Source organism: Podarcis bocagei (assembly GCF_964188305.1).
Source record: "Podarcis bocagei genome assembly, chromosome: Z".
In the NCBI taxonomy this organism is placed as follows: Eukaryota; Metazoa; Chordata; class Lepidosauria; order Squamata; family Lacertidae; genus Podarcis; species Podarcis bocagei.
Genome location: NC_138140.1, coordinates 42,952,595 through 43,079,562, shown reverse-complemented (window position 1 = coordinate 43,079,562; position 126,968 = coordinate 42,952,595). Strand labels below are relative to the sequence as shown.

At 44.5% G+C, this 126,968-nt stretch overlaps 2 protein-coding genes across 4 annotated transcripts; one reads left to right on the top strand and one right to left on the bottom strand.

Moving 5' to 3' along the window:
• Positions 1-2,256: 2,256 nt before the first annotated feature.
• Positions 2,257-46,548, top strand: LONRF3 (LON peptidase N-terminal domain and ring finger 3). 2 transcript variants are annotated; one of them, XM_081179008.1, is made up of 12 exons: positions 2,257-3,477; positions 10,588-10,706; positions 12,048-12,170; positions 21,642-21,797; positions 24,728-24,824; positions 27,307-27,397; positions 30,589-30,703; positions 32,371-32,492; positions 41,450-41,608; positions 42,965-43,127; positions 44,849-44,998; positions 45,869-46,548. In XM_081179008.1, the coding sequence occupies exons 1-12, from the start codon at positions 2,622-2,624 to the stop codon at positions 46,022-46,024; spliced, it is 2,307 nt and encodes a 768-aa protein (XP_081035134.1). In that variant the 5' UTR covers positions 2,257-2,621; the 3' UTR covers positions 46,025-46,548. The 2 variants fall into 2 exon arrangements, with proteins under 2 accessions (XP_081035134.1, XP_081035133.1); XM_081179007.1 differs by having other exon boundaries at positions 24,728-24,950.
• Positions 46,549-65,591: 19,043 nt separating this feature from the next.
• On the bottom strand, positions 65,592-107,641 carry KIAA1210. 2 transcript variants are annotated; one of them, XM_081178974.1, is made up of 14 exons: positions 107,353-107,641; positions 102,233-102,277; positions 89,762-89,835; positions 86,809-86,980; positions 84,850-84,946; positions 83,212-83,370; positions 77,982-78,047; positions 76,958-77,167; positions 76,040-76,145; positions 74,082-75,653; positions 71,973-72,157; positions 70,486-70,572; positions 69,607-69,712; positions 65,592-67,828 (listed from the first exon to the last, which is right to left on the bottom strand). In XM_081178974.1, the coding sequence occupies exons 1-14, from the start codon at positions 107,385-107,387 to the stop codon at positions 67,662-67,664; spliced, it is 3,081 nt and encodes a 1,026-aa protein (XP_081035100.1). In that variant the 5' UTR covers positions 107,388-107,641; the 3' UTR covers positions 65,592-67,661. The 2 variants fall into 2 exon arrangements, with proteins under 2 accessions (XP_081035100.1, XP_081035101.1); XM_081178975.1 differs by lacking the exons at positions 102,233-102,277; positions 107,353-107,641 and adding an exon at positions 97,655-97,930 and having other exon boundaries at positions 89,762-89,831.
• Positions 107,642-126,968: the final 19,327 nt, after the last annotated feature.

The following is a 126,968-nucleotide window of genomic DNA, read 5'->3' as shown; positions in this document are numbered from 1 at the left end:
ACGTGGCCCTCCAGCTGTTTTGGGACTACAACTCCCATCATCCCTGACCACTGGTCCCGTTAGCTAGGGAAGATGGGAGTTGTAGTCCCAAAACAGCAGGAGGGCCAAGTTTGGCCATCACTGATGTAGAGGGTAGAGTTCAAATTGAAGTATCACAGAGATGCAATGGATAATTTAATTCAGTCTGCATTTAAAGGAGCCCACCTAATGGACACTTTCTGAAACAATGCACAAACTGAAACATAGCTGTCCTTTGAAACTTGCACTTACCTGAATTTTGCAACACAGTTCTCCAGCCAAGTAATGTATACAAAGCAGGGTAATGTGCATAAAATGCAAATAGGGGAAATAACATGCAAAAATGCATATTATGCATTATATACACTCTATTGCAAAAACGATGCCATATTTCATACAACTGCATGTATAAAGAGAGAGGCATGCTGAAATGCTAGTGAATTTTCATGAGAACTTGTTTTTTTACCCCCCCCCCAAAAAAAATTGCAAACTAATGTAGAGAACTGAACTCAAGATTTAATTTATGTAGCCCCTCCACTTTCATCTCCAGCTACTATTTTTTTCATTGTGAGCAGTTAAGCAATTGCCTATTATATAATAGCTGCTGAGCAAAGCAGCTGTTCAATAGTGGAACAGATTCCCACAGGAGGTAGTGGACTCCCCTTTCTTGGAGGTTCTTAAGCAGATGTTGAGTGGCCATCTGTCATGTGTGATCTAGTTGAGATTGCTGCATTACAGGAGATTGGACCAGGGGACCCTTGGGGTCCCCTCCAACGCTGCAATTCTCCCATCATTGCTTAAGTCTCCTCCTCCCCTGGGTCTTCCCCAGGCAATCTGAGACTCGGTTGTAGTGCCTGTCTTTGCTCCTTCCTCTTCATACCTTCAAGGGTTTTTGGAGACCAGAAGGTAGGGGGGTTGCGGCAGGAGAGGGAGACACCCATGGCTCTTCACCAGCCTGACTCCTCTCTGCCTCTTGGCCTCCCTCCACCCCCCGCTTCAGCCTCTGCCTCTGATTCTGGACTTCTCTCTACCACAGACTCTCCTGGCACTGAGCTGTGGTGCCTGGCACTCCCCAAGTACCACCACATCCTGCCTCCATTTTATCATCATCTGAGCCCTCCCTTTCGGCAGCAAGCCTAGTTGAGCTGTGAGCCGTGCTGAGCCACAAACACTTAACAAGTCTATTATAGGGAGATGTGTAAAAGTTGTTCATGCCCCCCCCTTTTTTTATTCTGAGAGCTTATTTACAAACTGAGAAAGTCTGACCCCCTTTTTCACTGATCTTTTCATAATAGCATTATCAGTTTTTCTTCCTGGCTCTTGCTTTGATGGCCACCTGTTGCTATTTTCAATACCCTTCATCGTAAGAGTGATTCCCACTGTGAGAGGCAATTGGCCACTTGATCTCTGAATGAAGATATGCTTGCAGCAGTGACACATTTTTGCTGTTTGTTTTGAAAGCTAAACCTTAGTCACTTTAAATGTGCCTCTCCCAGCTATTTGAGGCATAATTCACAAAACTGTAGCTCTGCAGACAAAATTACATTAAATGGGTCAACTGCGATGCAAAGTCAATGTGTATACTGTAAACACACCAAAGCACACTTAAGGATAAGTTGAGCAGTTCACTTGTAATGTGATGCACTTGCAGTGGGGAAGCCTAGCTGCCTATCAACTGGCTAAGCTGGTGTGCTCAGGGGATGAAGCTACTGGAATGTTTGCAGACCTGCTTCTGTAAGGGAAGGGAATGTTGTCAGTTTCGGGAATGAAAACATGCAGGTCCCCAAGGACAGAAGGACCACCTGAGCAGTGGCGTAGCGTGGGGGGTGCAGGGGGGCCGGGCGCACCGGGCGCAACATCTCGGGGGTAGGGTTAGGGGGCGCAAATCCACGGGTTAGGGGCGCAAATCCATGGGTTAGGGGGCGCAAATTACTTGCCTTGCCCCGGGTGCTGACAACCCATGCTACGCCACTGCACCTGAGAGAGTTTGATGCAGTTTGATGCAGTAAACTAAACTGGATGCATAGGTTTGCAGTTCTGCTAATCCAAATAAGACGAGCCTGCTGGATCAGGCGAATGGCCCATCTAGTCCAGCATCCTGTTCTCATGGTGCCCAACCAGGTCCCTTTGGAAAGCCCCAAAGCAAGACCTGTGTGCATGAGTAGCTGACCTGTACAAATCAGCATGTGCACAAACATTTGAACACACGCAGAGACACCTCACCGTGTACAGTGCAACGTGTGGACACAGTGCATTTCTTTCGTATGGTGCTTCCGTGGATGGGATCTTGGGGAGCTCTTGTTAGAAACGAACGGCAGGCTGAATCCTGCCCCTGTTTACCCACCCGTGTTGTGGGGTTGCTTCGGCGAGCTAACTGAAACGAGGAGGTGGACCCAAACTCCAAGCGCTTCCCTCGTCCTGCAACTCGCTCGCAGCAACAACACATTATAAAACTGCCTGGGTTTTGTAACCATCCCGCACGCCGCTGCCCAATGAGCGGCTGCAGCGGGAGGAGGGCGGGGTGGAGAGAAGGAAAGCGAGGCAGACAATCACATTGGCCTTTTGATTTTTACATAAGTATTTTGCATAGATGAGGTACTTTCATGAGGGGCGTGTCTGGGGAGGGAAGCCGGCAGAATGGAGGGGCTGGCGCTTCCACAGAAACAGACGGGCAGCAGCAACAGCGCGGTGTAGACGCTGCCTCTGTCTCCTCCAGCTTGTCGCGCTCCGCGGCGCCACTTGAGCAGCGTGCCCGCCCTCGCGAGCAGAAGCCACCCACCGCCTCCGCTCCAGCAGCCCGCCCAGTCATGGGCTCCCCGCAGCGGCAGGAGGAGCAAAAGCTACCAGCTCTAAGCTTGGCTGCCGAGGCTCTCCAGGCGAGCGGTTCAGAGCGCTCTTCTTCCTCGGCTTCCGTCGCCCCCTCTGCGTCCTCGCGGCCGCCAGAGACCACGATGCGCCCGCCCGAGTGGCAGGGGATGCTCCAGAGGGCAGAACGGTGGCTGGCGCAGAGCGGGCAGCTCCCCGAAGTCCTTCAGCTCTGTCAGCTGGCGTCGGGCAACACTCGGCTGCTGCGCGCGGAGCAAATGGGCGAGCTGGTGGATTGCATGGCGCGCAGCATCCGATTGAAAAGCAGCTCGGCGCCGGTACGTGAATGGGAGGTCTTCGGCTGCCACAAATGCCAAGGTTTCCTCTACGAGCCTGTCTCGTTGCTCTGCGGCCACACTTTTTGCAAAAAGTGCCTGGAGAAGGAAAGCGGCCAGGCGGCAGGATGCAGCATCTGTCCAGAGGGCAAGGGCGCTCTGCCCCGGCTCCGGATAAATGTCGTCCTCAGCAACCTGTTGGCCAAATGCTTTCCTGAAAGAGTGAAGGCTTCGCAGCTCCGGAGTGAAGGGAATCTCTTATATAAGGAGAAGAATTTTCAGGCTGCCCTTCAGAAGTACAACGAAGCAATCCGATTAGGTAAGTTACCTTGCGATGCGCTCCGTAGCAGTGGCGTAGCGTGGGTTGTCAGCACCCGGGGCAAAGCAAGTAATTTGCGCCCCCTAACCCGTGGATTTGCGCCCCCTAACCCGTGGATTTGCGCCCCCTAACCCTAACCCCCAGATGTTGCGCCCGGTGCGGCCGGCCCCCCCCCCTGCACTCCCCACGCTACGCCACTGCTCCGTAGGTGAGGTGGGCAGTGGATTACTCAGCGCCACCTTTTCTTTTCTTTTCTTTTCTCTCTCTTCCTCTCGCTTAACCAGGGACCTGTGGGGTTGTATTTCTGCTAGCCTGTTCACGCGTGAGCGTAGAACGCGTTATTCCCTTCCTTTCTTGCTGACTCGCAAATGAGCGTGTGAGTTTCCTCGCTTTGATGGGGGAAAGTGGTATTCTTGGCGGGGTAGGGGGGTGGGGTTGAAACTTTTCTCCGTGTTTTTATCTATCTGGTGACTCGTGCACATGTGCAAGCTACCACAGGAAGTTTCCGTTTCCTAGAAATAAATACTCACGTGTGAACCAGCTCCTTGTCACTCCTTTGACGTTTCCCGTTCTCCTTGCAACTTCTTAAACTTTTCTGAGGGACACAGAGGTGAAGTGGCCAGCTGCTGTTATTTGTTAAACTGGCCCTGCTCTCCGGCCCTGTCTTGTATCCTGACAGGCAGAAATTCAACCGGTACAGCTCTTGGCAATATGTAGAGCTGCTGCTGGGGTGTGGGTGGGTGGGTGGGGGTGTAAAGGTATAGCAGTATATCAGTAAAAAAGAAGAAGCCAGCAACCTTATACAGAAGATGTGCACCGATTGTTATGAATCTGAGTTTATTGTACTCCAATCGCAGCTTGTTTTGACAGATTTAGTATTGGTGTTGGGTCACTATTGTGAGTGCCTAAACAAGGGCTCTGTTTGCCGTGTATGTTATCCAGGGCAGATCAGTGTAACTGCTTGTGCATAGTGTGGTACCTGGTGAGAGTGCACATTCATACAACCAATGTACCCCACATCTACACCTGCCATGTAAGAAAGCTTTTCTTGCCTGTTGGCAGGATGGAATAGAAGGTAAATACAAACATGATAAATTACAGCTTAGTAACACTGATTCAGACCTTCAAGGTAGTCTTATCACCACTATGCTTCTGGCCGCCTCTCATCTTTGTATAAAGCCAAAGTGTATTAAAAGAACGACAGGTGTGTTTCCTCTGGGATGCTGACGGTATCAATTAATGCGATGGGTTTCAACCTGAATATCTTGGTCAGCTTATACTGCCGGCCACGAAATACAGTGGTACCTCGGGTTACATACGCTTCAGGTTACAGACTCCGCTAACCCAGACAACCTCGGGTTAAGAACTTTGCTTCAGGGTCAGAACAGAAATCGTGCTCCAGCAATGCGGCAGCAACAGGAGGCCCCATTAGCTAAAGTGGTGCTTCAGGTTAAGAACAGTTTCAGGTTAAGAACGGACCTCCGGAACAAATTAAGTACTTAACCCGAGGTACCACTGTAGAAGGGGATCTAAGTACCTACCCCCCTCCGAGGGGTGTAGCCTGCAAGGTCTTTAAAAGGTTCGGCGTGACTAAAATGTACATATGCTGATTTATATGAATAGCTACAAATATCGATCTGTAAGCTGCACGGTGCTTTGTAGCATGCTGAGCTGCTCTATAAACAAAGTTGTTGTTGTTGTTGTTGTTGTCGTCGTCGTCGTCTTTTTTTTTTTTTTAAAAAAAGCTTTTTTAAAAGTAGAGGAAATGACAGGAGATCACGTAAGTCCCTGGACCACGCACACGATTAGCAACACCCCCTAACTAGCATCTAGCCCAGGAACGGAAAGGGCAATGAACCCTGGATGTGTCTTGTCCACCAGGCAAACCCTCACCTTTGCATCCTCACCAAAGTCTTGTCGATTCCGTCCGAAGTGAAAGTAGGTCAGGAGAACAGTAATGTTGCATAAGCATAGTAGCCCGGTCTTAATTCCCTGCCCCCTTCCTATGGAATGGTTGTGTAACGAAGCACAGGTCGCGTTTTCCAAAGCATCCCACTGGCGGTCTGATCATATTTAGTTAAATTGCCAATGACTCACTGCTGTGGTCTCTTGCTCACTGGAATTAGATTTTATTTCTAGATATGAACAGTGGCTTTTTGTCTGCAAAGGATCCCCCCCCCCCCGCGCCGCCGCCGCCGCCCCACGCATTTCTCTTTAAAGCAGCATGCAAGTTAGGATTAATAGACACTGTTGAATTGAGTGAAATACCTTTTTAAGAAAGTATTGATTGTGCCAAATCGAAGGGGTCAGTGTCAGTGATTTCAGAAATTGTGGAAGCTTTTCCATAAAGAATCTTGATTTACCTTTTCTGTAGCAAGAGGCTTGACACATTAATCCTGCTGGCTTTTTTTAAAATCCTTTTTCTTTTGGCAAACTATTGCGTAACTTCCAGAGTGGTAGCTGTGTTAAGTATTTTGCAGCCAGAGAGAGAGAGAGAGAGAGAGAGAGAGAGAGATCAGAGGTTCTTTGTGGCACCTTTTAAAGATGAAAGGAAAATTCTTGGGATGCCATGAAGTTTTTGTTGTGTTTAGAAAAAAAAATGTTGAGCCATAGAGCATCATCTGTAGTGAAAATCATAATATCATATAATCAAATCATCAAATCATGCAGCCATACCATGTAACCATAATATCAAGCAATCGTTCATACAGCCATAAATCATAATAATTTTATTATTTATACCCCACCCATCTGGTTGGGTTTCCTCAGCCACTCTGGGCGGCTTCCAACTGAATATTAAAAACAATACAGCATTAGACATCATCACAATATCATACAGCCATAATATCATACAATCATAATTTGACCGTGCATTTGACATGAGTGTTTTAGCTCAGTACAGTGGTGCCTCTGGTTATGTACTTAATTTGTTTCAGAGGTCCCTTCTTAACCTGAAACTGTTCTTAACCTGAAGCACCACTTTAGCTAATGGGGCCTCCGGCTTCCGCTGCGCCACTGCCACATGATTTCTGTTTTCATCCTGAAGCAAAGTTCTTAACCTGAGGTACTGTAACCTGAAGTGTATGTAACCTGAAGCGTATGTAACCCGAGGTACCACTGTAATCTGACCTGGTATACAACAACTTCCTGTGTCCACTAATTGGTCTCCCTCATCCTTTCAAAACTGGTTTCTTTTTTAAGGAAGATGTTAGAGCATCTGCTTTGTGTGTGAAAGGTCCTGGGTTCAATCCTTGGCATCTCTGAGTATGGCGGGGAGAGAACCCTGCCTGACACTCCGGTGAGACATTGTCAATCAGCTCAGTGACGGATTTACGTATAAGCTAAACAAGCTATAGTTTAGGACCCCCCAACAAAATTTAAAGGAAAAAAAACTGGATGTACATTTCCAAAATATAAGATTAAAAAACAAATAAAATAAAACCTACATACAACAACAGTGTTGTGTGGGCTCCTATGATGTACAGTGGTACCTCGGGTTACAGATGCTTCAGGTTACAGATGCTTCAGGTTACAGACTCCGCTAACCCAGAAATAGTACCTCGGGTTAAGAACTTTGCTTCAGGATGAGAACAGAAATCGCGTGGCGGCAACTGGAGGCCCCATTAGCTAAAGTGGTGCTTCAGGTTAAGAACAGTTTCAGGTTAAGAACAGACCTCCAGAACTAATTAAGTTTTTAACCTGAGGCACCACTTTACATATTTTGTTATGTGCAAATGGCTTTAGATACACATTAGGTCCATAAATTACCATATTGCATATATTCAACACAAAAAACAGCGGCAATTTGTTGTTGACAAAGGACAGCTGGTCATATAAAGGGCCCCATTACCTTCAGTAGCTTAAAGGTAAAGAGACCCCTGACAGTTAAGTCCAGTCGCAGATGACTCTGGGGTTGCGGGGCTCATCTCGCTTTACGTGCCCAGATATCGTGCGGACCCCCCTGGTTGAAATTATCAATTTGTCCCTTAACACAGGGACATTCCCAGGGGAGCTGAAGGAAGCAATGGTGTGTCGGCTCTTAAAGAAAACTTCACAAGATCCTTTAGATTTATCCAATTATCACCCAGTTTCAAATCTCCCATATCTGGGTAAGGTAATTGAGAGAGCAGTTGCTGAACAGCTTGGCAGGTTTCTGGAGGAAACATTGGCTTTAGATCAATTTCAGTCCGGATTCCATCCTGGTTTTGGAATCGAGACGGCTCTGGTCGCCCTAACAGGGGATCTCCGTAGACAACTGGATCGAGGCGGGTCAGGACTGCTGATTCTCTTAGATTTGTCAGCAGCCTTTGACATGGTCGATCATGATCTTCTGGACCACCGCCTCGCAGACGTGGGGATACAGGGCATAGCCCGTAAATGGCTGTGCTCTTTTATCTCTGGTTGGGGACAGATGGTGGCACTAGGGAGGGAGATGTCATCATGTCACCCCTTGGTGTGTGGAATGCCGCAGGGCGCAATCCTCTCCCCGATGCTTTTTAACATCTTTATGTGCCCCCTTGCCCAGATTATCCGGAGCTTTGGGCTGGGTTGTCACCAATATGCTGATGACACTCAGCTCTATCTGCTGATGGATGGCCATACCAACTCGATCCCTGACACACTGACCAGATGTTTGGAAGCTGTGGCTGGATGGTTTCATGGGAGCCGATTGAAACTAAATCCTTCAAAGACAGAGGTCCTCTGGCTGGGTCGGGATGGTATGGGGATGAGGGACCAACTCCCTTCTCTTACAGGGGCCCAATTAGTGCCATTGCCTTCTGTTAAGAGTTTGGGTGTAATCTTTGACACCTCCCTTTCCATGGAGGCGCAGGTTACAACAACAGCCAAGGCGACATTTTTCCACCTTTGCCGCATCAAACAGTTGGTCCCTTACCTTTCCCGCCCCGACCTGTCCACAGTGATCCATGCGATGGTTACCTCCAGGCTTGACTACTGTAATTCGCTCTACGCGGGGCTGCCCTTGAAGCTGTCCCAGAAACTCCAGCAGGTGCAGAATGCTGCAGCGAGGCTCCCCATGGGGTCTCTGCCATGGGAGCATATTCACCCAGTGCTTTACCAGCTGCATTGGCTCCTGGTGGAGTACAGGGTCAGATTTAAGGTGCTGGTTTTGACTTTTAAAGCCCTTCACGGCCTAGGACCCTCGTACCTACAGGACCGCCTCTCCTGGTATGCCCCACGGAGGACCTTAAGGTCCACATATAGCAACACCCTAGAGGTCCCGGGCCCTAAGGAAGTTAGATTAGCCTCAACCAGAGCCAGGGCCTTCTCAACACTGGCCCCGGCCTGGTGGAATGCTCTGTCTCTTGAAACCAGGGCCCTCGGGATCTGATCTCTTTCCGCAGGGCCTGTAAGACAGAGTTGTTCCACCTGGCCTTTGGCTCAGAATCAGTTTGATTCCCTCCCCCTCTTTCTTTTTCCTTTCTCCTATGAAGAGATTGCTCCCGAATTGTTTTAATGTTGTATCTTAATCTTTTAAATTGTATTTTAATCAACTTGTTTTTATTATTGGTTGTTAGCCGCCCTGAGCCCGGTCTTGGCTAGGGAGGGCGGGGTATAAATAAATTATTATTATTATTATTATTATTATTATTATTATTATTATTATTATTATTACTATTCTTACTGGACGAGGGAGCTGATGTTTATCCACAGACAGTTCTTTCATGTCATGTGGCCAGCATGACTAAGACGCTTCTGACGAAACCAGTGCAGTGCACGGAAACGCCATTTACCTTCCCGCCAGAGCGGTACCTATTTATCTACTTGCACTTTGACGTGCTTTCGAACTGCTAGGTTGGCAGGAGCAGGGACCAAGCAACGGGAGCTCACCCCGTTGCGGGGATTCGAACCGCTGACCTACTGATCGGCAAGCCCTGGGCTCTGTGGTTTAGACCATAGCGCCACCCACGCTTAGGCCTCATCAATCCTAAATCTGGCACTGATCAGCATAGTCAACGTTGAGCTGAAAGAACCAGTAGCCTAGATGTACCTACTAGGCAACTGCCTTCATTGCAGGGGGTTGGACTAGATGACCCTTGGGGTCCCTTCCAACTCTAAAATTCTATGCAGTTTAAGTAGTTCTGTCCCTATAATTCCCAAAAGAAAAGCTTTGGGTTTTCTTATTCTTGTATGCTACTACAGCGACAAGAATGTTACTCGCCCTCAAAATGGAAAGATGCAGAAATCCCATCAAAGGAAGATGGATACAAAAATGTACGGAGTATGCAGAAATGGTGAAATTTACCGGAAGAATAAGAAATCAAGATAACAAACTTTTTCTAAAAGAATGCAAATGGTTCATTAAATATTTACAGATAAATTGCAAACAGATAAAGAACATTGGCGGGATTCTTGTAATAACCTGCAGTTTCATAAGAGTACATATTTAAAGTAGATGAATAAATGAGCAAATTAAGTTATTTTGGATATGTGGAAGATATTAAAAATAAATTCAAGGAACCCCAGAAAGGGGGAAGGAAGTCAAGTTTTGAAATGTTAAAATGTTTGTAAAATTAGTGAAATGTATAAACCTGAAAAGCATAAATAATAATAATAAAACAACTCTATGATTCTACATTTTATGTGGATGGTGCTGTTTCAATTGCATTTGCAGCAGCGCCTGCCTCTGAACATTGCAAACAGAGGGAGGGGAGCACTGTTCAGACAACTGGTTCCTGTCACTCTTATGTAAAGTTTATATTGCATAGAACACACTATGAAAAACACTGTTTTAAAAATCAGGAATTTCATGTTTTAAACGTCACTGTCTGCTAAGGTAGACTTTTTTGATCCACCCTTTTGTAGAAATAACAGAACCTTCATTTCCTCCCCATTGATTTATAGAAACTGTGTGATCTTATAGCTTTGTCATCACCTGTGTTTATGAAACTCCTGAAGAGCTTGTGTAAGACAAACATGATGGCTCTTATAACACCAGTTCCTGAGAGCTCCAGTTAATTTAAAACTTAAATAATGGATGTTTCCAAGACGTACCAGAGACGAAGTGATTATGAAGGATACTGTATACATCAGAAGTGCCTATGGTTCTTGTTAATAGTTGTACTGAGTCAATGTTTCCATTACTTCCAGAGCCCAGTGATCATTTGTCATACAGCAACCGGTCCCAGGTTAACTCACTTTTGAACTGTTGGGAAGAAGCTTTGAAAGATGCAGAAATGGCCTGTAGTCTCCAGCCAACGTGGATAAAGGTGAGTGCCGGTTTCAGATTCACATCTTTTTTATTTAACTGAGCAAATTGTCACTGTCCGTGTCACAGTGGAAATAAATGTCTCTGCTTTATGGCCAATTGGCAATTCCTCAAACAGGCCAGCAGATTGTGCGCAGTTAAATTTGTGATGGGAAATATGCAGTGGTAACTTCTGAGATATAAAGGAGGCCTGAGCTTGCAAATAACTCCACGCAAGTTACTAGTCCACAAACGTTTTGGTAAAGGTAAAGGTAAAGGGACCCCTGACCATTAGGTCCAGTCATGGCTGACTCTGGGGTTGCGGTGCTCATCTCGCTTTATTGGCCAAAGGAGCCGGCGTACAGCTTCCGGGACATGTGGCCAGCATGACTAAACGGCTTCTGGCGAACCAGAGCAGCGCACAGAAATGCCATTTACCTTCCTGCTGGAGCGGTACCTATTTATCTACTTGCACTTTGACGTGCTTTCAAACTGCTTGGTGGGACCGAGCAACGGGAGCTCACCCCGTTGCGGGGATTTGAACCGCCGACCTTCTGATCGGCAAGTCCTAGGCTCTGTGGTTTAACCCACAGTGCCACCCGCGTCCCCCAACGTTTTGGTAGTTTCTGGCAAATTGGTGGCCTGAAAGAAAAAATCAAGTTATCAGCTACGTTTACAAAATATTCTTCCTTGCCTAGCCACTTGGAGGTAATTTTGCTCACTACAGATGACCTAGTATGGCAGCGGTGAGGAATCTGAGGCTCATGGGCAAATGCAGCTCATTAGATATCTTTGTCTGTCTGTCAGGACTCTCCATAGGCTACACTTCCTCTTCCCAGCCCTCACACTCCTTGAGTGGTTTTGCCTGGCTGAAATTTGTCCTTGATCTCTGATAATGCTTTGTGCATGCATAATTTTGCCTCAGGCCTTGCCCACCACTGTCATGTGGCCTCCAGAAGACTCCTCAGAAGGAATGTGGCCCTCAGTAAGAAAATGTTTATCGGCTTTTGTGGTATAACAGGGCTGGTGCACTTGCCGCCTTCAAGATGCTGGTGCACAAACTATAGGTCTTCTCTGCTGTATCCCCGGAAGCACAGGAAGGGCTGTAGCTGGGTGGCAGAGCTTTTGCTTCACATGCAGAAGGTTCCAAGTTCAATTCCCAGAGACTCCAGGTGCGGCTGAGAGAGACTCCCTCTCTGGAACTCTGGAGAGCCCTTGCCAGTCAGTGTAAACAATACTAAACTTGATGAACTAAACAATGGTCTGACTCTGTACAAGGCAATTTCCTGTGTTTTTACTGCATGTGTTTAAGTTGTTAGGTGAGCCTAGGAAAAGGCAGTGATGACTCCCTTCCTTCTTGCAGGGTCACTTACGGAAGGGACAAGCCCTTGTTAAACTTGGGAAAACAGAAGAAGCGTTTCAGGCCTTTTTATTCTCCCTTGCCTTGGATTCTGGGAACAAAATGGCCAGATCAGAAGCTCAAAGGGTGAGTCTTATGTATCTTTTTATCTGATGTCCACATCTCTAACCGTAGCACCATCTCCTATTTTAAGAAAGAAGCCAACCTGTAGCTTACCATTTTATCAGTTTATGGGATGTGGTTGTGCTTCATTATGCTCTCCACTATTGTATTGTCTGGGTGAACCTTATGTAAGTTATTTTGGAGCAGGGAACTGTCACCATCTTGTTGCCATATGAAGCTGCCAAGCACATCGGTGGTGCTGTGATGGAGAGGTCACACCGAGTCCTTCGCAGTGCACATGACAGGCAGGCAAAATAGCAAATCAGATGTTTGTTCAGCCATCGGTCTTGCCCCTTTTGCACCATGCTCACTTTTTAAAATGTAGGGTGTTCACTTCAATTTTGATCCCCACCACTTCATCAATAATACTTTTAAAAACTGCTTCGGGGATTGGTGGTGAAGTTGGCATGGATCTTTGTGACTTTGCAAGTTCACCTTACTTGTAACTGTATCCTGGTTGCCCTACATGACTCCACCTTTCCCCCATCAGCTCCTTCTTCAAAACCCACCTTTCCCTTAGAAGTACTTAGCATAACCCCAGAGTTCTCATGCCTCACATCTATTGCCCATGGGTTTCTAAAGTAATTGCATATTGTTCCCGTGTCTGCCCTCTGCATCCATCTCCCTAATGGCACTGTAAAAAACAGCCATAATCATGATTTTTAGTCCACTTTTTGTCAGCTGTCATATTAAACCTCTAAGCCAAGTCATGTCATCATGTTGTAAGATTTAAAAAGGGGTAGAGATAGCTTAATTATGGTGATGTTGGTGCCATCAAATGCACACAGTTTTCCTCCCTGGGATGAACTTTGAAAAACCAGTTGCACAAGGTTTTTGGCATGATTCAGGCTGAACTGGGGAAAGCTGGCTGTGGGGAGGAAGGCTGCCAGTTGGCTAGTGACTCTGATGTCACCAACCCGCCACTTCTTCTTTTCTTCTTGGCAGCCCCTGGAGCAATTTTGCAACTGGTTTTAAAATTAACTTCCTTTTCTTGGTAAGGTGAAATACATACATATATATATATTGTGTATATATATATATATATATATATATATATATATATATATATATATACCGTATATATATGCCAACTTTTTGTATCTTGGCATGTCCCTTTCCCCCTGCCTCCCTGCCTTATGTGCTGTCATTGTGCCATGTGCTGTTTTTGTACTGGTGTGTCTCATTTCAGTGCTGTTCCTCAGCACAACGCTGCAATGAATTGCTAACGTTCATTTTCCAAAGTTGCATTGGTGACAGGGCATTGTGTGAAGGAGGCTGCATTTAATGATAAAAGTAGCCTTTGGGTGAATTGGATGACAGTCCTCAGAGCACAGCACAGTGAACTTGTCTGATTCTTCACTAAGGCTGTTTGGGCAGTTGTGACACTCTTCTTTCAGAAGTGCTCGGACTGAACCCATGAAGCTGAGCTCATCCTAGCTGGTTGCTTAGTTTATAATTGCCATCAGCCTAAGAAGTGGGTTGTGTTCAGTGACATGATAAAGTTCAGGGAAGTAACCTGACCTCCCTTCTACCTTGGAATTCCGGTGTGGAGATTGGGAAAAGTCTCTGTTCCATATTCAATGCCTGTTTATTACAGTATATACCTTTGCTCGCAAGGGCTCTTTAAGTCACCTCCTTCTCCAGTGTAAATAACTAGAGGCTCTGGCAGGATTTGCTGCTTGAGTATCTTGAGCAATTGGCATTCAGAAAAACGAGCTGCAGGTAGGGGAGGTAGGGGTGTGGAGCCTATGATATGGTCAGACTCCCATCAACCATGACCATTGGCCGTGCTGGCTGGGGAGAGGCATCTGGAGGGGCACAGGTTCCCCAGCCCTGAAATAAAGTGTGGGGAGGAGGTTAAAGAGCCCTTTGGCTTGGGTCTTAGGTAATATGGAAGCAAATAAGTTTCTGGCCCTCTAGCCCTTGCTCAATTCAGAATATTGCCTCCGGGTTTCACAAATACTGTTTGTTCAGGAATATAGGGGAAAGGAGTTGGGAGACATCTCAGCCAAGAGAAACCCGTACTGCCCTGTGACTTGGTCACACCACACAGTGTGCATGAGGCTTCCACTGTGCAATTCAAGCTGGGAGGGTTGCGGCAAACTGCACTGGGCCCATGCAATGCAATATTGATGCCAATGGTTGGCGTTAGCTTCTTAGTCTCATGAGATGAGAATGCAAAATTGCAGGTAGGGGATAAATGGCCCTCCAGATGTTGCTGGACTCTAGCTTGGATAGTGGTCAAGGTTGATGGGAGTTGTAGTCCTTACAACTTCTGGAGGAACTGGGCTCCCTATCCCTGATGTAGAGGGCGGAAAAAAAGGATTGCCTCTAAGAAACAAAAACGTAGGAAGCAACCTCATACCAGATCAGAGTATTTGTCTGTCTAGCCCAGTGTTTCCCAAACTTGGTTCTTAAGCTGTTGTTTTTGTTTTTTTTTTATAAAATTTTTTATTGCGTTTCTTTCCATAGGTTAACAAATTAGTTTACATAGCAACATGCAAGAGACATTTTTTTTTTAAAATATAAGAAAAATAAAAAAGAAAGAAAAACTAAAAAGATTAAATATCTTTCACAACGTCCTTCAACAATTCACTTTCTTTTGGACCTCCTCACATCCTCTCAACATTGCATTCATTATTCTAACCAGTTCAGCAATTTGTTATCTTGTTTCACATCTTATTGTACCTTTGAGTTTATTATGTTACCAATTTCAGAAGTTTGTAATTTGATTTTAACACTTTTAATAAACATAATATTTTGTTTCTAATTTAACTCGTTTTTTCTTCATTACTTACTTTATCATTTACTTAGATAAATTGCAGAGGCGTAACGTTTCTTAATCGTGCACAGTCTTAACATTCAAACAACTTATAATATTTCTGCAAATAGTCCTTAAACTTTTTCCAGTCCTCCTCCATTGTTTCTTCGCCCAGATCTCGAATTCTGCCAGTCATTTCTGCCAACTCCATGTAGTCCATCAGCTGCGTCTGCCAGTCCTCAAGTGTGGGTAAATCTGGTGTCTTCCAGAACTTTGCAATAAGAATCCTTGCTGCTGTAGTTGCATACATAAACAAGGTTCTATCCTTCTTTGGCACCTTCCGGTCCACCATGCCCAGGAGAAAGGCCTCTGGTTTCTTGGAAAAGGTATATTTAAATACCTTTTTCAGCTCATTATATATCATTTCCCAGAAGGCCTTTACTTTCGGGCAGGTCCACCAGAGGTGAAAGAATGTCCCTTCTGCCTCCTTACATTTCCAACACTTATTATCAGACAGATGATATATTTTAGCCAACTTGACTGGGGTCATGTACCACCGGTATACCATTTTCATAATGTTCTCTTTCAAGGCACTACATGCCGTGAATTTCATACCGGTGTTCCATAACCTTTCCCAGTCCTCAGACATAATGTTGTGTCCTACATCCTGTGCCCATTTTATCATAGCAGATTTCACTGTCTCATCCTGTGTATTCCATTTAAGCAGCAAGTCATACATTCTCGAAAGTACCTTAGTCCTTGGTTCTAATAACTCCGTCTCCAGTTTCGATTTCTCCGTCTGGAAACCCACTTTTTTATCCATTTTAAATACCTCTTGAATTTGAGCATAGTGTAACCAATCTCGCACCTTACTTTTTAATTTATCCTGGCTTTGGAGCTTCCAATTGTCTCCAACTCTTTCAATTAATTCCCAATATTTTGGCCAGTAGGCCTCCATATTGGGCCTTTTTTTTAGAGATCTTGGCTTCCACTGGTGATAACCACCTCGGGGTCTTACTTTCTAATAAGTCCTTATACTTCATCCAGACGGCAAAAATTGATTTTCTGACAATATGGTTTTTAAACAGTTTGTGAACCTTCGCCTTGTCATACCACAAGTATGCATGCCAACCATAAACATTGTCAAACCCTTCCAGATCTAGGACATCGGTGTTTTCCAACAAAAACCAATCCTTCAGCCAGCAGAAGGCTGCAGCTTCGTAGTATAACCTTAAATCCGGCAGGGCAAACCCCCCTCTTTCTTTTGAGTCAGTTAGTATTTTGAATTTTATTCGGGGCTTTTTGCCCTGCCAGACAAACTTAGAGATGTCCTTCTGCCATTTTCCAAAACATTCCATTCTGTCCACGACCTGAAGGGTTTGAAATAAAAATAGCATTTTTGGCAAAACACACATCTTTATAGCTGCAATTCGGCCTGACAAGGTAAGTTTCAGTCTTGACCAAATATCCAAATCTTTTTTAATTTCCAACCAACATTTTTCATAATTATCTTTAAATAGGTTTAAGTTTTTGGTGGACAAAGAAACCCCCAGGTATTTCACTTTTTTAACCACACTTAGCTCTGTCTCTTTCTGGTACCCCTCTATCTCTGTAGGTGTCAAATTTTTGACCAAAACCTTAGTTTTTTGTTTGTTTAGCTTAAATCCCGCCACCCGACCAAACTCCAAGATAAGTTCAAGAACTCTTTTTGTGCTAGATTCTGGCTCCTGTACTGTCAAGACTAGGTCATCTGCAAAAGCTTTCAGTTTGTATTGTTTCGCTCCGACCACTATACCCTGCACCAGCTGGTCCTCCCTGATCATATTCAGCAATACCTCCAGAACAGAAATAAATAGCAGAGGGGATAGAGGGCACCCCTGTCGTGTCCCTTTTTCAATTTGGAGTTCCTCCGATACCACATTGTTCACTATCAGTTTGGCTTTTTGTTCTGAGTAGATTGCTTCTAATCCATTTTCAAACCCCCGTCCCACTCCCATCCCTTTCAAGTTTTTCTTCATAAACATCCAAGAAATGTTGTCAAATGCTTTCTCCGCATCAATAAAGATTAAAGCCGCCCTTGTGTTTCTGATTCGCAACAGCTCCAAAATATCAATAATGTTCCTAGTGTTGTCAGACATGTGTCTACCAGGGAGAAAGCCTGCTTGGTCCTTGTGAATTACTTCATTTAGTACATTTTTAAGTCTGTTCGCTAAAATATCTGCAAATATTTTGTAATCCACATTCAGGAGTGAGATGGGACGGTAGTTCTTAAGCTGAGTCTTTTCCCTTTCTGACTTGGGTATCAATGTGATAAATGCTTCTTTCCACGTGTCCGGTGCCCTCCTCCCCTCCATAATCTGGTTACAAACCTCCAACAACGGTTGTATCAAGAAGTCCTTCAACGTCTTATAATATTTGGAGGTGAGTCCATCCGGGCCTGGAGATTTGCCAAGTTGCATGTTTTGGATGGCACCTTCAATTTCCTGTTGAGTTATTTTGCTGTTAAGAATTGATCTTTTGTCTTGACTTATTTTAGATAATCCATTTGTCCTCAAAAATTGGTCTATTTCCGATTCTTTCTGAGGCCCCTGTGCATAAAGCTCTTTGAAGTATCTGTGGAAGCACTTTCTTATTTCTTCTGGTTTCTGAACTATTTTTCCTTGAATCTCCAAGTTTGTAACCGTATTTAACCTTTGTCTTTTTTTCAACTGCCAAGCTAACAACTTTCCACATTTGTTTGCTGATTCAAACGATCTCTGCTTCATTTGTTTAATTTTCCATTCAATCTCTTGATTGATCAGTTTTGAATATTGTGCTTGATGGAATTTGATCTCTCTTAGCACCTCTTTTGACTTTGGTTTGGTTCTCAACTTTTTCTCTCCTTCACTAATTTTCTCTAAAATTTTTTCCTTTTTTCCATTCCAAAATTTTCTCTTTATTGTATTCTGTTGTATCAGAAACCCTCTCATTACAGCTTTACTTGCGTCCCAGATTGTTCTTTTCTCCACCGTAGTGTTCAAATTTATTTCAAAATAGTCCTTTAGCGTTTTTTGGGCCTTCTTAACAATCTCTTGATCTCTTAACAAGGTGTCATTCATTCTCCATCTGAAGGATCCAGTTGGGATAAGTCTCAGTTCCATTTTCAAGGCATTATGGTCGGAGCAGGTTTTTGGGCAGATTTCCACTTTTCTTGTTTTCGGTGCCAGCCCTCTAGATATCCAAATTTGGTCAATTCGTGTCCATGACAGATGGGCCTCAGAAAAGAAGGTTCCTTCTTTACCCAAGGGGTTCCTTGTCCTCCAGATGTCAATCAAGTCCATATTGTCTGTCATTTCAAAAAAAAGTTTTAGGAAGTCTGCCGTCTGTTGTTAAGTTTTGATTTTGGGATTTATCCATATTTGTTGACACCACCCCATTCATATCTCCCATCACAAAAATATTTGAATAGTCCAAATAGTCCATCATTGTCTCATGCAGCTTCTTGTAGAATTCTGATTTTCCATCATTTGGCGCATAAATTCCTAATATCAAAATCTTCTCCCCTTGTGTTTGAATTTCAATTGCGAGAATTCTTCCATGATCATCTTTAAATAGAAATTTTGGTGACAGGTTCTCCTTTGCATAAATTACAACGCCTCTTTTTTTAACTTTGTCTGATGAAATAAATTCTTGGCCGAGTCTTTTGTTGATTAATACTTTCCTGTGGAGCCTAGTCACATGTGTTTCTTGAAGGCATATTACATCCAATTGTTCTTTTTTTAGGATATGAAATATCCTCCTTCTTTTTTCCGGAGAGTTCCCGCCATTTATATTCCAACTAAGTAGCTGCAGAGACATCCTGTTCTAAGATGTTCTTAGGATGAGGTGCCTTCCTTTTGCTCAGATCCCGAGGGTGCAGGCGTTGGCCCGCCTCCAGGCAGTATTGGTGTTGGTAAGCCTGGAAGCCAATCTACTCCTTTTTGGAGATCTTCTCCGTGGTCGTGAAGGAACTTTTGGTTATCTTCAGGTGTTCTAATTTTAACCTTCCTTTCTTTGTAAGTGAAGGATAATCCTTGTGGAAACTCCCACCTATAGGGAATTGCGTTGTGTCTCAGCAATTTTGCTAGTTCTGTATAGGTGGCTCTGAGGTCCAGCAACTGTCTCGGAATATCTCTGTAAATTTCCACCCTTTTGTCTTGTATTTCAATTGCTTTTTTGAAGTGAAGACCTAGGATCTTATCTCTCTCTTCCTTTGATCTTAAAATTAACAAACAGTCCCTGGATCTGTCTTTCCTTACCAATCTTCCCAGTCTATATGCCGAGACAATCCTGAAATCTGTATCTTCCTTTAAACCCCAGAACTTCGAGAATTCCTGTGTCAAGTATCCAATCAAGTCTCCTTGCTCGAGTTCCGGGATGCCTCTCAATTTGATGTTGCTCTCGCGATTTTTCAGTTCCACCATTGACAGATAAATTTGTTGTTCACCCACCTGTTTGTGCAAGGGCTTGACTTCTCCTTTTATTTCTTCAACTTCTTTTTGTAAGGCTCCCACTTTCTGAATTGCTTCTCCGGCTAATTCCCGATTTTCCGCTGTTGCTCCTTGCAAATTCTCTATAGCTTGCGTGTGCTGGGAAACTTGTTCAGTCAATTTTTGAATTGAGGAAGTCGCTTTATCTATTTTCAAAGACTGGTCGTCCACCTTCTGGTTTAAACTTGATAATTGCTCCAATATTTGTTTTAATAGTGTGTCTGACCCACCTGCTGCCATATCTTCCTCAGTGAGCTTCTCGGTTATTTCCCCTTGCTCCCTTTGAGTCACCAGTACAGCTGGAACCGACGATCGGCGTCCTTGGGTCAGTGTTGTTTGTACAAATTGTGTTGGTTTTCTTTCCTTTTCTTTTTCCTTGGCCTCTTTAGATTCCTTAGCTTTAGATGCTCTTGTTCTCCCTGCACCACTCATTACACATCTGTCAGTGTTCAAGGTCAGATTGTCTATTGTTCCATGGGAGAGACAAATTCAGTTATAAACAACCAGTGAAGTGGAATTCAAAACAAAAGTCAATTCCCAGGATTTTATAATCCGAAAGCCCTGTAGGGGGAGTGCCACCAGGTTTCAAAGACAAAGAAGGAAGTAATCCGCCATTAAGCTGTTGTTTTTGGACTATAATTCCCATCATCCCTGATCACTGGCCTTGCTAGCTAGGGATGATGGGGGTTGTAGTCCAAAAACAGCTGGAGACCCAAGTTTGGGAAACCCTGATCTAGCCCAACGTTGTCTATGCAGACCAGCAGCTGCTCTTTGGGCAAAGGAATCTTCCTGTTGCTACCTGATCCTTTTGACTGGAGAGGGAAGGGGCTAATGATTATTATCCAAAGGAGCCAAGGGCAGCAAAGGTACATGCAATAAAATATATTTAAAAGAATTCCATTACAGGTGTAGACTTTGAAAGCTTCCTACTTAAAAGTCTTATTGAAAGAGGGGATGGCTTCTGGTAGCTGCCAAAAAGGCAACAGAAGCAAGCCTTGGATTATTTTAGGAGCCCAGGAAATAAAGCAGCAGAATTTTCCAGCCTCTGATTTTATTTTTATGCTGAGATAGCTTGCAGTTAATAGTTTTCAGATGAATCAGCATTCTTTTGATGCTGGCACTTAACCAGTGGTTTTCACATCTTTGTGAATCTGTTGGCGCTCTCTCTCTCTCTCTCTCTCTCTCTGAATGTATGATGATCCCATTTTGGAATGTAAAAGCACACAGCAAATCTTGCTTTGGTGCAGAGGATTAAACTTGATGCATACCTCTGTTGGATTTCATTCAGAGATGGGATGCACAGGCTTGGCCCATCCTGTTGAACCTTGGGTTTAGATTCCTGCCCACTTCGTGAAGCTTTGAACTATGTTCTAATGCTTATCCCAAGAGACAGGGAATGTGCTCTAGCTTAACCCACCCCACAATGTGGTTGTGTAGATAAAAGTAGGATAACCCCAGGTATGCTCGCCTCTTCCCTTTGAAAGACAGGTAGGATGCAGGTGTTTAAATTTTTAATGGTGTGGGTAGAACACAAGTCAAATCTGCCCTGCCCTGTGGTCAAACCCAGATGACTGAAAATTGTTTTGTTTTTTGTTTCGTTAGGAGTCTGCCTATTAAACAGGAAGTGTATGACTATCAACCTGTTGGCATTGACAAGATGAGTTTGCATTGCAGCAGCCTTTTGTGTGTGTGCTTTTCATAGCTTAACTGTTCCGCAGGGAAGCTTAAAGAGCACTTCTCTCCTGAATACCCCAAGCCTCAACATCTGTTGCTAGCTTACACTAAATAAGATCCTTGTCCCAGATACCCTTGTATTGATGGCCATGACTGACAATGGCTCTCTGGAGCCCCTGTAGAGCTTTTCCATCACCTGCTGCCACATCCGCTTCATACATTTAAAGCATATTTCATGCTCAAGAATTATAGGAACTGCGGTTTGTTAAGGGTGCTGGGAATCGTAGCTCTGTGAGAGGGAAACTACAGTTCCCTGGATTCTTTAGGGCAAGCCATGTGCTTTAAATGTGTGTTAAATCAAATGTGCATTAAATTTATAGTGTGGATGTGGCCTAGTCCTCAGAAGTGGAAATGCCAGGAATTGAACGCAAGACTTTATGTGTTCAAATTAAGTAATGAATTGTGTGTGTGTGTGTTTGTTTTATATCATAGCTTCTACTTAATTTAATTTCGCGTGTCCCGAGGGATGCTCAGGAACGCATGCCTGATATCCTGCAGCTGGTATCCCGTCACCCTAAATTAAAAGGGAACCTTTTAAGTTCAGCACCATCTGAAGGCACCATCCATAGCCTACAAAGTTTGATCCAGGTAACACTTGTCTGTGATACTGTCCTTGTATGTTAATATTTGGTTGTGGAGGGGAGGTGGTTGCGCAGTTTGCTGCTGGGTGAGTGTGTAGGGTCATTGGCTTGATGCATGAGTGCATGCTGCTGACCACCCTGAGGTTTTATTAGCAAGGCACATGGGGGTTCTAGTTTTATTAACAAGACGCTCATGGTGTTCTCTGAGAATTGCAGCCAGTCATTAGGGTAAACCTTGGCAGAAAGGTTGGGATTGAAGACTCATTAAACTGGGTCTTATTTCTTACAACTTAAGAGTCTGGCTGGTAGATCAGACCCAAATGGTCCTAGGCCTCCCGCCTCCTTCCCAAAGCCTGGTTTGTGCTTTCCCAGCTTTGTAAGGAGGGGGAGGGCTCTAGGACCCTGTCACAATCCTTGTACCTCCTTCCTAAGGGGGGGGTCATTACCTGCCTTTGGGAAGGCAGTAAGATGAATGAGGGGTGTCATAGTACCCAAGTCCCGCCATAGCCAGGTTCTTCTGGGAAATGTCAAAGCTGGACATGTGTGCAATGTTTTTTTTTATATATATATATGTTCTCCTTTCAAGGCCTTGACCAGAAAGTGTGATCTATGATTTCAGAATAGGCTTTGTATGGATTTACTGGGCTGCAAAGAACTGATCTTGTGTCTTTGGGCTGGTGAGATAGAACAGCCATTGTATTTGCCTTCTCTTTCTGGCCCTTGGTACTCTGCCCAGGGCACACTGCTCACCAGCCCTGCTTCAAACCTTCCTTGAGTGTTTTTGCCTAGCTGGAACGTGTTGTTGAACTCTGATTATGCCTCTTGCTTGTCTGGATGGAGGACTGAGAGAGGGGTGAGTGGGTGGGTGGGTGGGTATAGAAGCTAGCCTATTGCATAAAGGTAAACTTTGCATTATATAATAATAATAATAATTTATTATTTGTACCCCGCCCATCTGGCTGGGTTTCCCCAGCCACTCTGGGTGGCTTCCATAGAAACCAAAAATACAGTATTGGACCAGTTTTGTCTCTGGTGGCCATCTCTGAAACTGGCCAAGGTAGCTTTGGGACAGAGTTGCTCTTTCATCATGGTGCAGAGAAGAGGTTCCTAAAACATAGCATCACTGCCAAAGCATCCTACATAGCAAACTCATTCTCCAAATGCTGATCCTTGCACAGTCCAAATGGCTGTGTCTAGTATCCATGCCAAAGAGGGAGATGTGGACAAGCTTGGGGGAATTGCAATGTTTGCTGAAGTACAAAAAAACAACAACCAAAGGTGGAGAAGAAACTCCCAAAAAGCATCTTAGTGAAGGCTGAGCATGCCAAGTGGACCCGGAAAAGTGTTCAGGTTGGTGGGTTAGATGGAAAACTGCAGAGAGAGGAATAGATTGGAACGGATTGTCTTGGGAAAAGGTGTGACTGGCTGGCAGGAACCCTGAGCAGGAACATTCTGCATGGCACCATTTTGTTGTAAGTCCCACCTAGAATCACAGAATCGTAGCATTGGAAGGGACCATGAGGGTCATCTTTTCCAACCCCCCTGCAATGCAGTGATCTTTCACTCAACATGGGGCTTGAATCCACAGCCCTTCGAATAAGAGTCATGTATGCTACAGCTGCCGCGAGGACCCTTCTGGCCCAAAGATGGAAAGTACAAGATATACCAACTATACAGGAGTGGCAGGCGAAGTTGACAGAATATGCAGAACTTGCCAAACTGTCAGGGAGGATCCGGGACCAGGGAGATCAAAGATACCAAAATAACTGGAGTAAATTTATTGAATACTTAAAGAAGAATTGTAAAGAGGTCAAGACACTAGCAGGATTGACATAATACCTCCAATGTATAATAGTAGTAACTTGAGAATGATATGTGTGATGGAAAGAGGATAAATATACCAGTTGTGGGGAGGGAGGGGGGTCGTGACTTGGCAGAGTCAAAGGAAATGTATGGTGCTATTACAATTTGTTGGAAAAGAATAGGTAAGGAAAACAATAAAAATTCACTTGCAAAGTAAAAAAAAAAAAAAAAAAATAGTTTGCCCCAATGGCAAGCCTTGGCTTATGACTGCTAAGGTTAAATCTTGACTGGCTCTGGTAACCAGGCCTTTTAAAGCTTAACCTCAACAATAGCTTATTTTCTATTTTGAATGTTATTAACTCCTATAAGAAGCAGCCTCAGTTTTCACAAATCAATTGAATGAAGTAGTCAATCTTTTTCAAAGCCATACCACTTCAACTACTGATATTTTTTATTTTTAATTAACATAATACTGCTAATAATATACCTGCATGTTGCGAAGCAGCTTGTTGGGCAGAAAGCAAAGTTTGAAACCTTCTCCCTGACATCTTACTTTTCTACATGCAGGGTATGTTTGGGAGGGGGAGGGGGGAATCATGTGAGCCTTCACTTGTAGGCTGAAATGATACCACCCTGAAGCAGATTTATTTAATTTACTGACCTTTTCATTTTCCTTTCAATATTTCCAAACTACCTCTGTATTTGTTTATCAGCTACTCAACACATAGTGATAATTTCTCTGGGAAACATGCAAATAGGAAGAAAAAATTTAAAAACCACTATATGGGAGAAACACCATGAGAATGGGAGTTAAAATATCTCCCTGCTGCCCGTGGTGAGCAAGGAGTCGAATGAAACCTGCTCTCTTCTCTGATAGAACCCTGTTCTTTGTTATTTCTTGGGCCTCATCTGCATTCTACATTTAAATCAGTATCATACTGCTTTAACCAATCACAGCTTATCCCAAAGAATCCTGGGAACTGTAGTTTGTCAAGGATGCAAGTTAAAAAGATTGTTAATAGAGGTGTTCCATGTTCTGTGCAGGCGCGCTTTGAGGATATCTGTGAAGGTCTTGTGAAGAACATCATCTCTGGGGATCAGTAGTTCTACAGAATAACCTTTTTCTTTGCACAGGAAAAGTTGCTAATGCGTGCTGCTCGCCGTGAAGATCAGAAAGCAGCTGACCGCAGTGGCTTAGAAAAGTCCACCCCAGTGGCAGAGAGCAAGAAAGGTAGTCATGGCTCCTCAGCGACTGAATCAGCCACCCTTATAACTGATCAGTGCAGTCTTCTAAAGAGAAAATACTGTTCTGATGAGGCCCCAAACACTGACCCACCTAGCAAAATTATGAAAAGGGGTAAGCTTTCTTTAAAAAATATAAAGGAATCTATTTTAGCACTGAAGTAAAGTCGGGGACGCGGGTGGCACTGTGGGTTAAACCACAGAGCCTAGGACCTGCCGATCGAAAGGTCAGCGGTTCGAATCCCCGCGGCGGGGTGAGTTCCCGTCGTTCGGTCCCAGCTCCTGCCTACCTAGCAGTTTGAAAGCACCCCTAAGTGCAAGTAGATAAATAGGGACCGCTTTATAGCAGGAAGGTAAACGGCGTTTCCGTGTGCTGCGCTGGTGCTGGCTCGCCAGACGCTGGCCACGTGACCCGGAAGTGTCTTTGGACAGCGCCGGCTCCTGGCCTCTTGAGCTAGATGAGCGCGCAACCCTAGAGTCGGTCACGACTGGCCCTGATGGGCAGGGGTACCTTTACCTTTAAAGTGGCAATGCCAAAAAAAAGGATGGCTTATAATTTTTGAGAAGTTTGCACTTTCTAATTTATATGGCTAGATGCATTTTTAAAATGTTAATTAAATTTAAATAGCAATACAGTACACCTCACCATAGTGTGGGAAGACTGAGGAGGTCACCTGAGTACCTGCTTAGACTTCCATCCAGATGCTGACGGCTGATAGGCCATTTCCGGACCTTCATCCCTTCTGAAGTTTCTTTATTTAAATTGGGCTTAGACCTGAGAACCTTTCAAACAGGGGGTGGTTGTATCCAACAAAGTTTTACTCGCAAGGCATTAAGGGAAAATCAAATCAATATGTTCTATAAAGTAAAGGTAAAGGGACCCCTGACCATTAGGTCCAGTCGTGGCCGACTCTGGGGTTGCAGCACTCATCTCGCTTTATTGGCCGAGGGAGCCGGCATACAGCTTCTGGGTCATGTGGCCAGCATGACTAAGCCACTTCTGGCGAACCAGAGCAGCGCACGGAAATACTGTTTACCTTCCTGCCGGAGTGGTACTTATTTATCTACTCGCACTTTGACGTGCTTTTGAACTGCTGGGCTGGCAGGAGCCAGGACCGAACAACGGGAGCTCACCCAATCACAGGGATTCGAACCACCGACCTTCTGATCGGCAAGTCCTAGGCTCTGTGGTTTAACCCACAGCACCACCCGCGTCCCTGATAATATGTTCTATAGGTGGTATCTAACACCTTCAAAAATAGCTAGAATGTATAAAACAAAACATTTGTTTTTTTCTGTTTTGTTGTTGTTGTTCTGATGTATCAATAAAATCTATTTTTAAAAATGAAATTAATGGACCTGCATTAGTGATGTTCATTACTTTCAGTAGGTCTACTCTAAGTAGGACTAGCATTTGATACAAATCAGGATGTCTTCAAATAGAGGGAAGAGCCTAAATTTAAATTCAGTTGTAAAATCTGAATATGTACCTTTTTGGAAATGTTACTTGTAGCCAGGCTACATGATGTGCAGAAAGAGGTGGTAGATTGTACCACTTCACATTGCATATGCCAGGGTTGACTACATCTTCACATGAAAAAAACCACCACCCCCTATGTGTAAAAAATTAGCCCATCAGAAAGTGAGAGAAACTACATGTAGGAAAGTCTTGTTCATTATTTAAAAAAAAAATGCCATGGGGTTGGAGGATTCTAAAATACAACAAATCCCTGCTCTCTGAAGTGGCACCATCCAGAATTTTACCACTGTATGTTCTGCATAGGGACGCGGGTGGTGCTGTGGGTTAAACCACAGAGCCTAGGACTTGCTGATCAGAAGGTCGGTGGTTTGAATCCCTGCAATGGGGTGAGCTCCCATTGCTTGGTCCCTGCTCCTGCCACCCTAGCAGTTCAAAAGCACTTCAAAGTGCAAGTAGATAAATAGGCACCGCTCTGGCGGGAAGGTAAACAGCGTTTCCGTGCGCTGCTCTGGTTCGCCAGAAGTGGCTTAGTCATGCTGGCCACCTGACCCGGAAGCTGTATGCTGGCTCCCTTGGCCAATAAAGCGAGATGAGTGCCGCAACCCCAGAGTCGGCAATGACTGGACCTAATGGTCAGGGGTCCCTTTACCTTTATGTTCTGCATGTGGATTAAATGCCCCCCTAAACACAATGGTGTGGGGTGAGTGACAACACTTTTCTCTAAACTATAAAACTTTTGTATTAAGCACTTATGAATGTTAGACCTTTGAACCTGCAGACACGATTGTGATGCCCAAAAATGTGAGGTGCAAATGGTGGGTTCTTGTGGGAGAGACGATTGTTAAGTCACCAATTTCGATTGTTTGGCGTTTACACATCTGTGGCCAAGTGCACACTTTTAACTCCAATATATGCTCCTTCCAGTTCTGTAATGTGTGTGTTTGGTTTTTCTCCTTCTTTGTCCCCCCCCCGCCCCCCCCATTTTTAACAGATGCAAGTAAGGGGAAAGGATCCGGTGCTGGGAAGAGTTCTCTGTTTGGATTTGTGGAACCATCAGATATGGAGTGTTCGTTGTGCATGAGGTAACCATTACTATCTTCTTGTCTAAAATAGGTGCAGGGAACTTTTCTGCAGATGTTGATTGACTACAACTCCATGCTTGCTGGGGCTGATGGGAGCTGGCATTCAGCAACTTCTGGAGGGCCAGAGACTTCTTGTGGCTCATGAGAAGACTCTCCCCAGAGTCTGCAGAGGAGGGTGGAGGAAACCCCAAAGAGACCAGAGGCACAGCAGGGCTCTGTTTAGGCTGCCCAGCCTCCCTGCCTAACAGCTGATGTGCAGGGTCACACAGCAGCAGCAGCTGCTTTCCCATGTGTCCTCCAAATATTTTGGTGTGGATTGGAAAGAGACTGGGGGGAGGGAGCTGGAGAGCAGGGGAAAATAGGCTTTTAGAGGCTTTTTAGAGGGTGTTCCCTACTTTACACAATTCCACTTAGGCACGCAGGGGCCCAGAACGTAACCCCCATGTAAGTGGGGGGGGGTGCCTGTACTTCTTAAATAGGGTCCAAACCAGTGGACCTTCCACTCATCAGCCTAACTGACTCACAACTTGCTTGGGGAAAACAGGGCTGGTTTCCAGCCTTATCCCACCCCTGAGATCAAAGCAGCTTGCTCATTTCCCTGGTAGCCCCCCTCAATTTCTCAAAGCCCAGGAACTCCAAGACAAACTCACCTTGCATTTCCCAGACAGCTCCATTATAGTTTATTCAGAGCATAAAGGCAGACCATGCTCCCCCAAGTCTCTTCCAGGGGTGGAAGAATATGCTGATCTCTTATGACTCTGAGCCTAACCTTTCAGTAACTGGATTCCAAGCTTCTAGGGATTCTAGAGCGCTGGGACTGGCAACCACACATGTATCAACAGTCGGATTATGAAACTTTATCAGAAATAAATGAGTCTTGAAGAAAGAGACAATGTACATAATTTTTTAAACCAAGAAAATCTTTAATAAAAATAATTTTTTAAAAAAGAAAAAAATGGCGGGGGAAAGCAGGCAACAGGTCAAACAGAATGCAAAATAAATCAAAGTGCTTTGGCTGTATAGCTGGACTAATCCTAGCCTTTAAGCCACAGGACAGTATTTTTGGTCTACTTACAAGTAGGCAGCAAGGATGGTCAGATCCAGCCTGGATCCCTAATGGTAAGAGGGACCATAGCTGCAGCTCAGCTTTTAAAGGCTTTCTCTCCTCTCCTTGGAGGAAGCAACCCATGGCTCTTTCTGACCAGTGACAGCCACAGTCAGTTTGTCAGATATGTCACACCTCCCATATGGGAAACCCAAGTACCCTTTTGCATTTGAACAGAACTGGCAGGAAATAGGTGACAGACCGGCTTAGAGAAATGGTGGAAGCAGGAGATCTGTCCTTTGTGACAGATGCAAACCAAGGTGCAGTGTTAACTCAGGAATAGAAACCCACTTGAAACCAATTCCGGAACCTGCTTAATGCTAACCATGGTTGATGGTTGTGCCAACATAACCCTGAAAGCTGGAGGGTGGAATTCAAGTTCTTCAGGAGAGGGAATGAAAAGGAATGTAAGCATGAACACCTAGAAAGAATTGTTCAGGTTGCTAGGCAGGTGATAGGTTGCCTGAATTGCTGGAAATCCATGCAACTGATTTGGCATCGGTCTGAGTCTTTTTACTTTAACTTGTAGAGCTTGTCATAATTGCCCATAAGGAAATTCAACGAAATCTGCATACTGTATTTCCATGAACCAGTAACCCAGTGATCTCATCTCCAACCGGCCCAAGCTGTTATTAACCCAGTTTGCCCGCCCAACTAAGTAATGTAGTTGGCCTACATCCAGGGAGTGAGTCAGGGACAGACCAAGAAACCTGCATAAACACCTGCAGCACACCTAGGTAATCGGACAGAATTTCTCCGAGGCTGCTTTTTAATCCTCTCCCCTGATCCTTCTCCATAAAACACATTCAGACTCGTACCCTGAACTGCGTTGAACTCAGGTGCTTGAATCCTCAGCCTTGTTCCAGGTGAGCTAATAGAATACAGTCGTACCTCGGGCTACAGATGCTTCAGGTTGCGTTTTTTCAGGTTATGGACCTCCGAAAGCCGGAAGTACCAGAACGGGTTACTTCCGGGTTTTGGTGGTCACACATGCGCAGAAGTGCTAAATTGCTTTTGCTCATGCGCAGAAGCGCAAAATCGCAACCCGCACGTGCACAGATGTGCTGCTGCGGGTTGCAAACTTGCATCCCGCACGGATCACGTTCGCGACCCGAGCTTCCACTGTAATTTTGGCTGCTCTGCTGGAAGTGACAAGTTGCTGGAGGAGAGGACTTTCAGGCCCACCCCAAATATTAAAACTTTCAGCCGCCGCCACCGTATTAACATTTCAGGCCCCCAATCTATAACAACTTTCAGCTGAGTCATGGCTTTCCCCAAAGCAGCCTGAGACTGTAGTTTGTAAAAGGTGCTGAGAATTGTTGGGAGACCCCTATTTCCCTTTCAGAGCTACAGTTTTCACAGTGCCCTGGGAAGAAGGATTGGTTGTTAAATCACTCTGGGAAATGTAGCTCTGTGAAGGGAATAGAGGCCTCCTAGCAACTCTCAGCATCCTTTACAAACTGCTGTTCCCAGGGCTCTCCATAATATTGCTTTTAACTGTATAGTGCATGTGGGGCCCTAGACACATAAAATAGATTTCTACTTATATGATTTCATAGTTACACATATGCACACACGTAACAAGGAAACCCTATACAGATCATCTTCTCCACTATTAAAGGAACTCATTCTCTCTGTGGATCCTTATATAGTTAATATGTGACTATTGACTATATAACACAAACAAAGGGACATCAGTAGGTTCAGGGAAATCCCAGGATTTGGAAAGAAATAAAAAAATTAAGGAAGGGACACCTCAGTCAGCCCAATGAGGACTGAGTATGCTCAGTGATCAAGGCATTCTGACTGATTTAGACAAGAAAAATGAGGAAACTGAGTGGAGTATCCTCCAAAAGGGTAAGGCTGGCTGGCTGAAACTCCGGAAAGGAAGACCTCACACAGCAACATTCTGTTGCTGTTCTACTTGTAACACTCCTGATGTTTTTGGTCCTTGGGATGTTTGGAACTTCACCCTTGCCACATTGATTGTTCATGGGTGTCAACTGCTGTGAATTCCCATGCCTTCCATTATTCCTGCTAAAAGATTGTATTGCTTTTCTTTCCTCTCCTGATTTTTCCGTACCAGGGTATTCTACGAACCTGTCACCACCCCTTGTGGACATACCTTCTGCCTGAAATGCCTTGAAAGATGTTTAGATCACAAACCAAATTGCCCCCTGTGCAAAGAGGGTCTCTCAGAGGTGAGCCTGTGTTGCTTGCGTCTTGTCACTGATGTTTCTCTAAATATTGGCATGCACCTAGGGTGGGTTGGGGACTGAAATGAGTCATGAAACTGGAAGGACTCTATCGCAATGGGCAGAACAACTGGTTTCCATGCAGGAGATCCCAGGTTCAAATCCCTCCATCTCCATGTAGGGCTAGGAATTCCCCTCTGGAATAGGCAGCTTCCTGAGTTCCTGTATTGAAATGCTCCTTTTGCCATAGCCTATGTTAGGCATTCTGCTCATGCCCCCTCAACCCCTGCCCCTCTTGGCTTATGAAATACAGCAGAGGGAGAGTAACTGGTTGGGTCCAGTGGTTAATGCTTCACTGCCTGAGGGGGTGGTCCCTGCTGCTTCTAAAGAAACTGGCTCTGGACCCTAGGGATTGGAACAGCTATTGACCAGTTGCCAATAACCCGTTTTGGGGGAAGGTGGTGGAGAAGCCTGTAGTGAGGCAGCTGCAGGCATCATTTGAGGGCGTGGATTATTTGGATCCATTCTAATCTGGGTTCAGGCCTGGCCACAGAACTGAGTCGCCCTTGGTTGCCCTGATGGATGACCTTTGCAGAGAGCAGGACAGGGGTGGGTGTGTGTGACTTTGCTCCTGCCGCTTGATCCTTTGTTGGCATTTGATACCATTGACCATGGTATCCTGCTGGACATTCATGCTTATACAAGTCAATCCCAATGCTTAATGGGACGCGGGTGGCGCTGTGGTCTAAAACACAGAGCCTAGGGCTTGCCGATCAGAAGATTGGTGGTTTGAATCGCCACGACGGGGTGAGCTCCCGTTGCTCGGTCCCTGCTCCTGCCTACCTAGCAGTTTGAAAGCACGTCAAAGTACAAGTAGTTAAGTAGATACTGCTCCGGCGGGAAGGTAAACAGCATTTCCTTACGCTGCTCTGGTTTGCCAGAAGTGGCCTAGTCATGCTGGCCACATGGCCTGGAAGCAGTCTGCGGACAAACACTGGCTCCCTCACTCTATAGAGCAAGATGAGCACCGCAACCCCAGAGTCGTCCACGACTGGACCTAATGGTCAGGGGTCCCTTTACCTTTCCCCGATGCTTACAAATACTGGTGTGAATTTTAATCCATTTTAACATTTCAGTCCATTTAGCATTTAACATTTTGTATGTTTTAGGTTCCCTGCTAGGTATAAAAACCCCTACCATGTCCAGGGCATGCAAAGCACTGTGTGGAAACCCTCCCCCCCACCTGCCTTAGGCCCAACCCCATCTTTGCCTGCCCCACACTTGATGTCAGGTGTAGAGCAGGTAGCAATGCTTGGTCGGTGAGCATGGTTTCTTTGCACCCGGAAATCACACAACTCCCCGCCCACTAGTAGAATTTAGCATATTGGGCTTCTGCCCCAGAACCTATTGATTCAGACATGTTAATGGCACTATTATTTGCTTGTCACATTTAATTCCATACACCCTTGAAAGGGCTCCAGGTAGATACAAGGTAGGGCAGTTTCAGAGGCCCTCAGGCTGCCCCCACTAAAGGCTTGTCAGCAGTCTGTTAGCTAGAGGACAAAAAAAATAAAATAAGCTGAAGCTGAAGATTTTAACAGGGGAAGCTGCTCTAACGGAATCCTGAACATTTCTAAACCAAGCCTGAGAGGAATCCCTGTTTTCTGTTCCAGTGTTTGGCAATGAGGAAACACTGTAAGACAGTGCTGGTGGAAGACTTAATAGCAAAGTACCTTCCTGAGCAACTCACAGAAAGAAGGAGGCTCCATGAAGAGGAAATTGCTGAACTTTCCAAGTATGTCATATGTATTTTACCCAGTCCCCTCCAAGTGGATTTCCCCTCTTCCACCTCCCTTCCCAATATTTAACCCTCCAGGAGTGAAGAGTTATGAAAAGTGTCAGAAAGTTATTCTGTTGACGTAGAACTGACCCAGTGCATTGGGGGAGAGAATCAGACCCTTACCTCAAATACACTCAGCTATCAACCTACCAAAAAATGGTTTCATGTAACAAATGTTTGCAATAGTTCTGTATAATTATTTTTAAATACAGTGGTACCTCAGGTTACATACACTTCAGGTTACATACGCTTCAGGTTACAGATTCCACTAACCCAGAAATAGTGCTTCAGGTTAAGAACTTTGCTTCAGGATAAGAACAGAAATCAGGCTCCGGCGGCGCGGCAGCAGCAGGAGGCCCCATTAGCTAAAGTGGTGCTACAGGTTAAGAACGGTTTCAGGTTAAGTATGGACCTCCAGAACAAATTAAGTACTTAACCTGAGGTACCACTGTAGATTCATGGATAAGGGTTATAGCTAGCTAATTCTTGCTTACAGTAAATCCACTGAAATTAATAGACCCATGTCCGTTAATTTCAATAGATCTGCTCTTGAGTGGCTACAACCATAAGTGTTTATGACTTAAGGTTTGACCTGAAAGTTTTGTTTCTTAATTATCCTGTCAGCTGGGGTAGAATTCCTTTGTGCCCAAGGTGTTGTTGGGGTTTATGCGAGCAAAGTATAGTGAAGCAATAAAACTTATTCACCTGAAGGTGAAGGCTTAGGAGAATTTTCTGACTGTTGCCTCCTTCAGAACCAGCTCACCCATTAGGCAAGGTGAGCCTGCTACTTCAGGCGGCAGGAGCCCCCAGGAAAGCACACCCACAAGCAAAGTGCCAACTCTATCTGTGCTGATTTTGGGCAAAATTGCGTCCATTTGGGACAGGATTTCTCCCAAAATTGCATGAGACCTTTTGGCGCTGATGGCAGTGCCTAATCTCTGCCATGCTGGATGGGGCAGAGCAGGCAGTGACAGGAGCAGATAGATGGTGGCAGGAGAACCAAGGCAAAATTGGCACTTCTCAATAGTGGCACCCTCCCTGTGGAACACCCTCCCTTCAGATGTCAAGGAAATAAACAACTACCTGACTTTTAGAAGACACCTGAAAGCAGCTCTGTTTAGGGAAGTTTTCAATGGTTGATGTTTTAGTATTTTTGGAAATGTGCTGTGAACCGCCCAGATTGGCTGGGGAAACCCAACCAGATAGGCTGGTAATAATAATAATAATAATAATAATAATAATAATAATAATAATAATAATAACAACAACAATAATAATAATAATAATAATAATAATAATAATTATTATTATTATTATTATTATTATTATTATTATTATTATTATTATTATTATTATTATTATAAAGCCTATCAGTCTTCTCTTGAATCTCTCTCTGGTTCCAGAGGGGATTCACATAAGCTTTTAGCATTCTCAGAACCAGTTGGTTTTTTTAATTAAAAAATGTTTAGAGGTACTCTCATTTTGACTCAAAAAAAATAAATATAGTAAATGGACAAAAGTACAGAGATTCACCCCTGCGTCCCCACAGAAAAAAGCACTGCTCAGAACTCTCACACCAAGCAGGCTTTGGTACCCTATCTCCTGCAACATCTCTGTGCAGAAGTCTGCATTTGCAAGCTCCCCTTCTCTGTTCAGTTGAGCGGAAAGGGTAGGAACACGATGTGCCATCCTGGTACAAGATAAGGGATCACAAGCTGCGACCTTGATTCTCTCATCAGCAGTACATTGAAAAGATAATCCTCTGTGCCCAACAGATCATAAACAGGTGTTTGGAGAAGGACAAGAGACTGGGGGAGGAGGGGCTAGTTCTGAATAACCCTCCATGCGCTGCTGGAGAGGTTCAGCAATGTGTAAGCTGTGCGTGGGTTTCATATGGCTGATGTACTCACTGATTACACTGTATGTCATGCACCAAGCCCCCCGGGGGAGCCTTTTTAGCTGGGCAACGGGAAAAAGCCTGCTCTGTTGGAAATTGTTGGGATGTAGGGATGTACCCATCCCTAATTTAGACTGCATCAAGATGGCTGGGGTTGCACAGGTTGGGTTTTGCTCTATGGCTGCATTCAGACAACATTTTCTTTACATTTCCTCCCCCCCCCCAATTTTTTTATTGATTTTCCAAACATCAAAAAAGGAAAAAGGAAACAAATAAACAAACAAACCAACATAGATCCTAACTGTAATAGTTCCATTTTTGTTAACATTGCTGGGTGACTTCTTCAAATCCCCCTGGCTGAGTTTCTATGTATATCATTGTAACGGTTTTCCAAAACTATTTTCACATAAAATTTACTTAGTCAATTAACATCTTTCTTTCTTTTCATTTTAACTTTAAACATATTGTTCTATAACATGACATATTTAAATCCTAGGCCAATCTGGTACTTGCAAGTATTTCTATTTTAGTTATCTTAGCATATTTAGCTAAGTAGTCTTTAAATTTCGTCCATTCCTTCTGGCATTCCTCCTCCTTCTGGTCGCGGACTCTTCCGGTCAGGTCGGCTAGCTCCCCAAAGTCCATCATCATCATCTGCCATTCCTCCACTGTTGGCACTTCTTGTGTTTTCCAATTTTTAGCCAGCAAAATTCTAGCAGCAGTTGTGGCATACAAAAACAATCTAACATCTTTCTTGGGCAATTCCAAACCTATTATTCAAAAAAGAACATTTTCTTTACATTTCCTTACCTGATAGGCCACATGCAAACCATACATTTAAAACACTGTGGTGCTACTTTAGGCAATCATGGCTCCCCACCCCCACCCCAAAAAAATCTGGGAGGTGTTAAAACATTTACCACCACCACCCTTGGGGAGTGTTGGCTATCACTCGTATAGCTGTCAAGTGTCCCTTATTTGAAGGGACAGTCCCTTATTCCAGCGCCATGTCCCGCTGCTGTCCCTTATTGATGGATGTCCCTTAAATGTCCCTTAAATTTCAAAGGAAGCAGCTCCTCAAATCACAGGTGGATGAAGCCTGTGACCGTGGGACTCGGCGGGCACCCTTAGCGCCCCCCAACCCACAAAGGAACCCATAAACGGGCTCTGAAGAGGGGGAAGTGGCACGGTGCTGTGAGTTAATTGCTTTTTCTGTGGAGCGAAGCCGCATAGTCGTTGCCGGAGAGCGCTGCCTTTTTCCTGGGACAATTTGGCATCTAAAATAACCAACCGTGAGTACTGGAACATTAAATATTTGGACTTCAAATAAGAACTGGCGAAATAAAAAGGAATTTGGACTTTAAAATTAACCCTAATTTGGTACTGAAACGGGAAGGTTTAAACAGGAAGTCACCCTTCCGTTTCCTTGTAGTCAGAACAAAGCAAAGACAACGCAAACTAGAGCCTTAAAAATCACTTTTAAAGGATCGACTCTCATCATTTAAAATCGCTGAACCCCCCTTCGGTAGCAGGAGAAGAAGGGGGACTTTTTCCTGAGCCGTTTAAACCTGCAGAAGTGAAGCTAAAGCAAAGTAATTTTCCACCGTCCTGACCCTGGAGCGGGGTGTCAGATTTGATGTTTGAAGCTCATTGACCAGAAATAAATGCTTTGACAGATAGTTAAGAGAAAATTGTGACTCCATTGTTTCCTTTCGTCTTTTAAAAGAACAAATATGGACAAAATATCTTAAAAAAGAAACTTTGTTGCTATTGTTTTCAAGGAAAAGAACAACCAGAAGTTTTTCCCCCTAGAGGGGAACTGTGAAATTGTAACTAAATCCTGGGAACTTGCAGCTGTTACTGATTACAACTGTGGGAAAGGATTTGTGACCTTGTAGGACAATGCCTTTAGAAGCACTGTTGGGTGCTTTCTGTAAAATAAATGCCCTATTGGATCAGTTAAGTCAGAAGACGGATTTTATGACTAATGCGGCCAGAACCTTTGAACAGGTAGTGGGAAACTATATGGAGCCCACCCAGGAACTAAAACAGGAGCGTGCCATGACAGAACACCTGAAAGAAGAGGACCTTGCTGAATCTTGGGTGCCAGGGATGGAGGGACTTTTGGCCCAGCAGGAAAATGAGCCTTTGGATTTGACAAATGAACTTGGAAAAAACCAGATTTGGAAAGACAAAGTTTGGCTGGAAATGGGGGGTTGGACTGACCCCCCTATGCAGGGTTGTTTGGACTTTCCGAATCTGGCAATGGGCCGTCAGAGGTTTGGAGCTGTTGGGACTTCCAATCTTGGAGGGAATTTGAAACATGTTTTAAAATACCACATGGAGTCTAGTCTGGACTATGAGAAAGGGGCTGATTTGTTGAAAAGGGTCAAAAACACTACCAAACTGGAGTTCCCACGAGTGAAAGGAAAATATGAAGAAGAACTGCGGTAGGGACATGGAAGAGATTTGAAGGCCTCGGATATAAGATCACCAGCTTAATGTGCCAGACTAATGGGATAAAAAGGACTGACAATCCCGGGACCGAGGGGAGGGGACGCTGGAAGAAGATTGGATTGTTTTTATTCTCTTTTTTATCATCAGAAATGTTTTATGAACGTTGCAAAAATGTTGAAATGAAATTACTTGGCTCTTGTAAGAATGTTTAAAGAACTAGGTAAAAAGGTAATGGTTATGAGAAGCTGGTAAAAATAAGATTTAAGTTTTAAGGTTTTTTATAAGATAAGATGAAAATAGATCAAGGTAATGTAATGACAGAATATTATGAATTATGGAAAGGATTTGCTGTGACAATTATTAATCAAGATACAAGAGATGGGAGGAGGAGGAGGTCATGGAAAGAAGGTAATGAAAGTGGAGAATTTGAACATGATGGTTTTTTTCTGTTTTTGTCTTTTTTCTTTGTAATTTTGTCTTTTTTTTTCCTTTGTAATTTTAAAAATTCTTTTTTCAATAAATATCATTATAAAAAAACAACAAAGGAAGCAGCTCTTCTCCCTCCCTCTCTGCCGGCCAGGGAGGTGGGAGGCTCCAACTGTGTTGCTTGGCTGTGTTGCTCACCCAATAAGAAGTCTAAGAACGACTGGGGGTGGAGCTTGCATGCCTTGTGTGTGGCTAGTTAATGCAAGCTGAGGGGTTTTTTGAATGCTGGACGCCATTTTGTTGCACGTGCTGCTGCAAACTTTGCAGTGCAAAGCCAGGCCGGGGAGCCATCTTAAGTTGAGGCTGCATAAGCCTTGTGGTGCATGTGATTCAGATTCTATTCAGTTGAACCACTGGTTACAAAGTTGGTTGGACAGTGTTCTCAAAGCTACCAGCATGAGTTTGACCAGACTGCACGAGGACCTGGAACAGGTGAGGCTGCAGGTCCCTTATTTTGGCTGCTGGTCCCTTATTTTCAAATCTGTAAGTTGACAGCTATGCACTCGTAGCTGAGTAAGATTGTCTTCCATGAGCACAGTCTTAAGAGTGAGTCCGTAAGTGACTGTGGAGGCCAAATCTGGATCCACACGTCCTTCCACAGTGGGGACATTGGTTTCCAGGCAGGAGTTGATCACGGCGTGGATTTGACAAGCATGCCTTCCTCTTAGTATGTTTCTCCCTTGCGTCCTTAGTTCAAGTGTCTTCAAAGCTCATGACACCTTTGGTAAAGGCTATTCTCCAATTGGAGCACTTGCAGGCCAGGAGCAAGGATTCATTAAGAATGAAGTCTGTTTTTCTCTGAGAGGACCCTGTTCTTGGGTTTAAGCAAACATGGCTTCCCCCAAAGAATCCTTGGAGGTGTGGTTTCCCAAGAGTGCTGAGAGTTGTTAGGTGACCGCCTATTCTCCTCACAGAACTAAAATTACCACAGAACTAAAATTACTGTAGCTCTGTGAGGGGAATAGGGGTCACCTATCAACTCTCAGCACTCTTAAACTACAAGCCCCAGATTCCTTTGGGGGGAGCCATGACCATTAAAAGTAGTATAATACTGCTTTAAATACATGGTGTGGCCTGAATATGGCTATGATCTTTCCCACAACATAAAAAAACCACCTGGGAATCTAGTGGAAGTTTAGTACCCATTCCCTGTTCATTGTTTCCAGAGAGAGAGAAAATCAGCTTGTCACCCTGTTAGCTTGGAAAACAGCAGGAGTTGTGTGTGACTAAATATGAAGCGGCATCCCAGCATACACTTCTTTCTCACCATTTAAAAACTAGTGTTCCATTGCAGTATATTGGTCAAAAAGCCACAGTCCCATAACACAACAGATACTGCAGCATAAAAGGGATGTTAGAAACTGAGACAGAAGCGCCAGGAAAAACTAACACAATACAGTGGTACCTCTGGTTACGTACTTAATTCGTTCCGGAGGTCCGTTCTTAACCTGAAACTGTTCTTCACCTGAAGCACCACTTTAGCTAATGGGGCCTCCTGCTGCCGCTGTGCTGGTGCCGCGTGATTTCTGTTCTCATCCTGATGCAAAGTTCTTAACCCAAGGTACTGTTTCTGGGTTAGCGGAGTCTGTAACCTGAAGCGTTTATAACCCAAGGTACCACTGTAAACCCCACATATGAATGCAGACGACGGCTAAAAATCTAGTAGATCATGTTCAGAGGCGACCGGTTGGTTGAAGGAATCCAGGTCGGAGCCAAACAGTATAAACTTAAGGCTTTTGCAGATGACTTGGTTTTGACATTACAGGAGCCAGAATCTAGTACGAAAAGGGTGTTAGAATTGATTCAAGAATTTGGTCGGGTGGCAGGATTTAAATTAAACAAGCAGAAAACTAAGGTTTTGGAAAAAAACTTGACAATTTTGGAAAAAGAAAGGTTTCAGAAGGAGACAGAGTTAAATGTGGTTAAAAAGGTGAAATATCTAGGGGTTAATATGACGGCTAAAAACCTGAATTTATTTAAAGATAACTATGAAAAATGTTGGTCAGAAATCAAAAAGGATTTAGAAATTTGGTCAAAACTGAAGCTTTCCTTGTTGGGTCGAATTGCTGCTATAAAGATGAATGTATTGCCAAAAATGTTGTTCTTGTTTCAGACCTTGCAGATTGTGGACAAGATGGAATGTTTCAAGAGGTGGCAGAGAGATATCTCTAGGTTTGTCTGGCAGGGCAAAAAGCCCAGAATAAAATTTAAAATATTAACTGATGCTAAAGAAAGAGGGGGGTTTGCCCTGCCAGACATGAAACTGTATTATGAATCAGCAGCTTTCTGCTCGTTGAAAGATTGGCTACTTCTAGAGAACACTGATATTTTGGATTTGGTAGGGTTCAACAATGTGTTTGGGTGGCATGCATATTTGTGGTACGACAAGGTTAAAGCTCACAAAGCTTTTAAGAACCATATTGTCAGGAAGGCAGTGTTTAATGTCTGGACAAGATACAAAGATTTATTAGAAAGTAAGACCCCAAGGTGGTTGTCACCAATGGAAGCTAAGGCTCAGAAAAGACTCAATATGGAGGCCAACTGGCCAAAATATTGGGAGATAGTAGAAAAGGATGGAGACACATGGAGATTGCAGAGTTTCGAGAAATTGAAGGATAAAGTGCGGGATTGGTTACACTATGGGAGGTTTTTAATAAGGATAAAAAAACAGGTTTCCAGGTGGAAAAATCGAAACTAGAAACAGAACTGTTAGAACCAAAAACTAAGGTACTTTCAAGAATGTATAACTTGTTGTTAAAATGGAACACTCACGATGAAACGGTTAAATCAGCTATGATAAAATGGGCGCAAGACATTGGCTACAATATTATGTTTGCTGACTGGGAACGGTTATGGACCACCGGTGTGAAATTCACGGCATGTAATGCCTTGAAAGAAAATATTATGAAAATGATTTACAGGTGATACATGACCCCAGTCAAGCTTGCAAAAATATATCATTTGCCAGACAATAAGTGTTGGAAATGTAAAGAAACTGAAGGAACATTCTTTCACCTTTGGTGGACGTGCCCAAAGGTTAAGGCCTTCTGGGAAATGATCTATAATAAACTAAAAAAGGTATTTAAATATACCTTCCTTAAGAAACCAGAGGCCTTCCTTTTGGGCATTGTCGGCCAAATGGTGCCAAAGAAGGACAGAACTTTTTTATGTATGCGACAACAGCTGCAAGAATACTCATCGCAAAGTACTGGAAGACAGAAGATTTGCCCGCTCTGGAAGAATGGCAGACGCAACTGATAGACTACATGGAATTGGCAGAAATGACTGGCAGAATCCGAGACCTGGGAGAAGAGATAGTGGAAGAGGACTGGAAGAAATTTAAAGACTATTTGCAAAAGTATTGTAAACTGTATGAATGTTAGAATGATGCAGGATATGAGGATAACATGGCATTAGTGACATATTTGAGAGGAATATGCAAAATTGGTTTATAAGAACAAAGGTGAAATTTGAACAATATTACGTCAAGCTCAAATAATTGATAAATAAAGGGGGGAAAATTGGAGACATAATAGTTGAAATGTATAATACAAAATAAGATTTGAAAGAAGGTGAAGTTTTGCTGAATAAGATCTTGTAAATGAGAACACAGAAAAGGGAGATGTGAGGGAGTCAAGAAAGAGGGTTATGGAAATAATACTTAAGAAATTGAATCTTTTTCTTTTTTTCATGTCTTTTTATGCTTTTTCTCTGTTTTCTTGTATGCTTCGTATGTTTTTCTTGTATTTTTTTGTTTCTTTTTGATTGACTGCGATGTTGTTTTTCTCTCTTTTGTTGTGAATGTGAAGTTGGTTATATTGTTTAAAACCTTTAATAAATATTTTATTTAAAAAATAATAATCTAGTAGATCAGCAAAACAATACAAAAAACCAGGAACTGTGGGCTTTCTCTCCTAGTACAATATGAAGAAACAAACGATATTCTGAGTTGATCGCCGCCCTCTCTGTCAGTTTAATATTTGCCCCTCTTCCACACCCTGCCTCTCTTGTGTTTTGCATTGTGAGCAAGTGTGGCATGTTCAGAGTCTTAACCCAAAGGTTTGTCCTGCAGCTTGAATAAGAACGTACCCATCTTTGTCTGCACGATGGCCTACCCGACCGTCCCTTGCCCGCTGCACATCTTTGAACCATGCTACCGACTGATGATCCGCAGATGTATGGAAACTGGCACCAAGCAGTTTGGGATGTGCCTTGGGGACCCTGTCAGAGGGTGAGTGACAGAGAGCATGATGCTGTTATGTGCTGCTAGACCAGCTTTGCCCAACATGAGTCCCTCCAGATGTTTTGGACGTGGGGGGAGGGGGAGGAAGGGTCACTGCGCAGTGGTAGTGCACAATTTTCCTGTATATCCAGGTAGGGCTGAGAGGGGCTCTTCTCTGAATACCTGGGGACCTCCTCCCAGTTGGTGTAGACCAGAGGGGAATAAGCTTCTTGAGTCCAGGGGCCACATTCCCTTCCCAGCAGGGGCTGAATTCCAGTGGTGGGTAGTACCAGAGGAAAATGTAGGTGGAGCAACAGGTGAACATTTTGCCTTTGTACAACCGGGTAGTTTGTGCACACACTCACCCTTTCCTCCACCCAGGGAAGCAAGAGGCGTTGTCAAAATTCAGGGCACATTCCAGCCAGGCATTGTCATGGACTGGTTAGGCACAGAGGAATGGTGGGAGAAACCAGCTGAGGAACCCCCAAGTGAAGCTGGCTCAGAGCCTGCGGAGTGGTGGTAGGGCAAAGATGAATGGCCAGAGGGAGAAGAGGGGGCAGAGTGTGGGGAGGAGGTGTTGGAAGCTGAAGACGCAACAGGGTTTAGTGAGCAGGAACAGGCTGGGGCAGAGAGCGGTCCAGAATCAGAGGCAGAAGGGGAGGCTGTAGAGGAGGGGGGCCAAGAGGCAGAGAAGATACCAAGTAGTCTCCCTTTCCTGCTGCGACCAGCTCCCCTCCATCTTGGTTGCCCAATACCCACAGAGATATGAAGAGGGCAGAGCAGAGATACAGAAGGTGAGGAAGGCTCAGGCTCCTTGGAAGAACCCGGGAGGAGACTTAGCTGTGGGAAGGCAGGGACCTTCAGTCCTTGCCACTCCCTTATAGGGGCAAGATCTACCAGCTGTGCTCACTAGGCCTAGCCTCCTGAGCTGTCCCCCCCCCCTTTAATAGCTCACACTGATGCTGTGTGAGTTATTACTGACCTGCTCCTGGTACCCAGCCCTGACAGATATCAACACTCAATGAGGTTGCAGCGCTGGGCCAATGAGGCATGTGGTGTGGAGAGAGTCATGAGGGCCAAATAGAGAGGCTTGGAGAGCCACATTTGGCCTTTGGGCCTGAGGTTCCCAACCCCTGCTGTAGGCAATACTGAGTGAGATGGATCAATGGTCTGATTAGACAGCTTCCTATGGTTCTGTGGACCACAGGCTCCATCTTGCTGGGGGTAAATCCTAAAATGTCTGGAAGGACACCAAGTTGAGCAAGTCTGAAGTAGACTGCTGAATGTCTTCACCACTGACCTGTGGAAACTGCGGCCAGAAAAGAGTAACTCTTGTTTCTTTACCTTGTCCTTTCTGGCTAACAGATTTGCAGATTATGGCTGTATGCTGGAGATAAAAAATGTTCAGTTCTTTGCTGACGGCCGATCTGTGGTTGACAGTATTGGCAAGAGGAGGTTCAAGGTGTTGAAGCATGGCCAACGCGATGGATACAACACTGCAGACATTGAGTACATAGAAGATCAGAAGGTGAGCATTGACTCGATGTGCCAGAGCTACAGCTTCCAGAGTTCCCTGGGAACAGGAATTGTTGTTAAACCACTCTGGAAACTAGAGCTCTATGGTGTCTCCAAACAACTCCCAGACCCTTTAAAGCAGTGTTCCCCAACCCCCGGGCCGCGGCCCGGTGCCGGTCCGTGGATCAATCGGCACCGGGCCACCCGAGGAACTTCAAATCATTTCACTGTGGCGGGCGGCCGAGGCGCAGAGCATTGCGCCCTCTCAAGCCCGCCCATTGTGTGACAATAGCGAATGAAAATTCGCTATTGTTACACTGATGCTCCTCCTGGCCAATCAGGGAGCGGGTCCTCCCACTTCCTGATTGGCCGAAAGGCAAACCTCACACCATTGGCCGAGGAGGAGGCGCCACGGGAGGACTGAGGACTCGAGGTCAGAGACACGGGGACTGAAGAGAAGCTGCCGTGAGGTAAGTGCACGGGGGGGGGGGGACTCAGCTCAAAACAAGCGGGCCACGGAAAAAATATCAAACATTTACCAGTCCGCGGCGATAAAAAGGTTGGGGAGCACTGCTTTAAAGGACTACAGCTCTTAGAATTCTTTGCAGGGCGCCATGAACGTTCTCCCTCGGGAGGTGGTAGACTCTCCTTCCTTGGAGGTTTTTAAGCAGTGGTTGGATGGCCATATGTCATGGATGCTTTAGCTGAGATTCCTGCAGGGGGTTGGACTAGATGACCCTTAGGATCCCTTCCAACTCTGCGATTCTCTGATGCATAGTAGGGATGTGGTCTTGTGCCCTCCCTTGACCATAGGACCGACAAGATAGTAACAGGACTACTTTGTTCCTTAGGCTTAGGGAAGGTGTCTGTCATGGCCTTGGCTCTGCAGACCCTAATTTGTGGAGTCCTGATGTTCAGTGGTCTCCTGCCTACCACTCTCTGGTTCAGTGGGCCCCAGTATCTGGCTCAGAGCCAGGAAGCCAGTCAAGCCCCTCAGCCAGTGGACCTGCGGCTATTGATTCAGTGTCGTGGCCACCACTGCATTCTGGGTTCCTGACATATCCATGCTTTCTTACTGCTTTAATTTAATTTAATTTAATTTAACAGGATTTATATACTGCTTCATCAAAACCTACCTGGTTTACATAAATATATACATTAAAATTACCAGGTAAGGTAAGTTGGGTGGAATATTTTTTTAAAATAAAACCAGCAGGTTCAAAGAGAAACATATATAAAATAAAACTACATGTCAAATTCACATGTCTGGGTAGGCTTGCATCATCATCATCATCATCATAAATTATAGCAGGTGCCAAAAACAGTACAGTAAAGGCAGCTGCTTAATATCAATTATTTATTACCAGTATCATTGCATAGCCCCCTTTCCTCCAAGGAGCTGATTGTGGTATACTATTTTATTCTTGCAACAACTCTGTGAGGTAGGCCAGCTTCAGTGAGGAATGCCTTGACTTGAGCATCCCAAATCCAGCCTACAATCTTGACAACTAATCCAGGTGCCTGGGTTTCTTTGTTAGAATCCCTCTAAAACTGTTTTCCCCCTGATGCTCCCTGGTGATACCTCCTGGGATAGCTCAGTTTGGTAGAGCATGAGATTTAATCTTAGGATTGTGGGTTCAAGCCCCACATTGGGCAAAAGATTCCTGCATTGTAGGGGGTTGGACTAGATGACCCTTGGGTCCCCCTTCCAACTCTACAACTCTATGATTCCAGGTGCAAGGAGCAGAAAGTGCCGAGCTGAAGCTCCTTCACGAGTCTGTATATGACGAGGCCTTCAAGTGGTTTGATGCCCTCGGTGCAGGGCTCAAGGGTCGTATCCTCGGTCACTTTGGTCCAATGCCTGCCAAGGATTCAGATCCACAGGTTGGTACAGGATGTAACACTCCGGCAGGGACAAGAATTTGAGCTCACTCAATTTGCCCAGTTCAATCCCAGGCGTCTCCAGGCAGGCCTGGGCGTGTGAAAACCTTGGAAACCTGGAGAGCTGCTGCCAGTCTGTGTAGACAGTACCAAACTAGATGAACTGATGGTCTGGCTTGGTATAAGGCAGCTTCCTCTATTCCTTAACCTTGGAGTGCACTGTTTAGAACAGAGTGATGCTTTGCATGCCATCCTTGCATTTTTTGTGTGTGTATTTTACGTTGGGTATAGTTTCAGTTATTTAATTATATGAAGCTTATTCATGTTGTTATATACCGTATTTTTCGCTCCATAAGGCGCACCGGACCATAAGGAGCACCTAGTTTTTAGATGGGAAAATCAAGGGGGGGAAATCTTATTCCCCCCCAGCCCCAAAGAGCAGTGGACAGGCTGCGCGGACAGTCTTGCTCTCCCAGCTTCAGCAAAAGGAACCTGAAGCCTGCGGAGCGCAGCGGGAACTCACTCTGCGCTCCGAAGACTTCAGGCGGCTATCCCTCTTGCTCTCCAGGCTTCAGCAAAAGCAACACGAAGCCTCCGGAGTGTGGAGGGAGCGCTCCCTCTGCGCTTGGTAGGCTTCGCGTTACTATCACTGAAGCCAAGGAGCCTGCATTCGCTCCATAGGACACACACACATTTCCCCTTAATTTTTGGAGGGGGAAAAGTGTGCCCTATAGAGCGAAAAATACGGTACGTTGCCTTTTAATTTAAGATGTTACAATTAGGTTGGCGGTTCCTGAATACGGGGTTCCATCCTGCCACTTTCTCCAATTATTAACCATGGCTGTTAACAATAATGCTTGCTCTTCCTTGCAGTGCAACCCCAATGGCCCTGCCTGGTGCTGGTGGATCCTTGCTGTCTTTCCTCTTGAGAGCAGAGCACAGCTCCCATTTCTTGCCATGACATCCCTGAAAGACCGTCTCCTCGGCATCAAGCGCATTCTTGACTTCATGGCCAACCCGGGACCATGAGGATAAGCGGCGCAAGAGATCCTGTGAATCCTGTTAGAATACTCGAGCGTCTCTCGGCTGTTTCCTTACACTGATGACTTCTTGAGCTTTCTCTCCTGCTATTACATCTCATTGTCTCTTCGCCAGCTGAAGCAAGATCTGCAAGGTTAAGCTTCATGGGTGGAAGAGGCCTTTAGCTAGTTGCAATGATGTGTTAACAGAGAATGATTTTTTTGGAGCGAGAAATGGCTCTAACATCAACACAGCAAAAACTATAGCTACTGTGCGGGGAGCATGCAGCACGATCCCAAGCACGTTCTACTCAGAAGTAAGTCCTGAAAAGCGTGACAGGTCTTCACTTCCATGTAACCACCCTGAAGGGCTGCAGCCTTAATGTTGCTGAGTTGATTCTTCAGTTCAAAAAGAATTACCAATGTTTCCATAAATATATAGATATCTTTCTACATATATGCATAATGAAAGTGAACAAAACAGATGTGAACTTTTTTCTTTTTTTCTTTTTTGCTATAAACAATTTTTTTAAAGGTTAGTCCAAATTTTTATCTGGGAACAGTTGCGTTGATATATTTCTTGTTTAATGTGAAGCTGAAATAACTAGCCATCGTGCTGTTTTATTTCAAGGCATATTCCAAAGGGTTCTGGTTTGGTGTGTTTTTTTAAAAAAAAATCTGTATATTAACAGTATTCAGAAGTTTTTGATGGATATTATTAGCATTATTTTGGACTAAAAAACGTTTATTTGGTTTTCAGTTGCAAATTCACAGCATGATCCTCTAATGTAAATCCTGCTACATTCAGTGGTGATTAGCTTACTCCCCTAGAAAGTGTGTTTAGGATCATAGCCTAAGACTGTGTGTATTCTTCATAGAGGTCTGGCTGCTTTACTATCTTATAGTGTTTTTAATAATGAACATGAAGATGGGGGGTGGGAGTGTTAATAATACACAGTCTCATGCTTGATAACTAGTTTGCTTTTACATTTTGTGGAAGGTGTAAATGGCACTGATACAATGGGTTGGATCCAGACTTTGTCATACTTAGGGTAGACCCATTGACATGAATGTGACATTATCATGATGACTAACCTAAGATTAATTTAGGTGGGTCTGTTCAAAGCATGACTAACAGCACCACCCTAACCAAGTCCACTTAGAAGTAAGTTGCATTGAATTCAATAGGACTTACATCTAGGAAAGTGGGGTTTGGGTTGCCACTGAAGTCTGGATCCAACCCTCTAATTTTTGAAGATGTGTCAAGGTATGCTTCGATGGATTTTTCTCTCTCTCTCTCTCTTTTAAAAGCACACACCAAAAATAGTACTTACAATTCTTTCTTTGAGTACAGAATTATCTGTACCTGGTACCAGGAACCAGATAACATCTGGACAAATCTTGTTTTGACATTTAATTTGTTAAAAGGATGTTCAAGGACAGCAGTGAGGGTCAAAGGAAGAATGATCAGGGACAAGGGAACAAGGTGTACATAACATATTGTCCTTCATATTGTTGTTTAGAGAAGCTTGCTGTGGCAGTTTGCTTTGGGATTGCTGTTATTTTTCTGATCTAAATGAATGTTGTGGCTTTGCCAAGTTGAGCTCTTAGGTGGCTGTTCAGAAAACTGCAGACCACTTTGAAGAGACTCTTTTACAGCATTTCTTTGGTAGCCTTTATACTGGGGACAGGTTGGATGGCAGCAACAGGAGGACACAAAGAACTTTCCGCATAGGAAGATTATGTGCATTGCCAACAGGAGAGTAACAGATTGAGATACTGCTCCCACTGGCTTTATCAGTGTTACTCTCCCATTGGTAATTCTCAATTTACTCTCCTTGGGAATGTATTCCTAAATTGGAGAACGGTCATTGCTCAGCGGTAGAACATCTGCCTGTATGCAGAAGGCCACCAGTTCAATCCCTGGCATCTCCAGTTAGGACTGGGAGAGACCCCTGCCTGAATCCACAGAGTCACTTCCAGTCAGCGTAGATGATACTCAGCTGGCCGGACCATTGATCTGACTCTGTTCTAAGGCAGCCTCCTACATTCCCTTTCCTTTGTTGCTTTTCTGACACCTGCATCCTCTGGCTCCCAACTGCTGCAAAACTGCATTGTTTTTATTTAGATAATGTGATAACAACATCACTTTTTAAAAGCATGTATCATTTATCTTAACTGTACTGTGAGGCTGGTGGTGGTTTGGATGCCTCCTAACATATTTCTGTACAGGTTTTGCTGCAGTTCTCTGAAATGCTCTTACATGAGGTCTGCATTGCAAATGGAAATGCATTGCAGTTGTATAATTTTTTTGGGGGGGGGGAGTGGTGGAGGGGAGATTGAGTTGTTCTGGGGCTGAAAACTACTGTGATGGACATTAATGTGCAGAGACGTTGACCCTTTTTAAACTTCAAAGAAGGAGGTTGAAATGCAGCTGCCACCGCGCACTGCTCCCCTCCTCCAGACTCATGATGAAAACCTGTCCTTAAAACCAGGTGAAATGTCTTATTTAATATTTGCACTCCTACCGATTGCATTGCCAGATTTATTTATTTTATTTTTTTAAAAAAAATCTGTTTATTTTCTACTGGAGTGCTCAAGGCAGTTTACAAAAATATGAAATAAAAATAGCAAAAGTAGGCAATGATTGAAAACAAGATGGTGCAAAGGTATCATGAGATCTATATATACATATACATGTGATCAAAGGAGAAGACTTAAATGCTGGGTTTAGCAATCAAAAACAGTTCATAATAGCCGAAAGCCTGGTAGAATGAACATGGATCCCTACAGACGTTCCTTTTATTCTGCATTCATGACGATTTGTGCTCTTGATGGTATCGGGGTGATTCTACTTGATTCTGCTTTCAGTACTGTTTGTGCCATCCAGCAGTTCGAAAGCACGTCAAAGTGCAAGTAGATAAATAGGTACCACTTGGGCGGGAAGGTAAACGGCGTTTCCGTGTGCTGCTCTGGTTCGCCAGAAGCAGCTTAGTCACACTGGCCACATGACCCAGAAGCTGTACGCCGGCTCCCTCGGCCAGTAAAGTGAGATGAACGCCGCAACCCCAGAGACGGCCTTTTACCTTTACCCTTCCAAATAGCAACAGAACAATAATATTGCAGGAGCATCCCAGAACAACTGTTGCAGAACAGCATACGACAGTGCTATTTTTCTAGAAAAAGAGGTGCCAGAACTCACCATGAATGCCTCCCTTATTCTCTTACTATGGCAATGACGCCCACCTGAGAGGTGCCAGAACTGAGTTCCAGTGAGTTCCAGCTGAAAAAAGGGCCTGACATGTGGACAGCCTAGTGTAAATCTGCCACTAATGCACTATTATTACATAAATGACTCCTCGAAGAAGGGGCAACCCTATGACACTTAAAGAGATATATGGTGGACCTAAATGCGGATGCGATTCCAGAGCAGTACTGCCACCATTAGAAAAGTCATTTCCCCAAGTACTTACAGATCTGTAGCTTACAACAGACTTGGGAACTGGGGCAGAGGATGTAATCTCCACCTCCGCCTCCTCATTGGCTATGCTCTAGCAATTGTGGAAAGCAATTGATGAAAATGCCCATGAAGAAAGTCAAAGTTGGTTACGCTACTAATCTGACTCACTGCTTTCTACATAAATCTCCATTGTGTTCTATTTTGGAGGACAGTTCTCTGCATTTGAAGACCTCTATTTGAAGATGCAAGTTCAGTTTAATGAATTATTATTGTTGTTGTTGTTGTTGTTGTTGTTGTTGTTGTTGTTGTTGTTATTTCCAAATGTGCATCCGTATGTAAATCGGCATGTTGTACTTTATGCAAACCTGTCTTTCTTTTCTCTTGGTTGATGCATTTCCTCACTTGTTGCACTATGTAACTGGCCACTCCAGGCATTATATAGCACTAGGTCCTCAGAGACTTTTCTCCCACCTGTGGATTTTTGTGCCGGTTTCCCTCCCACCCACTCCAAGTGACAGTGTAAAAAAGAAAAAGAAAAACAGTAACGGAAATGATCTCATTCAAAAGTGGCCAGAATTTTGTGTGTGCATTTGCCTGAAAGAAACCAAAGATGTGTCGAGACCAAAACTGTACTGTGAAGCTACTCATTAAATATATGCAGTCACAAATAGGGAGCAAAGCAACACTGCAGTTGTGTGGTTTGGTTGTGTGCGCCCATACTCACCTCCTCAGGTAGAAGACCTTTCTGGGAGGTGGACAATGGCAGTTTGCATATAGCAGAGCTGAATAAATTTATGTAACCAGTAATGGAAAATTTGGCCTGCAATGAGTTATATTTATCTTCTCTGGATGGGTCTTGCCCAAATCTTTTCTATTTTTTGTTAAACCACTGGTAACCACTGGTTACTAGGAAGGTTGCCATATTAATAACATAAAAATTTGGCGCAGGTCCATTAAGGGTGTGTAAAAGAAATGTGGACAACAGCTTTTCTTGTGGGTGGAAACACCAAATTGTTGCTTTCTCTCTGTGTGACATTGAGAATGGCTGAATAAGGGGACTCATGATGCCACTGCCATCATGATTTTTTACAGTTCTGCACCTCTACAGTTTGCCCTAATTGGTAGAGACCCCCTTCAGGCCATCTTTCAATATAGTCCAAGTCAGGGGAGATGCTATATCTGGGGGGAAATCTTAAGTATGCAATGCATATTAAGCCTATGGTACTTAGCAAGATTGGTAGAATATCAACGATTCAATATTTAAATTAATCCGTTAAATGAAACTGTTTTGAAAAAGGTTTTACTGGATTTTGAGGATGACCCTGATGGAGTGGGCTGCAGATATTTAAAGAACATTTTTAAAAATAGGAATATTTTTTTAATATATACACGGACTTCAAAATCCCCATGTGGTGGGTGCCTCTTTCTCTCGCCCTGCTGAGATGCTGTCTGCCGCCACACAGGTATTTTGAGGGGGCCTGGGGGGGGGGAGAGATGATATGTTTTTATTTTTAGAATGATTGTTTTTATTCCTGTGCAAAGTTTTGCAGCTCTAGCAGTGCAGTCCTATTCATGTTTATTCAGAAGTAGGGTCAGCCGTGTGTTCAGTGGGGCTCCCAGGGAAGTGTATACAAGAGTGTAGCTTTGGGCTGCAGCCCTATACCCACTAACAAGACTAACAAAAGCCGGTTCGATGGGGGTTTTAAGGGGGAGCGCTTGTCAAAGGCCTCCCTCCTTCAATGAGTAAGTCTGCCTATTCATCACCATAGCAACCTGTTGCTGTTGCTTCTGCTTCTCCCTTTCCTCATCACTTGCTCACACCTGTGTGCTGTTCAGGCAGGGGCTAATCAGTGAGCAAGCAGCCATGGGATGTACTCCTCTTCACCACCAGTGTGAACTGGTCTGTTGCAATAATGAAGAGGAGGACCAGGGGGTTCTTGTTAGAATTCCCTCTGTTGGGCAGTGCCAGTGGAATTCCTGAGTGGGCCTTAAAAAGTCATACAATTAATCAGCAGAGACCTTTTAAACCTGAAATCTAATAATATGCAGTTGTGATAGTTAGCAGACTGGCCTGTCTCAGTCTCTCTCTTGGTTTTTCAGGATGTTTTGACGTACAGTCTCCTAGAGCCCACAAAACTTGGATAGGCATTGGCAAAGTCGATGTCTGTTGTTCCTTTAAACTTTGAAGTTTTCATACGACAAGAATGACTTAACTCCTGGATTTGAAGTGCCTGAATACTTTTGTTAGTTGCTATTTATGAGCTTCTCAGACTTCATGAGCCATATACTACTTTTTGAAGAAGATTTTGAAAATACGTTTGAGAGTAAATTTTGAGCAACGAAAAGGTTTACAAAGCCGTAGTGTAGCAAAACCAGTGTTTTATGCTTTGAAATGTTTTCTGTCAAGGCTTCAGCCTAGTCTACACAAACAGCAGAACAAGGTGGCAGATTGTTCCTGAGTTGCACTGCACCATGTCTGAATCCTCCTTTAAGGGTTGGTTGGTTTAGGAACTCCCTGCAAGTAGAAAACTAGCCTATTGGCTGGGGGAGTATGTTTTATACCAACCCGGTTTCTGCTGTATAAGATTTCTACATGCAATGAGTTATGTTGGTTTGTTTAATGAAATGTATATTTTTTAAAATGGCACCTCACCTGTAGTTTGTAGTAGTACAGGTGGGGCATGCAACAAAACGTTGCAGCATTAGCATTTCCGGTTCATTTCCATGTCCACTCCATTTCCCTTTCTACCTACTTTCCATTTTTTTTCAGCATTGGTCACTGAACATGCTTAATCCTACATCTTTTACACACACACACACACACACACACACACACACACACACTGCACCTCCTCTTTTAGGGCTTTTTGTAAAGATTTATTGTTGTTCTGCAGATTTTAAGGTGTTGGTATTTTTAAGCCTGCTGAAGCTTAATTCTTTCGTGTGGTTCGTACTGCTCTAGCTATATATGCTGCAGCAGTCGCATTTAAATATCAGAGATGGAAGGAGTGCCCATTTTACTATAGCAGTACTCTCAACAACTCAGCTAGTCTGCATGTGTAGAACAGGCCAAAGTTCAAATAGGTTAAGTTGCTGCTCCTCAGCAATCCCATTAAACCAGGGGTGAGGAACCACTGGCCTTCCAGATGTTGCTGGAATGAAACTCCCATTAGCCCCAGTCAGTATGGGCAATGGGCGTTGCAATCCAACAACATCTGGAGGGTCTCAGTTGTCTTAGCCCTGCATTAACAATAAAATGTTTCTGATGCCAGAAATTAAGCCGCCCCAAGGTAGCCAACCTCCTGTGAAATTGCAAAATTACATCACTTTGTACAGCATTCTTTAAAAATGAATGAATTAATAAACAAGCAAAAGTTTGCACTACAATGAACTTGAAGTGAAATTAAGTATAAATTCTTATCATGGTTCAGCTACCTCTTTCTGCTAGGTTTGATTAGGAATTTTTTCCCCAGTGCATTCTGATTTGTCATGTTATAAATGTATTTCATAGTCTAGTTTTAAAAAAAAAAATTCTGTATGTGTTCTTATGTCATTTTGCATCAAAGCTTTGGTGATCTGTGATTTGCTAATAAAAAAATTGTTTGTTGACTAACGTGTGTTGGTGGCTTAACTGATATGGGATGTCATTGTGTTGTTTTGTAACAGAAGGTTGCACATTATTACTTAGCTTATTGACTGGGGCGTAGGCACACATTCTGTTTCTGCAACAGAAATCTGACACCCAATACCTGGAGAGTGAAAAAAACACACACCCCTTTGATAGGTATAAAGTGAGGCACAGTTTAGCTCAGGGCTAGCTAAACCCACACTTCTCATTGTACAGTCTAGCTTTTAATGTATGCATCTATTTTATAGCTCACCTTTCCTCCACGAAGTCATCGCATAGGGTTCTTCCCATTCCTCTAACCCACCTCAAATCTGCCCTCTCAAGAACCCTATGATGTAGGTTTAGTCTGAGAGAAAATGGCCATAGACCAGTGTATTTAGGGTTGTCGGCAGGTGGGCACAAGACAAAAGTGGGTGGTGTTAAGATACATTCAGATATAAAATCAGATATACACAAGGACATGTTTCTCCAGCCAGGTATTATCTTTGCACAGACCCACTCCAGCCAGGTAAAAGCACTTGAGAGGGACCAATGAAAGGTGCAGCCTGAGGAGACATGGCCTAGGGAGAGTCCTGAGGGCTTGACAGAGAATTTTGGAGAGCCACATTTGGCCCACAGGCCTGAGGTTCTCCAACTATGCTCTCACCACTACAATTCACGAGTCTTTTTTTAAAAATCAAAGTTACAAGCTTTGGTCAGGGGAATAGTGTGGACGTAGTGTATTTGTTTTCATTAAGGCTTTTGACAAAAGTCCCCCATTATAGTCTTACAGAGAGGGTGGTAAAATTGGGCTGGACAAGGTAACTGTGGATTTGTAGCTGGCTGACTGACCGAACCAATGGTTCCTTGTCATCCTGGGGGAAAAGTGACAAGTGGGGTGCTGCAGAGTTCTGGATGAGGGAGCTGGGGGAATGCTCATGAAAGTTGCAAATGACACCAAACTGGGAGGGGTATCTAATGCCGCAGAAGATAGAACTGGAATTCAAGATGACCTTCACAGATTGGAGAACTGGGCCCAAACTAACAAAATTCATTTCAACAGGGACAAATGCAAAGTTTTACACTTAGGCAGGAAGAACCATCTGCAGAAATGTAAAAAGGATTGAGGGGGGGTCTTAGACCATAAGCTTAACCTGAGTCAACAGTGTGATGCAGCAGCAAAAAAATCTAATGCTATTCTAGGCTGCATCAACAGAAGTAGAGTGTTAAGGTCAAGGGAAGTAACAGTACCACTCTATTCTGCCTTGGTCAGACAACACCTGGCCACCACATTATAAGAAGGTTATTGACAAGCTGGAATGTTTGCAAATGAGGGCCACCAAGGAAACCAAGCCTTATGAGGAAAGGTTGAAGGAGCTGGGTATGTATGGCTTGGAAAAGAGGAGACTGAGAAGAGTTATGATAATAATCTTCAAATATCTAAATGGTTATCACATGGAAGATGGAGCATGCTTGTTTTCTCCTGCTCTGGAGTGTAGGACTCAAACCAATGGCTTCAAGTTAGAAAAAAGGAGATTCTGACTAAACAGGAAGAACTTTGTGAACATAAGAGCTGTTTTTATAGTGGAACAGACTCCCTTGGGAGGTTGTGGAGTCCCCTCCTGTGGTGTTTGCCTCCTAGGATGGGTCAAGAAAAGGGTTAAAATGGGTGTGATGTGATTGGCCAGTGAGAATGCAAGGGGGGAGTAAAAGATAGAGTGGGAGGTTTTGAAAGGCAGTTGAGGTTTGAGAGTTGAGGTTTGGGAGTTGGAGAAGGAAGAAGGTGGAATAGGCAGTGGGTTGGTCAAGTTGTATTGTGAGAGAGTGAGAGGAATTGTTAGGGAGTTAGATAGATAGTTGGGAATAATTCAGTTTGAAGTTGTTAGGAACTAAGATTTAAGAAACTGACAAGAGAAAAATAAACCGAAACCATACGCTTATTCCTGCACTTACAAATAAACTTGATTATTTGTTTATGTTAACAACTGTCTGGACTCCGTGTGTCCCCGTGAGAAGCGGGGTGGTGGCAGCGAAGAAAGCAACCACAGTGGTGGCACAGGGTCAATAGACCGTGAAATGTCCGGGGGCCCTGTGTGATCGCCACACCTCCCTTGGAGATTTTTAGGCAGAGGTTGGATGGCCATCTGTCATGTATAATGTTGTTGAGATTGTGGGGGTCCCTTCCAACTCTACAGTTGTGTGTCGAGATCCCCAAGCCACCCCAAATAACTCACACATCACACGGAATTTTTGTTTAAGGTTTCTGGCATAATTTTGGCCACAACTTTATTAAAATACAAAAAATGTGAGTGGTTGCTTAGGCATTGGTTGCGATTATCTGCCCTCAGTGGGGACAGATTGGCATTTTGCAAGGCTGCGAAAGCCAGAAAAGGGGAATACACGCTTTCTAAGATTCTGTGAGTCTATAACTCCCATCAGTGCTGGCTGGGACTGATGGGCACTGCAGTTCAAAACATCCAGAGGCACCAAGGTTGGCTGAGGTTGCTGTACTCAGAGACCTACTAACCTGTCTAAACTTCTGCCCTCTCCAGCCTAAAGCTCTCTTTGCTTTATGGATACCTGCATAACAAAGCCAGGAAAGCTATTGCTGCTATACCAACTTGACAGATAACACCTTTCTGAACTCAGGGAGTTGGGGGGGGGGGAGTCATTAGAACTACATGTTGTTGCATTGTGGCCAAGTTATATAACCGGGGTAATAATAATAATAATAATAATAATAATAATAATAATAATAATAATTTATTTGTACCCCAGCCACTCTGGGAGGCTTCCACAAAGACCCAAAATACACTAAGATGTCACACATGAATGCCAGGTGTCTTCTGAATGTCAGGTAGTTGTTTATCTCTTTGACATCTGATGGAGGGCATTCCACAGGGCGGGCGCCACTACCGAGAAAGCCCTCTGCCTGGTTTCCTGTAACTTTGCTTCTTGCAATGAGGGAACCGCCAGAAGGCCCTTGGCGCTGGACCTCAGCGTCCGGGCACAACGATGGGAGTGAAGACGCTCCTTCAGGTATACTGGGAAACACTTTGAATTGTGCTCGGAAACGTACTGGGAGCCAATGTAGGTCTTTCAAGACCGGTGTTATGTGGTCTCTGCGGCCACCCCCAGTCACCAGTCTAGCTGCTGCATTCTGGATTAGTTGTACTTTCCAGGTCACCTTCAAAGGTAGCCCCACGTAGAACGCATTGCAATAGTCCAAGCAGGAGATAACTAGAGCATGCACTACTCTGGCGAGACAGTCCATGGGCAGGTAGGGTCTCAGCCTGCGTACCAGGTGGAGCTGGTAGACAGCTGCCCTGGACACAGAGTTAACCTGCACCTCCATGGACAGCTGTGAGTCCAAAATGACTCCCAGGCTGCGCACCTGGTCCTTCAGGGGCACAGTTACCCCATTCAGGACCAGGGAGTCCTCCACACCAGCCCACCCCCTGTCCCCCAAAAGCAGTACTTCTGTCTTGTCAGGATTCAACCTCAATTCATTAGCCGCCATCCATCCTCCAACCGCCTCCAGACACTCACACAGGATTTGAAAGAGAGGTAGAGCTGGGTATCATCTGCATATTGATGGACACCCAGTCCAAACCCCCTGATGATCTCTCCCAGCGGCTTCATATAGATGTTAAAAAGCATGGGGGAGAGGACGGAACCCTGAGGCACCCCACAAGTGAGGGCCCAGGGGTCTGAACACTCACCCCCCACCACCACTTTCTGAACACGGCCCAGGAGGAAGGAGCGGAACCACTGTATAACAGTGCCCCCAGCTCCCAGCCCCTCTAGACGGTCCAGAAGATTGTTATGGTCGATTGTATCAAAGGCCGCTGAGAGATCCAGCAGAACTAGGAAACAGCTCTCACCTTTGTCCCTAGCCTGCTGAAGATCATCAACCAGTGCGACCAATGCAGTTTCAGTCCCATGATGAGGCCTGAATCCCGATTGGAGGGGATACAAATGGTCCGCATCCTCCAGGCATGCCTGGAGTTGTTCAGCAACCACTCACTCAATCACCTTGCCCAGGAATGGAAGATTTGAGACTGGGCGATAGTTGGTCATACTGGCCGGGTCTAAAGATGTTTTTTTTTTAAGAAGCGGTTTAATGACCGCCTATTCCAGTAGATCTGGGAATGTTCCCTCACAGAGGGAAGCATTCACCACCCCGCAGAGCCCATCGCCCAGCCCTTCCCAGCTTGCTTTTATTAGCCAGGATGGGCAAGGATCCAGGAGACAGATGGTTGGTTTCACATGTCCAAGCAGCCTGTCCACATCCTCAGGGTTAACGGGTTGAAATTGATTCCATGCAACTTGACCAGACAGGGCTCTAGCACTCTCCCGCCCCAGCCCTGCTCCCACGGTGGTGTCTACCTCCTTCCAAATATGAGTGACTGCAAAAAACTTTGCAAAATCGTTGCAGGAGATCTTGGGGTCTTTACAAGGCCCCGTGGTAAAGGTGGTTCCATTAAATTGTGGACCACCTGAAAGAGTCTCCTGCTACTATTTTCTGCAGATGCAATAGAGATGTTGAATAAAGTCTTCTTCGCTGTCGCTATCGCCACTTGGTAGGCTCAATGTTGAGCTCTAACCCGTGTCTGGTCAGATTTGGAATGAGTTTTCTGCCACCGATGCTCTAGCTGTCTCAGCGATTGTTTCATCACCCTCAGCTCTGAAGAAAACCACAGGGCTGTCCGGGCTCCATGCAATCAGAGAGGGCACTTCAGAGCCAGACAGTCGATAACCCTGGTTAACTCCGCATTCCAGCGTGCCACCAGGGAATCAGCCGAAAGGCCATCAACATGGGATAGAGCATCCCCTACCACTCTCTGGAAACCATTTGGATCCATTAAGTGGTGGGGGTTGACCATCCGAATTGGTCCCACCCCCCTGCAGAGGGGAAGGGTCGCGGAGAAGTCCAGTTGCACCAAGAAGTGATCTGACCATGGCACTTCTTTTGTTTCACTTTTACTTAGTGTCAGATCACCCACGTCACTAAAGGTGAACACCAGGGCTAAGGCATGTCCATGACTATGAGTTGGGCCAAACTTATTCAGGGACAGCCCCATGGAGGCCATGCTTTCCACGAAGTCCCGAGCAGCCCCTTGTAAGGTCGTGTCAGCATGGATGTTAAAATCCCCTAGGACAACCAAACTAGGTGTCTCCAGGAGAACATCCGCCACGACCTGAAGCAGCTCGGGCAGGGAATCCTTGGTGCAGCGGGGAGGTCGGTACACCAAAAGGAATCCTGTACTGCCCCTATTGCCCAACTTCCAGAACATGCACTCAGAGAACTTGGTCTTCCCAGTAGGACGCCTGATGCAAACTAATGACTTCCTAAAAATCACTGCAACCCCCCCTCCCTGCCCACACGACCTGGGTTGCTGTGCGTAAGAGAAACCTGGTGGACAAGCAGCAGCTAAGACAGGCCCATCTGCTTCATCCAACCAAGTCTCTGTTACACATGCCAGGTCAAGTCCTCCATCCACAATCAAGTCATAGATGGCAGTGGTCTTATGAATCATTGACCTGGCATTGCACAGCAGCACCTTCAGGTCATATGGGTATCCCTTGCTGATTCCAGCATCTGTCTGGTCAAGACCAGACCTGGAGGCAGGGATAGTCTTCAAACAATGACTAAACCTGCCTCCTCGGTAATGACATGGTCTGGTCTTAGCGTAACTCCTCCTCCTGCCCATGATCACTGAGATTGGATGTCCCAGTGCTCCCCCCCCCCCCGTGCAACATGCCCCAGCGATTGTGTTGGCTGGGGCCTCACTCCCAGGCAGCCCTGATCCCACCCCTTAAAAACAAAACACTAACTATATACATCAACCAATAAAACAACAAGAAACAAAAACAGAGCAATTATACTAAAATTAATCCCCAACCAAATATCCTTTCCATCCACCCACCCCCAACAAAGCAAAAAAGGAGAAAAAGAAAGAAAAATTTAAAATGCCACCGACTGCTTAAGGGCATTTTAAAACTCATTAGCCACTTGGAACAGGGAAACAATAGCAGAACAACCTCTCACACTTTCCCAAAATTTTGTTCCAAATGAGGGCCTGGGCCAGTTGGAAAAGACCTTGGATGGGAGCAGGCCCTGCAGTCCTCACCACAGCCTCTGTAACTAAAGGTTACAGAGTCCCAGATGAAAATAAGGATTTTTTAAAAAGTCTCTGTGTGTGTCCCCCCCCCCCCCGAAATAAGGTAACAAATAAATATCCAATCTTAGTCATAGCTAGCTCCCTAAATAACTTTCCATAGCTAGCTGAAAACCAAATTTGCAAGAAAAACAACACCAGAGCTATGAGGAAAAGAAAGCTGTGTACACACAGAGATTTCAAAAGGCAATATTGTCTTGCACTTATAAAGCCGTAGACGTGTAACAGCAGAATTTGAAACTGAACCATTTTTTCCTGCTCCCCAGAACCATGGAACTGTTTTAGAATTGGACAAAGAGTTGGATTATTTTAGTCTTTAGGACAGGATGGAAGACCTCTTGATGGACTCCCCATGGTCAATGGTATAATACAATGGGGTTTAAAGTCCAGAAGCAATGGGAGGGCAGTAGGTCACCCTTGCTAACTAAGGTAAGCTTTGCAAGAGGTCACCTGCAACAAGCAAGTCAACTTACACTCTGAATGATGACAACAGCAAAACTGGCTGTTCTGCCTTAGAGAGTGGTTCTGTACAACCAAATACTGAAGGCTTGGCTTTTAATGGGACAGGGAAAGGAAACTGAATGAAAATATACCCCTTGTAATATCAGGGGTTTCAGGTTCCAGCAGAATAATCTAACTCTACATAAAGTGACATAAAACATTAGCAATATGCTTTCTGTTTCTCAGCTTTCCAGTATTTTCCCCTGGAGAATTCAAAGGCCTAATGCTCTTTCCTAAGGGTTAAGTTACAGTGGTATTCCTTTTTAGCCATAATCCCTGCATTATGAATGTTCTGCTTTGTTCTGCTCATTCTGTGTAATAGACTCTATTACTATGTAGTATAATATTTAGCCTACTTTCGCTGCAGTTCCTCACACCTTTTCAGAGCAGCTTATTTCCCTTCATCACCTATATTGTTTGTTGCAATAGTTTGCAGCCAATGTCAGTTTGCAGCTGCTGTTTCTTGTTTTCTAGGTCAGATCTCATCTCCTTCCATAGCCACCCAAATTGCTAGAAATCAGTTGCCGATTTGCAAAAGTCTAAAAGTTCAAAGATTTAATGAAAACTGGGGACAAGAGATAAGTGGATTCCCTCCCAACATTTGCAATGAAAGTTGGGAGGAAAACTTTAAAAAAATTAATATATTTTAAAACATGTCAATAAATGTACAAGTGTTAACTGGATAAGCCAGTAAGGTGAATAAGCAACAGTACAATCCCTTCTAGGTCTACTTAGTAGCAGTGATGGGGAATAAATTTGATTCAGTTTGCATTTAAAGATGAATCTATCAAATTCACACTTACCCAGATTTTTAAGATAGCTCTTCAATCAAACAATGTTTACAAAAAAATTATATATTAGAGGAAAGTGTGCATAACTATATTAGTGAAAATCACATACAAAACATGCATAGTATTAGGAGAAATCGCTTGCAAAAATAGCATACATTAGTCAAAACGGCATACAAAAGTTTGCACTAAAATTTCTCCTAATACATTGCAAATTGCTGTAGAATATGGAAAACTGAATCTGAAACAGTGGTGGGGCGTGGGTGGGATGATAATCTGTAAGAAACAAAATTGTCAGGTCTTTCCACCCCTACTCAGAAGTAAGCACCATTCACTGCAATGAGACTTTCTTTCAAATAAGTGAGGGTAGGGTTACAGTCTATATGGAAAAAGTGGGCAGATGTGAACATAGGAAGCTGCCTTATACAGAATCAGACCATTGGCCTGTCTAGGTCAGTGTTGTCAAGACTGACTGTCAGCAGCTCTCTGGAATTTCAGATAAGGAACCTTCCCCAGCCTTTCTTGGAGATGTTGGGTTCTGTGTTTTTGCAGTGAACAGAGTTCCATGCAGGAGTTCCATACAGTACAGTGGTACCTCGGGCTACAGACGCTTCAAGTTACGCGATTTTGGGTTGCGCACCGCGCCAAACCCGGAAGTACTGGAACGGGTTACTTCTGGGTTTCGGTACTCGAGCACGCACAGAAGCACCAAATCGCACTTTGCGCATGCACAGAAGTACCAAATCGCAACCCGCGCATGCACAAACACGGTGCTGCAGGTTGCGAACAGTGCAGGTTGAGAACGTGCCTCCTGCACGGATCATGTTTGCAACCCAAGGTTCCACTGTACACTGAGTTCCATGCAGAAATGTCAAGGCCTCATGGATCTGAGATGTGCATTGTTTTATTTCCAAGAAGGATTTAGTCAGTGGCCTTGAAGCTCCTCAGGCAGGCATTCTCTTTGAGCTACAAGGTCCAAGCTTAGAACATCATCTCCTGACAGGAACATTTTGTACAAAGATTACCATAATAAAGGACAAAAGTGGTAAAGACCTAACAGAAGCAGAAGACGACAAGAAGAGGTGGCAAGAATACACAGAGGAATTATACCAGAAAGATATGGATGTCTCATACACCCCGGGTGTGGTTGCTGGCCTTGAGCCAGACATCCTGGAGAGTGAAGTCAAATGGGCCTTAGAAAGCGCTGCTAATAACAAGGCCAGTGGAAGTGATGATAATCCAGCTGAACAATTAAAAATTTTAAAAGATGATGCTGATGTGGGAGGGGTTAACAAGTCTCAGATGTAGGGATGGGGAACCTGTTGCTCTCTAGATTTTTTTTGTTCATAGACTCATAGAATTGTAGAGCAGGCCACAAGTGTCATATGGTCCAAGCCCCTTGTCATTGGATAGCAGCTCCTATCAGCTTCAGTCAGCATGGTCGATGGTCAGGGCTGATTGGAGCAGCAGCCTCACAACTTGGGCGGGATGCCCCACCCCCAGGACACATGCCACGCCCCTGCAGGCAGTGCATCCTGCCCCCAGGACGCATGCCAGCCCCCCCCCCCCGCCTGCTCTCCACCCCCACTCCCCGGTGCCAGAGCATGAAGCTCCACCACTGATGCCAGCTGGTCAACTTACCATATTTTTCGCTCTATAACACGCACCTGACCATAACACGCACATAGTTTTTATAGGAGGAAAACAAGAAAAAAATATTCTAAACGAAACAGTGGATGTATGATTTTTGTGGTTCATGCTGTGGCCACAGACATGTGATCTGACGGTGAGTTTGGGGTAGCCCGATGCAAAAATCCTGAGGATCCATGTGGATCCATGCTTTGTAACCACGTTTTTGCACCACTGCGACCCCAGGCAACAGTGGGTGCGTGCTTTTTTTGGTGCAAGCTGTAGCCATGGACATGCTATGTGATCTGATGGTGAGTTTGGGGTGACCCAGTGCAAAAATCCTGAGGATCCATGTGGATCCGTGCTTTGTAACCACGTTTTAAGTGGGGAGGGAAGGAAAAGCACTCAAGGGACAAGGAGCACGCATGGGGTGTGTGGAGAAGGATGCTGCTAATAATGCAGAAGAGGAGTATAAGAGGAGAAGGCTCCTCACCTCTCCCACTTTGCTCCTTTAAAGAAAGCAGGCTCTGCTTCTCTCCCTCCTCCCCGGCTCACTGAAAAACTTTGCTGCTATTTAGCCAGCTGAGTGGGGAGGAGAGAGGGATAGAGAGCCTGCTTGCTTTAAAGGAGCCAACCGGACAGGAGCTGCTTACACTCGTGTAAGCAGCTCCTCTCCTGCTTTGCTCCTTTAAAGAAGCAGGCTCTCTGTCCCTCTCTCCTCCCCACTCAGCGGCTCTTCTCCCGCTTTGCTGTTTCAAAGCGAGCCACGGAGGAGGGAAGGAAGGGGAACCATGGACCCTCTGCTCACGACTGCAGCAGATCCCCCGCCATCTGTAGGGATTCGCTCCATAACACGCACAGACATTTCCCCTTACTTTCTAGGAGAAAAAAAGTGAGTGTTATGGAGCAAAAAATACGGTAATTTCTTCCATTGCTTTCAGTTGGACATGCAATCCACAGTCCTGTGCAGATGTTCATAAGGCTTACTGTCTGAAGCTATTGCATATTTAGCCATAAATACTAGAGAGTTCTGTGATAGGTGTGCAGATAGTAGCCCTACAGCACAAACCGATGCATGTTTACTTGGAAACAAGTCTCACTACTTCCGCTGGGACTAACAATCACAATCCTAAGCATGTCTACTCAAAAGTTTTTGGGTTTTTTTTGGACCTTATCCTTTTTTGCTTTAATAAATTTTTATGAGTTTTTAAACCATTTAACAAATTCAGTTCAATTTCAGTACAATATTCCCTTATAATTTTGGCTTCCCACCCTTTATTCCGCGACGTTTCAATTCAAATCATTCATCTACTGCCATAAAAGTAGTATGTCTCCAAAACATATACCCTACATTACATTCCTTTATCATTCCTCAAGTCCTGCCTGTGATTTCATTTGACTATAATATTTTCTCAGATAATCCGAAAAAGGTCCTTTCCCAGGTTGACGAGTCCCATCTGTCCCTCACTTCCCTCCTCAGCACGTGCAGAAACCTTCTTGACCATTGGACCCACTATTGGCCTTGTCAGCTCAATTCACCAGAGCCTTTCTTCATATGCAGGGGAAGTGCCTAACTCACCGAGGGTTTGAGACCTATCAGCTGCCCTCACTTGCTTTAATCAGCCAGTCAAAGCCTTTTCCTGTGGTCAGTGTTGCAATGTTGTCATGCTGATAGTTTCTAGGGGCCACAGGTGAGCTCTGAGCGCAGGGTGGGGCCCAAAGATGGACAAACTACCTCAGAAGGAGCACAACATTTCCCCCACCAGAGGTACTCCTCTTCCCCTAATACACAACAAACTTCTTAGCAGAACTTCCTCCCAGGAAAACGTGCAAAGGATTGCAGCCTAAAGTAATTCCTAGTGAATCCAACATGACTTAACAGATGCATGGGATTGCAGCCTTAACTACAGTGGTACCTAAGGTTACAGATGCTTCAGGTTACAGGCTCCGCTAACCCAGAAATAGTACCTCGGGTTAAGAACTTTGCTTCAGGATGAGAACAGAAATCGTGTGGCGGCGGTGCGGCGGCAGCGGGAGGCCCCATTAGCTAAAGTGGTGCTTCAGGTTAAGAACAGTTTCAGGTTAATTCCAGAACGAATTAAGTTCTTAACCCGAGGTACCACTATACAACTACATAAACCAAACCAGGGCCACACATGAAATAGAACAAGCTGATTTAGGGATTTTTTTTAAATCTTCCTAGAACAGGAATCCACAATGAAAAATTATCATAGAATCATAGAATCATAGAGTTGGAAGAGACCACAAGAGCCATCGAGTCCAACCCCCTGCCAAGCAGGAAACACCATCAGAGCACTCCTGACATATGGGTGTCAAGCCTCTGCTTAAAGACCTCCAAAGTAGGAGACTCCACCACACTCCTTGGCAGCAAATTCCACTGTCAAACAGCTCTTACTGTCAGGAAGTTCTTCCTAATGTTTAGGTGGAATCTTCTTTCTTGTAGTTTGGATCCATTGCTCCGTGTCCGCTTCTCTGGAGCAGCAGAAAACAACCTTTCTCCTTCCTCTATGTGACAAATTAATTGTATTAAAAAAGTGTCGATTGCCATTATAAAACGAAATAATAAAAAACATTTCCAAAATGGTGTCCTATTGCCCTCTACTGGCAGGCAAAGGGGAGGAACCCAAGTGAAAACTTTTGAAGCATAAATATACAGTGGTACCTCGGGTTAAGTACTTAATTCGTTCCGGAGGTCTGTACTTAACCTGAAACACTTTAGCTAATGGGGCCTCCCACTGCCGCCGCGCCGCCAGAGCATGATTTCTGTTCTCAACCTGAAGCAAAGTTCTTAACCTGAAGCACTATTTCTGGGTTAGCAGAGTCTGTAACCTCAAGCGTATGTAACCCGAGGTACCACTGTAGATCTAAAGGTAAAAGTAAAGGGACCCCTGACCGTTAGGTTCAGTCGCAGACGACTCTGGGGTTGTGGCGCTCATTTTGCTTTATTGGCTGAAGGAGCCGGCGTACAGCTTCCGGGTCATGTGGCCAGCATGACTAAGCCGCTTCTGGCGAACCAGAGCAGCGCACGGAAACGCCGTTTACCTTCCCGCCTATTTATCTACTTGCACTTTGACGTGCTTTCGAAGTGCTAGGTTGGCAGGAGCTGGGACCGAGCAACAGGAGCTCACCCCATCGCGGGGATTTGAACCGCTGACCTTCTGATCGACAAGCCCTAGGCTCTGTGGTTTAGACCACAGCACCACCCGCATCCCACATCGCCATCTATTTAATGCTATAAACAGCATGTGTGCCTTTGGTTTAGCAAATGGGTGAGAGAGGCAGTTGAAAGTGGATATTTAAACGTGTTGGATATTAAATATCTTGGATATTTAAAGGTGTTGTCTTCTTTTAAAATGTGTTTCTCCCTGCCACCACAACAAACCAAAAAGTCAATTGTGACAAAAGAATTTAATAGTAAACAAAGTGTGGGAACAAAATACAAAAAAAGAAAATGTGCTCCAGAAAGGCAAGGATTACAAAAACATATATACATTCCATACATTTCAAAAGAGACATTTCTTTCTATTTTTTTTAAAGAATAAACAATAAAGAATAAAGAACTGAACAGAAACCAGGAATGTATTGATTTGTGTATCCTTTACATAGAAGAAGAGGATCAGGAATGGCAGGACAGCATTCCAAGACAATAGCCCACCAGCACTATACTATTAAAGTAGTATCACACCACTTTAAACCGTCATGGCTTCCCCCAAAGAATCATGAAAGATGCGGTTTGTTCAGGGCACTGAGATTTGTTAGGAAACCCTCAGAGAGCTACAATTCCTAGCATTCCTTGGGAAGAAGGATTGATTGGGAACTGTAGCACTGTGATGGGAACAGGGGTCAACTCTCAGTACCCATGGCAAACTTACCAGGATTCTTTGGGGGAAGCCACTGCTGTTTAAAGTGGTATGATACTGCTTTAAATACCTAGTGCAAAAGGAAGACATCATTATGTGTAGAGCAGCCTTTGCCAACCTGGTGCCTTCCAGGTCTTTTGATCTACAAGCCCCATCAGCTTTAGCCAGCATGTGCTAACTGGAGCTGATGGGAGTTGTAGTTCAAAACATCTGAAGGGCACCAGGTTAGCAAAGTCTGGTATCGGAGGTTGATCCCAAGTTAGAATTTCACAGCCAGTTTCTTGGACTGGGGCTCAAAAGGGTCATAAGGAACAGGGGAAGACCTGAGCAACTATAAGGCTTCCTGTTTTCCTTGGAAGGGAACAGAAACAACCTATCCACTTCATCCATCGCCAGCGACAAGATGCTTTAGAAGATCTGAGGGGCTGCAGCAGATTCAGATTCCAAGTATGCTCACCCAGAAAACTCAACTCTGCTTGGTGTTACGTATGCTCTTTACAATGCATAACTGGTTCAGACATCTATGCCAAAGCCTGAAAAAAATATTAAACTATTAAACTAAATTTGTTTTATTTGCAGACAGTTCTGGACAGGCATGCGGACATTCCTGAATGGTTGAATCAAGTGCTATTTTACTGGCAATCATCCATTGCCAAGAGCAGCACTATCCAGTTGTGCCCTTTCCCACAAATAAACACAACTTGAAGTCATGGCTGCTATTCTGCTGCCTGTATAGGTAAAAACTAGGCTGGGCAGCAGTAGATGTTTGGGGGAAATGGAGTTGAAAGGGTTACCATGAATTGCCATTGGGTCTCCACACAAGGGCAGTCAATATGATGACCTCCAGATGATGCTAGGACTACAACTTCCAACATGTTTTACGAATGGTCCCACTTGCCAGGGTGGATTGAGCTATACTCCAGCATCTTGAGAGCACCACATTGGGTACCTCTTCCATTGAGCGACAAGTACTTTGGACTGACTCTAAACATCTGGAAAATCGGTACAATCCGTCTCCTTGCACAACTACATCTCCCATACAATAGGAAGTCTGTGTGTGAGAGATGTCTTTGGTTACTATCAAAGCAGGCACTGGTGTTGCACTTGCTGTTAGAAAACTAAGTTCACTATTTGAAGAACAGAACACAGCCACCATCTTTGTAGCCTCACCATCAGCCACTGGCAATCCATGGCCTGCTTAGGGTTTCTGTCTTTTTGGCAGAAAACAGAAAAGCCAGAAATACCAGCACAATATTTTCCACCCAGTGCAGGAATACTGTGTCTCAGGTAGCTTTTTTTTAATGGGAAATGTGTAACCACCTTCAAGGTCCTTCTCCGCAGAGTCTTTGACCTTAACACTGATACTGTAACATATGGCCAAAGATTCCTGGAGCAATTATTGTCTTACAGTGAAAAGCACCCAGTGTATTAATAATTCCAATGGTTACCCTCATATTAAATGTGTGGTAGAAATTACCCCCCCCCAATTCACCAGTTCTTCCCATCATCCCTCCAAACCCTCAATAAATGATCACAGTGAAAATATTAGTATATGCTATTAATGCAGCTATTGGCAGTGTAGACAGTTCTTCCGAATGGCTACTGAACAATCTGAGGCATTTCACTCCATGCTTTGGCCTTTTTCCTGGCCAGAGAAAGCCAAGGTGGCTCAGCAGGGCTGCACGATGACATTGGTAGGCTTGGCAATGGCCTCGTTTCCTTTTCCATTTGAGGGGCTTCCTGAGGCTTTGTTCTAACAGATGTTGCTGGGGAGAAAAGGAGGACATTAAGTAGGCTCTATGGGGCTGAAGAACACACCCCAAGCATCACCCTTTGGAAACGACCACCCAAGTAGGACGGAACCACCACAAAATATGCCACCCACCCCCCAGCTTGGACAGTTGCTACAGAAGGATTCTATGGTTGATGCCCTCAAAAGCTGCTGAGAGGTCAAGGAGAATTAATTCTCCTGTCTCTCTCCTGACAAAAATCAATATACAGAGCAACCTAAGCACTTTCTGTGTCAAAATTGGGCCTAAACTCCAGTTGAAATGGATCTAGAAAATCAGTTTCCTCTGAGAAAGCAAGGATCTGGTCCTTCACCACCCGCTTAAGAACCTTGGCCAAGAAGGAGATATTGACAACAGACAGGAAATTGCTCAGATTCTTTGAATCCAGGGAGGGTTTCTTAAGCAGTGGTCTTATCGCTGCATCCTCCAAGCAAGCACGAACCACTTCCTCACAAGAAAACATTAATCACCTCCTTGGCCGAGCCAGCTGTCTCCTCCCCGCTAGTTTTTATCAGCCAAGAGGGCCAGGGGTTCAGAGAACAGGCGGTCACTCTGACCGATCCAAGCGCTATGTCTGTGTCCTTGGGCCTTACTGAAACTCATCCAACAGGACAAAGCAGTGCCATGTAACCCCCTTGAGATTAAACTGCGTAACACTGGAGATGAGTTCTCAGCAGATGCAAGTGATTTATTCTTCAAAATGCTTTGTCAACAAGTCACAGTGAGCTCTAATCAGTTTTGCTACCTCCTTTGGGCCAGACTGTAAAAGGTCTCATGCTACCCGGGAAAGTTTTGCATAATGAGGATGCAATCCCTAGCTAGCAGGATGAGCGGTTAGGGATGGTGCAAACTGTAGCCCAACAACTGCTGGGAACCCAGGTTTGAGAAACACTGGCTTAAAACAATAATGGAGAAGCTGTGGCCCTCCAGAGGTGGCCCATCAGCCCCAGCCAGCATGCCCAATGGTCAAGGATGGTGGGAAGTGGATTCCAACAGCACCTGGAGGGCTGCAGGTTTCCCATCCCTTGGTTAGGGGATGGCTTCCTGATCCTGGAAAGTGGGGGTCATCAGAGTACAGGAATTATTGTCTTCCTCAATTAAGGGATGGTGCCTGTGGTGCCTGTGTCACTGTGCGTCAATAAACTGTGGTTAAGGCAGAGTAAGAAGGGGAAGAAGAGCTATAGCTCATCTACTTTGTATGCAGAAAGTCCCAGCTTCAAATCCCTGGCAATCCTTGGGAGAGACTCTGCCTAAAGTCCTGGATGGCTGCTGCCTATCAGGGTAGACAGCACCAAATTAGATAGATCCATGGCCTGATTAAGTAAAAGGCAGTTTTCTAAATTCACAAAGAGATGTGAAATTCTCCTGAAAGGATGGAAAACATGTTGAAGAGGAGGTAGTGGATCTTCTTTCCTGGAAGAACTGTCAACGCTGTACCTCCCCCTGTGCTCTGCTTGTTTATTTGTAAATAAGTCGTATGTCCTGGGTGATCAAGGGTTGTCTAGGCTAACCTCCCACTATGCAGGAATCTTCTTCAAAATGAACCCAAGTCTCAGTGAAGACTGCCCCTGAAGTTTTTCACTACCCATGGAAGAATTGCATGCATGCATCATCCTGCAACATATCCAAATATAGCTGCTATTTCTATCCAAGCACAGTGCTGTATCGAAGTTTAAACGTCCCTTCCACATTAGCTGAGCTCAATGGGGGAAGGTTAAATAACCACTCCTGTTCTTTTTTCCAGTTTTTAATACCTTTTATAGCTGCTGGAGCCATCTTCAACGGGATTTTACTCTCAAGTGCACATACTTGAGGAGCACTGGTCTTCTTCAATATATTCTCACTGGTAAAATTTGTTTGCTATAAGGCAAAAAAAGAAGAATGCAATTCATGCACTGCAGAGCAGATGAAGCTTGAGTGACTTAAGTCCATTGACTTCAATCAGTAACATATGACTAGTGTTGGATTTCACCCAATGGTTTTTCCAGTTTAACAAACAGTGGTTTAGAAAGTTGGGAGTGAGCTTCAGGCCCAGGCACCCCTTTTCCCTTCCTCCCATTGCAATTGCATCCTAATTGCTACTGAAATAGGGAACTCTGGTTTAATGTCAGTGTATTAATCAGGACTCTAAGCCACAGTCAAATCCTTGTTTAAGTGTCTAGTAAGCAAACCAACACAAATCCAGAGCATAGCTGTCAACTTTCAGATTTAAAAATAAGGGATCAGCAGCCTGGAAAATAAGGGATCAGCAGCCTCACCTGTCCCGGGGACAGTCTACGGGATATCTAACAATCCGGGATAGCAGCGGGAAGCAGCGGGAAACGGCGCTGGAATAAGGGAATTTCCCGCAAAAAAAGGGAAGGTTGACAGCTATGATCCAGAGGGTTTCTTCCCACATTGCAGCTTGTATGCCACTTTGCACGTCACCATCAAAATCCTATCACCAAACTTACATGCAGATTAGAAACTATAAAAATCTAAAACTGAGCAGCATTTGAAAAACACGTACATAAACGTTTTAAGAGCCAGCCTAACTTCATCAAGCCTTAATTACAGGCTCAGTTCCCACTTTTGTCCAATATATCAGACCCCGGAGATGAAAGACATAAAAAGTAACTTTGATTTATACAGACCAGGGTTGAAGCATCAAAGGGGAGTGCAGACTTGGCACTGGCTTCTGGCTTCTTAAACAAAGGTTTACCACGGCAGGGCTGTTCCATCTGAAAGATGAATGGGTTGGCTGAGCCACGAACAGTTTCTGTGCATAAAGTACTCCCACAACAGTCATAGAAACATAAGAAAGTGACTTGTGCTGAGAAAGACTTTTGTTCCATCCACTGACTAACAGTCGTTATCCAAGGCTGCAGATCCACAGCCTCTTCTGCTGACTCTCACAGATTCAGAGTCAGCCCCCGACAGGAAACAGGGTAGCATCAGGACATGCGCCAGGACACAGACATCAGGACATACATAATGAATGCAATGCCCTGGAACAGGGTTTCCCAAACGTGGGTCTCCTGCTGTTTTGGGACTATAGTTCCCATCATCCCCTGACCACTGGTCCTGCTAGCTAGGGATAATGGGAGCAGCAGTCCCAAAACAAATGGAGACCCAAGTTTAGGAAACCCTGCCCTAGAGACCATTATACTGAGGAGAGGGTGAAGCTCTCAGGAAGTCATATGCTCGACCTCCGCTGGTGTTACTATGGTAACCCAGTGCACCTGGAAGCATTATCTCAGAACATCAAGACGTGTGGGATGTGCTCCTCAACTCAAGAGCCCAAGCACTGTGTACAATTAACCAATTGTTCACATGACACCAACACGAAGTACCCTACACACAAACCCAGAGACCATGTCTAAACGAAGCAGGATGTGCTTCCTTCCCTGCAACTGTCACAATACTGAAGTCAAGTTTTGAAGATTTAGGCTCTTAAAAAAATAAATCCTGGTATCCAAATGTATTAGTGAGAGTGGCCATGGCTCAGTGGAAGAGCATAGGCAGTTTAATCCCTGGTAGCCAAAGCTGAAGGGGTACTTAAGTAGCAGATGATGGGAACAATGCTGGTTCTAGGTTCTGCAGAGGTGCTTCTGTGGACACCTCTTTGGCTCCTCTCTTGCTCTCTGAGGCACTGCTGCCCATTCCTTGCTCCAGACAACTACCTACTAAGGCCTGTGGATGGTGCAGCCGTGTCCCTTTGCTCATCACTGCCCGTATGTTCAGAAACAGAACATACAGGCAGTGACAGCAAAGAGGAGCAGGAAGGTAAGTCTGTATGCAGAGTGTGGCAGTGGTCAGGGGCCAGGGCCTTGAAAAGAGCCCAGTAACACCTGCCCTTGGTGCTGGCCCTGGATTGGAAGAATCCTGCTTGAAACCTGAAGAGCCACTGCCAGTCAGAGTAGGCAATACGGGCTAGATGGACAAACAGTCTGACCTGATGAAGCAGCTTTCTACATAACTGTACACACACACACACACACACACACGTACTCAAGGTGCACAATTACTGAAAATTAAAATCAGAAATAAAACTATCAGTCAATCTCCGAGTATACCAACGGAGAGCTTCCTACAAAACTATCCCGCTAAATGATATGAACAAGGGTCAATATGCACCTACCTTTTCCTGCTGAGAAATGCTGCTGCGCTTCTCCCCTCCTTGTTCAGTTTTGGCAGAGGTTTTATCCTCCCATTTCTGTTCTTTCGCAAGAGGGTGACCCTGGAAGCCTTTCTGCTTTAGTTTTGCCATCAGAATCCATGCTGGTTCAGAGGATGTGCTTTCCAGATGTGGGGCCGGGGTATGCCCTAGGGATTGGAGAGAAGCTGATCAAACTTTCACACTGGCCTCCCTCCCGGTGCACCTGACGCATGCAGAGCGCCATGCAGCCTTGGTAAAAAAAATCTGCTTGGGGACTGCAATCACACGATCACATACACTTAATCCACACACGGACAGGCACAATCGCAAATATGTAAGATTATTATTATTTATCAATTGTATTTATTTCCCTTCATCCAAAGGTCACAGTATAAAAACACAAAATACATAACATAAAACCGCAAAATACATAACATAATAAGAAACAAAACAATACCCCCGCTGCCACCCACCAACACTTTAAAAGGCCGTAGATTGTTTAATCAGCGAAAGGCCTGGGTGAAGAGGAAAGTTTTTGCTTGACACCTAAAGATATGTAAAGGTGGCCCCAGGTAAGCCTCTCTGGGGACAGTATTCCATAAATGGGGAGCCACATGTTCCCATTTTGCCGCATTCCAGACCTCTTGTGAAGGAGCCACACAGAGCAGGGCCCCAGATGATAATGACAGGGTCCGGGTTGGTTCATAGGGAGAGAGGCAGTCCTTGAGGTATTGTGGTCCTGGAACAACCTGGCCACCAGCTGAAGTTTCTGAGCTGTCTTCAGAGGCAGCTTCACCTCTAACACACTGCAGTAATCTAACCAATAGAGCATAGACAACAGTATAGGCTATCCCTATCCAGAAAGGGGTGCAGCTGGGCCACCAACTAAAGCTGATAGAAGGCACTCCAGGCCACTGAGGCCACCTGAGCCTCAAGTGACAGCAATGGATCCAGAAAAAAAACCACTGATACCAGCCAACCCTGGATTGGCTCTCACATTAGGCAGAATGAGGTAGCAGACTCGGGGATACTATGAAAGAGAAGCAAATTGCCAATAATTTAGTTTAAGCTTTTTAAGACCACCATGGAGGATGCAATATTGATTTTTAGCCTCAAACACCAAGACATCTCAGCAGAGGAGAGCCACAACAGTGGTGAAGGGTCTGGAGACCAAGTCCCATGAGGGAAGGGGGTTATTGATTTTGCTTATTACTATGCTAGGCATTTTTATGTTTTTATATTGTAAGCAGCCCCGTGATCCTTGGAGGAAAGGGGGTATAGAAAAACTACTTATTAATTAATTAATTATAGTGTGATCTGTGCATATCAACTCACAAACCAGCCCCATTTCCACTCAGGAAAGTGAGTGTATAATTGAAGCAGTAGTTAACAAACTTTGTCAGGACTCGAAAAGGTTGACAACGACATATTAAGTTTAAGGAAAAAATAGTACAGTATTTAAAAAAATAATAATATCCTGGGACATGGAAGAACAGGATTTCATACCAGCTTTTAAAATGTTCAGAATGATTTAAAAAACTGTTCAAGCTATGGTTCAGATGATCTATTTCTAACTGACATAGTGCTTATGTATCTGATGGATGGATTTTTGGAATGAATGAAAGTAAACTCAAATGTTTTTATTGGTTTATTATGTCACAATGTTCTGTGAACTTGAAATTGTATATATGCACAAAAATAACAATTTAAAAGTCCACTGTGTTTATAGTGCAGCCATGCCCACGGAACCTGTATAAAAACGTGGTTTTCTGAATGTATATACAGGGGTGGAATTTTGGCATAAATGCAACCTACACATTAAGAAATAAAGGTAATTATGTACACCAAATACAGACAACTTGTTGAACCACAACTCCCATCATACATGAGCACTAGCTATGCTAGCTCAGGCCAATGGAAGCTGGATTCCAGCATCATCTGTTGGGCGACATGCAGATGTTTGCAGCATGAAACACAGCTGTTTCCCACATCTGCCATAACGTGTAGCACTCTCCTGAGCATTCATGCATTACCAAGCAGCCAACAAGCAGATGCCTCTAAAGCAGCTTGCCTGTATAATAACACAAATACCTGAGAGTTTGCCTATCTGCTGCTTGGCTTCATCTTCGTCAGGTTTGATGGCCTTGATGGGGTGGTTCTCCTTTTGGAAGATGGGTTTTGGAACCGAAGCTTGAGTGCCACCTGTCAGATTTTGGGGGGGCTTCCCAGAACTTGATGGCATCAGATCTTCTTTGACCAAAGTAGAAGAGGTTCCTGGAACCACAGATGTCAGTTGCTTTGCAGGCTCGTGATACTTCTGCTGGGTTCGGTATTTCAATAGAGAGGGTGTTCTCCTCAGCTTAACCCCAAATGGGCTCTCACGGTCAAGCATATTTTCTTTTGGCCATTCATTTGCAATATTTAAGTTGGCGCCAACAGTCCCATTACCCTTGTCAAGACACTCTGGGCTCCTTACTATATATCCCTCTGTGGCTGTATCCAACTGGGGCATTCCTTCAAACAACTCTGGTCTTATGGGTGAAGAAGGGGTGCTTCCAGGGCAGGAACTATCCATGGAACTCGAGCTCCCCGAAAGAGACCTCTGCCAGGCTGATGCAATGGTGAACCTGGCAGGCTTAGCAGAAGTGGACTTTGGGTGGGCCTTGGAAATCTCATCTGGACCTTTGCTTTCTTCCATTTTCACACTTCCTGGTAAGTCTCCAGCCTCGTCATCAGAACAGCTACTTTTAGGAGCAACCTTGGGGGATCCTGCAGAGGACAGACCTACCGGAGAAGGGTTGCTCAGGTTTCTAAAGCTGGCATCCTCTTGCCCGCCTCGGCTGCTGTTCAAATCAGAACAATAAGGTTCATTTGGGTGGGTAGGTTTCTCACCCACGGCACTGTGAAGTGGAAGCTCATCTACTTGGGAATCTGAGATGGCTGGTCCTCCCTGTGGAAAGGCTGTTGGCTTTGTGTGGCCTTTGCACAGTTGAATATCCATATCTGCAGACCGTCCTCCTGTAACTTCTTTGGGTATCTGGTGTTTTTCAAGGTCTGAGGCTATGGCCTTCTCTGCTTCTGTGGGAGCCTCCATAGTCGATGCAAAAAACTGTGGACCGTGCAGTGCAGGGTCTTCCTGAAGCGTGACCAAGCTGTCCCTGTCACCAAGTCTATCTTCTGCTTTATAAATATGTATTGCATCACTGCCATCAATGGAGTCTTTTGCTTTTTGATCTACAGGTTGTAGGCAAGGTATGTTGCGACACTCTTCTGCTGCATCAGGGTCCTTATCCATGCTATTCCCAGGCAAGGCAGCATCTAAGCATCTAATATCTTCTGTTTCAGTCTGCAAAGGTTCAAATTTCTCAATGATCTCTTTCACGGAGCTCTGTGAGTTCGACGTGACGTTATCAGTTGGTTGCCCAGTTGTTTTCACCCCTTCCTCCTCCATCTCTTCTTCTTTGTGCTTTGTTAGAGAGGACAGTGCATTTGGACAGGACACTGTTACAGAAGCCTGGAGATCTGTTTCCATACGGTTCTGGTTCTCAGATTCTAATGGGCAATTCTCCTCAGCACCAGGGCCAGCATTCCAAGAATAATGCAAAGCATCAGAGGCCCTAGTTTGACTCCCATTTAAGTTACTGGTATTCTGGATTGATAGGCCTAAGTAAGAAAGGAGGAGAGAAGAAGATGGTTAAAGAATACAAGAAGCTGAGTCAGATCATTGGTCCATGTCATGGGCTGGCTGGATGCAGAGGAATGGTGGGAGGTACCAGCTGCTTTTGGCTCTGCAGGGTTTCACACAGAAGTCTTTCCCATCCCTATCTGGAGATGCTGGTAACTGAACCTGGGACCTTTTGCAATGCAAACAATGTGTTCTTTCATAGGTCTCTGGTCTGCAGAAACAATACAAACCTCAACGCTCTTCCCCACACTCTCTCACATGTGCTGGCACATGCATGATCACACTCTTGCACGCACGCACACACACGCACACACGCACGCACACACACACACACACGCATACACACACACATGGAGGCCATTACCTGCCAAGCCCTCCTTTTTTCTACCATCTTCTTCAAGTAATTTTTCATGGTCTGGTCTTCCTTCTCTGGGTTTGAGAAGGCCTTGCTGTTTTGCCACCTCTTTTACCTATTGTGAAAGAGAAAGACAGTTCAGACAATTTGCAGAGAGCACAGATTCCATTTTTTAAACTGAACATAAACAAAAAGGGCTATCAACCAACAAAAAGGGGGTTGATCAGCTGCCTGCCTTTTTAAGGCAGCCAACCAATTTCACAATGTAATATTGAAAGGCGCTGTTGGGAACTTAGAATGGAACATGAAAGGGGGAAGTGATTCCTTTGTTTTGCATCAAACTTTTATTCTTCAAGAGCTTCTGTACAAGATCCAAAGAGAACAGTGTTGATGGAACCATAGGTAAAGGAAACTCATTTGTTTTAACACACCCCTTGACCTCAAGGCAGCTTACGACAATAGACCAATAAAATGTGACAAAGTAGAATGGATAAAGTGGCATGAATCTAACACCTACCCTTCCCCAAAGCCTGGCAGACTACAAAAATTACAGACTACAAAAAACATAAGGAAGAATCTCTTCCAAAAGAACCAGGAAGGAATTGGATCATCCCTCATATCTTTCTTTTAAAAATAAATAAATCTACCAACCTACAAGAAGAAAACTAGCCCATCCCATTCCTTGTGAGGCTAGTTTTCTTCTTGCAATTAATAAAAAAGGCAACATTTCAAAATGCAATGCTCCCCATCAGTAACCCAAAGTAGTACAGTCCTTGCTGTCAGCTCAGAATTCTGATGCCTCACTCTGCTGCAAGCATTGACGAGATCTGGGCAAGAACATTCTTGGAGCAGAGTCCTGTGTGAATATCGTAACAAACAGGAAGGCTCGTAAGAGAGAATTTCTTCCAACCTCCAGAATGCACTTACTGAAATAGCTTGATTTTTGTGAGTGAAGGCTTTCTGCTTTCGTGGGTTTATTGCAATCTTGTGCTTGGCTGCTGATGTGTCGAGGCAGCCCAGCGGAGTGGGTGGACGGCTGAAATCAACAGGAAGCAAGTGGCAGTATGGCAAGGTAGGACTCCCAACAACTGCAGAAGGTTGTGGGCTAAGGGGTCTGGAGGCAGATTCTGAGGTGACCTGAAAAATGCAGACAGACAAGTTTAATAGGTTTCAGGCCTCCCCTATATATGTGATTATTGTGCTAAAAAACAACAACAACAATTTGGCCTAGATGGGCTCAGAAGCTAAAATACTCAGATGTAAGCACGTAACAAACATTATAAGTAGGTAAGATTCCACCTTTAGACCTGGGAAAATTACTGCACTGAAGTAGGCTGTTGTCCAATCAAGTGAGTGTAATATTGTTAATGGAGATTGCTGGACTACACACTTTGAAAGTTAAGGATTCCAATCCCCACAAAACTCACAGGCTGAACTTAGGTCAGACATTGGCCTAGTGTGCACAAGGTAGGTCCCATCTGTGCTATACTCTACATTTAAATCAACACCACACAATTTTAAACAGCCGTGGCTCCCCACCCCCTCCCCCGAAGAATCCCAGGAACTGTAAGTTTGTTCAGGGTGCTGAGAATTATAGCAGATCCCTATTCCCCTCAAAGAGCTACACTTCCCAGAGTTCCATTTAAAAGACCTATTTCATAATGCTACTAAAAGAAGAAGAAAAAGCAACAGACATGGCAATCACCCAGCACAAGCCTTATACATAAAACAACCAATTAAACCAAAGCACCATTTATTTCTACAGCTCAGTTTACAATTAGCACCACCCCCGATGGCACAATTTTTTTTAAAAAAAGACAGGTCATTTAGACCCATGTGAAGCTATGGAGGAATGGGGTCTGTCTGGTTCTGTGTGGGATTGAATTCTGCCACCGCAGGAAAAGTACAAAAGGCTGCTGCTTCAGCAGCAGCTGGAAAAATGGCTATTTACCTGGTCATCTTCACTGTCTGTGCCACCTAAACTCAAAGAGTTATAGCGCTGGGCAGGGATTGAGGACTGCAGGATAAAACAAGGGAAAGGGATAAGTCAGGGAAGCATGGGGCTGGTATGGCGTTCTCCAGGATGGCACATAAAAAGGACAGTTATGAGAAAACACAAAGGGGGTGGGGGGAGGAATGTCAATATAGCACCCATCTCTCATGCATTTATGACAATATTGCCGGCAGCTATCCTTGCACTGCCAAAATTGCTGCCACTAGGACAGATGGGGTTGTACTTGTTGCTATTACAGTGGTACCTCAGGTTAAGAACTTAATTCGTTTCAGAGGTCTGTTCTTAACCTGAAACTGTTCTTAACCTGAAGCACCACTTTAGCTAATGGGGCTCCCGCTGCTGCCGCCGCACGATTTCTCTTCTCATCCTGAAGCAAAGTTCTTAACCCGAGGTACTATTTCTGGGTTAGCGGAGTCTGTAACCTGAAGCGTCTGTATCCTGAGACGTCTGTAACCTGAGGTACCACTGTATATCCCACCTTTTCTCCAAGGAGCTCAAGGTGACATACACCCCTATATATATATATATATATATATATATATATATATATATATATATATATATTTGCTTTCGTAGATTTTCACGGGTATAGGAATGCAGGTTTTGGTGTCTTCGGGTGTCTTCCCGTGTAAGAGTTGGGGTGTCTAGGCGACGTTTCGACGAGATCGAGATAGAGAAACACCCTCACAACATGAACAAGCGTGACGACACGTCCCGCCTGCCAGACATCTGGAAATTAGCCCTCCCCAAAAAAACCGACACCAGAACCAGAGGCACACAGAACGCCATCTCCAATCAACCACACCAGACCCAAACCCAGACCCTCTCCACAGATAAAGTACAGACACCATCCAGTAGCCAAACCATAGTGGCACCTCCGGATGCTGCACCCCCCTGCAATCCCTACACAGATCTGGCTAGCACAGGGCACAAAACCACAGCCCGCCCCTATACACGAAGCCAAGCCAGAGCACAACTATTTGCAGTACAGCCATCTTCTCAGAAAAACTCTTCACAAGCTCAAGAGGTCAAGACACGAAAGCTTTAGCAACTAATCCACACCTAATGACCCTCCTAAGTGGTACTCAGAATATCACTCAAGAAATCACTCAAGATATCCCTCAAGTAATTAATGAACAAAAGAAGAAAAGGCACACTAACCTGGGAACTTCCTCTCTGCCCAGAACGTTGGAGGCTATACACCACACCCCCCCAACAGTATTTATAGGAACTCAAACACTGAGATCCTGCTCTGTTCCAGTAACAAGAAGCCGAAAGCACCAGCCTGAAGATGACGAGTGAGACCTCGTCGAAACGTCGCCTAGACACCCCAACTCTTACACGGGAAGACACCCGAAGACACCAAAACCTGCATATATATATATATATATATATATATATATATATATATATATATATTTGCTTTCGTGTATATATATATATATATATATATATATATATATATATATATATATGCTTTCGTAGATTTTCACGGGTACAGGAATGCAGGTTTTGGTGTCTTCGGGTGTCTTCCCGTGTAAGAGTTGGGGTGTCTAGGCGACGTTTCGACGAGGTCTCACTCGTCATCTTCAGGCTGGTGCTTTCGGCTTCTTGTTACTAGAACAGAGCAGGATCTCAGTGTTTGAGTTCCTATAAATACTGTTGAGGGGGTGTGGTGTATAGCCTCCAACGTTCTGGGCAGAGAGGGAGTTCCCAGGTTAGTGTGCCTTTTCTTCTTTTGTTCCTTAATTACTTGAGGGATATCTTGAGTGATTTCTTGAGTGATATTCTGAGTACCACTTAGGAGGGTCATTAGGTGTGGATTAGTTGCTAAAGCTTTCGTGTCTTGACCTCTTGAGCTTGTGAAAAGTTTTTTCTGAGAAGATGGCTGTACTGCACTTAGTTGTGCTCTGGCTTGGCTTCGTGTATAGGGGCGAGCTGTGGTTTTGTGCCCTGTGCCAGCCCGATCTGTGTAGGGATTGCAGGGGGGTGCAGCATCCGGAGGTGCCACTATGGAAGCCAGAATAATCATGGAAGCCATCGAGATAGAGAAACACCCTCACAACATGAACAAGCGTGACGACACGTCCCGCCTGCCAGACATCTGGAAATTAGCCCTCCCCACAAAAACCGACACCAGAACCAGAGACACACAGAACGCCATCTCCAATCAACCACACCAGACCCAAACCCAGACCCTCTCCACAGATAAAGTACAGACACCATCCAGTAGCCAAACCATAGTGGCACCTCCGGATGCTGCACCCCCCTGCAATCCCTACACAGATCGGGCTGGCACAGGGCACAAAACCACAGCTCGCCCCTATACACGAAGCCAAGCCAGAGCACAACTAAGTGCAGTACAGCCATCTTCTCAGAAAAACTTTTCACAAGCTCAAGAGGTCAAGACACGAAAGCTTTAGCAACTAATCCACACCTAATGACCCTCCTAAGTGGTACTCAGAATATCACTCAAGAAATCACTCAAGATATCCCTCAAGTAATTAAGGAACAAAAGAAGAAAAGGCACACTAACCTGGGAACTCCCTCTCTGCCCAGAACGTTGGAGGCTATACACCACACCCCCTCAACAGTATTTATAGGAACTCAAACACTGAGATCCTGCTCTGTTCTAGTAACAAGAAGCCGAAAGCACCAGCCTGAAGATGACGAGTGAGACCTCGTCGAAACGTCGCCTAGACACCCCAACTCTTACACGGGAAGACACCCGAAGACACCAAAACCATATATATATATATATATATATTCGTATATATATATATATGGATACCCTCATTTTCCTACTCATATTGAAATACTGCCCTTCAATGAGGCCAAACTTAGATTCACAAAATGTTTAGGGGTATGCGTACCCCTGCGTCCCCCCAGGAAAAAAGTACTGCATATACCCTTCTCCCGCTTTCCATTTTATCTTCAACAGTAACCCTGTAAGGTAGGCTAGGCTGAAAGACAGTGGGCAGCACCTAGGGGACTTCATAGCTGAGTGGGGAGTTGAACCCCTCCAGTGCTCTTCAGGAAAGGGCCTGCGCAGAGCAAGGATAAAGTTGTTACGTTTCAGTGCAAAGTTATGTTTGGTAAGTCCTAGCAAGGGTTTTCAATAAACTGCTGCTTCCAAAGCTTTGGGGTGCACTGGAAAGCTTTAGCCAAGTCTCCTTAAAGTTCTTAATCATGATAGCTAGCTATGGCCTCCAGCAGCAGAGGCAGCGGATCTCTGTTGCTATGCAACAACAACAGCGGGAGAGGACCCTTGCCCCCATGCCCTGCTTCCAGCCATCCCAGAGGCATCTCGCTTGCCACTGTGTAAAAGAGGATGCAAGACTAGACAGTCATTTGGTCTGGTTCAGCAGGGCTCTCCTGAGAGTTTTCTCTGTTTTGGCTTCATGAGACGTCTCCAAATCAGATTCGTATAAAAATGAAAGTAAAGAGGAACAGGGGCCTTAAAACCACAAGCTGCAATTTCTATGGGTGGTTTTCTGTGGGAAGAGTTCCCTATAAAGAAGGATTGACCGTGAAACCACTCTGAGCATTGTGGCTCTGTCAGGGAAATAAGGTCTCCTGGCAACACTCAAGCACCCTCTAGAAACTACGAATCCCAGGATTCTCTGTAGGAACTGTTTAAAATGGTATGATACTGCTTTAAATGGATAGTGCAGATAAGGTCTAACTTCAGGTCATTAATTTCAGTGATTCTACTCCGAGTAGGACTTCGTTGAATACAACCCTATGTTTCTTCCACGCTTCAAGAACACTCGGCATGCATTTCAGTGCCACCACTTTGTAAAAGACGAAGGGCTCCAGCAGACCAATGTCTTTCTCCCCACCAGTATTAGAAACTGAAATATGAAAGCTAGGAGCTAAATGGCACCTTAAACCTAAGTTATGGGCACAACAATGGAATGTTTAAGCACGCTTTTTAAAAACAAGAATACAAAGCTGAAAATGAATGAACAGCAGCTGAAATATTATGTTCATTTTTCACATGGTCTAGCCCTTCCCTTGCCCACCCCCCTAACATTCTTAAGAGCGTCTCTTCTCCAGCCTTCAGAGAGTAACCAGAAGTAGGGAGGCAGAAAAAGGTCCTCCTTTCCTTCCACTCTGCAGTTTTAATCTGAAATCTTAGGCACAGTACTACGCCCAGAGCTCAGAAACTGCTCGCGTTAATGAAATTCCCTGTCGCAAAATGCGCCAAGAACAATGAGAGTTTCAAACCCTGCTCCCTTCCCTTATTCATATACATGTATATGTATATCAGTAGCAATTTAGTCATGCTGGCCACATGACCCAGAAAGCTGTCTGTGGACAAATGCTGGCTCTCTCAGCCTGAAAAGCAAGATAAGCACTGGACTTAACTGTCCAGAGGTCCTTAACTTTTACCCTTTAACACACACACACACACACACACACACACACACACACACACTTTTCTTTGAGGACTGGATTAAAAGGGGGTGGGGAGGGAAACCACCATGACCATAAAGATTTGGAGCACTATCAGGATTTGTCCAAATTAATATTAAATAAAGCTGGAATGGAGGAAAAGGAAATGAAACGTGTAGTGAAACATTTGCTGTTGCCTGCCAAATGGCAGAGGCACCACACCTCATGATATAATAGACCTATTCGGGCATTATCCTTCACATGATTAAACAGTGGTGCCATGGTTAAAACACTGCAGACCAAGGTTTAAATCCCCACTCAGCCATAAAGCTCATGGCGTGCTCTTGGGCCAGTTATTCTCTGTTAGCGTAAGCTACTTCACAGGGCTGTTGTGAGGATAAAGCAGGGATGGAAGGGGAGGGAGAACAATGTACTATGCCTTGAGCTACTTGGAGGAAAGTGGTAATATAAATGCAACACTACAATTTAAAATGTGTGGAGAGAGCAGGGCTGTGAGTGTGGCACTGTATGTCCTCATCCCCTGTTGGAAGCAGCCTGCTCTAATGCATGAAAGCTGATCATTCCCAGTGACTGGAACACACACACACACACACACACACACACACACACCATGCAGGAGAGGACAGGGGCCAGCAGCATACCCCACTCCCTCTTCCCACACCTCAAGATCATTAATAGTGTGAGGGGAAAGTGCCCCAAAAGTGCTCTTCTCTATTATCCCTTGTGTTCAAAAGGGCACAGCACATACCTTGTTCGCAGAACAAATCAGAACATCATGGAGGGTGGAAATTCCCTTAGGACTTCTGGGTAAGCCATCGTCTTCCGAAATGCCACCCACCTCTTCCATTCTCTTGCTGGGGATAACAAGCGGTGGCGATCGAAACACGAGGTTCGGCTGTAACTGAAGCTGTTTGGGTGGAAGGAAAGGAAGGAATAAAATTACACAGGAGTCGTCAAACATTTTTTTCAACTAGGAGGTGCAGCCCTCTTGGCAAGTACAATACTGCTAAGGTTGCTTCGGTTTCCATTCTACCCTTACATTGCAACCTGGGCCAGCCCAAGAGAGTTTGCTACCTGAAGCCTAGGACAGGATGGTACTCTTCATTTCCACAGCTCTATATGCATTCAAAACCAGCTGTCCTGAGAGTTTAATTGCTCTTCAGCACTGGCAATGATAGCATCCTCCTCCACTGTACCTGAGGACAGCAGGCTAGCTTTGTGGGCAACAGGATGGGACAGACCTTGGAGGACACAAACGTAATAATATTCCTATTGGATCAAGTACATCCTGGCAAATTCAGTTTGCACCACTGAGGTCGACTTGGAGCTCATACATGTCAAATCCACTTCCACACAAGGCTGGACTTTTTACAATAAGGAAACTACTGGGGAAATGCAATGGGAAGTGTGAGATAACATTTGATCAGTACAACATCATCTAACCTCCCAGCAAACAAATCTCAATAAACAGGTCACCTGGAAGTGACCAAACTTCAGAATGTGATGATGGCTGCAAAAACCAATAACTTCAGTTTTTATCGGATATGGAGGGCAAGAAACGAGTTCCTTGTGGTTACAATTGTATTGGGCATAGCTTGTAATAATAATAATAACATGCACATTTCATGGAACATGGAGACAGGGGAGAAACGTTCCAAAAGTTGATCTCCAGCACTTCAAAGAACTCCTGGTGGGTAACTGAGTCCTGCTGTGTGGTCTCTCTAAAGCAGTGTCAATTGGCCTGAGCTCTGAAATCTGTGGCATTTGTATCAACCCAATGAAAAATGTGCTCATTCAGAGAACACACACACGCGAAAAAGGAAGGGGCAGAAATGAGCCAGCGGTGGCTGTACAATATCTTCATTCAGACAAATGTCTTGATGCACATCCTCATGTGGAATTTGCATATATCCACAGCCACTCAAAGAATGAGTTCTGACTTGGAAAAGGAAGTCGCTTTTGCTATGCTGAAATGCTTTAATTTGCCATGCTCCCATCCTAAAACATGACAACCGTGTCTCTTACTAATAATGGCACAGGCTTGGCAGCAAGCATGGGCCCAGAAGTCATTTTTCCAAGATACATGATAAAGGAAAAAGTTGGAAGACTGAAGGGTGGTGGGGAGGTGTCCCAACAACTGTCACTCCCCTCCCACCAAGCTTTAAAAGACAAGACTGAGTGAGCTCACTTGCGAGATTCTCTCGCCTTATGAGGCCACCATGCATTGAAACACATGCTCCTCCTTGGTGGGTTCATATGATCCCACTTACAGTGGCAGCATCTGGTTCTCAGTGACAGAACTGTGCTGGAAGGAAAGGGGGATCCTGGAGAATCCTCAACTGAACCAAGAAACCACAACCCTCGGGAGAGGTGAAGGTCCTCTTACCTGCAAAGCTTTCACCTTCCCTGGAAAGGTTTCTGGAGAGGACACTGTGAAAACACTGTCGTGCGACAAGGCTTTGTTTCCCATGTTCCCTTTGGATCTGAAATGGGGAAGGGGGGCAGTTCAGACTTTTAAAAAAACTATATTTTAATGCTTCTTAAAAAATGTTTGTTTAAGTCACAGGCGGGGAAGCTATGACTCTCCAGATGATGCTGAACTCCAACTCCCAGCATCCTTAGCCACTGTCTTTGCTGGCAAGGGTTTATGGGGCTGATGGGAATTTGAGTCCAACAATGTCTGGATGGCTCCCATCTCTGCCTTACATTCTCCACATACACATACTAATTTTTACAACAGTCCTGTAAGGTAGGGCTGTCTTTCCTACATACCATGCACAGGGCACCAACGCTAAGAAATAGCAGCTTAAAAAGGCACTCAGAGTGTTCAAAGCTAAGCTGAGAAAGAGGCTTCCTGTGTCTTAGAGAGTAACTCCAGCTTTCCCAAGCTGGAGCCCCCGATATTGCTGAACTACATCTCCCATCATGCCTGACTATTGCTCCTACTTGTTGGGCTGATGGGATTTGGTGTCCAACAGCATCTAGAGGGCACCTGGTTGGGTGGGTCTGCCACCAAAAGTACTTTATTTATTATAACTCTTATTTTATATATACTTAAGAAAACTTACTTGCTGTGCTTCTACAAGTAGCAGCCAAGGTGGCTTAACCATAAAAACCATAGTAACATAGAAAACAGGGCAGGACCCAGATAAATAATCAGAGGCTGTGAAAGTCCTTTGTAGGGGACCCTGGAGAACTGCCATTGCTGAGCTAGAAAGACCAGTGGTTTGACTCCATGGCAGTGGTTTCTGGTGCCCATTGGGAGGGTTGGGGCAGAAAGCAGGAAGCCCAACAGTAGGCGAAGCAAGACCCAACGACAGGCACAGCCAACTCTTCCTGGTTTTGTTCTCATCCTCTTCCCTGTTGAATTCTGCAAGGGCACCGTTGAGACTAAGGAGGAGGCAGAAGCTGACACACAGTGCCATCTACTGTCTTGCTTGTTAGTAAGAAGGCAGGAAGGTGGGGGTCAGAGTGAGGTTGGTGGAGCAGTGCACCATTCATCCTAATAGACTAGTTTCCACTGCTCAGAGGAGCAGGCCTCCTTGGAATGTGGGGGACTCTCCTTTGCTAGAGGTTTTTAAGCGCAGAGGCTAGAGAAGCAAATAAGCATGTAAGAAGATCTCTGTTGAGTCAGAGCTTTCTTGTCCAGCATTCTGCTCTCACACTGGCCTGCCAGACTGGCCTGCATTGGCAAGGCGGTCAGACTAGAGGACCTTTGGTGGCCCATTCCAACTCTGTGTTTCCTGTGTTCACTACTGCATACAACAATACACAATACAAAGCAGCCTTGGGGACTTTGTTCTTCGTGGAAATGTGGCCTAAAATAATACCTTGTATTAGTCAATAATACTGTGCACATCTGCGCTCTGTATTTTGGACTGCTGCAAGTTCAAGATTTGGCTATAGAGATCCTTTTTTATTCGTTGCAGAGTGTTGCCACTGTCTGCATATTGGAGGTGGAGGGATAAGGTCATGTTCCTCCCACAATCGTGGTATGAAATAGCTGCTCAGGCCATGATAATATTTCAGGTACCATATGATAACAATAAAATATTGACGAACCCACCTGCAGCACCCATGCTAATTGGTGCTGTCTGGGTGGATTTTAGACAACAGACGGTCAAATCCCATCTCTCAGCGCTTCTGAGCTAAAACAGTCCAGAGGGTGTGTTTTTTACTGCACTAGCTGTTTTGAGGCACGCTGCAAATGGAAAAGAGGAAATTCCTGGCATTCCAGCTGCAGCGCTGGGATTTGTTTGTGCACCAGCATGAATGAAATGTGTAGCTTGCTGTGGGACAATTCTTACTTTTAACCTGTTGCTACAAGACGATTGCACTACCTTACCCAGGCTCTATTGGCAAATGGAGTATGCAGGAATCAAGGTTTCGGATGCTGACATCACTACTGGATTGACTTGGCTTTAATTTTATTTCTCCCAGGGAGGACGGCTGCTCCTTGTTTTTCTTCTTCTTGGAGAAAAAGTTCTTAAAAGTCTGAAACCTTGATCTCTTCTTCTCTGCACAAAGAAAATTTTAGAAGTGTCACGTCAAAGCAGTTGGCATGAAGGGGGGAAACCTCTCTGGTGTTATAATGACTGTGAGAAAATGGAAGAGAACAGTATGTCCAACAAATGGCTGCCTGCTGTATTGTATTTTATTAAAGGTAAAGGTAAAGGGACCCCTGACCATTAGGTCCAGTCGCGACCGACTCTGGGGTTGTGGCGCTCATCTTGTTTTATTGGCTGAGGGAGCCAGTGTACAGCTTCCGGGTCATGTGGCCAGCATGACTAAGCCGCTTCTGGTTAACCAGAGCAGCGCACGGAAACGCCGTTTACCTTCCCGCCGGAGCGGTACCTATTTATCTACTTGCAGTTTGATGTGCTTTCGAACTGCTGTAGGAGCAGGGACCAAGCAATGGGAGCTCATCCCGTCGCAGGGATTCGAACTGCCGACCTTCTGATCGGCAAGTCCTAGGTTCTGTGGTTTAACCCACAGCGCCACCCACGTCCATTGTATTTTATTACTTCATTCTTATTATACTGCATTGGTTTAAAATATTGTTTGTTTATAAATGGCACTTTTGTAAGAAATATAGCAAGGAAGCGTACAGCTTAAAGACCCAACACTGTAATACCCACAGCAATTAAAACAGGTGTTGGGAAACTTTGGCACTCCAGATGTAGCTGAGCTACAGTTCAACTTCCCTGGCTACTAGCAATGTTTGGTGGTGCTGATGAGAGCTGTAGTTTATTCACTTTGATTTGATTTGTTTGATTGCTGTTAGCAGCCCTGAAGGAAATAATAATAATGTGATGGAAAAGCCATTTATAGCCTCCACTCCAGCTGAAGATTTCAAGAACAATACACAAGATTATGCTAAAATACCACATATTAACAATGCACGAAACTAGTTCAGCTGCTTCCTTAATTAGCAGTGGTAGCTTTTTGAAGGCTCATGCCCTGCTAGATAGTAAAAGTTTTGATTTTTTTTCAATCGGCAGCAAATATGGATCTGTCTGATTTTGGAGAAAACTTACGCTCCTTCACATGCCTGGAAAACATTGGGCTGTTCTTCTAACAATTAACTCATACATTTGTTAAATGTGTAGATCATTACACATAATTCCATGCCGCCGCCACCCCCATTCTTTCCCTCTAAGATGAGAATTTTTCCCAGCTGCATCGCACATATCTTGGATGCAAAGAAGTCATGAGATGACCAAAACCTGTCTCGACACATATTCTATTATTTGACTAAACAGGGGCACCCGACATTTTAAAAATCCTCACAGCTGGTGGGCTCCTTCGAAAACAAAAGCATCACTTCAATGGGAATTCATCTCCTCCCCTCCCCGCCAGCTAATCATTTTGTCAGCAATGTTTTCTCTCTGCCTCGTGCCAGCATGCATGGCAGGGGCAAGATAGTGCCACCATCAGCTGCAGAGTGGCTTGCACAGTAACTGCTTTGTGGAGTGAACAATGACTCCAGGCTGCTACCTGCCCTCTCTCTCTGCCTTGCTCTGTGGGAGAGAGATGTCAGCCACAGCCAACATACTTAACATGACTTAAGCCACATAGTTTGGTGCAGATAGTGATTAGGCATCTTGATCTAAGAGACAGGGAAACTGGCAAAGCAGTAGACTTTGCAGGATCCGCTTTTGTTCATCACCAAACATGTTTGTGTTTTGGAGTTGCCAGGAATTCACAGTTAAAGGCTTCCATAAACAGTGTAACATCAGGGTATCTTAAGGACAACCATACACAGTCCATAGTTTGGTGTGTGCCGTGCATGCGAGAAAGCAAAACACAGATGGTGGCACCTAGACTATAGGGACAACTTCTGGGGGAGGCTCATTTGCAGCCTGCCCCAAAGGATTTTAGACAGCAGATTTTAGACCCTACTACTAGGGATGGAAGGATCTGTCAATTTCAGGTGTTGTTGTTTTATTTCAGTTCTCTCAGTTTCAGCTTTCCCCCCGTCTTAAATCCAGTTCCCAATGCTTATGCAGCAATCTGCATTTTTTTAAAGTTCTAGTGAAAGTTTACTAGCATTTTAGTGTGAATCCCTCCTAAGAAACGTATCTTCGTATGCAGTTTTGGCTAATATACACATTTTTGCAAGAAACTTCTCCTAATTCATACAATGCATTTGAGAATTTGCTTTTCATGCACACTTTCCCCATATACTCACATTTTTGAAAAAATGCTGGTTGATACGGGGCACTGCAGCACAACATTTGGATAAGCATGAATTTTGAACAAGGGCTGCTTTTCAGTTCTCATATAGTTTTGGAAAGTGCAAATTTGCTAAGATACACCTTTCAATGGGAATTGAATCAAATTGCTCCCCCATCCCTAGCTGCTACTTTGAAAAACATTTTTGGACAGCAGTCAGCCAGCCATTGTTCCATGCTGCCATTCAGGCCTCTGTTGCTATTCATGAGGGCCATTCTAGAACAGCCTTCCCCAACAGAGTGGCATCCATGTCTTTTTTTGGACTACAACTCTCATCAGCACCAGCCATCATGGCCAATAGTCAAATGTGATAGGAGTGGTAGCCCAAAATTACCTAGAGGAACACAGTTCAGTAAGGCTATTCTAGGAGAAAAAAGAAGAAAGTAGCCCCTTGCCAGAGTTTCAGCTTACAAGAGAGAAAGTGGTGAGGAGTTTGGGAGTGGTGGCTCTGCTGCTGGCCAGGTACCATCAGCTTATTGGGGGTTAGTTCAGACTGACAGTTGCCAACCCATAGATCAGGACATCTTCAAAACAGACACCAAAAGTGCAATATATTTACTTACTTGAACATTCTTCCTCTGTCTCTTCAACCTCACATGGCTCTATCTCATACACTCCAGTCGCCATGACAGTCTCTCTGAAATTCCCAAGGATAAAACGAAAGATTACTTTAGATGTGAACACACTCTGAAGTACTCATGATAGACTGGGATATAGTTTCACGCCCAGCAAAGAAGGAAAACATTGTCTCTGATGCAGTCCTACAGAACCACTCTGTGCATACCAAACCGGGGGGGGGGGGGAGTGTAGGGTTATTTCACAGATATGTTTGCACAGGAGCTAAACGGTCTTTCCCTCACTTTTCAATAACACCCCATTCTCCAGCCAAAAACAACAAACAGCCTTGCTTCTCAAGAGGACATATACCACTTTTCAGGAAGCTGGGATCAACGTTCGCATTAAGAGGGGGAAGAAACAGTAAATGCTTAGAATGTTTAATTTTTTTTCTTTCCCGTGGGCAAAAGAATCTCACAGATCAGACTCTACAGCTTTTTTTTAGACTTAAAAAACCCCCACCTCTATGCCAAGGGGTTAAAGGATCTACATAACGGAGAATATGAGCTATCACTCAATAAATGGAAATACAGCAGCAACAGCAGAAAACAGCAGATGTGAAGACAGAGCATGAGAATCAACAATATGCAGATAAGAAGCCAGGTCATTTAGAAATAAATTTAAAAGAAACAGGACTGTGTCTAACCCCCCTCAGAGCAGGGACTAAAATAGGAACTTATCCTTGCTGTCCATATCTGATTTGGCTGCATATTTAGAAGTATTTGTTTTCGCATTGTTGTGACACATATTCTGTACAAAAATTTATTGGTCTGTGACTGTATAAAAAACAATTATTCTTCTTCAAAGTGGAGAGGTTTCTGGCTAACCTAACTACTGGGTTCATTAAAGGACTAGGCTCAAGTCCCACCAGATGATAGCAGTGGAAACTGGGGGCAGATCTGATCCAATGGTGCGGGGGAATGAAAAGATAGATATAGCCACAGAGCTCCCTCATGTAACTAACTTTCTAAACTGATGTGCTTTATTATAGGGTCCCTCAGCTCGGTGCTGCAAAAATCCCAGTTCTGCAGTGCAACCACCGGACTGCCCTTCCATCATGCCCACATACCAGAGAAGTCAGAAGGGTTGCAGACTTGCTTAGCTTGCAAAACACTCTCCTCCGCAACCCACCATCTGCTTCCTTTCTTGCATTTCTATGCAGCTGACGGCAGAGGTCCAAACAGGCTTCAGCCCTGATAACAAGGTTCAGTGCTACATCCTGGGCAGCCCCTGCCTTTTCCTCATTCTCCTGAATTCTGCCTGGTATCACTGGCGAGCTACCAAGTGTGCTTGTGGATCCTAATTTTATTCCAGGAATGGAGAATCTTTAAATGTTGTGGGCATGCTCATGTAAGGAAGTAGGTACCATCTTAAAAGAAGGTGTGCCTTCTTTTAAGATGGTACCTAGCAGTTACAGTTTTTGAGTTGCAGCCAACTAAGTTTTACTTGAAATTGATGGGCCTAAGCTGTGCCCGTCAATAGGTCTACAGTAAGGAGGACAAACACTTGATACAACCCTTTATATAACTATTGTATTAAAAATAATGAACTTTTTTGAAATGTGCTGACTAATAATCCAGTTAATCTTCTAATCAGTTAAAAGAAGGTTTTAGAATCAATTAATATAACCAATTAATCAATTACAAGTTGCAAACCATGTATACAATTTCAAGCATATATTCACAATCAAAGGGCCAGGAAGCTGCTTGAAAACTTTTATGTATGTAAAGAGGACAGCTGAAGAAGTTCAATTCTGCACTTATTCTGACATCCTAGACAGGAGCCAGAGATTCTGTCCCCCCAGATATTGCTGGACTCCAAGCCCCATCAACCGTGGCCATTGGCCATTTTAGCTGGGGCTGATGGGAGTTGTAGTCCAAAACATCTGGTGGCACACAGCTTCCCCAATGCCCCCCCATCCCACGTTCTCATGTAACTAAAGAATACACACATTCCAGGCTATAGGTCACATTCTGGGCTGAGGTAGGTCTAAGATGCCAAGCTCTCTCTTAAGTATCACAAATATAATAAGATAATAATAGCATTAAGAAAGTCGAGTTTAGCAGCCAAGTGACATTCAATATTAATGAAAGCATTCTGTTAGGATCATTAAAAGGTCATGTTGGCTTTTTTGCAAATATCAATGGACATCACACTCAAATGAGCTCTCTGGGTGCACCACAAAGGCTCATACAATTCCTATAAAAAGGAATTTGATTAAATACAATTACACATTAATGTATTAGGAGGAGGAGGAGGAATAGTAGTAAGTAGAAGTACATCTGTATGGAGAAGTGTGTGTGATTTTCCCGCCATTCACATTGAACAGGCTTTACTGCAGTGCCTTTTATTGCTGGAGAGAGTTTTGTGTGTGTGTTCATGTGCAAGTAAAACAAAATCTAATAGAAAACAGCTGGTTTCGTGGGTTTCCCCCTTTAAAAAAATGTAACAGGAGGAAATGCTTTTCATACAATTACACAGGCTTAGCTGGGGAAGCCAAAGGGAATGAAAGACAAGGCAAGTCTCTTTGGTGAAAGAAACGAAAATAAATGGTTTGCTACGTAGCAGTCAAGCCAAGGGAACAAATGCCTCTTTGAGCCACAGATCTTGAATTTCATGCTGCCTCGATTTCTCCCCACCTATACGGCACTGCCTCAGTAATAGAAATCTCCCGACACAGGCATTCAAGGCAAGCCAAATGTCATAAACGAATACACATCCTAAAGAGATGCAGTTGGGCTGCTGTCACTTGGTCACTCTGAACTTCTGCTGAGTTCACACAATCTGGGCACCGTGGGTAACCCAGAATGTTCAATGTGGCTGGGGATGAAGGAGTCACTCGCAGCATCTCCACTAGCTATTCCACACGCACAGGGGCATCTCCCAGTCAGAAGAAACCTGTTCTGTCTCCAGAAGGAATCCAGTGTCTGGGCAGGGAGGAGAAAGAAGGCCCATTGCCTTATACCTTCCCTGCTGTGGCACACCCACCCTCCGAACTAAGGTTGGTGAGCCTGTAGTTGTCCAAATGTTGCTGAACTACAACTTCCAACATCCCTGACCAATCACCATGCTGACTGTGGTAGAGGGGCGCTGGGAGTCCACACACACCTGGAATGCTGCAAGATCACCATTGCTGCTCTAGGTCAAGCACAGGTGAGAAGCTAGATGAAAACCACACTCCACACACTATGTGTCAGCACACTGATGTATGCTATCACCCACACACACCTATGACCTGGGCTGGGCTGGGCTGCGCTGAGGACACCTTTAGTTCCCTTGTCTCAGGAGTTAGGGAAACTCAGGCAGAGGGGGAGCAAATGCAACTCTATCCAGCCCTCCCCAAGCTACACCCCTCACTGGCCTGCCCTCAAATGTGTCTTTCCCTGACTGGAATGTGTCCTGAAAGTCTGATTATGCCAAGCAGGAGATAACCAGAGCATGCACCACTCTGGCAAGACAGTGCACAGGCAGGTAAGGTCTCAGCCATTGTACCAGGTGGAACAGGTAGGCAGAATTGATCCGTGCCTCCATAGACAGCTATGAGTCCAAAATTACCCTCAGGCTACGCATCTGGTCCTTCAGGGGCACAGCTACCCCATTCAGGACTCCCCATCCCCTGTCCCCGAGAAACAGTACTTCTGTCTTGTCAGGATTCAACCTCAATCCGTTAACTGCCATCCATCCTCCAACCGCCTCCAGACACTCACACAGGACCTTCACTGCCTTCACCGGTTCTGATTTAAAGGAGAGGTAGAGCTGAGTATAATGGTGAACACCCAGCCCAAATCCCCGGATGGTTTCATATAGATGTTTAAATTCCCTCCTCATTTTTCATACAGCAAGATGGTCAACAACAACAATGGCTTTTTAAATAAAAAAATGCACAGGCCTTTAGATTTGGTAGGATACCATGTGTGATTTTCCTCTGGCTGCAGCTGTATTTGGATTTAGTTGAGGTTTGTTGTACAGTGGTGCCCCGCAAGACGAATGCCTCGCAAGACGGAAAACTCGCTAGACGAAAGAGTTTTCCGTTTTGGAAGTGCTTCGCAAAACGAATTTCCTATGGGTTTGCTTCGCAAGACGACAATGTCTTGCAAGTTCCTGCTGGTTTTTTTCCTCCCCCCTTTTTCTAAGCCGCTAAGCCGCTTATCAGCTGATCCGACCAGCAGATAAGCCGCTAAAAGCCGCTAATAGCGCTAATAGCGCTAATCCACTAATCCGTCAATGGGCTTGCTTCGCAAGACGAAAAAACCGCTAGACAAGAGAATCACAGAATGGATTCTTTTCCTCTTGTGAGGTACCACTATATTAAGATGTGCTTGTTTTTTAAGAATGGCTCCTTCAATGATAACCAGTGGATATGTCTATAACAGCCTCTATTTATTTTTGATTTAGCCGTTCCTGTTTTTCTCCCTCAAGTGCTACACTATTTTAAGAGGAGATTTTGCTACTTCATAAAATACTCCTTTTTTAAAACAGTATTTTGAGGTTCTTCTTGCTTCTTCGTTGAGAAGCAGGTCCCATATACCAAACATCCAGTTCCACCACCCAAGATTTTTTTTTTTTAATGCACCACAGCTGGGGAAGGATCCTAAGTCTATGGTAGTGTTTTTGCTTTTACATGCAGGAGATTCCTGGTTCAATCCCCAGTATCTCCAGGTTGGGCTGGGAAAGACACCCGCCCAACCCAAAATCCTAGAGAGCCATAGCTAGTCAGTACAGACAATACTCAGGTAGAGGGACCAGTGCTCTGACTCTGTATAAGGTAATTATCTATGTTCCTGGGGCTTTATTGTCCTGTTGGTTCAGGAACTTACCTGAGACACTCCACCCACCCATTGCTCCCCTGTACAAAAACCACGTTAGAGTTTCTTTCTTTTTTTAAAAAAAAGAAACTGAAAATTAGCATAGTTCTGCCCCCTCTCCCAACAGCTTTTCTCTCCCACCTCTACCCATTACAAGGAAGTTATGGTATTGTATTTCTGGTGTTAGGTCAGAGCTTAAGTCTAAAAATGCTTGGGTTTTTTTCTTTTCTTTTCAAAATACCAGGAAAGACTCTGAGGTTCTAAGAAAAAGAGTCAATTATGCATCAATTGGTAGATTAAAAACAATACAACAACCAGCTCCAATGGGGAACAGGAGGCAGTTTAGACAAAATTGAATTCCCCTTCCATCCCTTGCTGGCAGACTTGATTCCAAGTGTATTCAATGCAGATGTTTCATGGTCAGGGAATTCCAATATGGAAGGGTACACTTTTGGCACGCATTCTTGGAGGGACACTTGCCATAAACATTTAATCTCCAAGCCAAAACAAAAACTTATTTCCCCCACCTCTGGGGGGAAAAAACCCCAGCTCCCCATCCTTGAGCCTCTAGATTGTAAATGAAAGGCAGGCATTGTGGTTTCAGTTCTTGCACTGCCAACAAGCTCTCTTCAGTCAACTTACCAGGGGTTGGGGGGCTGGAATCCAGTTGCAAAGTAAGCTGCACACATATTCATGGGAGAGGGAGGCATTTAGTGCCTGCTTATGCGCTGCTTTTAATAGCCACTCCTTACCCCTGGGAGGATGCATAGGAAGATGCCTCAAGCCAACTTTCCTCAACCTGGTAATCACCACATGTTTTTTGACCTCAATACCCATCTGCCCCAGCTAGCACAGCCAATGGTCAGGAACAATGAGAGTTGTCATTCAGCAACATCTGGAAAGCCCCAGGTTGAGGAAGGCCATACTAAGCTATAACCACTGGTCCACAACAGTAGCCCAGTGTGATCTACTCTGATTGGTAGTGGCTCACCAAGTGAAGGCTTTGCTGAGATCTGCTACCCAAACCAGGTAACTGGGGATGTCAGGAATTGAACAGGAGAGCTTCTACATCAAGCCAATGGGCCACACCTCCTTTCCCCCGTGTTTGCTTAGACCATCCAAAGACAGTACAGTGGTACCTTGGTTCTCAAACTTAATGTGATCTGGTAAGGTAAAGGTAAAGGGACCCCTGACCATTAGGTTCAGTCGCGGACGACTCTGGGGTTGCGGCGCTCATCTCGCTTTATTGGCCAAGGGAGCTGGAGTACAGCTTCTGGGTCATGTGGCCAGCATGACTAAGCCGCTTCTGGAGAACCAAAGCAGTGCACGGAAGCGCCGTTTACCTTCCCGCCGGAGCGGTAGCTATTTATCTACTTGCACTTTGATGTGCTTTTGAACTGCTAGGATGGCAGGAGCAGGGACCGAGTAACAGGAGCTCACCCCATCACGGGATTCGAACCACCGACCTTCTGATCGGCAAGTCCTATGCTCTGTGGTTTAACCCACAGTGCCACCCGCGTCCCATCCATTCTGGTAGTCCGTTCCAAAAACAAAGCGTTCTAAAACCAAGGCGCACTTTCCCACGGAAAGTAATGCAAAACAGATTAATCCATTCCAGACTTTTAAAAACAACCCGTAAAACAGCATTTTAACATGAATTTTACTACAGTGGTACCTCGCAAGACGAATGCCTCGCAAGACGAAAAACGCGCAAGACGAAAGAGTTTTCCGTTTTTTGAGTCGTTCTGCAAGACGAATTTCCCTATGGGCTTGCTTCGCAAGACGAAACATCTTGCGAGTTCTTGCGAGTTTGTTTCCTTTTTCTTAAAGCCGCTAAGCCGTTAATAGCCGCTAAGCCGCTAATAGCCATGCTTCGCAAGACGAAAAAACCGCAAGACGAAGAGACTCGCGGAACGGATTAATTTCGTCTTGCGAGGCACCACTGTATCTAACGAGACCACTGATCCATAAAATAAAAGCAATAATCAATATACTGTACTATAAAATAAATAAGACAGTATTGTAGATGATAAAAATTAACAGAAAAAGTCTCAAAAACAAAAACGCAAAATAAATAGCAAAAACAAAAGCACCAAACTTATTCCATTTCGGAAGTCTGTTTGACTTCTGAAATGTTCGAAAACCAAGGCACAGCTTCTGATTGGTGCAGGCGCCCCCCCCCACCCCACCCCAAAGAGCAGACAACCGTATCAGATGTTTGGCTTCCGAAAAACATTTGAATACCGAACATTTCCGGGTTTTCAGCGTTTGGGAACCAAGGTACGACCGTGTTGCCTGCCTTTCTGGTCTGGAAAAAAATTACTGTGTTCTGCAGGATAACACAGGACAGTAATACTGTATTTACTTACTTATTTACTTTAAATGTTTTGATATCACTACTGATTTTTTTAAAAAATAAAATAAAATACAGTGCCATAGAATTAAACCATATTAAAAAGTTAGAACCAGATATCAGCTGTTACGGAGAGACCTATTCTTAATTGCCAGCAGAAGCCTGACTGAATAGAAAAGTTTTCAGCTGCGTTTGAAATCTGGCACAGAAGGCGCCCAATGAATCTCTACTGGCAGAGAGATTTGACAATAATGGGCCCATGACACTAAAGGCTCAGTTTCTTGTTCTTGTCAAATGAGCCTCACCAGCTTGGGGAATGACCAACAACACTCCTGCCATTGATCTCAGTGATGGAACTGGGATTATACTTATTTATTTATTATCCACCCTTTGCACCCAAAGTCCCAGGGCAGTTTACAAAATTAAAACACACCATTCAAAAAAGTAGCTTAAAACAACATACAATCATAAAAATAAGGTGGGTCCTATGAATTTACACCTCAAGTATCAAAAGCTAGGATACAGAGATTTGTCTTCAGCATCCTGCAGAAGCTGCATAATGAAGGTGTCAGATGTGGAGGAAGTTCCACAACTTAGGGGCCACCACAGAGAATGCCCACCAACCTGTCACCACAAGGTTGGCAGTCCAGCTCCCATCCACCCCCCTAACCCAGACATACAACGTCCATGACCTACCTTAGGAACACAGACAAGCAGCAGAGGACTGTGTCAGGGGAACATCCACAAGGAGAAATTTACAAAAATAAGAAATGGGCGTGACTCACACTCCAGCTCTCACCTGGGACAAAAAAAGTCCACATTCCCTTCTGCCTCACACCTGGGAAGGGCCACAGTTCTGTGCACTCCAGGAACATGAAACCACTTCCACTAGTCCAGACCACATCCAGCCTCTCACCCAAGAAATGACCTACAGGTGTGTTTCCCAAACTTGGGTCTCCAGCTGTTTGGGGACTACAAATCCCATCAGTCCTAGCTAGCAGATCCAGTAGCCATGGATGATGAGAACTGTAGTACAAAAACAGTGATTTCCACTACAGGTAAATGGAAATCTCAGGACACACTAACAAAAGAAGAGTAGATTTGCAAATTAAGTGAGTATATAGAATTGGCAAAAATTAACTTCAGTTATAAGATACCAATCAAATCAAAAGTTAAGAATGGAGTAGAAGTATTTCGAAGATTATATGTCAAAATATTGTTCTAAAATCGACATGCTAATAGGCTTAGAATAAAAAAATATAAGCAATAATAAAACCAATAAAGAAAGAAGGAAAAATCAGAATTTAACAAAAATAATTTATTATAGAATGCAAAGAAAAAAGGTAGAAGGAAATATAAAGAAGTTGAATTGCTGTGGAGGGAAATAGAGGGTAGGTGGTGGCTTTTATAATTAACTGTATAATTATGTAGCTGTTGTAATTTAGATATTATATTTTATATGAGGGAATCATTGGGAATTTTGGTTATTATGTATATATGTTAAGTTTCAATAAAGATCTTTGAACATGAAAAAGAAAAAGAAAATAAACTCCCACCGACAAAAGCCTCTCACGGGCAGCTGCTTTTTACAAGGTAGATAGGTGGCCTGATGTTAACTAGTTCTTCTTCTTATTATTATTATTATTATTATAACAAACTTTACTGAAATGTTTTGAAACAATTACCAAGCATAAAGTGTTGTCTTCTAGAATGAGTACATGTGCAGATGTTAAGCCTTGCATGCAGTTGTGCACATGGCATCAAAACAGACGGAAAACAGATTAAGCTCACACCCACAAGGTATACTATCTAGAGCACTAAGATAATTTCCCCGTACTGGCTGGTATCTAAGGGGGAGTTACTGCACTATTGTTAATAAAGCATATATTTGAGTTCCATTGCCTCTCCCCACGCTGCCTCTTCCAGCCAGCTGCCTTCTCTCCCTCTTTCCTTCCTTCTGGTGCAGGATATCTGTTTATGCTTTGTACCGTATTAATGTAACGTTCTTATAAGTTAGCTCTGTATTTGTGTAATATTTGTCGCTTAAGTGGTCTGTTCTTGCCTAAAGTTTTCTGCACATTGCACAGAGAGAGTGTGTGTGTTCTAGAAATGGTGTGAATAAATAAATAAAGTAAGTATCAATAGTCTGATCACCACATTGTGCACCAGCTCGACCTCCCGAATGAGGCCCAAGGGCAGCCTACATATACAGTGCACTGCAGCAATCTAGCCTTGAGGTTCCCAATCCATAAACTCCAACATAATAATGATCACCTCCGTATTTGATAACTTACCGTATTTTGCGCCCCATAAGACGCTCCGGCCCATAAGACGCACCTAGTTTTTTGGGGGGGAAATAAAGGGAAAAAATTATTTCCCCCCCAGGCTGGGGCAGCCCGAGCTTCCCCCGACCCCAGCCCCCAAACAGGCAGCTCTCTGCAAGCCGTGGGAGCCCAGCGGTGGTTCCCGCTGCTTGAGGAGAGATCCGCGAAGCCTGCACGTGCTGGGATCAGCGCTTGCAGGCTTCGGGATGCCTGCAACTCTCCCCAAGCAGTGGGAACGTTCCCGCTGCTTGGGGAGAGATCCGCGAAGCCTGCGCGTGCTGGGATCAGCGCTTGCAGGCTTCGGGATGCCTGCAACTCTCCCCAAGCAGTGGGAACGTTCCCGCTGCTTGGGGAGAGATCCGCGAAGCCTGCACGTGCTGGGATCAGCGCTTGCAGGCTTCGGGATGCCTGCAACTCTCCCCAAGCAGTGGGAACGTTCCCGCTGCTTGGGGAGAGATCCGCGAAGCCTGCGCGTGCTGGGATCAGCGCTTGCAGGCTTCGGGATGCCTGCAACTCTCCCCAAGCAGTGGGAACGTTCCCGCTGCTTGGGGAGAGATCCGCGAAGCCTGCACGTGCTGGGATCAGCGCTTGCAGGCTTCGGGATGCCTGCAACTCTCCCCAAGCAGTGGGAACGTTCCCGCTGCTTGGGGAGAGATCCGCGAAGCCTGCGCGTGCTGGGATCAGCGCGGGCAGGCTTCGGGATGCCTGCAACTCTCCCCAAGCAGTGGGAACGTTCCCGCTGCTTGAGGAGAGGTCCGCGAAGCCTGGAGAGCGAGAGGGGTCGGTGCGCACCTACCGCTCTCGCTCTCCAGGCTTCAGCGAAAGCCTGCATTCGCCCCATAAGACGCACCCACATTTCCCCTTCATTTTTGGAGGGGAAAAAGTGCGTCTTATAGGGCGAAAAATACGGTATGCAACAAAAATTATGTGGCTGGATTTCCCTGACCATACTGCGGTCTATGAAGGTCTTCGTATGTTCTCACTTTGCACTAGCAATAGGTCGGCGCTGCTGGTTTGAGATAAGGGGGAAAGGATTGAGGCACAGGAGAGGAGAACTAAATATAATTTACGGCACATTTTTAGGGGTGTCCAATCTCAAGTCTGCCCAAAGGTTTGCATGCCAAATATTTTGTGTAGCTTCTGACATGCTAGAATATAATAAGAAGCTGTGGTTCTATATTTTGACATAAAATCTTCGAAATACTTCCACTCCATTCTTAACTTTTGATTTCACTGATATGTTATAATTGAAGTTAATTTTGCCCATTCTATATACTCACTTAATTTACAAATCCACTCTTCCTTTGTTGGTGTGTCCTGGGATTTCCATTTAGTGGCAATCACTACCCTGGCAGCTGTTCTTGCATATAAAAAGATATTTTTTTTCATACGTGGTATGTCTTTGCCAACCAACCCTAACAGATAAGCTTCGTGTTTTTTTATCAAGGTTTTTTTTAGCATTTTCTTAAGTTCCTCGTGTATTATTCCCCAAAACTTCTTTATTTCCTTGCAACCCCAACACATATGAATTATCATTCCAGGTTTTTTGTTACATTTCCAACAAATGTTGGATTTTAATTTATAAATTTTGGCGAGTTTACCTGGTGTTAAATACCACCTGTAAAACATTTTAACAAAATTTTCCTTATCATATAGCAGGCGGTAAAGTGAATATCCTCACGCCAGAGTTTCTCCCACTGTTCTAAATATAAAGCGTGGCCGATATCTTGTGCCCATTTGACCATTGTTTCTTTTACCTCTTCATCCATCAAATCATACTCCAATAACAGAGTGTAAATTTTCAATAATAATTTCCTATTGTTTTGTAATGTAATGGTGCTAAATAGTGATTGTTCAAAATATTGTCAAAATATTGTTCTAAAAATGACATGCTAATAGGCTTAGAATAAAAAATGTAAGCAATAACAAAACCAATAAAGAAAAGGAAAAATCAGAATTTAACAAAAATAATTTATTACAGAATGCTGGGGGGGGAAAGGTAGAAAGAAATACAAAGAAGTTGAATTGCTGTGGAGGGAAGTAGAGGGTGAGTGCTGCATTTTATAATTAAGTGTATAATTATGCAGCTGTTATAATTTAGATATTATATTTTATGTGAGGGGATCATTGGGAATTTTGGTTATTATGTAGACAGTATATGTTATGTTTCAATAAAGATTTTTTGGGGGGAAGACCCCCCAAAAAGAAGCTATGGTTCTAGACCCATCTTGCTCAATATCCTATTTTAACAGTGGCCAACAAGAAGTCTATTGAAAGCACACAAGCAAGACCTGACTGCAATTGAACTCTCCCCTCACCATGGTTTTCAGAACTTGGTACAGTGGTACCTCGGGTTAAGAACTTAATTCGTTCCGGAGGCCCGTTCTTAACCTGAAACTGTTCTTAACCTGAGGTACCACTTTAGTTAATGGGGCCTCCTGCTGCTGCCGCCGCACAATTTCTGTTCTCATCCTGAAGCAAAGTTCTTAACCCGAGGTACTATTTCTGGGTTAGCGGAGTCTATAACCCGAGGTTCCACTGTACTCTAGTCTCTGCCACTGGAGGCAGAACGTAATCCTCAGGGTTAGCAGTCATTGATAATCTACTTCTCTAAGAAACAGCAAACCTTCAGAATCAAAATTACGCCACTTTTGCAAACAACACGGATTTAATTCGCACTCTGAGCTCCAGAAAGGCAGACAATATGGGGAAAGAAAAGAGAGAGAGAAAGAAATAAGTACAGCAGAGTTTTTTTGTTGGCATAGGCAAAGTTCAGAGGTATACAGCACCCCTTGCCATGCAGAAGGAAGATGTTCTGTGAAGTGAATACAATACAACCCTAAAGAGAGTGAGAGAGTGTGTGTCCATGCACACACACACACACACACACGCACGCACTACAAGACCAGAGTGGTCAAATTAAAAGTTTCATCTTACCTATTTCGGCATTCTGATTGAGATCTCACAGACCAACGACCACACCTAGGGATGCGGGAGGGGCGCAGATATTCAGTTTGGATTGCAATTTAATGTGAATCAGATTCACACTTACCAAAACAATACACAAACAAAAAGTTAAATTTATTATTATTATTATTATTATTATTATTATTATTATTATTATTATTAAAATAATTTTCTTATTTGTACCCCACCCATCTGACTGGCTTGCCCCGGCCACTCTGGGCAGCTTCCAACAAATATAAAACATCAAACATAAAAACCTCCCTGTCTTCAGGGGTCTTCCAAAAGTTGTATAGTTATTTACAACACAACTATCCTTTAAAATTTTCATTTCTCTGAATTTTGTGATGTAGTTTTCCAACAAATAACAAACAAACAAAAACCCAATTTGTGCAATAATGTGTATATTAGGGAAAGTGTGCATACAAAAGCATATATTAATGATAACGCACACACAAATGCATTTATGTTAGGGGAAATTGCTTTGCAAAGATGTGTTACATTAGGGAAAACTGCATACAAAAATGTATATATTAAAAGCAATGCTCGTGAAAACGCTGACAAATTTTCATGAGGACTACTGAAGTGGAAATGCGACAAACTGAATTTAATATGGGGAAAATGATAAAGTATGGGAAACTGAAACTGGCAGATTCACCCATTCCTAATTACAACTAGGTTTCCCAGGTCACAACCAAGAGATGGACTGTATTCAGATGCCATAATAAACCATATTTATTGCCATGGTTTAGAGCAGTGATGGCGAACCTTTCAGAGACCAAGTGCCCAAACTGCAACCCAAACCCACTTATCGCAAAGTGCCAACACGGCAATTTAACCTGTGTCTCTCATTTTTTCTGTGCGTTTCACTTTTCTTCTTTATGACTGCTGCTGTAATAAATAATGCTTCCTAAAAGTTATTGCATTACATTCTTCATTAAATTATCTTTCCATTGATATATAATTTTATAGTATAATTCAGTGCTTTTTTTCCAAAAAGAAAAAATGTTTAGGGGTACTGTCATTTTGACTCAAGTAAATTGCCACCGGGGGAAAATAAATACAGTTCAAATTGGGGAAAATAAATACAGTGAATTTCTTCGCCCATTAAATTCACAAAATGTTTGGGGGTATGCATTCCCCTGCATCACCACAGAAAAAAAAAGCACTGGTATTACTCCAAAACAAAGTGGTGTTATGAACCATCAAACCTCGGAAATACATTTTTTCCAGAAGGTTCCACAATTTTGGCCACTATTGTACACTGGAGGGCTGTACCAAGAGCCACCATCTCCCAATTTTTAATATGAGATAGTAATGATTATCTGCATGCGCACATACAAATAAATATTTTTTATATAAAAAAACCAGACAGATGTGCGGGGTATAAATAATATATATTATTTTTATATTTTGCCATTTCTTTGGCTGCCGTTTGATCGCAGCCTCCACGGAATGGATTTCTCTGTTGACTTCTGCGGGAAAGCACAGCGAACTTGTAAACCCAGCAGACCCGTCTTAGGTTGCCGTCTTTATATGCTTACTGAATTGGGAGTTAAGCCCTGCTGAACTCAGGGTGGCTTACTCCCAAGTAAAGATGTAAAATTTCTGGAAATTTTGAAGCCATGCGGGGAGGGGAACGGTTTTTGACCTGTTTTTTTCTGGGGGGAGGGGAAAATGGACAAATTGGAAAAATTGAAAAAAACGTTCAGGGTGGAGTAGTTTTACAAATTGCGTGAAACAGAGTGTAGATAAAAGTATTATGCTTGCAATAAAATGGGTAGCCACCCCCTTTCCCTCAAAAGCAACAAAAAAAGCAAGAAACCATAAACATAAAAAATAATCAGATTTGCCCCTTAGCACCAACAGCACATAAAGTTAAGGTCCGCCTCAATATTTAAGCTCCATAGAAAGTCTACCCTTTGAGCAGTGCTTTTTAAAAAAACAAAACCAGAAGACACAACATATACATGCGGTTCATTCTATCTCATTTTCTGAACTACAGTGGTACCTCGGGTTAAATACTAAATTCGTTCCGGAGGTCCGTTCTTAACCTGAAACTGTTCTTAACCTGAAGCACCACTTTAGCTAATGGGGCCTCCTGCTGCTGCCGCGCTGCCGGAGCACGATTTCTGTTCTCATCCTGAAGCAAAGTTCTTAACCCGAGGTACTATTTCTGGGTTTGCGGAGTCTATAACCTGAAGCATATGTAACCCGAGGTACCACTGTAATGCTATCATTTTCTATTTCTTCTTGTTCTTCCTCTTTCTTATTTTTCTCATGGAGTTTTAAAAAACTGCTTTGGGGGAAAACGTGGGTGGGGTGGGATAGATACCTGTCTCCCCCCCCCCAATTTTACCAATTCCCCCCCCCCAAGCCTTTCCATCTCTACTTGAGGACAGCCGTGGCAAAGCATAAGGCAATTTTTTTGCATGCCAGGCCCAGAAGTAACCAACATCCAGTTACTGAATAGTATGTTGCACTAAGGCTCAAACTCTGTTTGAATGGAAAAGGAGTGTGAGTGTGTGTGTGTGTGTGTGTGTGTGTGTGTGTGTGTGTGTGTGTTTAATTGAATTTGTTATTATATACAGTATTATACATCGCATGATGGTAAGAGAGCTTTCTAAACAGTTTACAGAAATATACAACAGAATATTAAAATGATTGATAAAACAGTTAAAAGCAGGTATTTAAGAGTATTCAAAAGATGATTAAAGTCAGCAGTGGTTAAAAGGAAGTACCGTAAATCGCAAGCAGCTTCTACGTGTCCAGGTGGGCTGGCCCTAACCAAAATGTTTTGAGCAGTTGCCAGAAAAGGTACAGTGAGAGCACCTGCCTGGTGTCAATCGGCAGGCAGCTCCAAAGTGGGGGTGCTGGAAGGCCTGGAAAGAAGCCGGGAAAATTGGGGGGGGGGGGGAACCAGGCACAAAACCCTGGTTTCTCTCCTCCCCCCAATTTTCCTGGTTGTTGTTTTTTCTTCCAGGCCTTCCCATCTCTACTCCCAAGTGGGAAAACTGACTGGTGGGAGGCCCTGGCGCATCAAAAGTCAATGCCTGCTCAGCCCCTCACTCACTTGCCAGGCCCTGGTGCCGCAGGCTTTGAACAGCATGCAAGAGCCCTCCTCTCCTCCTCCCCCACCCCCGGCTGGGAAGCTACTGCCCTGCTGGGGCGACAGCGCATGTGCCCACAGAGAGGGCTCTGAGTGCCCTCTCTGGCACACATGCCATAGGTTTGCCCCCACTGGTTTGGAGTGACCAGAAGGTGTCTAGGTGAGCCTTGCATGTCCCCTTCTTTCGTTATCCTCCTTTAGCACACCTGAAAAGGAAGACATCAGAAGCTTTCATTACCATTTCTGATCAGCTGCAATTTAGTGTTGCATACAGACTTGACAAACTGTAGTTCACCTTAAGCATGCACACTGCCTTGCCCCTGTGATTGAGGTGGCTGGGGCCATGTGACATCAGCACATTGTGTGTGCACACTGAGGGGCATGCGCACATGACATAAGTGTGTCCCACAGCATGCTCGCACCACATGCACACACTGTGGGGCAAGTCACTTGCATGCGCCACAGGGTTTGCTGATGTGTTGTGTGCACACCCCACAGCTTGCACGTGTGACACCCTGTGGCATGTGCACACGACCGCCAGGGAATTTTGAGGGGGCCCGGCCCCCTCCTTGAAATTTTTTGGGGGTCTCTGCCACCCCAATGGCGCAACTAACCTTAACTATGGTTTGCTGAAAAAAGCCAGCTTCATAACCCATGGTTTGAAAGGAGTGAAGGTTTGCTAACCTCTCACAGCTGCGCAGGCCAACCACCTGTCCATCAAACTCCCTTCCACACTGCTTCCCATGTACCCAACAGCCAACTGGAGTTGGACACTTGGGCACCACAGCAAAAGGCACTTTGCAGGCCCTCTGCTCAGCGATGCACCATGTATAGGACTGGCAAAGCTGCTTTCTGTAGAACATAAAGCGACTCCTGCTGGGTCACACCAAAACTCCATGTATCCTATTCTCATAGATGTCCATGGGAAATCCTCAAGGCAGACATGGATGCAACAGCACTCTCCAAACTTGCAACTCTCAGAAGCTGGTACACCTCTTCTGATACTACACTGGAAGTAGTACACATTTTTAAATGACTAATTCCAGTAATTGACAAGTACATATTAAAATTAATGGACCATAACTTAATAAAAAAAAGAAGAAGAAGAACACAGACATAACCCTGCTTTGTTCCATTCTTCTTCCCTTTTGCAATTTGCTGCATGGATTCCAGCCACAGAGCAATTAATCAAAACAAATAAGAACCTATTTATTTTAAAACTGCAGAAATGTTGCTTTATAATATCACACTCATTTTTAAATTTTAACAAAAACCTTCATTTTTTTCTGCAAGTGGAACACTCTCATCTTCAATTCCATTCAGTGTTTTAAATCCAACTAGTTTCCAAGAACTTGACACACTGACATATTTTCCTGCTTTCAACTTCACAAACAACTTAGCACACCTGAAAGCATCTTCTCTAACTAATAAAGCACATTAAAAAAACACTATAGAAACAATAAAAGCACATACACTTTCATACTGGAAATCCCACTTTGCATTGTTAAAAATGTCTACTCAGAAGTAAGTTCACTTCTATTCAATGAGGCTTACTTCCAGGTAACTGAATAGGATTGCAGTAATTCAGTTCATATTTATGCAGAAGCATCTCCCACTATCTCACACCACCCCAAGGTACATTTGCAACCTTAATTACCATTATCCATTTCTATATCAAAAGTTGCACTTTCAGGAAAGCCAGATAATTCATTTGGTGCTTCATCCTTTGCATGTGAAAAAAAATGGTCTTTCTTAAACACCTAAGACCTGGACATTTACACAGAGCAATTTTTTTTAAAAAAACAACCAACAGATTCTGCCTGCAGGCTTACAACCTAAAACAATTGATAAGCGGTCCCTGTTCTTGCATACAATATCATACAATGATTAAAGGAAGAAAAAGAAGTGTTTGCAAAAGTCTCCACGCTGCAAAAGAAATATGGGGGAAGGAGGTGGGAAGCGAAGAATAATTAAAGTCACTTACCTTTTAAAGTTCAGACAGCTGTAGAACGCCGCCATGGTATCTCATACACAGTCAGTGTGAGGGTATATTTAATAACTCCTCACGTGCATATAACGATGCTTCCTTCTATCAGAACTAAGCACTTAGCATCCGGCTTTCCCTCACACCAACTCGAAAGCCAGCGTGCCTATAGATTACTAGCCAGATAAAGTTCCTGATCTGAGGCCCACGGGCTCTGCTTAACAGGATTCAAAGAAGGTTGTGCTTGTTCCATACATGGGTAAGAATTGTTAACTCTCCCCTTTCCTGTCTCTGTCTCTCTCAAACTCTACAAAACCACAGCATCTCGAGCCCTAAATACCATCTGTTTGTCTCTCCGCCTCTTTCTCTCCCCCCCACCCCGCCCATGGCTAATAAGGGACTCTGCCGACTATTAAAGAACACACACTTGAAACACGCCGTACGAAAAAGGATGGGGCAAACTAGCAAGCTGCAATCCTGTTAAGAAAAAGGAGCGTTTGTTCGCAGAGGGTCCCAAATTCTATCCCAAGCAACTCCAGGAAGGGGCAGGAAAGGCTCCTGGCTGCAGCCCTGGAGAACCACTGCCTGCCAGTGCAAATCCTTAGCTATATGGACCAATAGCCCTGACTCAGTGCAAGGCAACTTTCTATATGGCAAAAATGGGGAGCCTGTGGCACCGCCCCCTCCCCCCATGCTTCTGGACTGCAAGTCCCATCAGCATTAGCCAGCAGAACCAATGATCAGGGATAATGGGCATAGCTGTCAACTTTTCCCTTTTCTTGCAAGGAATCCTATTCGGAATAAGGGTATTTCCCTTAAAAAAAGGGAAGCGTTGACAGCTATGATGATGGGAGCTGCAACATCTGGAGGGGCGATGGTTGGCTATCCCTGCTATTGGAGTGATTTCAGAAAATAGGCTGTTGTGAAATGTTGGGGCACCCAAAAGAAGCAGAACAGAAAACAGTGTCAACAGGTTAATAGCAGCAATGGAGAAGTTATTTCCTCTAGCCATTAGGAGTCTAAATTATACAGCAAGGGACATCCTTTCTAGCATGCTGCACAGCCAGTTGTTGAGGAAAGTAATTTCTCTCAGCAATGCAACAGTGTAGCTTATTCCCTCCAGCTATTTTTTTTATTAAAAAAATGAGATCCCCGTTATATTTTACTTGACAAGATTTATATAGAGTCGTACCTTGGTAGTCGAACAAAATATGCCCCATAAGTCCGTTCAATTTCCAGAACGTTCAGAAATCAAAGTGTGGCTTCCGATTGGTTGCAGGAAGCTCCTGCAGCCAATCGGAAGCCATGGAAGCCCCATCAGATGTTCAGCTTCCAAAAATAGTTTACAAACCAGAACAGTCACTTCTGGGTTTGCAGCGTTCAGGAGCCAAAACATTCAAGAACTAAATTGTTCGAAAACCAAGGTACAACTGTACCACCAAATTGACAAAAACCTCTATACCAATAAATAAAAAATACTGAAAATGAAGTCATTAAAACCAATCTTCAGCAAACTATTTTCCCTCCAGGTGTTTTGGGTAACAACCACCCTGCATCAGCCCCAACAAGCACAGCTGCACTAGCTGGAGCTGATGAGAGTAAATAATCCAGAACATCTGGGGGAACTGGGTTGGTAAATGTTGATTAAAAACAACCATTGAGGAAAGCACTGATATGGCTACTCTTCCATGCTTGGCAGCACAATCCAATGCATGTTTACTCAGAAGTTAGAGCCTGTGGATCAGGCCCTTCTAGTCCAGGGTCTTGTTCTCACGGTGGCCAAGCAGATGCCTGTGGGGAACTGGCAATTTCAAGCAGGATTCGAGCCCAAGAGACCTCTCCCCTCCTGTGGATAGCTGTCAACTTTTCCCTTTTCTTGCTAGGAATCCTGTTCGGAATAAGGGAATTTCCCTTTGAAAAAGGGAAACGTTGACAGCTATGCGCCTGTGGCTTTCTGCCACTGGTATTCAGAAGCACTACTGCCTCCAACCATGAAGGCAAGGCACAGCTCTTGTGGCTAATAGTTATTGCTAGCCTTTGTTGTTGTTGTTGTTGTTTAGTCGTTTAGTCATGTCCGACTCTTTGTGACCCCCTGGACCAGAGCACGCCAGGCCCTCCTGTCTTCCACTGCCTCCCACAGTTTGGTCAAACTCATGCTGGTAGCTTCGAGAACACTGTCCCACCATCTCGTCCTCTGCCGTCCCCTTCTCCTTGTGCCCTCCATCTTTCCCAACATCAGGGTCTTTTCCAGGGAGTCTTCTCTTCTCGTGAGGTGACCAAAGTCTTGGAGCCTCAGCTTCAGGATCTGTCCTTCCAGTCAGCACTCAGGGCTATTGCTAGCCTTACCCTCCATGAATTTGCCCAATCCTCTTTTACGGCCATCTCAATTGGGGACCGACTATTGCTGGCTCCTGCAGAAGCAAGTTCCATAGTTTATGTGCTATGTGAAGAAAAACCTGCTATTTATCTGTCCTGAGCATTTAGCTTCATTGGATGTCAAAAAGTTATATTGTTATTATAGGGGGGGCGCTTATCTTTACCTTCTTCATGCTATTTAGAATTTTATTGGTTTCCGTCATGCCAGCACCTACTCACCTTTTCCGTAAACATAAAAAAAATCTCAAATGCTGCAACCTTTCCTCATAGGAGAATTGCTCCACCGCTTCAATCATTTTGTCTGCCCTTTACAGTGGTACCTTGGGTTACATACGCTTCAGGTTACATACGCTTCAGGTTACAGACTCCACTAACCCAGAAATAGTGCTTCAGGTTAAGAACTTTGTTTCAGGATGAGAACAGAAATCGTGCTCCGGCAGTGCGGCAGCAGCAGGAGGCCCCATTAGCTAAAGTGGTGCTTCAGGTTAAGAACAGTTTCAGGTTAAGAACGGACCTCCGGAACGAATTAAGTACTTAACCCGAGGTACCACTGTACTGGGTTTCCCCCCAACTCTGCAATATCCTTTTGGAGGAGAGGTGGCCAGAACAGTATTCCAACAGTATTCCAAATGCATTTACACCATAGAATTGTATAACAGCATCAAGATACGGTCGCTTTTACTTTCAGTTCCTTTCCTGCCTGTTTCACAACTGCTGCATACTAGGTCGACGTCTTTATCAAGCTATCCACTACGACCTTAACTCCCACCATGTTCAACAGCCCTTACTCCCATGCAAGTTTGCAGAGGACTGAAGGTTTCTATTTCAGCCAGATGCAAATACCAATGAACTCAGCTAGGCTTTTTTTGTATCACTGCGACAAAGAGTTCTGTAAATTAGGAATGAGGAACCTGTGGCCCTCGAGAAGTTGTTGGACTGCAACTCCCATCAGCTCTGGCCAGCATGGTCAATGGTCTGGGATGGTGGAAGGTGCAGCCCATTAGCAACTGGAAAGCTACAGGTTCCCCATCCCTGGTGCAATGAAAATGCTGCGATGTTGTCTGCCTCCAGTGAAGAGATTATGATCTTGTTTGTTTGTTCCACTTGGTTGATTGATAATGAACAGCAGTCATCAACTGATCTGCAGTTTGCTGAAGCTGCTTGCTCAGGTGCTTTTGATGGCTAGGGGCTAAGAAATTTTTCTTCAAGGAGCATAATGGCTGTTGAGCATACTGAACTTGTGAACAGCATCTAACAACTCTTCATTATGTCGTCCGGCAGAGCTTTTCCAGGTTGTACGGTAACTCACTGTGACTTGTTTGCAAAGCATTTTGAGGATAAAATCGCTTGCATCCACCAACACCTTGACTCTGCTGTTATAGCAGATGAATCTCATGGCGCATCCAGAGCATAGTCTAGTCCTGTTGTGTTAGATCAATTTCAGCTGGTAAGGCTTGAGGATGTGGACAAGGTGCTTGGATCAGTCAGGGCAACCACCTGCGCTCTAGACCCCTGCCCCTCTTGGCTGATAAAGCCACTTCCGCCCTTCGGAGGAGGTGGAGTTGCAGGCTTCACGGCCCCACCACGTGCGTGGTGGCTGGAACACAGCTCCCGCACAATTGGGGAGATTCCCGGCTGTGTCACCTCCTGGCCAGCCAATCAGCTGGCTCTGGGGGTGTGGCCTGCCTTATTTAAAGCAGGACGTGGCCAGGGATCTCCTTCTTTGCCGCTTACCAGCTGTTCCTGCTTTTCCCACCCTCCTGCCCAATAAGGTTTTCATTCTTTGACCTTGCTATGGACCTAGGTTGGTCGCCGTTGAGGGGCCTGGTAGGAATTTTTCCACTTGGCAAAGTGGCACCAGCCACTTGGTTTTTGCCTACCTTGTAGCCAAATCATCACATCTTTCTGGGTATTGGTGGTTAGGCATTGGTATAGTTCTGTAGGTGGAAGAGGGGAGGTAGCGCCATCACCTGCCCCACATATTGAAGGGTAGTCCGGTAGAGGATTCCGGGGGGCATGGCCCTGTCTGAAGCCTAAGGAGGTGAGGGCCTAAGCCACGCCCCCCTAGCAGTGACCCCGGAGGAGTTCCTAGTTGATGTGCATCAGCAGGACTTCCCCTACTGGTGGTTAACCCTTCCTGGACTTCTAGTGGATGGGCTATAGTCTGATATAGTTGGTTAGGACCAATGCCTAAGCCAAAAGCGCTCATCACCTGTAACCAATAAACGTTGTGGCCTTATTTAGCCCATTAACCTTAATAATTGTGTCATGTGTCATTATTTCCATGGGGGGGGGGGACTCACCTCGCGAAAACCAGCAGGAAGGGAACAGTTGGCTGGGCCAGGGAGGTGATCAGTGCCTCTTTATGAGAGAGAGTGGTCCCTGCCTGTCTGAAGGAGGCAGTGGTAAAACCGTGCCTTAAGAAACCTTCCCTGGATTCAGAAAACCTAACTAACTTATCCCCCTTTCCTGGACAAGGTTCTGGAGTGAGTGGTCGCAGACCAGATCCAGGCACTTTTGGAAGAAACTGATTTCCTGGAACAGAGTTTGGCCCAGTTTTGGCACAGAAACTGCTTTGGTCGCCCTGTATGATGACCTTTGTCGAGACAGAGACAAGGGAAACATGTCCCTGTTAATTGTTCTCAACCTCTCAGCGGCTTTCAATACCTTTCATCAGCCATGGTATCCTCCTTGAGTGACTCTGAACTGGGGGTTGGTGGCACCGCTTTGCGGTGCTTCCAGTCCTACTTGGATGGTCGTTCCCAGAGGGTGTTACTTGGGGAACGCTTTTCAGCCCTGTGGAACCTTCAATGTGGGGTTCCGCAGGCCTCAATCCTATCCCCCATGTTGTTTAACCTCTACATGAAACCACTGGGTGGGCTTATCTGGAGGTTTGGAGTACGTTGTCATCAGTATGCTGAGGACACTCAGCTGTATTTCTCCTTTACATCTGCAGGTGAGACAGTGGAAGTGCTGGACCAGGGTCTTGCCTCGGTAATGGACTGGGTGAGAGCCAACAAACTGAAGCTCAATCCAGATTAGACTGGGGCACTGCTAGTGGGTGGCTCCCGAGACCAGATGGCTGGGAGGTCGCCTGCTCTTGATGGGGTTATACTTCCCCTGAAGCAGCAGGTTCACAGCTTGGGGGTCCTCCTGGATCCTTTGCTGTCACTCTAGGCACTTGTGACATTTCAGTCCGGTTTCCGTCCTGGTTTTGGGACGGAGACGGCTCTGGTTGCCCTAACAGATGATATCCGTAGACAACTGGATCGAGGCGGGTCAGGACTGCTGATCCTTTTAGATTTGTCAGCAGCCTTTGACATGGTCGATCATGATCTTCTGGACCATCGCCTTGCAGACGTGGGGATACAGGGCATAGCCCGTAACTGGTTGTGCTCTTTTATCTCTGGTCGGGGACAGAGGGTGGCACTAGGGAGGGAAATGTCGTCACGCCACTCCTTGGTGTGTGGAGTGCCGCAGGGCGCAATTCTCTCCCCAATGCTTTTTAACATCTTTATGCGCCCTCTTGCCCAGATTATCCGGAGCTTTGGGCTGGGCTGTCATCAATATGCTGATGACACTCAGCTCTATCTACTGATGGATGGCCACACCAACTCGGCCCCTTACACACTGACCAGATGCTTGGAAGCTGTGGCTGGATGGTTTCGTGGGAGCCGATTGAAACTAAATCCTTCGAAGACAGAGGTCCTATGGCTAGGTCGGGATAGCATGGGGATGAGGGACCAACTCCCTTCTCTTGCGGGGGCCCAATTAGTGCCATTGCCTTCCGTTAAGAGTTTGGGTGTAATCCTTGACGCCTCCCTTTCCATGGAGGTGCAAGTCACAGCAACAGCCAAGGCGACATTTTTCCACCTTCGCCGCATCAAGCAGTTGGTCCCTTACCTTTCCCGCCCCGACCTGGCCACAGTGATCCATGCAACAGTCATCTCCAGGCTTGACTACTGTAACTCGCTCTACGCGGGGCTGCCCTTGAAGCTGTCCCAGAAACTCCAGCGGGTACAGAATGCTGCAGCGAGGCTCCTCACAGGGTCTCTGCCATGGGAGCATATTCATCCAGTGCTTTTCAAGCTGCACTGGCTCCCGGTGGAGTACAGGGTCAGATTTAAGGTGCTGCTTTTGACCTTTAAAGCCCTTCACGGCCTAGGACCCTCGTACCTACGGGACCGCCTCGCCTGGTATGCCCCACGGAGAGCCTCAAGGTCCATAAATAACAACACCCTAGTGGCCCCAGGCCCTAAGGAAGTTAGATTGGCTTCAACCAGAGCCAGGGCCTTTTCAGCACTGGCCCCAACTTGGTGGAACGCTCTGTCTCATGAGACCAGGGCCCTGCAGGATCTGATCTCTTTCCGCAGGGCCTGTAAGACAGAGTTGTTCCGCCTGGCCTTTGGATTGGAGCCAATTTGATTCCCTCCGCCCCCTTTTTCTTTTTTCTTTTCCTTCTCCTGCAATGAGGCTCCATTTTAATATTTTAATGTTCCATTATTTTAATGTTGTATTTTATTTTTGTTTTTAAGTTATAATCACTCATCTTGTTTTTATTATTGCTTGTAAGCCGCTCTGAGCCCGGCCTTGGCTGGGGAGGGCGGGGTATAAATAAAAAATTATTATTATTATTATTATTATTATTATTATTATTATTATTATTATTATTATTATTGTGGCCTCAGTGGCCCAGAGCACCTTCCATCAGCTTTGGCTGGTGGCCCAGCTACGCCCCTATCTGGACAGGGATGGCCTAACTACTGTTGTCTATGCTCTGATGACCTCAAGGTTAGATTACTGCAATGTGTTAGAGGTGAAGCTGCCTCTGAGGATGGTTTGGAAATCCTGGTCCGACTACACTTGCTACCAATTAGTTTCCAGGTCAAATTCAAAGTGCTGGTTTTGACCTATAAAGTCTTAAATGGCTCAGGACCACAATAGCTCAAGGACTGCCTCTTTCCATATGAATCTACCAGGACCCTGAGATCATCTTCTGAGGTCCTCCTTCGTGTGCCTCCTCCTTGAGAGGTCCGGAGGGTGGCAACATGAGAACAGGGCCTTCTTTGCAGTAGCTCCCCATCCATGGAATGCTCTCCCCAGGGAAGTTTGCCTGGCGCCTTCATTATACACATTTCGGTGCCAGGGAAAAATGTTCCTCTTTAAGGCCTTTGTTGATCTGATTTACATACTATGCCCTTTTAAAATGTGGCTCTTCGGGGAGGGGGTTATTTGGGTTATTGATTTTATTTTGATTTTATATATTATGATCTTTTCTGTGAACTGCCCAAAGATCTCTGGATATAGGGTGGTATATAGATACAATAAGTAAATTCAGGAAGTGAGATAGAAATTCCTTCCCCAGTTTGATCCAACAGAGTAAGCCCAGAAAAAGAGAGGCTGAGATCAAAACTTAAATTGTACAATTTAATACCGCTCAGAACTGAATTCCCAAGGATTACATTCTGTATGCCAGCTTGGAACTTGAGCTCCAAACTAAAACGTTTCAGGCATTTGAATGGGAAAAGCTGTCAACTGCAATAAATGCAGAAAATGGTTAAGATGGGAAACCTCATCAAAAAGAGAGGGAAACCCAGAGAGAAACTCAAAACAAAACTGAGTTTAAAATTTAGCAGCAGGACCAATTCATTCTCCTTGCTAAACCAATGACCAAAAAAATTATTGATTGGATTGCCTAGTGCTGGGGAAATTGAAGCCAGAGAGAAATGCTGTTATACTTTTTCCTAAGCTTTAGAAGACTTTGCATAATGACGATGGGGCAGCGAGGTGGGGTGGGAAATGAAAGATCTTTCTAATGAGATCCATATTGCTCCTTGTCAAATATAACAGCATGCCCCAAATAGTACATCTCCTCTCATTTTTCCGTATTCTGCTTTTACAGACTCCATAGCCAGGTCCTCTCCTACAAGTAGGGCTATTACACAGGCACAGCAAATGTTTTTATGCCACATATAACTCAGCTGGCATAGGCTGAATATTCACCCAGTTAAGACCATAAGACATGTCAACTGGATCAGGCCAATGGCCCATCTAGTTCAGCATCATGTTCTTACAGTGGCTTTCACGTGCCCATGGGAACCTGACGAGCAGAGAGTACCTAAATGTAAGAGCACTCTCCCCTCCTACAATTTCAAGCAAAGGGTTTTTGAATTGCCATTGCGCCTGTTGGTTTGGCACGATCCAGTTTCATTCACAACCTCCCCGCCTCCTCTTCTTAGCAGTAAAAATTGCAATGATAATGGGTTTGCTCCATTTCCTTAGAAGGAAAAAGCACTGGATGCTTAAGAGTAGTCCCCAACCCACCCATATCTATATATTTACAAATATATATGAGTTGAGCATGGAGGGAGAACACAGGCACTCAGACAGTACTACTCTGTGACTCAGTATCACTTTTCCCCAAAACAAACAGCATCTACATAGTCCTCCTCTTTAACAAAATTAATAATAATAATAATAATAATAATAATAATAATAATAATAATAATAATTTTACGACACCCTACTGACTGGGCTGCCCCAGCCACTCTAGCTTCCAACATTTATACAAACAGAAGAAAACATTAAATCTGAAAAAGCTTCCCTATACAGGGCTGCCTTCAGATGTCAAACCTCAGTTCCTGAATGGCCCCGTTTTCAAACATTTCGGCTCCCGAACGCTGAAAATCTGGAATGTAATGCTCTGGTTTTCAAACATTTTTTGGAAGCTAAATGTCCAATGCGGCTTCCACTTGAGTGCAGGAAGTTCTTGCAACCAATCGGAAGCCACGCCTCGGTTGTCAAATGTTTCCAAAGATGAATGGAACAGATTATATTCGGCAACCGAGGTTTGACTGTATGGTTACTAATCTCCTTGACATCTGATCGGTGGCACTGGAGGCCCTCTACCTGGTTCCCTGTAGCTTCACTTCTCACAGTGAGAGAACTACCAGAAGGCCTTCGGAACTGGATCTCAGTGTCTGGGCTCAACGATGGGGGTGGAGATGCTCCTTCAGGTATTCTTGGTCAAGGACCAATTTAGGTCCTTTAAAAGTCAGCACCAACACTTTGAAGTGTACTCAGAAACATACTGGGAGCCAATGTAGGTATTTCAGGACTGGTCAACCAATCCCAGTCACCAGGCTAGCTGCTACATTCTGGATTCCTCCTTCCGACTACAAGCACAACTGAACTCTCTGCCTCCTGTGCTAGCAATATTGCAATTCTCAACTGCTTTCCCAGACCTCATTTTGCGGGGCACATCATTCCTCAGTAGCCATCTGAGCCATCAACGCGAGTGAAACAGCATCTCCTAGCCTAGCCATCAGCAGCCATTAGAGCAAGCAGCTTCAGGTAGCTACAGAAACTTCAGCTGACAATACATATGCCCAATGAAACACTTAGAGCTGCAGAACTGGCATTTTTAAGAATGTTCATTCCACACTTGTAAGTAGCTGATATTTTAGTGTGATGGCTCCTACACTTTGGAACTCCCTGCCCACTGACATTATCCTGGTGCTTCTCCTGTATTCTCTTCAGCACCTGCTAATACAGTTTCAGTTTAGGTGAACCTACTCAGACCAGTAAAGAAAAATAGCCTGTAATTTTGGCTTAGAAATGCATACTTCTAACTGTTGATTTTATTCATTTTGCTTTTTGTTATAAGCTGTTTTTAATGTCAATTTTAATGCATACTTCATATTGTTTACAAACCACTTCCTGGAAGCTCATGTATGGCTGAGCGGCATGCAAATTTTGTTAAGTAAATAGCCACCCGATAGTGAAAAACCAAGAGGGGGGGCTCTTCACTTGATGCAACGCTACAGAATTTTTCATTACAGGACTATTTGTCTCAGCCAAACAAAAGGTTTAGCTGTTCCTCACTGGGGGTTGCTCCATCTTCGACATCAGTCCTAAGAAGTATCACTTGGTGCAGATACCCAAACCAAGTCAGCCACTGGAGGCACAGAATGGTCTCATTCCGTCTGGAAGTAGAGTGACAATTTGGCAACCTGCCCAGCTATAACTCACTGGGGGAAGAGGGGTGGAACCAACACAGAGGAGTACCATCAAAGAAGAAGCTCTGCAGGCAAGCAAGCCAAAAAAAACCCAAGATTAAAATAAAAAATAAAAACGCCTTACAAGGAGTTGCTTTCCTGCTCTACAATTCCTCAGGGAAGAAGACAGGCAAGCTCAGACAAAACCCAGGTTTATCAAGTGAAGTTAAGGACGAATGCTGTTAACAAGAGGAACATCTGGTGTGAAAGCAGAGCTCAAATTTGTACATGTTAGCAACATGCAAAGGATCTCTGCCTGGCTTGCTGCATTCTTCTAATAAGTAGCCTAGGCTGTGTACAAATGTGTACAAATTACACACTTTACTCCTCAGCCAGTGCATTCCCACTGCTAGTTCTTGAAGCTGCATTTACGATAGCCACAAACCAAAACAGTCCTGTAGTTTCCTGAGAAATAATGCTGTTTGGTGCTTTTTCTCTCTCTCTCAAACCAGCTTCAATCAGACTATAAAGCTTAAAGCCACATTCACTTTGTACTGAAATCAGGTGTGTACATTTGAGATACCCATTGTGCATTTAGAAATGTGCACGCATGTGCAGATGACAGCTTCATGAATAGGAGTTCTGGAGATGGGGCTGCAGGGGCACAGAGACCAAGCAGGTCCTGAGCACTGGCTGAAGACAACCCTGCTCTGATGTGTATAACACCGTGAGAACATCTCTTGAACCACAGCAGGGGGAAACGATCTTGATGCATTCATCTCAAGCCCTTAAGGTGTACATAGTCCTGCAGTGTAGGATCATAGGAACAATCCAGACAGTTTCGTACTTTGCATTTTGAAGTGGAGTAAACAGATGCTAAGGGGCAGTGGCCTCTTTGAAGGCGGGTTCAGGAACTCAGGTGCAAAATACCAGGGAGAGTAGGAAGAATTTGTCCACTTTTTTTTCAGCAGATCAACCTGATTTGACTTTTCCAAAGCTGCTTGTAGATCACAGCAGTACTAGTAGTTGGATCACACATTTCTCCAGATTTTCAGTCCCAAAATATGCACACAAAAGTAGGTTTATTGCATTCATAAAGGGCGTGCAAAATGCATATGTTAGTGGGGAGGCGTACTAGAAAGAGGTGAAATGCAATGAAGAAAGCAGAGTACCTACAGAATACCTACACAATTTACTTGTAGCTTTTTCATGCGATAAGGGAGAAATTTGATTTAGTTTGCATTTAAAGGTGACTCTGTCAAATTTGCACTTTTTGGAATCATCCAAGAACCAAAGCACACTCATCTACTGAAATTTATATTTATTTAAATTTTGTGCTGCACTCCTCCAAACAATGTTTACCCCCCCCCCGGCATATATTAGGTAAAAGTGTGCATATAAATAAATACAGAAATCCATTATATTAGAGGAGAACTTGCTTGCAAAAATGTGTGAATCTGTCAAAACTGCATACAAAAATGTGTTTATTAAAAGACATTCGCACAAGAATGTTGAAGAATTTCCATGAGGATTTAAAAAACAAACAAACCACCACATATTCGTAAATTACTGTAGAAATGTGGAGAACTGAATTTAAGATTCGAAAAACGAGAGACTGAGAGAACCGGAATTGACAGATCCTTCCATCTCTAATTGCAGGTATTTTGAAGATGGAGATGAAGTCAAGTGGTATGGATGCTGAGTAGGTTATGCAGGTCTCTTTGCTGTGCAGAATTTTGGAGAGAGAGAAAATATTAAAAGTACCTCACCAGAGCTGCAAATGAGCAGAGAGAAAAATGCAAGTTGTTACAAAAGTAGGTTTGTTTGCTTCCTGAAAGCACATCTTTTCCTTGAATTTTTTTTGCAGGGTAACATTTTCATGCAACCCCAAGAGAAACCAAGAGATGCAGCTTCTACCCTGCGCTTGCTCTTCTTTTGCATCATTTGATGCCCATATTATGTAACTAATGATATGGAGGCTAACCACAGAGCCTAACCAAGCGGCTATGCTAGAAAGACAAAGATTAGCAGCAATCCTCCAGTAGGAGGCGAGGAAAGAGGCAGAAGATCAGGCCTATTGACCGGGGCCCTGTGTATTTTCTCCCATTAAAACTATGTATTAGATTATGTTCACCAGATTTAAAAATGGAATTAAGCATCAGGCAGAGATTGATTGGAGATGTGAAAACGTTTATTTGCTAGGATAACGAAATATCCAGAGGTCGCGATGCGTAAAGAAGTAGAAAATTTGCTGTTTGTTCCAGTGTACAAAGTATTTCAAGAAGTGGTAGATGGGGCATGTCAACCTGGGAAGGGAGCCCATCTAGGAGAAGGAAAGCTCTGATCCTAACCCTCCGCTGCCTTGCAGGATATCTTCAGGAGAAGAAAAGGTGAAGGAGTAAACCCTACACAAATCCAGAGTGGAGTCCCTAAGGCAGTTGAATGGCACTCCTTCCGGCAACTCCTGCAGCCCAGCTGGTGCCAAACGCATTGCTTTCCTTCCCTTTGGACCACAGCAGTGAGGCAGAAAGCAGGATATTGTCATCTGGGCATCCCAGGACCTCCATAGACACTGCCCAGGTTTGCACCCCAGGGGTATCACTTCAGTGCTGCCCACACAGAGTTTTGACTTCACCCCTGTAGGTGCACTCCATTGTCTCTCAAGACAGATGGATGTCAATCACAATTTAGTGCTGGGGTGGGGCACCTGTGGCCCTCCAAAAGCTGAGGGTCTCCAGCTCCCATCAGCCACAGCCAGCAGGGCTGGACATTGGCATCATCTGGAGGTTGTGTCTTCACCCCTGTTCTGTGGAGTGGAAGTTGTGCTCATTAGACAGTGCCAAGGTGCTGGCAAAAGCAACCAGAGTCTAAAATTATGGCTTTCCATTGACACTGTGGTTTCCAGTGCTAAGAAAACCTAAACAAATAAATGGATGGGAAGGAAGTTCAAGAAATGAAGCAGCAGCACTTGCCTTCCCTGCACTCCAGAGCCCTAAACATTTACAAAATGTGGTTTAAATTTATGTTTCCAGGGCAGCTAACAGAGGAGTAAAGGAGAAGTGCAATGCAATTACTATTATTATTAATGGCAATGATTCATACAAACATAACAAATTAAAACAAATGAAAGCTGTTACTGTCCGTCCAGAGAGACAGTAAAAATCAAACTGCTCCAAGTTAGAATTGCTCATGTTAGCAATAACAGTGTGTATCTTGTTTGTTTGTTATGTTACTTAGTTTATTTAATATATTGCTTTAATAAAATATTGGTTTTTTTTAAAAAAGAGGAAAAGGCAGAGTGGGTAGAAATAAAATAAAATATTGCTTGATGCAGTTTCATATTGCTGGACCCCCAAGTCCCACTGGAGAGCTGGCGTTTACCAATATCTGGAAATGCTGCAGGTTCCCCATCCCTAAATGCAAAGTCAGGTTATTTCCCAATAACCAAGCAGGTCAGGTCATTTCCCTCCACCAAAAACAGCTATATCAAAAGAAAGCACTTTTCAATGTATTTGTTCCTGGAATAACCTTAATTATTCCAGAAGAATGGGAGTTCTTCTGGGAAAACTATCTACAACATGTTCTGTTATTGTACAGTCCATCATGCAAGGACAAGGAACCTGTTGCCATGATTAAAATGCACCTTTTTTTTATTTTTTAAATTGCTTTAGTAAGATGGCAACCCTAATACAGTGGTACCTCGGGTTAAGAATCTAATTCATTCTGGACGTCCGTTCTTAACCTGAAACTGTTCTTAACCTGAGGTACCGCTTTAGCTAATGGGGCCTCCCGCTGCTACCCCACCACCACCACGCGATTTCTGTTCTCATCCTGAGGTAAAGTTCTTAACCCGAGGTACTATTTCTGGGTTAGTGGAGTCTGTAACCTGAAGCATCGGTAACCTGAGGTACCACTGTAAGCAGAAGCTCTAGACCAACTTGTGCATTTCCACCCCAAACTGTGTTTGTAACACTGTGATCCTCCAGCTGCTTTTAGACTCCAACTCCCAACAGCCCCAGTCAGCAGGGCCAGCAGTCAAGGGTGATGGGAGCTGCAGTCCACCAATTGCTCGGGAGTTCCACACCCATGCCCTAATGCAAGCAAGTGTTTTGATCTTACCTGTAGGAAAGGGCATAAATACCAGCACAAATAAGCTTGCGTGGAATTATTGAAATATATGGTAGCCGTGCAGAAATAGCTGCTATAATGATATTCCTATAAGAACTTTAGATGGGGAGTGCGGGAACCTGCTATCATAAATGCTAATAATAAAACAGATCTCCGCTCCCACCCCTCCTGCTAAAATATGTCCAGCAATAGAAACAACAACAGAATACTTTTGAACCTCTCAGGTGAAGGTGTAGGAAGGGAAATATGGGGAAGTGTCACTGAATTGAGTGCAACTGGAATAACTAAGGATCTTCAATTAGAAATATGTGCAGAGGCGCAAATTGTGCTTATAAATTAAGAGCAACCATCCCCCAAGGGCAACCAAACTCACGCACATGAGAGAGAGAAATGGGGTGGAGGGAGAAAGAAGGAAAATTAGAAAGCATATGGTGGAACGCTTGGCTGTCTAACTAGCCAGCCTAGCTAATCCCTCCGCCTCCCCGTATTCTTAAAATAGACAGATGGAGCCTTTTGACATCTTGAGTACTGACATCCCCGGGCTGCATTAGCGCTGCCTCCCTCAAAGATTAAATTCTAAAGGCTGGGAGGGGGTGCATGCCCCCACTGCCATCACGCAAGAGATTTCAGGCTCTTAAGAGAAGCACTTCGTGTTCGTACAATCACAACATTGTCAGATAAGCCGGGAGCTCAGGAGAAAGCGCTCATTCCTTCATTCTAAAGGGCGGGTCAGCACCCAAATCTCCCAAAGGACCACTTTGAGAATGAGAACCAGGGAGTCAAGCCCACATAATTCCAAGAACATTTAGAATGTCAGGAGTTCGATCAGACAGCTCCCAGTCTCTCCCTGAATCTGCTATACACTTCTCATTCCATTCACAATTATTAACGTGCGTGCATTCAGTTAAGCTGTTAAGGCAGCGAAAGCTCTGCCCTCCCGAGATGTTGTTGGACTCCAACTCCCATCAGCCCCCGCCAGCAAGGCCAATGGCCAGGGACGATGGGCGTTGTAGTCCAGTAACATCTGGCAGGCCATTCATTCCCTATCTCTGATTTAAGAGTTGCACACTTTCCTGCGGGCCTGTGATGAGTTGTATTTTAAACTCTGGAAGAATACGAACTAAAATACAGTCGCGCACGTACGCAAGCACACTAATGACAGCTGCGATCCAGTCACACGCGAAATTCAAAATGTGTGCCAGGATCCACTAGGGTCCAGCGAGCTCTGGGATACTGAAGAAAAGGGACCTCTCGTGTCCGGGATCGTGTACACCTCTCTCAGAAGAAGCAGAGCACGCGACCTCAAACTTTTCAGGGGTTGGAGGGGCGGGGCATCGCGATCAGAGGGGGTACTTCCAAGTAGGATTCCGCCCCCAATAAAACCCTTGTTTAGAACATTGCCTTATTCCCACACCCATTCTTCCCGCGGTTGCAACACCCTCCTGCCCTGAGCTTTCCGCGGTGTGTGTGTGTGTGTGTGTGTGTGAGAGAGAGAGAGAGAGAGAGAGAGAGAGAGAGAGAGAGAGAGAGAGAAGAAGGGTGCGGGGGTAGCGCTGTGCCCGGCGCGCCATCAAGAACCCCACCCCCCATTCCTTTCCTGGGGGCAAGAAATAAGCAGATCGTCTCCCGCACCCCCGGCCTCGCAAGGGAGGACCCGGTCCCTTTTGCCTCCCCTGAATCCAGGCTTATTCCAGCCAAGCCCCGGCCGAAGCCACTGATCCAAATTCCTCTCCAGCGCGCTCCTCCCCTCCCTGCCCCGGTGCCGGCGCTACTTACATCCAGCGGGTCTCCCCAGGTACGTCCTGCCCTCCCGCGGCACCTTCTGTGGTTCTCCGAGCTCCGCCCTCTCTGCTGCCCAGCCCTGCCTCTCCAAGCAAGCCAGTCGCCGCCCATCGGCCTCCCCAGCTGCTCTGCGGGCGGAGCGGCAACCAGGCGCCGAGACCCACCCACGCACCCACCCTGCCTGCCTGCCTGCCGCCCCTTCCTCCCCCTTCTCAGTGGCGGACCTACATTTTGGGGACCCTGAAGCTTGAACTCTCATGGGGGCCCCTTCATAACCAGCAACGAAGTTTGGGTAACCACTGTTATCTTCTTCAATGGGGTTGTAACCATTACAACATCTGTGCTTACATGCTCTCAAACTTTGGGATTGTTGAAATACATACGACAAAAAATCAATTTGAGCCATGCTACTCAAATTGCGTACACGGGACTCATTTTTTAAAGCAATGTGGACTAAGGTCTCTTCTGGGGACCCTCCAGTAAGCTTCATTGTTTTCAAACCACCCAGGCTCCTGCGTATTCTGCAGCATTCTCTCTCTCTCTCTTTTTAAAATGATATTTATTAGGAGTTTGCAAGTTACAGAAAGAGAAAAAGAACAATAGAAAATTAAACAAAACAAAACAATACCTTACTATACATCAGAAATAACAAAAAACAAAAAAATACAATAAAACAACAAAAAAGAACAAAAACATTTTAAAACACATCCAGCCTTTCCATGTCTTTACCTTTCATATACTTGTTTCATCGACCTCCTCACACCTCCCTTTTTTGTATTCTAGTTCAATTAGCTATTTCAGCAAGTCCTTTCCATCTTTCTCAATTTTCGTTCTAAAATTTAACTTAAGACACTCTAACCTTAAATTTTCCACTTTGGTCCATTAACAATATATTTTTACTTAATTCTTTATAACATTTCTGCTAAAGCCATATAACTTCATTCCAGCATCCTTCTAATATTCATTAATTTTGCAATATTACTGTAAATATACTTTAAATTTTTTCCAATCTTCTTCCACCGACTCTTCTCCCTGGTATCGGATTCTGCCAGTCATTTCCGCCAGTTCCATGTAGTCCATCAGCTTCATCTGCCATTCTTCCCTGGTGGGTAGATCTTGTGTCTTCCAGTGCTTTGCGGTAAGTATTCTTGCTGCTGTTGTGGCATACATGAAAAAAGTTCTATCCTTCTTTGGCACCAATTGGCCGACCATGCCCAGGAGAAAGGCCTCTGGTTTCCCCAGAAAAGTATATTTAAATACCTTTTTCATTTCATTATAGATCATCTCCCTTAATCTTTGGGCATGTCCACCAAAGGTAAAAGAATGTACCTTCAGTTTCATTACATTTCCAACATTTATTATCGGGCAAATGGTAAATTTTTGCAAGCTTGACTGGTGTTATGTACCACCTGTAAATCATTTTCATTAAATTCTCTTTTAAGGCATTACATGCCGTAAACTTCATACCAGTGGTCCATAACTGTTCCCAGTCAGCCATCATAATATTATGTCCAACATCTTGTGCCCATTTAATCATAGCAGATTTCACCGTTTCATCTTGAGTATTCCATTTCAACAGCAAGTTATACATTCTTGACAAATTCTTAACTTTAGGGTCTAACAATTCTGTTTCCAATTTTGATTTTTCCACCTGGAAGCCTAATTTTTTGTCCAAATTATATGCCTCCATTATTTGATAATAATGGAGCCAATCTCGTACTCTGTTTTTTAATTTTTCAAAGCTCTGCAATTTTAATCTGTCTCCCTCTTGTTCCGGGATTTCCCAATATTTCGGCCATTTGGCCTCCGTATTGAGTTTTTTCTGAGCCTTTGCTTCCATTGGTGACAACCATCTTGGGGTTTTATTTTCTAACAAGTCCTTATATCTTATCCAAACATTATACAGTGCTTTTCTGACAATATGGTTTTTAAACACTTTGTGTGATTTAACCTTATCATACCACAGACATGCATGCCAACCAAATACGTTGTTAAAACCTTCCAAATCCAACACATCCGTGTTTTCAAGAAGCATCCATTCTCTCAGCCAACAAAATGTGGCTGATTCATAATAAAGTTTAAGATCTGGCAGGGCAAATCCACCTCTTTCTTTAGCATCTGTTAATATCTTAAATTTTATTCGAGGTTTCTTGCCCTGCCATACAAATCTAGAGATATCTCTCTGCCACTTCTTGAAACAGTCCATTTTATCCAAAATTTGCAATGTTTGAAACAAAAACAGCATTCTTGGCAATGCATTCATTTTTATCACAGCAACAACGATAACTTCAAATTTGACCATATTTCTAAATCCTTTTTCACTTCAATCCAACATTTTTCGTAATTATCCTTAAATAAATTCACATTCTTAGCAGTCATGTTAACCCCTAAATATTTCACTTTCTTAACCAGTGTCAATCCTGTCTCCTTCTGAAACTTATCTCTCTCAATCTCAGTTAGATTTTTCTCTAAAACCTTAGTTTTCGTCTTATTCAACTTGAAACCTGCTACCTGACCAAATTCTTGGATCAGTTCTAATACTCTTTTGGTGCTAGATTCTGGCTCCTGTAAAGTTAATACCAAATCGTCAGCAAATGCTTTCAATTTGTACTGTTTGGCTCCCACTTGTATGCCTTTTACCAAATGGTCCCTTCTAATCATATTTAGCAAAACCTCCAGGACCGATATAAAAAGCAATGGAGAGATTGGGCAACCTTGTTGTGTCCCTTTCTCAATCTTAAACTCTTCTGTCACTACATTGTTCACAATTAATTTTGCCTTTTGTTCTGAGTAAATTGTACCTATACCGTTTTCAAAACCTTGACCTACCCCCATCCCCTGTAGATTCTTCTTCATAAAACTCCAAGAAATATTGTTAAAGGCTTTCTCTGCATCCACAAATATCAAAACTGCTTTAGTATTAATCTTCACTGGTAGTTTTTCTAAAATATTGATTATATTCCTCGTATTGTCAGACAAATGTCTGCCTGGGAGAAAGGCCGCTTGGTCTTTATGGATTTCTTCTGCTAACACCTTTTTTAATCTTTTAGCCAAAATGTCTGCAAAAAATTTATAATCCACATTAAGCAATGATATTGAGCTGTGTCTTTTCAGTCTCTGTTTTTGGTATAAGTGTGATGTAAGCTTCCTTCCACAACTCTGGGTTCCCCCTCTCTTCCCCTCCCTTCACCCATGCTCAGATTAAAAAAATAGGCAAGAGCATACTTGACCATGTGCAGAGTGCTTCTCTCTCTCTCTGAAGCGTTACAGGGTTTGCCGATCAGGAAGTGGAAGGAGGGGCTTCCAGGTCACAGAAAGGGAAGAAATGAACAG

Bases quoted from the DNA above. Each gene is read 5' to 3' on its own strand.
- LONRF3 (XM_081179007.1), top strand. From the start codon at position 2,622: ATGAGGGGCGTGTCTGGGGAGGGAAGCCGGCAGAATGGAGGGGCTGGC. The intron at 24,951-27,306 runs GTAAGCTTTCTT...CATTTTTAACAG, and splicing joins TAGCAAAATTATGAAAAGGG to ATGCAAGTAAGGGGAAAGGA. The intron at 43,128-44,848 runs GTGAGCATTGAC...CTATGATTCCAG, and splicing joins AGTACATAGAAGATCAGAAG to GTGCAAGGAGCAGAAAGTGC.
- KIAA1210 (XM_081178974.1), bottom strand. From the start codon at position 107,387: ATGGCGGCGTTCTACAGCTGTCTGAACTTTAAAAG. The intron at 75,654-76,039 runs GTAATGGCCTCC...TTTCTTACTTAG, and splicing joins AAAAAAGGAGGGCTTGGCAG to GCCTATCAATCCAGAATACC. The intron at 67,829-69,606 runs GTATTAAAAACT...TTTTCTCCCCAG, and splicing joins GGCTCCAGCAGCTATAAAAG to CAACATCTGTTAGAACAAAG.